The sequence below is a fragment of the Antennarius striatus genome, chromosome 19 (genome assembly GCF_040054535.1).
Source record: "Antennarius striatus isolate MH-2024 chromosome 19, ASM4005453v1, whole genome shotgun sequence".
NCBI lineage: Eukaryota > Metazoa > Chordata > Actinopteri > Lophiiformes > Antennariidae > Antennarius > Antennarius striatus.
In genome coordinates this window covers 2,904,115-3,029,842 of record NC_090794.1, presented here as the reverse complement: position 1 = coordinate 3,029,842, position 125,728 = coordinate 2,904,115, and the positions used below count along the sequence as shown (strand labels likewise).

Genomic DNA, 125,728 nt, shown 5'->3' with positions numbered 1-125,728 from the left:
TGTTCGGAATACGAAATGGAAGCTGCAGGTGAGGGAAGTAATATCACTTCAAGTTTTAATCACATGCATTTCTTCCGGTCAGATTTACGATCAGCGCTCATTTGGCTGAAATGGGATTTGACCCCCCCATTCCAGGAGTGAAATTACACAACAGGGAGAAGGAAACAGAGAGTTATATTCCGAGTGTCCTTTCAAAGACCACAAAGGGAGCAAAAGCGCCCATCAATCCATGCGGAGAACATTGTCACCAAGGCTACAGAGGAATACATCTTGTGCGCAATCTGCAAGGCTAACAACAGACACCTTGGACGGATGAAAGACGGCAATAAAATAAAGCAACGTGACATTTTCACAGGTTGTTGCAACGACACGAAAAACCCTGAAAATTCACCGAGAGTTCATTCGAAAGCGGAGCGTGGAGAGGAGCGGAAACACGACAAGGGTGAGCGTCGAAGGTCGAGGGCGAGGTCAGAAATCTAGCAGCATCTCTAATCAAAACCTGGAACTTCTCCATCTGCATGGAGAGGAAAATAACTCCACTTCACCGGGTGGTGGTGGGTGGGTGGGGGGGGGTGAGGTCAGACGCCGGGATGAAGAGTTCCCCTCAAAAGCCTCTCAGGAGAGGCTGCAGACGAGACGCAGTAATGCGTTTTAAAAGATAACAAAACACGATTGTATCTTTTTTTTTTGTTTAATTATCTGTAAAAAAAATCAGATGGACCCTGTATATAAAAGCAATCTCCTTTAATCCCCCCCCCTTTTCCTCAGAAAAGGAAGAAAAACAAAAGTAAAGGATGGATCAAATATCCTCTACAGAATTAGTCTGATGACTAACATGGATGGGAACACCAGAGCTTACTGGTAATGAGGCTTATAGGTAATACTTTCATCTACGGCTCCTTTGAACACCTGCTCCTTTTAATATTAAGTGGATAATTGTGGGGTGATGTGAATTAACATGTGCTTAAACTCTGCATAATCAAACTGACATTGAATTCTTTTTTTTTTTCCTCTGGAATCCAGATAAATAAAAAAAGAAGGTCTTATGGAGTCTATCTAAAAGCCTTAAAGTGGATCCATCACAGCGGAGGGATGTTATTGAGACGTCTTGATCTGGTTGGGTGCCAAATGGCGAAAGGGGCGACATTTCTTTTTGAAATGCCACAAGCGCAGTCCATTATTACCCAGGTATTAATGGACGGCTTATTATTTAGCGTACTTGTGTTATAATTCTCCACGCCGTTCACTTAAAATGTCACTTTTTTTTTCTTTTGGCATTATCCATTTCAAACAGGGACAAACAGTAGATGTGAAGAAAAGGGAGATAAAAAGGCACGGGCAGGGATTTGTTACCCCGGCGACCGGATATGAAATTTCTTTTTTTTTTTCCATGTTAGAATTTGAATTCTAAGCACAATTTAATGCAGATATTCACAGTTTAAGTTTGACGAGGTATTCTATTATTTAAACATCTTCAAATATTAGATTAGCAGATCTCAGGAATCAATGTTCTGTATTGTTTGCAGCTTTGAACCTAATTTATGGTGTTTGTTTCTGGTGGTGCAGTACCGGAGGATACCCGCGGGGGCAGCATAGGCACGATTTAAGCTTCTATGAGACATATAAACACAAAAAAGAAGGAATTACATCTAGAAATTTTTTTTCTCCATCTTGACCTCACAGATTACCAGTTTAGCGTGTTAGCATTTATTTAGCACTGCGTAGCAAATGATAGCATGCTAAACTAGGATGAGGGATGGCAGAAGCGTCGAAGCACAGCCTCATGGTGTCGGCCTGATCGTCCTTCCGATTTTCAATTCCTCTGATTTACATCCTGGAGACGTGAACGCACGCCCCCCCCCACCTCTGATGACGCCATAGCAACGTACCCCCAAAGGCTCATCACCCATTACCGGGAAGAACGTATTAACTTGAGTGATACTGCTAACTACCCCGGGCGCTCCTCACTTGTGCTTGGTCATCAGGTTTTGATGGGACAAAGGTGAAAAGGTCAAGGTGGTGGTGGTGGTGGTGGTGGGGGGGGGTTAAAGACAGATAGAGACCAAAGGAATGGACGATGGGGGGGTGAGAGCTCACTCTTCTGCTCAGACGTTACAGAAATATCCGTCCCTGTATAGTCGCCGCCATGCTGTCAAACAAAGACACCATAATTACGGAGCAGGAAGCAAAGGAAGACGGGCGCTGCCCACTTAGCCTCCGCCGTGGAAACGGCGCAATTATACAACTCTGTTCCTGTCGTCTCACTTCCTGTCCGTTCGCCTTTCCCTCGGTATAACAGGGATTTCACTGTCATGCCCCAAAGATAGAGGATAATTCCTCACATATGCACATCCGAGGACGAAGTAATCTCCTTCCCCGACGGCGGCTGCCAAACATGTAACAGCGTTCAGATTTAATCACCGGGTTAACGCCACGCCAAAGCATTCTGGGTAACTTTTTTTTTTTGTCATTGTTGTCCAAATCAGCGGCAGAAACAATATATTTTCTTCCCCCACCTTCATCTTCTGCTTTTGCTCCCACTGTGATTAGAATTTGGCACCGCGTGTGAAGAACTGAAGTACGACAGCCCCGAGCAAATTATAATCCCCACCGCCTTCGTCTGATCGAGACCATTGATTTGCAATTAGTCCGGGTGGGAGGGGGAGGTGATGAACACTCAGGTCTCTCTTTTACAAGCAGGTACAGGAGCTCTTCTGTGCTGCGCCCAGTTATTGTTGTGGCGTCCCACCGCGTCGCCCCGGGCCTTATGTCAGCGTGGATAAAGTATCAGGAAAAGTGGTGTCGGCTTCCTCTGTTATCCTCTGAATTGCCACCGTATGAGTATGCAAGCGGAGCGCGTCCCCACCCCACCCCCCCACCACCAACACCTGCCTCCCATTCCTCCCCTTTTGTGAGGCACGCAGGCGGTTTTATCAAACCCTGACTGGGAAGACAGATGGCTTTGAATAGGAGAGCCTAATGTAAAAGTGTGTGGAGTATGGCGGGGTGGGAGATAAGCAGCAGCCGGCCATTTCTCTCTGGCTGTGTTCGGGTACAGGGCCTTAAATCACCTGTTATCTCCTGCAGCCGCAGCCAGACGCTAATGGTCATCGCGGAGGGGTGAACCCTGCAGGGGGGGAGAGGGGGGCCTCACGTGGTCGCGTCGAAGTCGAGGTGGATTTCCAGAAGCGACAACCGTCTTGGCGCGTCGCGTCTTCGCTGACATTGAAGCCATTAGGCTACTGTAAAAGCGTGACATCACCCTACATAACGCCGCTAGCAACATTTTAAGGCATTAATCCAGGTTAAACCATCATTCCGATAACGTAATAATCATTAAAACAGATCTGGGGGGTGGGAGGGAAAACAGAAAAGCTACGATAGCCGAGTCCAAGAGGCGAGGAAGAGGAGACGTTTTGACAAATTGGGAATAAATCCAGATTATCTCCACCATCTGTTATCGAATACTACGCATTAATAACACCTGCCGGGAAAATGCGTGTGCGCACATCGATGGCGTGGATGCTGACGGAGTTTTACTGCAGATGTTGGTGTTAACGATAATATTTTTAAAAAGTACATGAGCTGTGTTCCAATAAAAAGCATCGAAAAAAACATTTTTCTCGCTTATTATCTCGTCACACCCACGGTCGAAGGTCAAAGTCATCTCGAAGACATCAAAGCACGATGACATCAAAGTCGAGATCGACTTCCTGCTGCGGCGACGTTTCAAAATTGAGAATCGTCTTTAAATTGGTTATTTAATTGCAGCAAAACTATCCTTAAAAACATGACGTTCTCTTCGGTTCCCATTATTCCCAGTAACAGACACCATTATGAAGTGATGTGTGATGGCGCTGCCTGCTGATCAGGAGGGACTCTGGGACGCCCACCAGTTGGAAACGTTTTCTTCCATCCCCGATTCCAGTTTCAAGCATCCACTGGTGAAATAACAACCCCCTGAATGGCCCCCACTGGTGTGTGTGTGTGTGGATATTATTGGATCGGAAGCGGCGGTTGCTAATGAGCGTGTTGCCACCTTCCACGGCAGCCTTTGTCATCACTATGTGGAAGCGCGTGCCAACGTGTGAAAGTGTTGAGAAGCTGTTTGGAGGGGGTTGGTGGACAACTTTCACCCACCGCCACGCTGATGATGATGATGATGTGCTTCATCAGGCTGGCAAATTCAAAGCAAAGCTTCACAAGACAAAAGAGCTGCAGAGCCGAGTGACAGCAACTCCATTACCTGTGTGACATCACTCGGCTCTCAGACCGGCTGCGGCGTTCCACAATCTGTCAAAACAAGAAAAAACCTGCGACAAAATGTTGCCTTCAGTTTCCATTTTTCGGCTAAAAATTTGCTGTAATGTTTTCTTCACGTCGACAGCGGGCCGACCCCGATAGGTGTTCCCCATTCCAGGGGCGTCCTGAAGTGTTCACGAGCCAGATGTGACGAATTCCGAGTCTAACCTTGGGGTACCTCCCGGTTGGACAAGCTGGGGTAAAACATCTTAAGAGAAGTGCCCTGAAGGCGTCCCAATCAGACGCCTGAACCAACGCAAGCAGGAAGCAGCAGCGACTCTGCCCACCCTTGAGGTCGCTACCCACAACTCCCAATCGTTGGGTTGCTCCCATTTGAACCGCAACGACAAATTTTTCACATGGAAGCGGTTTGTTACAGTCCTCCAGTGTCTTAGCGCAACTTTACAAACACCTGGTTTTATGGATTGGAAGCAGGGATCACGCTTAAGCACATTACATTACATTACATTACCTTTGGTCCTCTGAGCGAGGATCCGCTTCCACACCTGCCTGAGTATTCTGGTCAGGCTCAGCGCCAGGAATCAGGTTTATAGAGTCAGGCATGGAGATAACAGGAAGGATAAAATACAGCGCTAATAAAAGTCAAAGACTGACAGATTACCGAGTTGCTTTAAGGTGAATAGGAGCAAAAAAACCTGACAATCTAGAGTCTTTTGTCGACTTCACGAAAACCTGACGGTTCCCAAGTTTGAGCTCCTCTTCCTCGGCGGCGATGCGAGCCAGGTACCGTTGGGCAGACTTCACCTCGCCGCTGAACCAACAGAGAGAGATGATTGGAGCTGGCCGGGGCGACAATAATCAGTTCCAATGGCCCTCCATTTTTCATGAGTCAGTCAGAATTAACTCAGCTGTCCTTTACAAGATTGGAATTCCACCAGGCGATGGCGTTCCCGCTTATCTCTATATAATGTGAAATCCATCAGAGTTTGGGCACAGATGACGGTCCACGTGTTGTTGTAGTTCTTTAAAACCATCATTTTAACTAGGAGCGGATGGTTTTCAACACAGTGAGGTATTAAACGACAATGAGAGGAGCATTAACCGAATCATCAACTTGTCTCCAGCCCAAAGAAAAACAAACGTTTGACTCAAAAGTTTTTTTTTTGTGTGTGTGCTATTTTCTACTGCAAAGCGTCCAACCTCACCACGTTTTCAAAGAAACAATCTGGAGGCACAGAAGGAGGCGAGCAGTTGAAGCAAAATATAGACAGTGGGTGTGAAAATGACACCAATGACACACACAGTGGGCAACTTTGCTCAGAGGAGAGAAGTCCCGAAGGTTCCTGATCGATGGAACCGCAAAAAGACATCAAGCGATTCCTTCCTGGGACGAATCCGTTGGTAAAGGACGGACGACGAAAGCCAAAGTTGGGCCCGGTTAGTTGGGGGTAATTGTGTACCTTCATGGCACCCAGATGATGAAGCCCAACGAGTTTGGTGATCCACATTGGACTGATGGCAATGAAAGTTGCTGCAGAAAATCTAGATTTGTCGTTAAAAACCACTCATTGAATCCCCCTCCCTCCTATGCAAGAAACAAAAAAACTAGGTCCATTGATTTTGTCCCACCCCAGGAAGCGATCTCTTCATGCCGTTAAGGAAAGGAGGAAGCTATTAATACATTTATGTCAGGCCCGCTTTCCTTTCGCTGTGTGAGCAGGACTTAAAAACAGAATGTGGAAACATCGCCCGCCTGCGCTCTGAAAGCCATTAGTTCTAATGGCCTGCGCCGTGGCAGTCATTGCTGCACCGAACAAAAAAGAAAAAAAAGGGGGCAAGAGCGGCGGTGAATTCTCACATGAGCGATCGAAGAGAGGAATCCTACCGGTGAACGAACGCAAAATGTTCCGAAAAACTCATATTGTGTTTGTCTGAATTTGTGGAGGTTATGATACAAGTTTTTAGGGTCATAATGAGACCTCGGGAAGAGAAAAGTCTTGCGTTGGGAACAAACGGGTGGGCTGTCCACTCACTGGATGAGGGTTAACAGCGCAATGTGAGTTCTGGACCCAGAAATTCTACCCTGGGGGGGGGGGGGGTACCAATGGTTTAGCATCAGAAATGGACTTAAAATAGACTTGACACGAACCCTTTTTCTTAATCGACACGCATATTGAAACGATGTTCCCCTCCAGTCCCGCTACGCGCTAAAAACGCTTCCGCCAAAATTAGACCGCAAAGAAAGTCGTCTCCCGTCTCTCCATCAGCGGCGAAGTCCAATTAACGGAATAATGAACTGAACTAACGTCTCTCTTAAACGTCTGTTACAGGCCACGACGACAGTAACGCGTGTATTTTAATTAAAGTGCCCTCCAGTTAGCATGTGCGTTTATGAAGCCCACGAGGGACTCTTTCCCCCCTGAAATGCCGCATGAGCAAAGACAGCTCTTTCTCAACGTGGGGCTAAATTGGTTGAAGATTGTTGTCAGGCAGGGACGAGAAAAAAAACAACAACCCCTCCCCAACTAAAAAAAAAACAACAACTATAAAGCCATTTCTCTCCGTTTGCACACGCCATAAAACTCATCTCCGCAACTGGCGCCGCAGCTTTCCTTATGGGCGTCCAATGGAGCGTGCAGATTGGCATTGGAATTAAAGAGGGATCTGTAATGAAACTCCCAGAGCCCCGTCAGTAAGAAAGTAACGAGACAGACCATAAATAAGACACAGAGAACAAGACAGGAAAACCCATTCAGGAAGTAGGAAAGTGGGAGCAGGAAGTCCTTCGGGGCGTCAGAGGGGGAAAGAGGTGTTTTGGCGTTTATGGGGGGGCAGGATGGAGGGAATATCGAGATGAAGGACGTTAAACGTCTCCTGTCTCAAAAGTTTGAAATGTAAATTAAAGAGTTTTTTATTTAAAAAATTTTTTTTTTAAAAGACTCGCATTCACGCACTCTCTCTGAACGATTCATAAAACAAACTACATTTGAAGGCAGGAGGAAGTAACTGGAATCATTTTTAACAAAATTTTTGTAAACGCAGGTATCAAAAGATGAACTTAAGGTAACGACTTTTTTAAAAATAGATGATGCCCTTCAGGAAATGAGCACTTGAAATATGAAACGAGTCTTGATTTTTTTTTTTTTTTTTTTGGTTGGGAAACGTGCGTAATGGGGGGGTGGGTTTGAAGCGTGATTGAACGAGCAGGTGTCGCCCGCCAAGAGACGGCGGAACAGATGGTCGGGAAAAAAAAAACAACAAAAACGTCGGACCAGGAAGGAGAAAAAAGATGAGTTGGTTTTCAAGTTTATTCGATCTGTGTTTATCAAAGACAATGCCCAAGAACATAAATTATGATTTCAAAAAAACACAAAAAAAATTTAAAATAAAAGCCTTCATGATTGGGGGGAGTTTAATGTGTCATCATAGCTTTATCATTTTTAAAAGTCGTAATTTATCCTCATTTGTTTTTAAAAAGAGCTGTGTAAAAAGTAAACAAACAAACAAACAAACAAACAAACAAACACGTAGACATAAAAAAAGGAGACAAAAGTAATGGGACACTTCTCAGTGGAGTGCTTCTTCAGATGAGCTTCAGGACGGCTGTCTGTGGACTTCACCATACTTCACGTAATCTTATCACCAGGAGGAGGAATAGTTCAAAGTGCTGGAGGGGGGGGGGGGGGTCAATCCACCCCCCCATCCAATGTCACCCCCCCCACCCCCCACCCCCACCTCCGCTGGCTGCACAAACACGATTCCATCAGGAGGAAAGTCAGTAATAAAAACACACACTGCTCACTAATATCCAGGCACCGGCTCGTGATGTGCCCCCCCCCCCGCAGCTTTAACAGCCCACACAGGCACACTTGATCACACGCATCCATCCACACACACACACACACACACACACACACACAAAGTAAGACCCCTTAAAAACACTTGATAAAAGCACAATATGGTATTTTAAAAGTAATTGCACGTGTAGAGACGAGATGGAGGAAGCATGGGGAAGTGAGGGAGTAGATATGGGGTGGGGAGGGGGGGGGTATGCGGTGATTATGGCAAGAGAGGACACAGTACATTCAGTGAAAGGGTTAAAAAAAAAAACGGGGGAAAGAAAAAAGAAAAGGCAAAGATTAGAATCAAAAATCACTGGAAGGAAATGAAATAAAAATCACTTTTTACCCCTCCCCCGAAGTTTGTCTTTTTTTTTCCACCCCCCCGTCGCTCATTCAAAGCTAACACTGGGGGTGTGTCGGTCTCACCTTGGTGGTGGTGGGGGGGTCAGAGCGAGCTCGGGCGGTAGTGTACATTTGAATGGTTTTCTTTCCTTATTTAAAATCAGCGTCTACGTCTCTAAGGTGGTGCTTTAGGGAGGGGGGGCGCGGGGGCGGGGGCGGGTAGTGGTAGGTGCAAGTCTTCCACCACCTGACGTATGCGCAGTCATTTACACAGGTGCGCACACGCACACGCACGCACGCACTCACGCGTTTGACGCATTCACACGCAGTGCATTCTGGATCCCATCGCCCCCCCCCCCCCCCGCCGCCCTTCTTGGGTTACAGGCTCCTCCTCCTCTGAGCGCGTCCATCACGCTCCTCCTCTTCCTCTTCTTCATCTGTACAAAAAAAAAGCGACCTCCTTCCCCGGGGGGAATGGGAGCCGGCGTGTTTCTCCTGGCTCCTCCTCTTCTTCTTTTCTTTCGTTTCTTCTTCTTCTTGGTTTTTTTTTTAAATTTATTTTTTTTTCTACTTCCTGTGAGCGTTGAGCAGCTTGTCCGCCTCCGGGTACGTCGGGTACTTCACCGTCTCGATCTTCTCCTTCACCTTGTAGGACGGGTAGAGGCCGGTGCGGCCCAGTTTGCGGTTGACGCCCTTGGAGTAGCCGTCCCAGTGGTTGCCGGCCACGCCGATCACGTCGCCGGGCTCCAGGGGAATGTCCTCGCCGTTGCGCGGCTGGTGGGGGTAGACGGCGATCTGGTTGTGGGCGTTCTGGCCGCCGAAGTAGTAGATGTCGTCCAGGGAGTAGAAGAAGGAGGACGCGTCCGGATGCAGCATCTGCATGATCTCGTAGGCCACCCGGCAAACCTGAGACACAGACAGGATCAGTTTCAGCTCAAACCAGCCGTGATAACGAAGCTGCTGAAGCTGCAAACAGGAAGTTGAGTCGGACCTTTGAAGCGTCTCTAACAAACTGCTGATCGGAAAAAAGCGCTTGACTAACGTCGTTGTGCTGTCACAGCAAAGGGTTAACGGATGCCACGCTTTGAGGCATGTGATGAAGGCGTGACGATGACGACGTCGCCCGTCACATGCTTCTCGTGAGCAAACTGGGTCCGGTTCGGATCAACTTGTCTAAAAGCTCCAAAACCGTTTCCTTGTTACGTATCATCGGTGGACTTTTTTTTTTTGAACCGGGATGAACTCGCTATTATTATGCACTGATGCATTGTGGGAGCTGACCTGTGAGGAGAAGGTGCAAACCAGGAAATCCGTCTGAGACAGGAAGTGGATGTCCAGGATGACGCCTCTCAGCGAGTTCTCCGTGTAACGGTTGTGAAGACCCGCCGACCACGAGATGGAGTTATCGCTGATGAACTCATAGTCCGGATATCTGGGAGAGGGGGGGGGGTGAAAATTGATATTATGATTATTATGGATATCACATGCTTGAACACACACACACACACACACACACACACACACACACACACACTGACTTGGTCTTGGCCTCCTGCAGCAGCGACGGGTCGTCGGTCGCCAGGTAGACGCGTTTCTTGTCCACGTGGACGCGTCGGGCCAGGTGCTGGAACTGCTCCTCCACGTGGACCATGTACTCCTCGATGGGATGGAACGCCGCCTCCGTCCCGACTTTATCCGTCCTCCTCACGTGGACGCTGCCGGGACACAAACGGGGGACGGAAACAAGGATTTATTAAGTCCTTAAAAGAATCGTCGCCGTTGTGAAACACCGGCGTTATTTTTTCCCCCCGTCGTGACGGGCAGACGCGTTTTTCTATTTTTATTTTTGCACAGGCACGCTCAGGCCAACCCCTGAATTATAAAGAACCACATGAAATAAAGACAAAACTGGTCTCGTCTCCTCCAACACGACACAAAAGAAACGCTCGCATTGTTCCGCCAGACGGAACAGGAAGAGGCGAGCGTTTGCGTCGGCGCCGAATTAAAAAGAGTCAACGATCAACGAAACGCGTCGTGATTACGGAAAACAACCGCGGACAAATCGATGCATAAAAGAAAGCCGATGTACCGTTTAAATGTTTGAAACGTCCTGACATTGATTCTCTTCTTATTGTCCTTCAACAGACGCTACTGTAACATTGATGGGAACAGGATAATTCAGATGCTGGATTCATTATTTACATCTGAGGTTTGTCGATGGGAGAATAACGCTGGGATGTTCAAACTTTTATCACGTTGGTGTCCTCAGCGCCGCACGATAGGGGACAACACTAGAATAAAGATGGAGGATGGTACTTAGCCCCCGAAATCACCTTCTAATATTTAAAATTTGGCCCTAGATAATTCCTGAAACTCTGTTTCCTATCGCCGATAGTTATTCTGTCCTATAATCCAAAATACTGTAATCCACCCATTTTTTTTTTAACCTGCACACGTTTTTAACCGCTGTTCACTCTCAGTTGTCAATCTGGTTGAACGAGTGAAAATCTAAAGGTTAAAAAACGCGAAAGACGTTCAAAGGCATCGCCAAACAGAGAAGTCCCAACGTTTCCACGGTGATCTATACATAAATATTTGAATTTTAAGTTTTTATCAAACTTGGAACAATACAAACTTTTGCTCCGGTGTTTTATTTTTCTTTACCGCCCGTTTAGAGACTATCCGTCACCGTGAGTCGAAGCAGAGCAACCCAGCCTTTATTTCCATTCAGGAAATGGGTTGCTTGAGGTCGTGTCATGTCAACGCTGCCTCAGATTCTTAGTCCAGATGGAGATACAGGTGCAGAAAATAATCCAGAGGTTCAGGTTCATTTCCAACAGTCGCCAGTGATCAATCAGAGCCCAACGGCGACGCTGGTTGGAGAAACAGACCCTTCATTTCCTCGGCGAATGAACCCAAACCATCACAAACACGATAGACGCTAGAGGTTGGGAGTCTCGGCTACTTCTGGGCTAGCTGGCGACTGAACTGTAGCTAACGTTAATAACAGACGTGTGATATTAAAGCTCTAAAACTCCTATCATCCGTAGAACGGGAGACAAAAACCATTCTCCTGACAGATACGACCTGATTAGTCGGTTCGATCGTGACGGATAACCTCACACGTCTGCAAATGAAGGAGTCTGACTTCAACAAGATTGATGCGCGCGCAACGCTTCATGTAATAATTCCCATAACTCATTTTGACACGACGTATCCGACTGTTAAGCCACAGATTAGATTAAATTTTCCTCATCTAGATTAATTTTTCATCGCTATGTTTTTTTTTTTCTTCTCCTCATGTACCTACATTTGTTCCATTTCTGCAAGAAAAATGTCACTAATGTAGTTTATTCTAGCAGTCTCTCTCATTTTGCACCAGAAATCCTTAAAAGTTATTGTTTGGCGTTCTCTCCATCAACTTCTTTACGTTCCACTTGTACGTTATCGCCATCACTTCCCCTCGCCGTGCACATGCACTTCAATGCAACGTCAGCGCAGGACGGAAGGCAATGTATGAAAATACGGGATAAAAACTCTACGCAGCGATAAATTTCAATAATGGCTTCCCGGGTGACACCCAGAGAGAAAAAACGTGGGATATATGAGGGTATGGGGAAACACAACGCGCAGCACAGATGTGTGTTACGCTATCAGAAACAGAGAATTGTGGGTAGAGGATGTGTGCCTGGAGAACCGAGCATGAAACAAACAAAAATAAAAAATACAAAAGATATCAGAAAAATCCTGAAGCAAGAATAAACAAATGAAGACAGAGGAATGATCACAAATGAGAGGATGTGGGGGGAAAAAAAAAAGTTAGGATGAGTCGCAGGAAATAAAACAAGACCTGCAAAAAAAAAGAAGAAGAAGAAGACGAACAGAAAAGGGCGATGGGAGTCAAACAGGGCTCAGATGAAGAGACGAAAGCTGCTGCGGTGATGAGAGGCGGGAGGGGGGGGGCATCTGAGAAGGAGACGCGGGGTAAAAAAAAAAAAAAAAAAAAAAGTGAACAAGAGGAAAGGTGTAAAGAGAAAGAGGAGCGATGAAGGGCGAGGAGCTGGCGCCGAGACGAACGGCGTGTGCATCTGAGAGATATGAAGAGGATGAAAGCCTTAAACCAGGCTGATCCAGCAGCTATTACAATATAACTCTTAGCATTTGTTTTGAACTAATTCCTCTCCCAGCCGGGCGGAGTCGGCCTCGTGGGACGGAGCAGAAACTTTCGGCTAAGTCTCTGAAAGTCGTTCCTCATACTTTCCAGTGATGGCTTAACAGTCATTACGGGCATTGTCCTAAAATGACTACAGTATTTTCCGCACTATAAAGCGCACCTAAAAGCCTTAAATATTCTCAAAAACTGACAGTGTGCACTTTATAATCCACTGCTCCTTATAGTCCAGTGTAATCTGGATGGGTGGAGTTTACTCCCCGACAAGCAAACACCCAACAAAATGTCCCTGACACGTTTTTTTTAATTTTATTTTACCGAGGAGCTGCTATTTAAAGCACCGGCACACAATCCAGGCGAGGGGTGGCCCTCGCGGGAGCTCCGGCGCCGCATCGCCGATGAGTCCTTTTCCAATTATGCAGAAGTTTGGAGCCGTGAGAGCAGAGAGAGAGAGAGTCTCTGGAGACGGCACAGTGCTGAGTAGGCACAATCACACCCCAGGCGATATCAAAAAGACCCAAATCGGACCGAATGGCGGCGGATTCGGAACGCCGGGTGTCATTTCATCTCCAAGGTTTATGGAGGAATTACATCCGCTGTAGGTGGAAATCTTCGTATCAACTCTGTCAGTGGGGGGGGGGACTAAAAAGATGTAGCAACGGCAGAACAGTCACAAACAGCATTTCTATCTATTGTGTCACATAAAACGTGGTCGTATAATTTTCACACACATAATTTTCTTTTCGTGGTTCATCGACGCCGAGGTCAAACAAGGACGTTTCAAAGATGTTCAAAACGGGAGGAGGGAGATGGTCGAACGTAATTCCTGCCACTGGAATTTAAGCGTCTTTAGCTCCACGGATACTTGTTTTCCAAGAGTCTTCCAAAGCTGAATAAAGTTGTGTGTGTGTGTGTGGGGGGGGGTGGGGGGGGTTAACCCCCGACGAAACACTTCCATCAAATGAAGTTACTCTTAATGCTTTTGTATTAACCTCCTATTAACCTCAAGCAAAGCGGCGTTTGTTCTCCCCCAGCGCCCCTCTGGCTTTCCTCTATTCTCCTCTTCCCATGCCTTCTATTTGCTCTGACTGTGAAGCACTGTAAACGTAATTGCAGAGATATGCTACAGCAACAAAGTCATTATTATTGAAGTGTTTATAAGCATAGAAAAGAGAGAAGACAAGGACACACACACACACACACACACACACGCAGCGCGGCGAGGCGAGGCGCGATAGCAGTGTCCTTACCCGATAATGGGGTGTTTGAAGCCCAGCTTGGCGGTGGTCTGCTGTATCTCCTTCTCCAGCCATGCCTGGGGGCGCACCAGGTACTTGACGAACTGCGACACCCACCAGACGGAGGGGTCGCCGTGGAGACGGTGAAGACGCGGCGCCAGGTCCTCGGGTATGGCCAGAGGGAGGTAGGGCGGTCGAGGGTGCAGGCTGTCCACTATGGGGAGCTCCACCACCTGGACGTCCTTATCGTGGGCCTCGCCTGGGCGATCCGGCGTGTCGGGACACAAAGATAACTCAGTAAGATAACGGGAACAATCTCCTGTTGTAATCAAGGGCACGATAAAGAAAAACACGTGTTCACGTTATGAAATAATCTAGCGTGTGAGCCTGGACGGAAGAACGCGGCGCCTGGAGTCGTTCAAAAAAGAAAAAACTGGGTTACGTTTTCCTTGTGGGGCTTCAGTTGGTTTCTGAGTCTTTTTTCTTTTTTTTTCCCCCCTCGCCGTTAAAACTCTCTGTCCTCTTTTGAAACAAGGTTCTCATGAAGATCTCAGAAACACTCTTATTCTGTCAGGTCTTTTAGCTACGTTGTCTTATAAAAAGAAACGGCGTGGGAGCACTTCCGGAAATGACCACAAACCACAAAACCGATGGAGGCGGAGAGCGGCGACGGAATCCGACAATGTTCAGAGGAGTCGGCGGTGATGTCGCCGCCCTCCGTCTCTCCTTCAAATCCTCTACTTTTGTAGTAATTTGATTTTTTTTCCCATCACAGACGACAAAAAAAAAACGGGATAAAAACACGAATCCAGGTGGACGCTGAGGCTCCAGGCAGATCCCGTTTGACGGACACGTGTTCTAAAGGTGCGGTCCGACCTGTGATGTTTCAGCATCACGGTGTTTTACGCACTATAAGGCTGTAATTATTAATTATTAATGAATCGTATTCCATTATCTTCCATTTAAACCATGAATTCAAACCTCAACACTTCTCCAGCTTTTGGTAACTGATGTCTCTCTCTCTCTCTTCCCGTGTGTGTGTGTGTGTGTGTGTGTGTGTGTGAGTTCTGGCGTTGGCCCTTCCAGGTGGGGTCCTGCTTGGCCGACGCCCCCGGGCAGAAGGTTGAACATTGACTAATTATGAAAGTCACCTCCGTGGGCAGTCCCAACGCACCGGAAGACCCCGACATGTATCACCACCAACCGATGAAGGCGAGCGTAACGAGCACCTGTGTGCGTGCACGCTGATAGAAAACACACACACACACACACACACACATGGAAGCCTGCAATCAGCGCGATCGTGCACAAGTACGACACTGATGCCTGTGATGTCAGGACTGAAGTGGGTCCTCCAGCCGCCCTAGACCGGCCCCGCGTACAGCTGCAAACGACACACTCCCAAATAAACGGCGTAACGACTCATTAAAAACGGCTTTTCATGGAGAGGGTGCATGAAAAAAACAACAACAACAACAGCACACACACGTTAGAAACAACACACGGCAGAAACAGAAGCTGTGTGTGTTCATGTGTGTGTGTGTTCATGTGTGTGTGTGTGTGTGCCGGAGCATGAACTGAATATAAATTGGAAGAAGCATTAAATATTAAACACAAAAACTATTCCCAGGCTTGTCTTTCCTTTTATAACAACATTGGCATGATTCCTATAAGGGGAAACAGGCATGTTTTTTTTTTTTTTAAGCCTTGGCACACACACACACACACACACACACACACACACACACACACACACACACACACGTACGGATACGCGATACGTTTTTCCACCCACAGCTCCTTAATTAGATCACAAAGCTCTTTTTAAATTTCATCACAGATTCGAAAAGCTTGTGTGCAAGATTGTTCGTGTGAATCATAAAAGTACACAAGACGACATTGGACCTGCATTTCCTAGACTGTATTTTTTATTTTTATTTTTTTTGAAGCCTGTGATGTATTCAGAACCTAATAAATGTTTCATGTGATTAACCCAGACGATGAAACCTGAGAAGCGAGAGTGACACCATCCAGGCTGCAAACGCTGAAGCTCCTCGATTCATAATAGATCTGAGACGGCTGTTTATGAACTTGGAGAACTGTTGTTCTCGTCTTTGCATGCTGGGGGAACATTATGTTTCTCCCGCTGCTCTGTGACTCGCTCGTAAGGCAGTAATATCTCCGCCGAGAAGCTCAAAGGAATAGTCTCTCTTTGGCAAATTAGCTCTTTGATCAATGAGCCATTGTTCCAAAAAAGAAGACTGGTTTTCCCCCCCTTTTGTGTTGCGCCAGGCCAGCGAAGACGGTGGTAAAGCCGTCCTCACGCCGCCCACCGAACATCAAAGTTGTAGTAAAACAGCGAGATGCACCGGTGGGCTAAATACACAGCAGGGTTGGGCTATTCCAAACTCATTACTTTCCTTTAGTGCTCACAAAAGTGTGTCTGCAGAGACCAGAAACTAAAAACTGTATCGCTAAAAATGGCAAAAATGAACGTCTGTTCACATTTTTGGGGTTTGAAATACTTCAGTTAGATGCAGAACTTTATTGATACGTCCAGGAACGGGGCGCAGAACGGTCCTAGTCGATAACAGAAAACGTCACGCGTCTGGACTTCGATCATCAAGAGGTCAGACCGGCGACTTTTTCCTTCAACATAGAAATAAATCGTGTCGTAAAACCCCCAATAAAACTCAAACAGGAAATGAGTTTACCGTGTCATCTGTTAGCGCCGCTTACAAACTAGAATTACAGCTTTGGTCACATGATGCTGCTGGTTGCGGATTGCAAAGCTTCAAGTAGAGTAGCTGTTAGCCGCAAAAGCTAAAATATAGATGCTGTCTGCACGTTTGATGAGCGCGCTGCAAAAGATCTCTGCCCTCCAGGAAATGTTCAAATCCCTTCATCGTACGAAGTCCTCGAGCGAGGGGAGATAAGCGTAAATAACGGGTTAATAAAAAAAACAAAAAAACAAGTAATAAAAGGTGAATCTGCAACGTTTGCAAGCTTTACTGGCTTTAAAGCGTTGAAGTAATCAGTTCACTGGATCCAAACACCCTGATTAACGACACGCTAAATGTGCGGCTAGATATTAACCTGAGGATTTAGCTTCCCTTTGTGTTCCATTTGCCCGGAGGAACAGTCTCTCTATCAGACAGGAAGTACCCGTCGGGCTAGCATTAGCTGTTAGCTGCATCGGTCAACGGAAAATATTGCAAAATCAAGATTTTGTGCATGAATTCTGAATTCTAAAAAGAAGGGAGGCGGAGGGAGGTGTTAGCTGTTAGCCGGTTGAGAGCAATCTGATGGCATGTATGGATCTATAGGAGCCTGTTTCCCAGACAGACACCAGAGACAGGAAATAGATAGCGGAAAAGGACACATGAAAGGCAGGAGAATAGGAGCAGGCAGGCACCGGGGGGAGGGTGGGGGTGGGGGGGGGGCAGTAGATAAGAAGGGGAGAGCCCCGGAGAGAAGGAGTCAAATGAAGCGATAGGTGAAAAAATGAAGGCCTGAAAGGAAGCAGCGATGAGGACGAGGAGGCAATGATGATGGAATTGATTTAGTGGTGAAGGGGGGGGGGGGACCGTCCCGGAGTGAAACCTCACAATGTCTTTGTTTACAAGTGCTCTCGTTTGCCAGCGCCGGGGCAGACAAACGCTTTAACTGTAGGACTATCAATTCATTAACGTCGCCACGACGACTCAATTATCAATTTGCTACCTTTGCCAGAGTACAAAGACACCCCCCTCCCCAGCCCCCCCCATGAGGTCATCTGTCGTCGGTTTAAGGAGCTCTCCAGGCGAGCCGTCGTTTCTGCCGATTAGGCAAACGAGAGCTTTTCACGTCAAACCGGACCGCCTCGGGCGACGCCGAAACGACATTCAAGCAGGCTTTTTACAGGAGGGGGGTTTTCTGCAGCATCAGACAGGAGCACATTTTGAGTTTATCACACAGGCATCATCCCTGACCTCCAAAGCGACAGCCCCGAGGCCTTGGGGGGTGTCTGCTACCTGTATATCACACAGGCTTGCTGCGTCTGCTGCAGACGGTGGGTTTTTTTGACGGGGGCGTTTACCGGCGAAAAATATGAAATATGTACCCGGAGACGGGGTTCGAATGTTAACCGCAATAGTTCCATTCGGATTAAATATTGATGTTTAAGTGAATTTTTGTGGGGGAAATGTTTACGTTGCACCAGACGGACTTTCAAAGCGGAAAAAGCGGTTTATGCAACACGCCGCCTGAGGGGGAAACGCTCGCCGTCGTCCTCGGTGCGTTTGCTATAATCGCTGAAATTAACTTGTGTGTTTTTTTTGTTTTTTTTGTGCGTGTGTGTGTGTGTGTGTGTGTGGATAGGTCAAAAGATAAATAATATGAGTTGTCTCTTTGAAAATCATCCGGGGGCGATGGGGGTACCCACCTGACCAGTGTCCAGTGGTGGCCCCCGATCGGTCGGTGCAGGTGTTACTGACGGGCAGGAAGACGGTCTCCCAGCCGGTGGGGGCGTAGCGCCAGTTGTGTGACTCCAGGATGAGCGTTCGCTGGGTGCCGTACGCGATCATGAAGCAGTAGACGACGTGATGGAGCTGGCAGCCGTAACCACAACCTTTATTGATGTTGCACACCAGCTTTCTGGCCTTACTGCAGTCTGGGGGGTTCTGGGAAGAGGAGGAGGAGGAAATGTTTCAACATCTTTTATTGCTTGACCTTCTTCTTGTATCTCTCCCAGCCCAGCTTGCTGACTTGTAATAACACAGGGGATGATAGCGGTTTTCTTTCCTTCCCTTGCCCGCTCCGTCTCATACTTCAATTCAGTCTAATTTTACATCCGTTTGCTTTTCTATACCTGCAGGATTTCTTCTCTGTTCACGGGGAAGCTTGACAATTTCTCTGCAATCCGTCAAGTTCTGCCTGTTTTTCTACACCCTTCTTATTTTGACCAGATGAACGCCGGGGTTTTCTAGATTTTACGGGAGCAGGCTTTGTCTGAGGAGTCAAAGCCTGACATAGTTTCTTTCCACTTTTGTCCAAAAAACAAGACAGATAAACGAGTTACATCACACCAGGTGACATCGGCGCTCGCGTTCAGCCCACTTAGCCCACATACCCCCCCACCCCCACCCCACCCCCTTCGCTCGCTATATCTGTGGGGTAAACACTCTTAGCTTAGCGGTCTTAGCTTTACCCAGAAGTCAACTAAAAACAGGATTTGAAGCTTCTGATTTCCAGCAGGAACAAACAACAGAAATACAAAGAGTGTCAAACGTGGAGTTTGCTGTTAGAAATAAAAAATATTGAACATCATCAGTTTTATCCTCTTCTTTAACCTCACTCTATTCTTTCACTTTTACCGCCCTCCCTTTTTTGGCTTCTTGTCCTTCCCTTGATTTCCTTTCCTCTCCGATGTTCTAGTCTCATGAAGTTTCTTCATTAATGTACAATCAGAAGGAAATAAATCCAAATGAGAGCCACTGATAGGGAGAGGAAGGATTTCTCTTGTCACAAACAACAACAACACAACCACAACAGAGTGACAAACGCCGTGTTGTCCACGCGTCAGTCGGTTTGGAGCGGCGACGCCGCCGCCGCCGCCTTCACGCCAAAGCGGCTGGCTTCCTCAAACTGCAATCACCAGCTGATGGGAGTGTTTTCCTCATTAGCGCAGCTGCAGCTGTGGACGGTTGACGGTAATCAGGGCGAGCGGCGCCCACCCGGCTAACGCCGCCTATCACACGCTAGCAGGAGACGAGGAGGATGAAGGAAGGGGAGGCGAAACGGGGAAGAGGCGAGGGGATTAAAAAAAACCAAAAGGAAACAAGTGGGGATGAAATGAGAAAGAGGACAGGAGGTGTTTCATTCTGTCGGTTCATTACAGTCCCATAGGTGGACGCTCAAACACTCTACTAATCATCTGCAGCGGCGTTCGGACAAAAAAAAAAAAGAGTACAAACTAGGTTTCACGCGATAGAATCAGGGATTCGATGAGAAGGAGAAGAGACTCGGGTTCAAAGATCACATCCGCTCCGTCTGCTAAGTGGCGTTTTTTAAACGATACGCGATTTGAGCGTGAAATACGGAGACAATCACTCCGAGGTGATATTGTTTACGTGGTTCTGCGAACAGCTGGATGTGAGGAGGAAATATGTAAAGCCGGGGTAATTATCTGGCGTTTATGTCCACATTTAAGGGAACATAACGGGAGATGAGAGGGAGGCTTAAGTGCGGCTTTGCGCAGGTGAATGTCTGCCGACGCCGACGCCAGCTCCTTTACGTTTGGCTTTTTTTTTTTCTAGCGAGTGCTTTTAGAGGAAACAACCACCTGTAGCGCACGAGCTGTGACACCTGGGTAGTTAGCGCGGGCATTAGCATCCGTAATGACGACGAGCTCCAGCGACATGGAGCTGGAAAAAAAAATCGTCATTATTAAAGCCAAGCAGGAAATTATATAAAAAATATTACATCCAATCCAATTTTTGTGTCATTTACCGCTGGCAATATTCTCAGCATTATACTATTTATTGTTTGGCGCTTAATAAAGTCTTATATTTTATTGTTATTTGCTGACATTCCATTCACACCTGAGGCTGAATTTATTCATCGGACGCCTGGACGCCAAGCCTCACATTTCACACGACGTCGGAGGAGGAGAGGCGTTGGAGTCCACGTCCGTTCTGTCAGAACATAATGTCTCCTGTTTTCTTTATTAAAAACAATGTGATGGATGCACCCGCTCCATTATTTCTTTTCTTTTTTTTTTTGGTTGCGCTGCAAACAGAAAAATCCAAACCACAGATGCAAACACTGACCTCACAGCCACCTGCGATTTGTTTTTTTTTTTTTTTTTAAATTGGACGGTGATTTTGGATCTCGGTGGTCACCTGGAGCCGTTTCTGCGTCCGACCTGTGGACGAGTCTCATCTGTCATCTGTCTGTGATTTCCAGGCATTTTGTTGTTAAAGCTTTTAAAAGCAGAAGCTGGAACGCACGTCCAGATGGAGCAGATGTGGATCCGGAGGTAGTTAAACCGGGAATGAAGGGACGGAGACAGCAGGACAGGACGGTGTGTGTGTGTGTGTGTGTGTGTGTGTGTGTGTGTGTGTGTGTGTGCGTTTAGACGCGAGAGACAGGAACACACACATGTGGGAAAGCTCATCGTGCCAGTCTTGTGGTTGAGCGTGTGTGTGTGTGTGTGTGTGTGTGTGTGTGTGTGTGTGTGTGTTTGTGTGTGTGTGTGTGAATCCATCTGTATGTGCGGGTGATGAATTAGTGATGGCAGCGGGTGGAGCGGCGCGATCCCTCAGCGGCGATGACAGCAGCTGTTAGCGGCGCCGTCTCCACCCATCCAGACCGACTGGGTCCTCTTCATCAAACACACCGGCTCATTAATGGTGTGTGTGTGTGTGGGGGGGGGGGGGGGGCACTCCGGTACTGCGCCACCCCAGAACCCAACCACACTAGAGCTACCTAGTGGATTTGTGTCTCTCTAAAGACGAACAAATCTGCGTTGGCATCTCCGTCCCGTGAACTATTTTACATTTCTGCACATGCCCTCCAACCAATCTGCCATGTTTGTGCGTCTACATGCGTTTCTGACACGTGTGTGTGTATGTGTGTGTGTGTGTGTGTGTTTCACTAAAATGCTGACAACACCAACCCTGCCTGTCAAGATCTGACTGCCGCTAAAACGCTGCTATCACGCCGCTCACCTGCTGCTCTAAAAGGAAACCGACGCTGACAGTTACGGATCGGGCAAAACGAGACAAGCAGGTGTGAAAGATGTCCTGAAAAAAAAAAAAAAAGACGGACGCACATTTAAAAGTGTGTGTGTGTGTGGCAACATAGTAGGTGTATTCATACGTAGGGCCAGAGAGGGAGGCGATCGGAGGCGAGTCGGGGGATACCTGTAGGTAGGTGATTCTGTTCTGGACCAGGTCCGACAGGTCTTTAGCTTCCTTCGTTCTCCACTCGCCCACTCCATCCGCCTGGCTGAGGTAGTACAGATCCGTCATGATGGACCTGCAGACACAAAAGGTTCACTTTACTCACTGAAACTAGAAAGGCGCTAAGAGACTACTTATTTTTTTATTATTTCAGGGCAAACACAAAAGTTCAAAGCTTTATCATCTCTGTATCTACCTCTGCAATCATTCTATTTTAGTAAACTTTATAACCCACCAACAAGCAGATCTAATCTGAATCTATAACACAACAGATCCCCCACAGGATTGTGATATTACACTTTTTGCGGTGTAGTTTTATGTCTTATGCATTTAAAACAACTCCGGAACCAAAAGGGGGGGAGAAGCGATTCGGTGAATCGAATACGAAGACCGGGATAAGACGCGATGGGATGGAGATGATCCCAGCTGATTGTGGGTAAGGAGGTCAGGTTCACCCCTGGACGAGTCGCCCGCGCGAAACCTTAATAAAATCCTTAAATAACGCCTTGAGATCATCTGGAAACGGACAAATCTGAAGATGAAACGACCTCTTTAGGAGAGACAATCAAGAGTCGGAGCTCCATCCTTTACTTTTATGTGTCTTATAATCACACAGGAGGATATTCTCCTGAATTCCAGGTCACATCTTAACAGTCTTACCACATCTCTAACAGGCTGGAGCTGCATAACCTTTTCACATACTGTAAATAACATCTCCCCGCTCACAGGCGAAAGACAATATCCAGCTCAGTGGCATCACCATGTGAGTGTGAACGCATCGGGCACGACGTGACAAGATGATGAAACATTACGACCTTATGTCCTTAACCACCAAATCAACAACTCCATCATGCTTTTGCGGTTTTATTCCCATGGCAACCGTTTATAATGTTTAGCAAGGACTTCAAAGTCACGATGCGATTAAAAGGGCAACTTGTTGGGGAACTTGGAAACAAAGCTCTGTTTCTACAAATAGTGTGTGTGAAAGGTAGAGGAGAAAACCCAAGAATAAACACCATCAAAGGCTTTCAGGCATTCTTGACCACACATTCAAATACATAAAATGCATGTATAAACATTTCATTCACGGCATTTGCTGTCAAAGTTCATTCTAACGCATAAGGTGAAGGACTGACATGTTTCTTTAGATGTATAGTTACAAAATAAGAATGTCAACAATAATAATAATAATAATCATTATATTTCAAACCAGGGAGCGACAACTGTGTGAATAAATCCAATTTTTTTACGCTATGTGATAATTATCTGCCAGAAAGTCGATGCTTACACTCATTAGGGAGATTAATGAAGTCTGGATTCCGGTGGTGGTGGCGGCGGCTGATGACGCTGACAAGACTATGAGGTTGCTGACTGCAGTAGCTTCCGAAAATAGATAGTAAAAACAAATCTACACCTGCAGACCTCTAAATGAACGCCAACATGCGATCCCATTGGCTGCTCGGATCACTTCCACGCGTTACCGAGGTTTTGGGATAGTTGCGGAAAAAAAGTTAAACAACACGGCCTTTCTGACGGTTTAAGCTTCTCCTCTGGATTAAGTCTGCCATCTGTAAGCCTCTGACGGGGAATCTGTGTTCACGTCTCGCTGCCAAATCGTGACCATCCACTTAAAACAGGCCTAAGAGCTCTGATATACGCGGCTAAGGGCAGACGCAAACACATCACAAACACACACATTTGTGCAAGCTTAATTTATTACTCACTTCTTTGACCCAAATCAGTCAGATCCTGTGTGACTGAGGATTCTTAGCATTTATTCAGTCGTGCATGAACGTGCACACACACACACAAAAAAAATGCCGCCATGCCCCATTTCAAGCAATTCGGCGGGGCAAATAGCGCCCTTGCCTCTGACTGAGACAGTATCATTACTCATTGTCCCATTTGGAAAGCTGGAACCACAACATACGACTGGATGTCAAATCCTCTTGCAGGAGGAGGCTGCGGGGGGGGTTGGGGGGTTGGGGGGGACGATTACCGACTCCTCCGTGGGAAAAGGGAAAGCAGACCTGGCTCCGCAGCTCGATGAGCAGGAATCAACAGGCGAGCGCGTCTTGGAGGTGTGCACCGCCTCTTGTGGGAATCTAATCGTTTGTGGTCTCGGGCATATGCGATGCACGCTGGCTGTGCCGGCTGCTGCTGATTGGCTCGAGCTGCAGACGCTGAGGCTGCAGGTACCCCGGTTCTTGGCAGCAGAGGATAGATTTTGTGGGGACTGAGGCTGCGCCAGTGGGACGATGATTAAAAGGTTTCAGGTGTACTACACAGTCTGAACATCGCCGGAGCAGGTGAGCCAGAGGACAGGGCAACGGGAGGCCAGACAGAGGCCACTCCTTCATTGGTCTATAGATATACAGTGGGCTTCATTTACTTATCAATCTCTCTAAATCTATCTTAGAAAATGCCATCATGGGCTCTAGGAACTTCAAACAATCAGTAGACTAATTGATAATGAAACTTATCAGTACTCGCAGATCATCAGATCACATTAAATTAATCTAAATCATCTCAAGGACCATTCATTAGCTCTTCTGAAGCTTTCAATCATCTCGCATAATTTTCAATAGGACTTTTTTTTGCCCGGTTGCCATGGAAAAGATTTCCATTTGTCCCTTGTTTTAAAGAAACGCAGACCTGTCCAGTCTTATTTAAACGTTCTCATTGAGACCTTTTGTTCTATACTGATATAAACTGCTCTTGAAACACAGACGCGTTTGCTTCATTCAATTTCTGTTGACTTCTACGCACTTCAAGTCTCTAAAACCTTGTGAATCTGAAAGCTCTACATTATGCAGCTCTTTCTCCGAGACAATAGGTGAGTAATTGCGTAGTTTTTAATTTTAATTTTTTAATTTTTTTTTATTTTTTAAATGTGCTACATTTTTATTTTACCTTGGAAGTTATTCAAGTTCGGGGACCTCACCCGTATGCTGAGCAGAATTTAAATGAGGGGGAGGAATGCATTCATTCCACTCAAAACATTTCATTGCTCTTTCCACCTCTGCCCCTATCAGTCCTGGCCAGCACATACAAAGACAGCTTGGGGGGGTTGAGTGGTTGGGTGGGTGTTGGAGGGGGCGGGCTTTAAACTGAGAGCCAATAGCTGCGAAAGTGTGAGTCTGGTTGTGTGTGTGCAGACGGAGGTGTCTGCGTGTTTCCGAGTGGGGAATCGGACTTTGGAAAGCTGCTTAGACAAGCCCCCCCCCCCTTTAAGCCACTTGAGCAGGATTACAATCAAGCTCCTGGCTAAGTGACGCCACGCCGTCCCTCCATTCATTGGCGCGGAGGCTGGCTGTGGGGGCCGACGGGGAGGTCGTAACCAGTGGCCTTCGATTCTCTGCAGCCGGCGCCGGTGTAGCTTTAAAACTCAGATTGTTGCTTATTTATGATTTAGCAGCTAATCTGTTTCCCCATTTTATTTACAATAGCTTTTTTGTGGGTGAAACTGAAACAGCATTCGGCGTGCCCCCACCTCTCTTGGTGTCCCAGGTCCTGCAGGAGCGTGTCGGCGTACTTCTGCCTCTCGCCGGGCTCCACGGTGGCCAGCTTCTTCACCTCGCTGCGAACGAAATACCAGAACTCCTTGACGCCGTTCTCCACCCTCCTCCGCAGCTCCTCCTGAGTCGGCCCCGGCCCTGGGGAGGGAGAGAGGGGTAGAACAGAGCAGCTTTACAACCAGGCATTACAGAGATACTCAGCTGGCAGCACCTTTGAGGTGCAGATACCATCTAAAACAACGGATCGATGGCGTCGGCTTCGGAGCGGTGCAGGAACGGACGCCTGGAGCGATTTGGGAATCATTATGCAAATCTATGTAGGCTAACGTCACAAAGCCAGGTTTTCAATGTAACCCTGAAATCTTCCTTCTTTCACACTTTGTCCGGGGGTGTTGCTTTGACCTCATTGTGGAGCACTTGATCACTGTTTTCGTGCCTCTTTTTTTTTTTTTTTTTTCTACACCAGGAAGGAATTCTACACCGCACCCCGGCTGAACAATGTGGAATAACCCGCATGGATCCAACACGCTCTGGTTTCCGTGGCGAGGGAAGGACAGCCTGAAGCAGGAGACGGAGGCGGGCGGAGGGGGGGACTCTTTTTCCCAACCTTGCTCTTCTTGCTCCCTCCCTCGGTGGAAAAAAAAAAAAAGCTGAAGGGTATTTTTAGCTTCTTCTTCTCCTGCGGCGAGATGGAAAGGCTGACCCGGCGCTGCCCTCCACGCTCACACGTCCCTCTCTTATTTTCTGTCTCTTCTTTTTTCTCCGGATCTCGTTGGCGCCGCCTCGCCGTTGGCGCCGCGCTTCGCTTCGTTCACACCTTTCCCGGCTCACCTGACAGCTTACCTGTCGTTCCGTCATCCGCAGACGACCCTGCTTCGTCACAGCTCGGCCGCCATTGCACGCTTTGGCGCTGCCTTTAGCTTGGTTTTATACCCCCCACCCCCACCCACCCATGTGACCCTGATGGGGTGGGGGCTTACCGTCTCCAGTGAGCTTCTGGAAGCTGTGGATCTTCTGCTTGGCTCTGGTGAGCTGGTCCTCCAGGGAGCGCAGCCGCCCCGCAGCAAGGGACCCGACATCCGCCTGCCCTTCTGGTATCCTGGGGTGGGGGGTGGGGGTGGGGGAGTCAGGGTAACGGGGGCAGACAAGTGTAAAGCCAATGTCCAAACATGCAGAATTACTAAGATAAAATTAAATAAATAAATAAAATAAAACAAGATAGGGTGAAGTTGACTTTCTCAGTCGGTTTGTCATTCCGTTACCGTGGTAACTGTCAAACGTTAATGGTGATGTAAGAACCTCTCAGCGGAGGTAACAACTTCCATTATCAAAAGACGCTTTCAATTAATTTCTCTGATGACTCCATTAAGTGAAAAACATATCGACAGGTGAGTAATGAGACAAACACGGAGCTGCTGTCAGTCAGAAGAACCGCCGGTCTGGAACCACCTGGATGGGAAATTACAGGAACACCATGATGTTTAGACCAGACTTTAGGTTTTCATAATCATGTGGACACGATTATGTTTTTAAAAAAAAAAAGAAAGAAAAAAGCTGCAGGACATTTAATTTCTCCTTCACTTTAACTCCAACAAAGAAAATTTCGACACCAGACTGGGGGGAAAAAGCTTTTGGCAAAAACATGACGGTTATTCTGCAGCAAGAATAAACCTCTCAGAAGTATCCAAATCTCTGAATGAATGTTAAAAAAAACAACCCCCAAACAAACACTTAAATCTAATATTTATTGACAAGATGCAGGAATTTTGAGAAGCATTTAGCGGGGGCTTGTTTGGATGGCTGTGAAGCTGTGGTGACAGCCGTCTCTTCTGACATCAGTTAAAATTCTATTTTATTCGCTGAGGCGCCCGAGTGGAAGCTCGTCTCGCTTTATGTAAAGCTCAAACTGCTGGATCATTCTCTAAGTCTCATCTGCTTCTACGGGGTCGGTCTAATTACTGACCACAAGCTCTGACATGCATTTCTTTGTTTTGTTGATTGAAAGCAGCGAAAGTCCTTAAATACGTCACTATGAAATAAACGTTGATTGCAAAGTGCAACGGTATGGAAAAACGATGCCATCTGCATTAAACTTCACTCCCCCCCCTACGTCACCATGTCCAGACTGGCACCGTTCCATTCAGCTTTCATGAATGCATTAAAAAGCGAACCAACCAATCAGCTCACGCGCAAAAAATGCAAAGCGAATCAGTCGTCTTGACGACAAAAACAAATTAAGATTCTCCCTTGTTTAAAAAAAAACCCTTCCTGCTCTAATCTAATGAAGATTTTTTTTAAATTTATTATTATGTCCCGTGGTGGAAACAAATTAAATTCTTAAAAGTCAAAACACGAGATTCACTTAGCATTTAAAAAAAAATACACAATCCAAATGCAAAACTGAAAGCAGTAATAGATTAAATCGAATTTATTGTCAGAATTTGACCAATTATTTATCTGTAGTTCTGCTGGAAATAACCGATTGGTACTGCGGAGGTCACGGTGGTCTGATTCCTCTTATTTGTGTTAAAACAGATTAACTGTGGAAGAAAAAAAAATCCCATATTTAAAAACTGGGCTGCGTGGTTCCTGTAGTTCTTTGTAGCTTTTTCTATCTGTGCTTAAAGCTAAAGGGCTTTATAAAATTTACGGCCGATAGCGGTGCAATGCCTAATTGCTCGTTACAATTGAAACGGTACTTTCAGTCCATTTAATGTATTCTCTCGTAAACGTAATGAGTTATTTTTAAGTGCATATATGTGATAGGATATGAGCTCTGTCAGTGACGGCTATCATATATATAAGAAGAAAAAAAAAAAAGGTGAGAAAAGAACCGACACTGTGAGAAATAAAAGGAAGAAGAAAAAACCCTCAACATAAAACTATTAAAAAATGGAATATGTTTCAAATCCACAGGGGCATTGGTAAAGTGCTGCAAAGGCAATGTTAATGAGTCATCAAGGCATGCAAACTCAATTTGCTCGCTGAGTGAGGAACATCAGGCGCCGGCAGGCATAAAGATGAGAATTTTAAAGTTGCAACAGTCCTTGCTGCACACCCCCCCCCCACCCCACCCTTCACTGCTCAAGCATTGGTCCCAGAGACGCCCCGGCCTCCCACTTCACTGAGCACTGACTGAGCATTGTGCATCAAGACTATAGGAAGACCTCAGAAGAAAAGAGGAGATGTGTCAGCTCCTGTTATATAACCACATGTAGGACGAGGATAACATGATACAGATGTTTTGTCATAAGATCCAGATGAGGCCATCGATTTGTCGTCGACAAGGTTGCCCCCAAAAGCCACGCCCTAACCTGCTAGGTTACATCACCGCACAGGAAGGAGGCCTCATTCCTAACTGACATCATTTCCCAGGGGGAGTTTCAGGTGCCGCTAAACCTGTAACACAAAGCGACGTTTCTCCTCAGGCAGGAGAAACGGGTCGGATCGGGACAGGGTAGCAGCGGCAGACGTGCTCGGAGATGAAGGTAACCTACTGAGACACGGCAAAACCAAAGCCGACCGAAGACGTGTACGTGTAAAATATACCCGAGAATCCGGTTTGATCAAAACCGAGTTAGACGAGACCAACGCCAACGGTTTCTCCAGAGGCCAAAAAAATCCCCAAATTACCGACTGGAGGCAGAGGGCGATGAACCCCGCTGGCCCAAAACAGGTGAGGTTCATCCCGTTTCCGTTGGAAACGCTGCCCCAGCTGTCGCTTCACCGGCTGCTGCTCCTGCACTTGGCTAACCGTGGAGTTCACCGAGGGATCAGAGTCGGGCGGAGCGGTTTGATGGCCGGGCGCCCGCGTGGTGCATACTTATTTCCAGGGTAGGGTTTAATATACCGCAATCGACTTCAAAGGAGACCCCTGGCATTGACCCGGGGAGACATCCATATGGATGGAGGTGTGTTCAGGAGGTGGACATGAAGGCAGGTTAGCTGCCTTCACAATGAAGAGGAACTCAGACGCACTGCTGCTGATCGCTGCAGGTTTTTAAGTCAACCTAAACCCACAGGAATGTTTCTAGCAACGGTTTGGAAAAGTCTGGGTTCCGTGAAAACTTATTTCTGCCTCTGGTAATCGGTTTGTTGGTGAGACGTCGATGGGAACAAGGCTTTCCCCTCATGCATTCTCCACCACAGTGCATCCGTGGCGAATTCCTCTGCGCTGGTTCAAATCCGTTGATCGTGTTTCCTCGTCCATTGTTTTGATGTCATATCGACTGAACCACGTAAACCGATTGCGAGCGCCACATTCCTTGGACATATCAGTACATGATTTTATCGGACAAATACGTCCATTCACTGTCGATTGGATTGGGACCAACCCCAACTATAACCGACTTTTTTAGACGACTTAGAAGTTATGAGACCCAAATGACGCAAAGTCATGTGTGGACAAGACTAACTCTGGCCCCTGCAATTCCTCTCATCCGCCTCGATCCTGATTTTCCATTTTCTCCTCGCTGCTTTTTAGTTAGTGCGCTACTCACGCCATCCATCATGCCTCGCTCCTTCTTTTTTTGCCTCCTCCGCAGTGTCGCCTCCCCGCCTCCACTCCTCTTCTCTTGGCATGCCTAGGGGGATAGACCGGGTCCTCATCGCTCAGCCGAGCTGTCACTCTCATCCTTCATTCTCTCCGATGTCACACCATCGGGCTGGCGCGTGTCATTGTCTCTGCAGGGGCTTTTTGCGCTCGAAGTGACTGACAGTTGCAGGGGGCTGGGGGCGGAGCCAGACGGAGAGCGTGACTCAGCTTTCTTGCCTGCTTCTCATTACCGCTTGCCAGGTGGATTGGTGGCGTCGGCGCGATGCCTGTCACTCAAATCGCTCAGGAATGACGCAAACCGACCCAACCTTGGGAAGGAATCAGCGGGCCAGTCAGGTGACACTAATTTGAATTGTGAAGGGTTTGATTGATAGCTTCATTAATTTCATGCGACTGTTCCAATAGAAAAAAAAATGTTCAGGAGAAGAAAAAAAAAAAAAGGTAAAATAAGTTTAGGCTCGTCAACAGAATTTACTGAGCAGTCCGAGGAAGTTATCTTCATCTTTCATTGTGATCGAGGAAATCAATAACCGACACCAGATGCATCGGCATGACGATCACTTTCAGACATTAAGTGGATGAACAATGTAAACAAGATCCCGTCGGGTACATTATGAATGCAAATAATGCACATAGTGCTGCTGCGGTGTGATGGTACTAAAGAGGTTAAATCATACTCCGACCCGTAAATCAATTGCGATGCGGCGCGGTGTAACAACTCCAAACAAATGGGGGATAACGTCAGTCTGATGGCTTTAACCCCATCCGAGGTTACTGCTATAAAACGTTAGATGCTTTTGGGGACATGATCTTTATTCCTCGTTGTCAACAGGATGCAGAATCGAGAGATTCAACCCGAGCCTGCAGGATGCATGTATCGGTATATATCGGTCAATTGGTTTACGTGGAGAGTGAGTCCATCACTGGGGTAGTGAGTTGTTACGTAGTCGGTCAGTCCGAGACAACCTGCCGGCTGGCGTCTGGCTCGGCGCCAAGCCTCTGTCAGCACTTCGGTGGTGGTGGTGGGGGGGGCAAAGGAGGGGGGAGGTGCAGGAGGAATGAAACAAGGAAGAAGGAGAGGCGATGGATGGAGAAGGGAGGGGCCGTGGCAGGAATGATAGGCAGATCGCTAACGGCCTCTTTGCTTCCATTAGGAGCCCAATGTAAGGAAAAGAGACACTACAGGTGGAGGCAGCGATGGAGGGCTCCCCATTTGCCTGAGCAGAAGACAAACTACCCCCATCTCATCTGGGGTCGACGGCTCATAAAGCTCGGCTCCACAAATCGGGTTGCGGCGCTGGATAGCTAACCTTGCCGCAGCGATGCCCCCAGTAAACAACTGAGGACGCCTCGGTCCCCGATCAGAAAAAAAAAAAAAAAAAGAAGCATGCCGGGGACCCTTCTGGACGCTGGTCGGCAGAAAGCTGCACTTTTCGTCACGCCACGGATTCCATCTTTATTTTGAGCCAATTTTGAATAATTACAAAAGCAAGGGATTTAATCAGGGACCAGCTGTCTGAAGCCGTGTGTTTTTATGTTTGTGTGCGCGCTGATCAGGGGCCCGCATCAAAGTGAATCAGAATATCAGAGGAACAGGAATGGCAACATCTGACACCCCCTGGTTATTAAGGCGCACACCCGGACGCGCCAGCGCTTGCACGTGCATGCCTCGCGCACACACACACACACACACACAGACCTCCGAGTTAATGTGTAAAGGAAACACCGTCAGCACAAAGAGATAAGAGCAAAACCATCTGTCTCTCTATCACACGTAGCTCCAACGTGTGAATGACGCTGTGTGTTTAATGGGCTCGTACAATGTGCTATTGTCTGCCAAAACAACACGATGAAATATAGCGGGTTTGCGAAACAGTCCATCCATTTGTCTGTCACCAACGCCAGCAACCGACAGCACGGATCAGCGCCGAATAAAACTGCACGGCGTCATTTGTGTAAGTGCACGCAGTGCGAGATGCTGATTAAATCAGACGCTGATTAAATCTTTCAGAAAAAATGAAATAAAGGAAAAAATATCTCATTGCCGCATTCCTGCATTTGTAAAAATTACGCTAATTAGACTAGCGGGGACGAGAGGTTTTTACTTAATTGCTGGACTCTGCAGAAACTGTGAATGTTGACGAATTGCATTATCATGGGTCCCCCCCCCATTGCTGGAAAAAAAAGATGACGGTGACGAGACGGGTAAAAAGAGGTGAGTTACATTTGTTTACTTGACTGTGTGAAAAATCTCTCTAATTGCAAAACTTGGGGAAGCAATTTGTTTCACCAAAGCACTCAACATTTAACGTCATATCGGATGGCCCTAACCTGTAAACACAGATCAAAAACACTGAAACTCATCTTCGCCAATCATGCAAATGTTTGAAAAAGCTCCTGAAAAAGGTTAAAAAAAGACCACTGAGATGTAGATTATAAATGAAAAAGACGGAAATAACAGTACACTTAGTGTTGGGTGCGGTTTGTTTATGAAATAGCCTTTACTTGGGGAGTTTAATTGAACGCTAATGCTTCTGCGTCTCATCGTTTGGTTTACGGTGTTAAAATGAGGTTTAGAACTTTCCTTCAAGTCTTGATTTGAGTCCAGACACAGTCATTCATTCTGCTGCTCGACATCCAGACCACATTATTGTTTCTATGATGAGAGAATCAACTTGGCGGTTGATAATGGGCCCACTTGGGTTTCTGGCTGCGTGGCTTCAGTTAAATGTACCGCTCTACTGGAAGTGACTTATCTGTTTAATCACCAGCAATGAAACCACGACAACCAACGCAGTTTATTGTCTTTGTCTTTGCTCCTCAGCTATTACTATGACATATGGGAGGCAACCATCAGAAACTTGGGTGAGGCTGTCAAACTACTTCTGGTTCCTTTAAGACAGGTTTTAAACCGCTTCATTCAGAGAAAATGCTTGACAAATGGTGTGGTGTACGACTTGTTGTTACCTGAGCGATTCAGCCATGCGCCGCAAGTCTTCATTCTGCTGCTTGAGCCGCTCCAGCTTGGCCAGGATCTTGGAGAGCTCCCGACTGGACCGCTCTGGGTGTTCGCTGTCCCTCACCAAGTGGCCTCCGATGTAGAAGAGGAGTGTGCCCCAGGCCAGCAGCACCAGGGTAATCCAACGCCACGAACCCGCCCAGGGCCGCATGGTTTAACCTCTCCTGCCCCAAAAACGCTTCCCCCCAACCCGCCGGCCTACCCGCCGGAAGTGCACGCACCCGTTGCCCGTCACCACAAGTGCCACACCGCCAACCTTGGCAATGGCATCTTGACCTGGGATGGTACTCGGTTACACGGGTGAGAGTTCAGGTGCCTCTGTGGCTCAGAAGCGAGGAAGAAAAAACAGGATGTGTCTTTCCAACCAACAGCCAGCCTTTCCTGTGAGTGCTAAAGCATGGCTAGCCAAGTCGGAGGTCTTGCTTTGACAGTTCACAATGAGCGTCGTCCCTTCTTTACCCAACTCCGTGCTGACCAGCTTGTCCGGCACTGCTTTCCTGGCTTCTTCCTGTCCCACAAAGTCCTTCTATTTGAGTTGTGCCCTGTAGAAACACAAACAGACATTGTCGTCAGTTGACATTTCACGGATGCTTTATTTGCTTGTTCAGTAACAAGTAAATCCGTAAAGAGCACGACAATCAGAGAGACAAAAGCAAAGCACGGGACATACCTCACAAGATTAGAGCAGAGGGTGGAGACAACGAAAGGCAGTTGGCCAACAGGATTGATCAAGATTACAGTAATTTTCATTCCATTTCCATTCCAATGGAATTCAAGGTACTCAACTGGTCTTGCACATGATGCACACGCAAAAGCAATCACACAACCGGGAATCAACATTTCATTTCCTCAACAACAAACACTAGAACCCTCAAACACAAGCCACCACAGCTCACTCCCAACAATTCTACCCACATGCTTAGACAAAGAGTGTCTAAACCCAACACAAATACGCAGCTCCGTAACCCAAAGTTCTCCCTGAGTGTTCTCTGCCTTCTCAACCGCCAGCCACCCTCCCCGTCGTTTCCACGACTGAATGCAACATCGTCAAGGTGACATGATTAGCTCAATGGAAGAGAGAATAAAAAATAAATAAAAAATCCCTAGCTCGTCACTTCCCCCCCTCGACCGAAAAGCAGGGAAGAGACATTTATGGACGTGTGCCGGGTTTATGAAGAACCTTCACTGTCAGCTCTCCAACAAAGCCCTGCCACACTACTGAGACTCGCCTCGTGATGGGATGAAGACTGGCAGGTGTGTGCGTGCGTATTATCCATACAAGCATGCGTGGGCGTTATCATCGTTTGAATGTGCTGGCAAAATGCCAAGCATCTTAGGCTCCACGCGAGCTGTGCTGACGAGGCGGACTCGACTGGCGGAGTCTCTGGTGCTTCTGTCTTGAGAGTGATCGCGACAGGAAGTGGAGGTCCGCCTGGCAGCAGGGAAGTAGGTTAACAGTAGCTCATCGTGTTTACCATGGCAACATAGCATAGTGACTGTTCATGTCTCTAGATGCCAAGTTACCCAAGATACAGCAGCCGAGATGACAGAAACAACGAGGCCCAAAAACTTTTCTCCTTCATCTCTTATCAAAATCCGTACAGATGTTCTGTATTCGCTGACGCTCCTGTCGCTACTTACCTAAGGTGACGCAAGGACGGCTCCTCTTTATGTATGCAGCGCCGGGATGTGCTGAGCTACGTGTTATTATGGAAAATAAAAGCTGCGAGAGAGGGGTAGCACTCCACCAGCTAATGCATGGCCGGGACTTTACTTAAGGGCAGTCTGCAGAAACCCTTGTCATCGTGTTTGTGGAGCCGTAATGAGGTTTGTGTTCAGTCGACTAAAACTGATAAATATAAAAACTATTGGATGAGGCGGATAACTGCTGCCAAATAGGATCGGGAAACTATCTGGAGGCAACGCTTCCAGCTAGTAGTTATTCTTATGTTTGAAAGTAAAGCTACGACAGTGATATATTGTTGGTTTCTATTAATAAAACTTTGGGGCAAACCACCATGCCGTTAAATGGTAAAATAAATACACAAAAATGAAGGGGCTTTCAGGTTTACCCCTGACAAATATCAAAAAAAGAGAGAAACTGACAATTTTTTGAATGTAAACCAATAATTGCAACGTTAGAGAGATCACACAAAAAAAGTTGCAGTTATATTAACAAATTACAATTTTTCTCATATTAGCAATGAAATATTAGGATATCCCACCATCTTCTCCAATTGTGACTCCTTATTCCCTTTGTCTTATGCAAGTCCACATGTTTAATGGTGCAACCCGAAATTGCCCGAGCATCCTTTTAATAGCCTGAGCCCCTCTGGGGTCTGAGGGCATTTATACACGTCTTCTTAAATTCCCATTTTTAAAAAACATTTGCAGAGACAGTGAAAGTAAGGCAGCAGAAAAGGAGAGTCGGGTTTCAGCAGCAGACAAACTGCATTTGTGCATTGTTTAAAGAAATGTGTCAGCATGTCTACAGACCTCAGAGGGTTAAATTGTGAAGCAAACCTAATTTACCTTCATAAAAAAACATGCCTGTCTTAACATTAGCTTCAGACTGCTGGAAAACAAGTGTTGACCTCCCGGCTCTGTTAAAATCGTCAACGCCATTAGCGTCGTTATTAGCAAAACAAAGCAACGTTTTCAGAATGTTTTTCTCTATTTTTTTTTTCATAACTCTTCCTAAAGTATGCAAAAACAATTTTATTTTTACTTTTTCAAATCAAAGGCAAAATCAAAAACAGCCGATTAAAGAAGGGTTTTCTTTTCAGTACGCTTTAATTCTTAACCTTGGTTGTGATGGCAAAGTGACAAAGCAGAGCAGAAACACATATTTGGTCCCTCGAGCAATGGTTTCGTAATGTTTTATAACTAAACAGTTCCAGTTCAATCCTGAAATGAAGGCCTGGTAGGATAATAGTCTATGATAGGTAGCAAAGAGTAAGTGATTGCATTACTACGATGTGATTTCTAAGACATATCTACCTACGTTGGTAGTTTATAAACGTTAGAGTCTACTTTTTATTCAATCCTCTCTGAAACATGTCAGCGAGGGTTTCTCTGGACCAAATTAAATATGTCATCGCTTCCTTCTGAACGTTTGATCCTCCAAATGTATGGAACCGCTTTGGTGCACCCTCCCACCCTCGCCTGAAATCCTTCTTCCATTCCAAACGCCATCACTCCCAGAAAACGCCCTTGACCTCGCTGCCGCTGCATCGAGGAGGCGACGCCATTCGTCCGGTAAAGGCAGGAGCGGTACTGGGAGAGGGGCGGACAATGAGCCCTGTCGTCCCCCCAACACCCCTGCATGTATAAGAGCCAGGGGGGGTCAGCCCAGATGACCGTTTCCCAGTCCTGCTGGTTAATCTTCAACGTGACTCAGGCTGCGGCGGAGGTCATCTATCAGCATGATTCTGTCTCCAGGCAATAAGCACCCCGATGAGGTCCACTGTTGAATTATGCATGGATGGTTGGCTGCAGACGGCTTCTATTATATTACAGCAGCATAGCCCCGCAGCTGAGAGGGGCAGCGGGTGGGGGGGTGGGGGTGGGGCAACAGGAAGCTATAGGTATGGTGCAACATGTGGATGTTTTTACAGCATGTTGCACAGCGGCGGAATGTGACGTCTGCTCCCGAAAAGTCATCTCCTGCTGTAAAATGAATGTTCTGATATCAAACAAAACCAAACAAGCAAACACACCCACCTGTAAGGCAGAAATATCACACAGGAGGGGCGGAGGCGATGACTCACTGACAGATTTATTCTTTTTGTCAATGCTGTCAAATAAAATTGGAATTTCCTACCCATGTCAGCCATTCACGGTTAGTTTATCAGCGCGAGCGAGGGACAAACGGAGAAGGTTTAAACCATATAAACGAAGTAAAACGTCTTTTTCACTCGCTATTTTTTCCAAAGGATGCGTGGAAAATGTTCACCTGTTTCCAGCAGTTCCCAAAAAAAACAAAACAGTAACCAAGCAGCAGTTCTGGCTATTTTCAGCTGGTCTGGAAATTTGGTGACCTTTCAGCTTGTAGCCTGGTCCCCAGGGGGCGTATTGTGTCAGGAACACATGGTTGACACATTTCAAACACAAACTTGATTCCGGAAAAAGACAGGATACAAAGCGACATGTTAACCCAAGAGGTTTTTTTGTTTTGGAACAGTTTACTTTTGCTGCTCTTGTTATAACTCATTATAAACGTGTCGCTGTCCTCGGAATTACGAATGATCACATACGAGCGCTTTAATTATTTGACACTACAATTGACAGCACTTCAAAAAAGGATTAATGAATGATCTCATTCTGCTTCATTTACACAATGTCCCTACTTTTTTTTTTTTTTCCCTTTTTGTCTTTGGAATCAGCTTTAAGGGAGCCAGAAGAAGAAGAAGAAGAAGAAGAAGGAAAAAAAAAAGGAGATCATAATGTATTAATTTCAAAAAGCAGCAGTAGGAGGAAAATAAAAAAACCCCCACAGATGCTACAGGAGGGAACCTGAAATGCTTGCTCCCTTGTTTCCTGCCATTTGCAACAAAAACACCACGATTAAATTTTGAGTGTGACTGTGATATTTTTCTCATCAATATGAATGTCAGCGGCCGTGTGACTCATTCAGCAGCAGAGTGCTCCTGCTCCCAGAGCGCCTTTTCGGGTTTTTTTTTTTTACTGCTTGTCAGCTGGCTTGGCGCCGAGACACCCGTCGTATTTTTTTGGGGGGGGGGCACCCAGAATTTTATAAGCAGGCGTCTGCGCGCGAGTGAAGCGTGTGTGGGCGCCGCCGAGGCCGGGAATGGGTATGGCGGACAGCGCCCGAGTACGGGGAGGGTGTTACATACTTTATGAGCTGCTGTTTACTTCACGACGGTTCTGAGCTGGATGCCGAGTAGTCCATTAAGTCAGGCTAAATGGTAGAGAGAGATAGAAAGAGAGAAAGAGAGAGAGAGAGAGAGCCTGCCACCAGAACAAACAGGGAGAGAAGAAAACAGATAGATGGTGGCCAGAGAGATAAAACGCCTGACGCCCAAAGTAAATGAACTGCCTCTTAATAGATACACATGGAGTCGGCCTGCAGCTGACGGGAGGAAACCAAGGTCACGTCTTTAGAATTGCTTGTGGGAATTCGAAAAGGCGTTTTAGAAAGCCTGGGAAGTAGGTTGGGCTTTCAAAAACACGGACACGTGGAGTATTTTTAGAGGCTGATATTTCTGTCGGCAACAGATTCCATGCAAACCAGTTAAATGGCATTGCGTCACGTTTCTCTCGTGACTTCCTGTCCTTTTAAAATCAAGGCCCTGCGTTCACCAATGTCGCAGAGGAAAAATGAGACCTGTATTTGCACGCAAGTATTAAAAAAAAATAAAAAAATCCTGATTTTCACCATGCATCCCGCTGAGCACAATGGATCATAGGGGAGCAATGAAGCAAAAGCAACTTCATCTTCAAAACCCAATTAAATATGAATAGGGAAAAGTCAGACATGTAAAAAAAAGAAGAAGAAAAAATACCCAAAAGAAGAAAAAAAAAAAAGCAAATTAAATATTTATTGCTGCTGTTTACGGCTCTGCAATTTGTAACTGTGTCTGCCAATTTAAACACGGAAAAAAGCGAGGCCACATATCACCAGACCCCCGGGGGTCCCAGAAGCCCCGTATTTACAGGATGCTGTTTGGTTTAGTGCAAGAAAAGCTGCGCTATTAAATCAAGTGAGAACCAAATTAACACGTCTAAAACCAATTACCTACACCCGGCACATTTGTAATGGTTGCACTTGTCTTAGTCGGAGAATTAACTGTGGTTTGGATTGCATATATCAGAACGTCCATATCTACATCAGCTGATGACGTCACCTCCTTGTCAGCGTATTTGAAAGGTGTATTGTATTCAACATCGCCCAGTGCCGCTGGTGCACCCCCACCACCACCACCTCATCACAGCTGTGGGATTAAGTCTTCAGGAAGTGGCTAAAGGTCTGAGAGAAGCTCCAGCCCAGCTGACTGCGGCTCGGCGTTCGGTATCAGAGCTCAGCACAGAGCCTCCCCTCCAAGGTTATCTCTGTGGAGAATTCGCTGACAGCGGGATTCATGTGCACACGCACACACGCACGATGACAAGAGGATCGGTACCCACGTGCAAACACAGCAGCAAGGAGAGGGGGGCAAGGAAGTGCAGCATGTTCGTGCTGGTAGTTCGCCGGTTTAGGCAAACAAGTTTTTAATTTGGGACGGTGTGGCACGCCATATGGTTATGCTCGCACCAACCAATCCCCTGCTTCCTTTTACTTCCTGGATCTATTTATGTCCTGCCAACCCAATCCATCTCCTGATGAGTGAAGGTGGTCAGATGTGGTCAAGGACAACGTTGTGAATTACACATGTCAGCGGAGGTGATGAACTGGCTCTTCAGCGGCGTGTGTGTGCGATAGGGTGTGTGAATTAATGTGTGTGTGTGTGTGTGTGTAATTGAAAAAGAAAAGGGAAAGGTGTAAAAGTCAATGCCACTCGAGCATGTTTCACGCCTGGAGCGGAGACGACTCGTTCAGCTGGTGAGTGAAAATGAAAGCTTTCCCCTTACAATCATTTATATTTGTTGCTGCTCGCGCCACAGCATCAATATCACTAGCCTCATATTAACGTTCTATTTGTGGAGGCGTTTGCTGCTCTTTTGTTTTACCTCGGACACACACGGGATTGGGATTCTACCCGGGAAACCTCGGAGCAGTTCTGAGTTTGAAATGGAACGAGTCGACACCACTTATGTTCTGATTCACGAAATGTTCCTCTACGGACATCTCACCTGTTGGTAACGGAATCGTAGATGAAAAACACTTGATAAAATGAATTAATGGTGAAAGAGACGGGGCGGGAGAGCAGAGGCGGAGCTTAGAGTTGGCGATAGAGAGCGATTTGAGAGGAACACCTACAAATTGATTGTTTATTTCATCCTTAACGGTGTTGACAGAGACAATCTTCTGTAAAAGCCAGACGGCACGCTATCTATAACCTCGACTCTTATTATTTACAAGAATTATAGACTGGAACGCTAAAGGTCTCTATTATTCATCTACCTGGAGATATATTACTCTTGGATCCCGCATACACCCTGTCTGTTCCACTTTCTGCTCCTCATAATGAGTTCCAATGATGGCTGACCTTTCAAGCCCAAGGGGTGCCCGAGATGCGCCGGAGAGGTTGGGCTGGTGAGGGATGTTGAGGTTGTGGGGGTGTATTGACCTCATCCAAGGGATGCCAACCCTCATTCAGTCACTTTGAGGAGGTCTAATGACTGAATGAATCCTCCGGAGAAACAAAAGGAGGGGGAAAAAAAGAATAGTAGCCGACAGCGAGGGAGATGAGGAGAAATAAAAAGGACAGAGAGAGAACAGCTGCAGCTACACTATGCTAAACTGGGATTGTTAGCATCTGAGTATGTGGAGCGGTATAATGCGATACGCCTGGATCCACTGAATATGGATTACAATTAGATGCCGGGATCAAAGCTTTGAAGCTAGTTGAAAGTGGTCAGTTCAGTGGGAATTTGGCTGCGATCCACAATGAGAGTTACATAAAAAATAGGAGCTGTAATGGAGGTGCGGATGTAAAAACTCCCTCTTGGTGGAGAGGTATGAATGATTCGCGCTAAAGTGGCATGGCAGAAAAAGGGGTTGGCAGGGCGTTAAAGGTAGCAAATCAGAAATAACAGCTGAGTAAGAACAGGGAAGGAATGTTTCTGAGGCCAGCGGTTAATAGACGGAGTTCAAGAGCGAGAAAAATTGTCCGAAACTCCTAAAACCAATCTCCCAATAAAACCCGAGATTGACGAGAGCGGGAGGCTCGGCGGTCTCTTGTGCAATAAGTTAAGGCTTCCGACACAATAAGAAGTCGCTCTCAGGCTGTGATGATAACGGCGTTAGCGTGATACCTGGGTCATGTGACATGTAGCATGGGCGAAAGCTAGAGGAGTGTCATCGATTTAACCCACGGCCTGTCGCTGCCGGCGTCGGTTGCCATGTTGAGGTGTTTGGGGGGGTTGGGTAGCGGTGAGAGATAAAGCTCACGCATGGATGACTTTCAATAGGCGACTCTGCGGATGCCAGCGGCCGTTAAAAAAAAAAAAAAAAATGATGAAGAAGATTTTGATGCAACTGCAAAAAATCCGCTCGATGCCGTGAAGCGAAAACGGCGGAGTTTCCTGCACGGGCGATGCCTTTATAGCGCCGTGGACTGATGAACGATCTTGTTTTAATGACGGATTGGTTGACTTTTATTTCACCTGAGGTAAGAGTGTGTGTGTTTGTGTGTGTATATGGTTTACTCCCAGCATTATCCCCCACTGAAGAGCCGCTGGACTGGATTACCCCCGTTGGAGGTATTAATGTAATTATCTTCTTCCCCTGGTTGAGCTCTAATGTTTAAGGCAGGCCTATTTAGTGTTACGACTATTTACTATAACATATAAACACCATAACGCAGCTTTAGGTACCATTTTGGACCTAAACCAGAGCACTTCCTGTATCACTCATCTTCACACCCGAGGCAAAAGCCCCCTCTTCCACAAGTCAAAGTGCCTTCTTCACTTTCTGAGGCTTAAATGATAAAGCAACAACTGGGGGAAAGAAAATCAGGGAGAGGTAGAGGAGAGGAGGAAGACTAATAACGAGTAGGAGGGGAAAGTAAACACCAGGAGAATGCCCGGAGAGAAGAACATCCAGGAACAAAAAGAGGTGCAGACGAAGACGTAAAAATAAAGAATAAAAAAAACAGCATGGTGGAATAAAGTGGCACCGAGATGAGGCAGTAATCAGAAGAGAGATGGCGGCTGTGGCGGACACGGTGGGAGACGAGGAGCGTTTCCCCGAGGGGTCCGAGTAATGACTAAAACGGAGAAGGAGTTCTATCGATGGCGCTGACACACCCATGCATCGCTCAGCTCCACCTCACCTCCGCTCCGGTGTTTTTAATCCCCCAACTCCTTTGCCGTTACCTTAAATCGCCTCCAACCGTGAAAGCGCATTAGCAGGACCAAGTGACACATATTTATTTACCTACTGTTAAACCTCTTCAACCTCCAACATGTAAAGTACATGCTGTCAAACTCAAGGCTCCGGGGGCCAAATGTGGCCCGCAACAGCATTTTATGTGGCCCACGAGAGCATAAAAGGTCAGTGTCTAAAAATGAATAGGTCCAAATTGTGGATGACCAAAACTAAATTTCCCTATTTTATATTGATTTTACGATACATTTAGTTAATTTATGAGTTACATCTGGCCCTTTGAGGACAGCCATTATCCTGATGTGGCCCTCAGTGAAAATGAGTTTGACACCCCGGACGTAAAGCAACATTTAATGCGTTTCAAAATGCGACCTCCTTTGTATAAAGGTCTTTAAATTGGGCCAATGCCTTTAAGAAGGGACCAGCACGATGTCACGTCCACCAAGACGTCTGCATCCATGTCATCTTCCACTTCCTTCTCGCCCTCCAAAGACATGTATACAAGATTAAGTAAAAACTGGAAATTGCCCGCTGCCGTGCCCGTCTGCCATCGGTGGCGTGTCAGGCTGGTGACCGGCATGAACAAACGTGAAAGCGCACTAACGGATAAATAATATATGAGTCAGGACGGGTGTTTTTGTGCTCGACTGCTGTCCTGCTCTCAACTCGCCACTCCGCTCCCTGTTGCTTTATTCTGGTCTCTGCTTCCCTAGTTACTCCGTTTCCTCTTCCTGATGGTTTTTAGAATTGACATTAAAACAAAAAACCCACCGAGACTTGCTAGGACAGACTTTGAGTAAGCTTGCCTTGAATTTTCCCTGTAATTACTCTTCTTCCACGTCTGGATCGTTTGAAAAATGTTCAATCTGACTCAAGTGGTTCGATATGAGACAGCTTGGACAGCTTAGACAGAGTTTCCAAGTTTAGATGATCCAATTTCTGCACCATGCATCCCACGTTGACAACTTTTGCTCCCCTGCCTTCCACCAGGCGTCACACCACGTCCGACATATTGAACAAACTCCTTCTTCATGGCTTTGCCCGGCTTCTTCCACTCATGCTCCAACATCATTCGTGCCCACTCAACCCTTCAGCTTCCAACTGGATGCTCCTTCCACTTGACAGAGTAAGTCTTTTACGGTTAACGCATAGACTGTGTTTCACGTGCCGTCGTCTCGCAGCAAGCATTCGGCATGATTTCATTTGCTCGGTTCAACAAGAGTTTATTCTCGTGTCGCAGGAAAAAAAAGGAAAAACCATCCCGGCATCAAGCTGAAGGGCTTCTGCTTTTCTGAAGACATTAATCACATCCACTGCGTTCAGCCTCCTCTTGCTGGACTTGGATATACCATTGGTTGTTAGCGTAATGAAACTGACAATTACAGGCTACAGTGCAAACATTCCCTCTGCGGGTTTTCCTAACCACAGGCCTTATTTTAGTCATCCAGGCTCAGCCCTTGTAAGCTGCTCGATTTCGCATTCTTCCGGGGGACAATAAAAAAAAAAAAAGCCCTGCCACACCTAGAAGGGAAGTTTTTAAATGCCATTAACGAGAACATAGTCGTACACTGTCTTCCATGACCTCTATTAAAGGTATGTGCCGCCACATCGTTCCTGTGCACACACCCTGCTGATAAACCAAACCTGCTTCTCAAAACAAATTTTCTAACTAGGGAATAGAAAAGCCAATAAACAGTATGCAACAAGAAAAAATAAAAATACAAATTTAAAAAACACCACCTTTTATGACTCAATCGCTCACAGGGAGTTTTCCAGCAAAAGGAGAATATTTCATTTCAGTCCTGTCCGAAGAAGATGTCGCTGATGCTTTATTAATACTTACCAAAGCGTGGGCGTGTTGAGGGTGTTGGGGGGGGGGTTTACATGACTTGACTTTGTGATCTAAAAGCGAAGCGACAGACTAAACACTCCAGCTGCTGGCAGGGTTGGTCGTGATCCGAACGGGGAGCAGCTGCATCCTCCTTTCAATGACACACCAAAAATACACCCGTCCCATTTTGTTCACGAGGGTCGGCCCAGAGACGACGACACGCTCAGAGATGAACGCTCCTGTTTTGGGACGCCACGTTGAACATCAGACATTTCAGCCATGTTGCATGCAGGGAATGTTCCGCCGGTCATCTTTTACGTTTGTACTGGCACTTGTATAAACAAGGAAGTCAATCTATCATCCTCTGGGGAACTGGCTTGTTGGTTATTCAGTTCCCTTGTGCAGCGATTGTGCTTTCATTCGCTTGCAGCTTCTGTTCTCCGAGTGTGTAACTGGCCACTGTGCACAGCCGTCATGTGTCTGCTGAATGACAGTCATTGTTCAAGATGGAATGTGCATTTCTCCCTGCAGGACCGACGCCACATGAAGGACATTCTCTCACTTCTATATGTCTATATAATAAAATCGAACAAAGACAACAAAGAAAACACCCTTTCAGTGCAGAAATTATGCACGAAAAACAGAGTGCAGGGGAGGAGGAGGAAGGTTACTCGCCATCGCCGACGTTGGATCACAAACATAATCAATAATGCACTGCCTATTGTGTTTCAGCTCTGCAGTCGACTCAGCCAGTTCCATTTAAGTGAATCCACAGCGGATTGGGCTCGGGCCTGTAAATGCAGTCCAGATGAAAGATGGATCTTCCGCCAGGCGACGACGTTAGAAAACGAGAAAAAAAAAATGGCAAAGGGAGAGAGGATGATGCATCTGAAATCTATCGAATGTCATGGAGACTACAGCTCCAGCTCCGACGGACTAGATATTAAAGTAATGACGGTAATCAGGAGCGTTTTTTTTTTGCTGCCAGAAAGATGAAAAGAGCCATCGCCTCCTTCATTACACACACCAACGGCGTGATGAGTCCTGGCTTCGCTCGCCACGACAACCAAGACAACAAACCGCCAAAGCCAAACGACAAAAACGCTTCCTTAAAGAAGTTAATGCTCCCCATTTTGCCGGTGTCGCTGTCATCTTCACCTCTGCACACTAAAAAACACCGGCGGGTAAAAAACCCCGTTGTCCACGGTCGCCGTTGATGAGCCCTTGGAGATCTTAAGCCGCCAAAAAATTTATTATTTTTTTAAATTTGCGTATTTAATAATCACACGAGTCACGGCCGCCGGTCTTCCTGGTCACCGGGCAACGGGACGGTGACTAACACGCCACTCTCGGGTTATTGCTGTTATATTGCCTTGTAATGCAGATGGCTCATGCGTCCCCGTCGGAATTATTGATCTGCTCATGTGAAACGTAAACATAATAAACCGATATGATAATAGGTCTCTGTCTCGGCGCGTAGGATACGAGCATTTAGATAACTAATTATAGACAAACATAAACCAACTGGAAACTATTAAACACACAATGATAGAGACAACGCAACAGAGAAGAGCGGTCGCAATTTTATTTGATATACAAAACCCCTTTCTTTGTTATTTCACATCTTCAGATGATTCGATTGTGTTGGAAGGTCCAGGAACGGAGACGTTACCTAGTTATTCGGCTCCACAACAGTTTTGTTTGAAATTCCAATTGCGCTGCTGTAAATACACAACCCCAGAGAACTAGCAGCGCATTTTATTCAAAGTACACGCATTGATCTTAGCGCCGCTCGGCTGGCATTGATCCGAAGCCAGGCCTGTAAACAGACGGCGCGCTAGCTGGAACCTGTTTGCTTGTTGCCAGTCGGCAAAAAAAGGTCTGGTTTGGTCTCCGTCTGTCCGGAGGTAGAGAATTCAACACCCACACCCTCGTGCACTCCTCATTCTGTCAGATGTAATCCTCACAGCGTGCCCTGTGTGGCGTCTGCTTTGGTTCCTCTTCCTGTCGGTAAGCTGAGGGCCAGCAGAGGGGAACAAGCTTGCAGCGCCTTGGCCCCGCTAGCCCGGCTCCCCACAGCCTAGTCATTACCGCTGGCTAACAAGCAGAGAGCGAGGGACGTCAGTGACTGCTCTTCCCCTTAACTAACAAAGAGGAAGACTTCATGTGTAACCGTGGTAGCAGCAGCAGCACAGATGCACGGGTTCCTGCTGGAGCCATAATGGGGCCTTCTCATTATATGCTGTCTCCTGAGGACCGGAAAAAGAAAAAAAAAAAGATGCACATGCTGGGGCTGCAGGTCCATCCAACTAGGAATTGTGGGACCGCAGGGTGGACAGGAAGGGACATAACGTGTATCACATGCTCACATGCCAACGTTTTTTTTTAACGTGTGGCGGGTACATGTAGGCATGCGGCACGCGGCACGCGTGCGCCGCTGGATGTTTACGCGCCGGCTTTTCTTCCTGTCATCTTTTATTTCTGTCGACGTTCGATTTGACTCGATTTGATTTCATTCCGGTGGTTCCGTCGCGCCTGCGGGCGACAAGAGAAAAGGAAGGCAGGGCTCGTACTATTCATACTCGAGCATACTCGGTTCAAAGCAACACGCGTGCACGCCAAGCACCGAAGCCCATTCTTCTTCTTGGAGCCCACGGACTTGTAGGATACGTAGCGTTTCCTTACGGTTGGCAGTCGTTATTGGTGATGGAGAGCTGAGGCGTGGGACATGTTTATTAATGACTTGTAAAACACTCGGCCCACCACTTGTTTGACAGTTGTTTTCATCACTTCTCAGCTGTGCGTCCATATGCGAGTGGGCTGCGTTTCTTTGGCAGTAGTTTTTGTTGACATTTCATTTAGTCGGCTCAATATTTCATCGATGCTCGGGCGCGAAAAAAACTGCCTCAGCCTTTTATAAACTAATGAGACCAGAGGTAACTGACATGCTCATAAAAATCTACTGACAATCATCGGCGGTTCACTGGGACAAATACGGAGTCATTATCTCAGCGGCGTCTCCCGCGAGCGATGGCTGGAATTTTTTTGCCGTTTGAATATCAAGACTGTCAACGGCCGTCTCGGCGCAGGAGGTGGAAAAAACACCCAAAGATGTGTAAATTCAAACACAACCCAGTGCAATGCAAAAAGAAAAAAAAAAAGTATATATATGGTGGTTTATGGAGGTTACAATAATTGTTTGTTGACACAGAGTCGGGGGGTGTTGACTCAACCCATTAGTCATTTTTGAAGGCGCGGTTTGTGGCGGTTTCATTATTTCCTATATAACAGAAATACCTTAATATTAAAATGTGATACACTGGGTGTTGCTTTATTCCGCGGGAACAAAATAACACAAAACAGCAGACAGTATAAATAACCGTGACCTCAAAAAGCTGGATCTACGTCTCTCTGACAGACGGAACAATAATCAAGCGCCGCTTCCCCTTTCCTCAAAAGTTACAGTCAGGATTTATTGCGAGGCGATTGCATCGGATTGCGTCAGCGTTTAGCATTAACGTAGCGTTGTCCGAGCCGTACGTCTTGCATCATTAGCATTGTGGCGACTGTACCTCCTCATGCCCCCCCACCCCCACCCCACCCCCCATGTGTACACAGGTCGCGTGGTTGATCTTTGACAGGTTCCCTACAGAAGCCAGAATAGAACCACCAGAGACCAGAGCTCTGACCCCTGGTAATGGGTCTCGTGGGTGGATGGGGTGGAGGTGGGGGGGGCTGCTCTTTTCTGTACAATTGTAAACTGGGGGTGGGGGAGGTGGGTTGAGGAATCAAATCATTTGGGGCCGGCACCTCCATATCAGAACCTGGCGTCACCTTCCCTCACGCCTCAGCTGGAATGAAGCCAAGTGACGCCGTTACCAAGGTTACCTGGGGAACGGAGGGGGCGGGGCCAGCGGCTCCAGATGAGGTGGTTTGTTATCTGCCTGCACTGCCCACTGTGACATGAATTGTGATGCTGCCCTGGTGGTGATGGGTTGATGGAGGCACATATAGACGTATTTTGCACCAGTGGGGGTGTGCAGGAGGAGCAAATATCTGTGTGTCTGACAAATTGCAAATATATCAGCATGTGTGTGTGTGTGTGTGTGTGTGTGTGTGTGTGTGTGTGTGTGTGTGTGTGTGTGTGTGTGTGTGTGTGTGTGTGTTATTGTGTGCATGTCTAAGCAGAGCAGAGGTTGGTGGAGCTAAGCCGACTCCATGGAATGTAAACTAGGCAATGCAGCACTCCTGCCTGGCCTCAGACGCTGCCCCCCTCTGGGGATCCGGCATGCTGTCCAAACCCCCCACCCCCCCCCCATATAAACACAGCATTCAGCCACATCCCTGCTTTCAACCCACAGCCTAGCACCCACCTTGCGTTCCACTTGCCACAGCCATTTGCTCACCTTGTCTTCCTTTTTAATCCGACCATGTGCAGATAAGCAGTCGGAACAAAAGTGAGCAGTCACTTCACCGCCAGTCATCATTTCACAGCGATTTTACACCGCCGCCTCGCAACGGCCGCCGACGCATTTCCCCCCAACACGATCGCCCCGAGGGAAGGGGTCGACGCTTTGATCTAATCTGACGACAAATGATTCGATTAGCTCGGCCACTGATTAACCTCTCCCTCCGTGTGTGTGTTTGTGGTTTGTATTTTTTTGCTTTCGCTGACCCCACCCCTGTCCAAATGTCAGCATCGTGCTGCATGTGTCACCGCCTTGATGCATGACGTTGTCCAGCGCGTGTGCGTGCGTGTGCACGCTTAGCGGCGGCCGCTTCTGCTGCACCCATGGCTCACCAGCCATCTGCAGCCCACTGAGGGACAAACGATGATGACGGTTGAGTCACCCATTAGCCCAAATTAGAGCCATCCTTCCACCGACCCAGTCGGGGCCGCGGGCAATGCCACGCCGTCAAGGCCATTACGGAAAACACGCACTGAACTGATTTCGCTTTGCAAATACCATTAGCCCGTGCCTCAAGATTATAAATATTCCAACTCCCAATCCGACAAAGAAAATGGGTTTGGATGGGGAAGCGAGTTACGAAAATCCTGCATCAATGCCACGGACTTCTTCATTGGTTGCCAGAGGGCAGAGAGGCCCGTAATGACAAAGACTGCGGGAACAAAGAAAAACAGGAGTGATGGGAGACGGCTTACATGGACGACTAGGGATGATGATGATGATGATGGGGGAAGTTTTAGAATGGAAGCAGCTTTGTTTTTTGTTTTTTTTGCAGAGCTCCCCCGTGTCGTAGCTGTCAAAACACTTGTATGCACGGTGTCATTACTTTAAGAACTCACTGTTATCGCAGTTGGAGATCTAAGAAAAAGGAACTTGAAGGTTTAGAGCTTCAAATAAGCGCCTGATGAAATTGCCGTACTAATGTCTGGCCATGCTGCTCAAATCGGCCTTGGTCTGGTAAACAACTGTCCCACACATGGGCCAATTTGTCAAAATACCGTAACCACTTCAGACCTGGGGAAATTGCCATTTTTGTCCATACAACCTATTTGAATCCACTCGTATTTCTGTTTTGCCAAATGCACTCCAGCCCACTCGCCTTTTCTCACCATTTCCCTTACTTGAGGGTTCATGTCGAATGCCGTCAACTGTTGCCTAGCAACTAAATATTCACCCCGCAGAAATCTGCTAGATTATTATTTCTTTCCAAGTTTCACATTTCTCAGGGAGGGAAAAAAAAACAAGGGAGATATCTTTGTGATTTTAAGTTAACAAATCCCAGCCATGCACAAAGTAGTGTCACGATCTTAAAGCGAGGGACGCACAATCCCCCTCAGAGGGCATTGGCAGATGCACAAAGGGGGCATTAAAGGGTAGATGTGTGAATTATAACTGTAGCAATAAAATCTGAAATCAACTGCAAAGTAAAGTAAAACAGGCGCAAACGCCAAATTAAAGACGATCTGCCGCACAAATCAGACTGGATTTTCCAAACAGTGCATGAATGTTTAAAAGAGCTGTAAAGTTTTTTTATTCTATTTCCAAGCCATAAAATGCTAAAACTTTATTTGACGTCTCGTTATGTAAAATACAGAGGCAAAATACAAACAGGGAAGGCTTTGTTTGCACGGAGCTCACGACTGTTTCCCATTTTGACGGTTTTCCCATCCAAACGCTCCAGCAGTGACCATATTTTTCCCTTGGAGGAGTCGTTGTTGGCAACGACTGACCAGCAGAGTGGACAGAACTGTAAGTCGTTCAGTCAGAACATCTAAATACTGGAGGACGGGCCTCACCTCAGAGTTCACAATATTAAGAGACGCAGCGACGAATCCTCCGCTAAAGGTGGAGGTAGAGGTAATCAAAAATAGAGCCTGTGAAACAGAAAAAAATGTGGCAGAACTGCCCAGTTTCCTCTAGTTACAGAGATGGAAACAGGATTTTTATGTTTTTCAAATATTGCAAGATTGCAGGAAGTCTTTTTGGAATGATTTTGAACGCGATAAACTGTCACGACAGTGGATAGAAGGGGAAGAGCTCGTGCCACGAGGCAAAGAATGTATGATTCTAAATTCTAGGCACATTATGACTGGACAATGGTTTTGTGGAGCTACCTTGAAGAGGATTGAGCTCCCTGATGTTCTGGTGGGTGTGGACGAAAATGCACAAGAATCCAAATTCTCAGCTTCCGTGAAACGTTTTCTGCCAAGGCATACTAACGCTGGCCGTAAAAAAAACCATTTCCGCCTCCATCGTTTCCGACGACGCAATCCAGGGGAATAAGTGCGGGGGTCTGTTCTTTTCATTAATAATTACTGATGTTCTTCTGAGGCCTTAATGAATCTGCTTATCTGATGGAGAGCTGCTTGCTTATTGGGAACGTGCCCTATCGGTCTCGGGATGGAACTGACCCCTTGAAAGAGGAGGTTTGGAGCGAGGAAGCAGATAAGACGGATATAATATACCAGAACGGACTGTAATCGTGATATGAATGAAAAAATATTGATATGATACCAACGTGTGGCCCAGACGCAGGTCTTGAAGGTGCCTTTTAATTGTTCATTTTTTGCAGACTTTTATGATAACAGACTCTCCTCCTCTCCTCCCTCCACTCGTTCTTTAATTCATTAGCCAAAAAAAAAAAAGACAAAGCAGACAACATGCAAAGATATGATCTACGATGGTAATATCGTTGTTTTACGGCCACGATTATCATGCAGTAAAAATGTGATATGGTGACAGCTGCACTAGCGAGCTCAGGAGACACTCCTGGATGGATGTGACGATCAGCCAAAACGCCACCAGCAAGGATACGTGGGAAAAAAAACAACCCCCACAAGGCCACATCGATCTCTGCTGCAAGAGGCACCTTGTGCATTTCTACATATGCAAATATTTATCTGAATTCACACTCGGCTTAATTTGACAACAGCAAAAGCCAGTCTTGAACTGTTTTAGATGCAAAATGGTAATTACTCCTAAACCAAGCTGGAATAATGAACTTGTTAGCATGCGCAGCCTCCTAGAATTCATTACCCCAACTCTACGCCGCTCTTCTGACAGAGCAAAACCTGATTCCGCTTTTTTGTTTTGTTTTTTTTTGTTTCTCGCACTACAAAAGCGACACAAGACGGGTATAAAATACACGCAAAAAAAGTACAGTAGACGCGCGTACATCAGCTCATCGGATGGATTGAGCAGTCCTGTTTCCTGCTTCCTGCCGTCTCCTGTGATCGACTTCACGGGAAAACACGACGCGTGAAAATCAGCGGCATCACCCAGATCTTTGAAAGAAGGGAAGGGAACGACAAAGAACGACAAAACAGCTCGACAAAGGATGCTAATAAGAAATGTCAGAGTTTCAAGTAGAGTAGTATCTTTTATTTTTGACTAAGCGGAGAGAAGGCAGCCTTTTGACGGGTACGTGAACTATTTTGGGAGCAGTTAAGTGCTCTCTGGAGAATATCACACTTGCCTAAAGGCTTTGCTAATATTTAACATTTTTCTGTCACTGTGAAATTAAGTTTAATCTGAAAAGACACTTTCAAATCAATTAAAGCAAATCTTCACTGGCACCTCATCCCAAAATGTCAAAGTAAAACAAGGATGAGACAATTTGGAGAAGAACTTGAGAGACTTTCATTCATTTTGCGTCGCTTTAAGGAAAACTTTTTTGCGATAACGGACGGATGTTGTCCTGCTTTTGATGTGCATTTAAAAGCAGACTGAATTCACAAACGGTCACCCACAGTTGGACGGGACACGAAAATTCATGTGGGTGCTCAGGCGACACTCAAGGATGGGGGGGGGGGAACGCTTTGAATGAGTAGGACGCGTAAAAATGACTGGAGGCGATTTAAAACTCGTCCTTTTTACGACTCATCCGGGTTTCTTTTTATGTGGATGAAGCAATCTGCACTCAAAACACCATCAGCACCCCCCCCCCATCTCTCTCTCTTTCCTCATTTTCTCCACCAGCCGGGGCCGAGGACGCATCGGGAGCCACACGCTGCCAGTCGGCATTTGTCCTTTCTATTAAAAGGAAAATTCTGGCTCGGCGTTCAGCCCGTTTGTCTGACGTCTGAGTCGATCACGCCACCAAAACGGGCTTACAATCAATACACACACTGATGATTACATTTCAGACGGGTGTTTGGGAGATAAACATTTAAATGACAACGCAAATGGACAGCGCCATGACAGATACTGCTTTGTGCCTTGGCGAATCTGTCACATGCCAGCAACTGTAGACTCGCTATCTCGTTTTGTTTTAAAGCGCCTATTCCGTTTCCCTTGCAGAGATTGATATTTATGAATGCTGGTTGCGGCTAATGTCGAGAATTTACAACTATGAACTAATTCCACCCTCCCTGTGACTCATCCTGGATAGCAGTGTTGTCTAGATGCTTCAGATCTGCACAGTATAAGTCAAGATATTTATCAGGATATTTAAGTAAACAGCTTTATTTGGGTTGGAGCGTGTGTGGAGAGATTTGGGAGTGAGGCTCTTAATGGGAACAGCTGGGTAACATGTGGGTTAATGTAATAGCTGTCCATGGTGAAGTGGTGCGAGGCTCGGGCGATCTGGCCCCCCAGCATCCCCGGCTCTCCTTTCTCTCTCCCCTCTAAGCACCCATCAATTGAGCAGTGAAGCCATCAGTGCCTACGCTTAGTCCGCCCGTGTCATTGCTTGGATTGCTGAGCATGTGTGTGTGTGTGGAGGTCCTTGATTGGACTCTACAAGAGAGGCTGGAGCATTAATGAACGCTGACTGTCGCAGTTCCAGCCCTCTTTGTAAGATCTCTCACCCATCATGCCGTCTGATGGATTAGTATGCGCCGATCTAAATCTTCCCCTTTTTTTCCCCATCATGCTCTGCTGGTTTAGGATGTCCAAGATCAGCAGAAACTTCTCATGTAAGAGCCTTACTCAGTCTTCCAATCCAAATCAGACCACCATAGGAAGTGGTCTCGTACCTGGATGGACTCTGAGGTTGGGTTTTTGTGACCATCAATCAATCCCATCATCAAATTCTGAATTCTGTTCAAATAAACACTGACAATCAGAAGAGTAACCCTGACCTGTTTCACAAAGCGAGATAACTGAACCTCTGCGTTTGTTACCATAGTAACAGACTCTCTGGAGCTAACCATGATTGAGAGCAGATTTTAGTCCAGAAACCCGGGTTTTTCTTCTGACTCCACCCACTTTCAAAGCTGCTCACGCGGTTTCATTTCTGATGTGGAGGCAAAGTGTTCTGGGTCGGTTCAGGGTCTTACCTGAGCAACAGATGGTAACGTAGTCAGTAGCCAGTAGTAGTAGTCAGTAGTAGTTTTCAGTAGTAGTTTTCAGTAGTATTGGTATGTAAAAGTCTGCAATATCTAACTTGTCTCCTTCCTTTAATCTGCTCAAATACTATATATCCACTACGTATATGTCACTGACGACTTGATTGGAACTTGATGGGTTTCATCTGGAGGACAGCAGTTACCCATGGCAACTGGAGTTGCTGACCCTTAACACTGACCCAGCCCCCCCCACAGAACTTCAACTGGGCTCCCCGCAGAACGAGAGGCTGGGTGGAGATGACCTTAGAGCTGCTGAAATCCCAGGATGATTCCTGAAAGGGCCTGTGATATAATTGTGTTCTTCATACTATCACCTTTATTACAGGAGAACAACAGATGTGTGTCACGTGACTAAAACAGACCAAAAATAAACTTGGAAAGTTCTTAAAGCTGTTGTAAGCAGTACAATGCCACAGCCTTTGATGTAAGAACTAAAGCAGTTTGGGCTTTTATCAAGGAAGCCATCAGTTCTTATATAATATAGATATATGCATGAGTTTGAATAGTCTTCTTGTGAACTGTTTTTGTAACGTGCATAAGCCGATTTGCTCTTTTATTTAAATAAAATTAAAAAGTTTAAATAGGTTTCACTATTTAGCAGATGTTGATATGGACATTTATGTGTGTGTAAAGAGCGTGATGTTGGCGATAAAACAAGTCCAATGTCCACTTAATATTTACTGTACAGTATTATGCAGATATATTAATTCAGATTGGTCTATTTACACCAAACATTTCTCAAACAGACGACTTCCTGTAGAGAAAGAGGATTCTTCTCTCCCCAAATCTCAGCTGGATGTAATTAAGATTAAGCTGTCATCTACGCCGTCGCAGCACAAGCCTTTATTATATCTCACTTTAAAGAGGTTCATCTTATTTTCGGGTGTTTCATGTCTTCATCAAACCGGTGCTGCGACTGACTAGAAAGAAGTTACCGGAAAAAGGTTCCGGTTTCACGATACAAGGACTTTTTTTTTTTTTGGGGCGCAACTGGAAAAAAATAAATAAAAAATTATGAATACGCATCAGGTTAAAGGAGAAGCATCCATTTGTTCCTCAGTCCCGTGTTTAATTTAACCAGCCTGGGGTTGGTTGGGCTTTGTTTGCATATGCTTGTTATAGAATCAGTGCCCACACACACACACACACACACTCCTCAGCATGGGGACATTTTGATTCCTTTTTTTAAAAATTTGCTTGGCTTGTCTGTCGGTTTACGCCGGCAGAAGGATGGTGACTCAATATTCCGCCAGGGCGTTTCGTCGTCAGGCGGGTTTTTTGTTTTTTTCTGCATCGAGAACGGAAGGTCTGCCGTTTCAAAAGCGCCGCGACGAGCACATGCGTACGTCTGATCTGAGAGGTGTGTCGTTTGAAGCCGAGCGCGGGAGGAAGCCCCCCCCCCCTCTCTCCAACCCCCCAGAGACAAAGCTCTGAGGAGAATAGTGCTGATGCGGTCCCTCTCTCTCTCCAACAAGAGCCGGATAATGCGTGGCGAGGAGACGGCGGGATACGAAAGCAGAACTTTGATAACAGAGGAAAGAGGAAAAGAAAGATGCAAGACTTCCTCCGTCTCCTCGTCTCAAGGAGGGGAAAAAAAAAAAAGGTTTATACCAGACTTGGCAATTAAAAAGCCCCCAGGGCAGAAATGTGTCCCGCTCTGATGATGTCAGCGCTCTGAGGAGTGAGGGACAGGTCAGCGCTCGCGTCGCTGACATCACGGGCCCCCTCAGAGCCACGGCGAGATGTCAGCCCGGCTCTTGCCGTCACCCGGTGATGAGGCCCCGACAGACTGTTCAGAGGGGCCCGACACGACAAGGCAAGCAGAAACAGGGATGATTCAACCCTGCAGTAAGGATGGAGGCAGCAGGGGACAGACACAAACCAGAGGAGAAAGAAGGGGGGAGGGGGGGGCAACTTGTGAGGAGTTCATACATCCAGAGCTGGGGAGGGACAGATTAAAAAGGAGGGGGGGTTTAAAGCGGAGTGAATGGAGCGTTGATGAAAGAATGACTGAAAGGCGCGACGACAGGAAGTAAATTAAAAGAGAAAGGACCCGACTGTATCCGAGGCGAAGAACCGAAAACACAGACGAGCCTGAGAGACCGTACAGTGACCAAAGATGCCCCCCCACCACCAGCACCACCACCACCCCCCCCACCACCTTCTGACAGCCGCTCTGAAGCACCAGAAGAAGCAAACAAACGTGTTCTCCTGCAGAACTCCCCCAGCGAATTCCGGCTGCTGAGTGAAAGCGAAACAGAACAAGAAGCATCTCCAGCAAACTTCCACTGAATAATTTAATGAGCCGCGTTTTAAAAAATAAAAGCCGGACTTATTTATTCCTTTATTTATTTATTTATTTTTCTTATTTCCCTACCAGCCACTGGTTCATCCAGCGTCAAAGCCGTTCGCTCTACGGGCAGTTTTGTGAAAGCTTTTTCATTTTCTCTGATGAGGGGAATAAGTTCTTGGTAGGTACGTCGTTGGGTGGGGGAGGGGGGCGCATACACACACACACACACACACACACTCACACACGCTCCATTTGGTGTCCCAGGAATTCATTCATTCCTTTTTCCTTGAGCCCCTTCACCTGTACGGGGGTCGACGGGGGCCGTCACGCCAACAATCGCGGAGTCATAATAACGCTGTACTGTGTTCACGGGCTTCTAAAAATTACAATGAGTATTGTACCTTTAAAAAAATGCTAAAAATAGTTACGTTCCAGGAACAAAAACACCCAAAAAAAAAACCTCCCAAAAAACCAAAACAAAAACAAACAAAAATCACGTTGCTTCAACTTAATTCATTCAGTATTTTCTTGATACAAACAGGAAAATGACTTGTTTGCAGACCCCAGCCTATTCATTCACTTTGGTTGCACACACACACACACACACACGCACGCATGCACACACACGCACACACACACATGCACACACACACACATTTACGACGACTGTTCAGACCCAGGTGAAGTCGTGGAAGAAATCCCCCCCACATGGTAATCTCTTCCAAATCAATGCTAATGAGGACATTTGAGCACATCTTTTTCTTTGATGGCGCACTTTGTTCCAGGAGGCGGGGGGCACAGGGGGCTTGGGGGGCGGGGGTTGTTGGGTTGGGGAGGTATAGGGCAGGCAGGGGCCTGTTGATGTGTGCCAAAGGTGTGGTGGAGACACGGCGGCCATCTGGAGGGCCGGTGGGAGCCCAGAACACCTGATGTCAGGCCACAGACTGTGTGTGTGAGTGTGAGTGTGTGTGTGTGTGTGTGTGTGTGTGTGTGTGCGCGCACAGGGATTAAAGCAGAAGGAAAATGACAAATATCAAAAGGATTTCTGCGTGTGGTTGCTTCATCAAACTGCCCATCCATCAGGCTCTGTGTGCAAAATATATTAAAACACCAAGCTGCAGCAAAAACCAGCGGGATGAGAAAAGAGGGGGGGACGGAGGGTGGTTGGGGGGGGGACGCTTCTCGCTTCTGCAAATTAATTAATTTGGCTTTAAATCATCTGGCGGATTAGTTTAGCCAAATAAAAACAATAAGACATTTGTTTGTGTCGTTTATCTGCACCTTTATTACGTATCTTTCAGAAAGCGTGGCTTTGCTTTCCGACTTTCCAACCCCCCCCTGCCAAAAAAAACCCACAACCCCCCCCACTTCTCTTAGACGGTCTCCCGCAGTCAGCTTTTTTAAAAAACTTTATCATTCCAGCTCTTATTTGCTTCGCTTGTTAAAAGGCTATCTTCACCTCTTTCGCCCCCCCCTGCATAAACACACACACACCCATGTGGATTCTCAAACGGAGCTGGTTTTGTCGCTGTCAAAGCAAATTAAACTTGAGGGTTTTTATTCTTCTTTGGTGGGGATTAATATTATAATTTGATAATTCGTACTATGCAGTATAACCAAGTGTGAAAAAAATGCTTATTTTCCAGAACCCCCCAAGGTGACGCCTTCAAATTACTTCGTCTCACTGAGTGTCTAACACCCAAACGCATTAAAACGACGGCTGCGGCTAACGCTTTATTTTAAATTATTATTATTGCTTTCAGATGATTATTGTCGCCATTAATCGTCTGATGAATAAAACGTGCAAAAATCGTCTTTCCCTCTGCTTTCAGAGGATTGTGTTCCTGCACTGGTGCGCCCTTCTACCCACAATGCATAGCTTTGCTGCAGCCAAGTGTAGCCTGCATTGGACACACACTCCGTCAATGGAAGTTAAGGGTTCTGCACTGCCAGAGATACGGAGCTACAAATCTATACCTCTCACGGGACGGTAGGGGAAAGGGGTGGAATTTGATAAACAGCGGGGGTCAAGACACGGGTCGACTCGCCATTAAGTTATTCTGACAATTTTGATCCATTGCACACAAATACTGGGATGAGGTACTGGGCACCTATGAGGGGTAAAAAGAGGAGATGGGGGTGGAAAAAACTGTCAGGAAGCATAAAACAAACAGGAGAGCGTCTTTACTGCAGGAGATGAGAGGCGATAAGAGACTGAGAGTGTGCTTTATCAGGATGCAAGGGGGAGACGCTCCCCCCTCTGTAGAGAGGGCGTTGGGGGGGGCGGACACAGGGTAAAACTGTGCCATAAATCAGACGCAACTACATTAAAACAAAATTAAATAAAACATACTGATTTCCCGCAAAGTATTAAAACTTAAAATTGGGAAACAAAAACGTCCACGGAGTCGTTTTTGGGTCTGACAGCCCAACATAATGAATAATCCTGGAGGATTATTCATGAAATGAATGGAGGGCTCATAATTTGTGATTTATGGTATATTTTCTTTGGGTTCATCTCATGTGAAAGTCTTTTTTATATCAATAATTCAATTATCAGACATCTGATGGCTCAAATCCTAAATACAATGGGTTAATAACTCATTTGTGAGATGGATGACTTGATTTCCGTGAGGACGATAGCATCGACTTACATCAGTGACCAAACAGCAGCCGTTCCCGTAAGAGATTTACGGTGTGAAATAGCAAAACTGACCTACGATCAGCTCTCAGCTCTTCATATCGGGTTAGTTTCTGTGAGCCGATGATCCTGATGTTTGGCAGTCTGTCGCCTTCGCAAAGTAGCTCTTAGCGGCTGGCGGAGCGCAGGTCAACAGTCTAACATTAACTGTAAAAAAATAACTCTGTCGCTGCAACAATCAAAAATAGTAGAGGTGGCTAAAAGATGTTCAGAGCCTGAATTTTGAGATAACTTTGTGTACAGTGAGGCTCGCTCCCATGGAGCGTTCCAAATGTGTGTGTGCGTTCGAGGCTCGGAGATCGGGCACGGGTCCAACCGGGCAGAAACAGTGCCAGTAGCCTTTCAGGAAGGAGCATGTGTCCGGCATCCATCGCCGTAGTGCTGGGTCACAGATGTCACCTGCTCCGGCAGCCTGGCTCACGCCACTTGCCCCCAACCCCCCCCACACCACCCCATTGCTTGCCCACATGTCCACAGCCCTGCTCTGGAGGCGGAAAACAAGAGGCTCACAGTGATGTCAGTCGGTTACATCTACAACTATTGTTGGGTTTTTGTAAAATCAGATTGGAGCGGGAGCCACGGCACGATCGTCTCCAAACGCAGCCATGGATATATAAAAAAAAACAAAAAAGAAAAGAAATCCCAGAGCTACTGGCGGTGTGATGTCGCCGTGGCCTTGCCAAGCAGTCACACTCGCAAGTTCAGCTGAATTAAAACACTGATGGTGGTGGGTGGCCGCAAATGAGCCCTGAGAGAAGCCTGGCAAAGGAACACATACTTAGATAATGTCAGTCACAGGAAAAAAAAATAGTGTGAAACCACCATCCAACAAATTAAATTAACGACGAGACAAAGACGCGTGTGTGTACTCGATCGCCCCTGGCGACGGCACACAGACTCCTTTACAAACGGTGCGGTCATCTTTTTGAAGAGGGCTTGAAATTCCTTTTGCACGCCTCATCACTTGTTTGCTCAAGAAGCCGACCGGGTTCAACCAAAGGAATCCTGCAGATTGTTGATGATGTGTGGATCTGGCACATGTAAACCCCCCCCCCCCCCCAGTACGGCGGTGACATTTCCTTCCAGAGGTTATTTTTTTAATTTACCGTGCAAGATCTTAATCTCATGTGTCTACAGGGTCAGCGACTCCACCCTAAACTTTTCTAACCTTTAAACTTGTCAGCAGAAGACTAGAAGTTACGCCTGGTCATCTATGGAGCCCTCATGATGCACCACGCCAGCAGGTCAAGACTGACAAGATGGTCCGCTCCCGTCTCCCCATCAACTAACCAAACCCAACCACAGCCCCAGTTACACATCCTTTTTAAAGCGCGACTTGGGCGTATTTATTTCCCCCCAACATTCCTCATGAAACGTACTAAAGGAGCTATAGGAAACTGAACAGCAAATGTCCAAATCGGAGCAAACGCACAGCTGTTGGGATCTCCATACCAGCCAATGAGAGATCGATATTAGCTGCTGTGTAACAGGGAAGGCAAATAATTTTTCTGTCATGTTGATTTATTCTTTACAAACGCTGATAACACATATGTGTTATGTTGGATGTTACACTAGACCTCGAGACATGTATGACATGACACATCCTTTACTCAGGAAACGCCTGCATGCTACTTGAAACTGCAAACCCAAGAGCAGTCGTTTTGTTCACTGCCAGCAAACAAAGATGTGGGATAGATTATACCTTAGGTAAGTATACCTTCCATCATCAGACAGTCTCTTATATCTTTCCAAAGCATGAACAATTTTTTTTTTTTTGCAGCCTCCTGAAACTGAAGAGCTGAATAAAAATGTTCACTCCAAGCTGCAAATGGTCAGGAGTGTGGATTTCTCTCTCTCAATGCTCTTTTCTCATCCTTCACACAAATACTCCTGTCGCTTTTTGTGTACACAACCATAAATGCCTTTGACGAGAGTCTGCAGAGTGCGACGTTACCTCCAACTGGAGCTATTCATCGCCCAATGTCTCCTCCTAGGACAGTAAGATATTTACCCCGGTGTTAACCGTAGCCATTCAGACCCAGTCTAAACACTTTCACCTTAAGGTATGTTAGGATACCGCTTTGTTTTCTGAAAAACAACGAACTATGCTTCCACACACAAGGTATTGTTATAAAGGTTGAAGGGTTTAAGCATTCAGACGATCGATAAATCTCCAGTGGATGAAGTAATCGGGTAGATGACGAACACTAAACTCTTTGTTACAAAGCAGGCATTAAGCTTGGGCAAATTTGGTGGATGCTTTTGTTTAAGTACGAAAAAGAGAGTCTTGTTGGTTCCTAAAACTAAAGGAATTAATGCATACAGATCCAGGACACAAGTAGATGATGGAAAACTAGTTGTTTCAAGGTTAGCGTTGGATCCGGCGTGATTAAGTAGAATAATTTGGATGAGTTCAGAATATAATGTGAAAAATCTCGACTTTCTGGTCTTGCCTTTACGAAACATCCAAGGGCATGAAGAGGGCTCACTCGCCAGCTCGATATGGGAGTGTGGTGGGCGCTAGCAGCCCATCCTTTTAATCCCAGTTAAGACAAGCCTGGCAGTCAAGCCAACGCAGAGGAGCTTGGTCCAGTGTTAGTGGGATTAAAGCAAAGCCTCCGCTCTGTTGTTATGCTAATCCACAAGACAATGATTATCTGCAGGGCAACATTGCCACAGAGATAAACATGGCTCAAGGGGGCGTATATTAGGGCACCAATTGCCAGAAGACCGAGGCCATTGATGTTGCTATGAATGGGAAAAAAGTGCGCAGAGATTTTTTTATTATTTCGACCAGTTGGATGGGTCAGTCTTCAAATGGAGTGGCAAACTCAAAGATGAAGCTCGACCCTCGCAGCTTGACCTCAACCGGTTGACCTGCAAAGATTTCCACACTCACTGGGACGAGGACTTAAATAGCTCACATGCAATTAGCTTCTCAAATGAAGATAGGGTACGTTATCCTGCAGCAGCCATAGGGCACCATTATGATGCTTAATAACATGCTCTCTATGGCATGTGGAATGATGATGATGAACGACTACGACGAACAGGGTTTCAGCTTTGCCCCATACATCCTCTAATGTGACAGCGCCGGCAATTCAGGTGGTTGCACCATTAGAAAGTTGGAGGACGACCATAACACTCGATTCATTTATAATAATCCTTCACTCGGTCCACAAATCAAAGCAAGGAGGCAAAGCTGTCGCCGGGTGTTCCCTACTTCGTTGATGTGCCAACTTCAATTCTTCTGCCGAGATCACAGAGAAGTAGAAAAATGGGATAAAGGAGGCTGGCTCTCTGTTTCTGGAGCAGTTGTTATGTGAGTTTTGAAAGGCCGGTGGCCTGGCTGACATCACACAAGTCAGATCTCGCCCTTGGTCACCCTTAAAGTCCAGGCTACGTCCATCCAGTCCCCCCGTTGCAGCTCCCACAAGATCTTAATCCATTCTTTTCAGTATGAGGTCAGTTCCTTTCAGTCCCACAACACTTTTGATTATTATGTCATCCAATAGAAGGGTTGTTATATCGGACAGACATGCTGTTACTGCTTCCAGGCCCCTGATGAAACTAAAGAAAAGCTCTGCCAAGCGGGACCATTAAAGTAGCCTCTGCCTCGATGGTGTTGGAAAAAGAGCAACGGTGGACGGTAACATGACAGCGTGAAAAAGAAATAAGGGGATGAGGCGACGTCGTGTGATGCGAGACTCCCGTGGCGACATGACAGGCGTGTCAGATGTGAATGGCCTCCTGCTGGGCCGCTTTGGGCTTTGCCATAGGTGAATGCCAGTGCTGCCACTCTTGCTAGCGCTAAAAGAGGACTCCAGAAGATTTGGAAGAAGGCGGCATTCATGATGAAAAGAGCAACAGGTTGGAGAAAAGCTTTATTTATCATTCAGCTCTGGCTACAAGTTAGAAAAGGGATTAGCTTAGCTGTTAATTGGTTAACTACCACTAAAGAGCTACGAATCGGACCTGCCCAACAATCTCAAGTTAGGAAGTAAGTCTTCCAGTTGCAGTTATTAAAAACTTTGGTAACGTGCAGATAAGGATGAGCAAGAAAAAAAAAGATGAAGACAAATTAAAGATAAACTTAATTACATGTGGGATTCATAAAGTGCAGTTCATTAATTTGTAAGGAAGGGAGAGGTAAGAAAAAAACGTTATGACTAACTCTGCCATCGTGCACAAAGCTAGACTACGAACGTGGTTCGTCTGACTGATGCTTTAGAGACCAGGGAATTCTTCTACCTCCTCCGGATCAGCGCTGAGAAAGACATCCTGTAGACTGATGGCTTTAAGTCTTGTCGCCGGGAAACAGAGGCTTCCAAACTCCAAAGACTTCCAGCACTGCACTTAAAAGAATATATGACTGTATCGAAGCATTATCTATGAAACAAATGCCCTTCTGGTGCATCATTACAGGAAAGACTGTCGAAGCCAGAGACTGTGACAAAGACTATGTGTCAAATAGTCTCTGGCCTCGAATAGTCTCAAAACTTTCATGTATACATCTGAACTTAACCTCAACATGACATTTACATGTGAGTTAAATGATGTTAAACTAAAGAGCCCAACATCAACCAATCAGGTCCGCGTTACCAACATATTGCTGAAACGCTGCTTTGGACGTCTGTCGTCTCAACTGTGCAAGGCCTGAGCGATGATACGGACATTAAAGTCTGGCTCGCAATGATCACCTGAAGCTTGACAAGACAGATAAAAAATTTAAAGAAGGTTATTTATTTAAGGCTTTAATGCATCTTGGCAGATAGAACAGTTGTAGATGTTACAGGAAGGGTTTACAGGGATCAGGTCAGCATTCAGGAAACAGCCTCTCTTTCTTATAGCCTCAGTTTGGAACTGAACCCATGGAGCATAATCAAATCGGTATAAATACTCAACATATAAACAAGCTGTTTTCTTTGGATTTTTTCCTTCATTCTTTGCACATCCAGAAAGAGTTGTCACAAATTCAAAACAAAGTTAGCATCACTTTGAAGGCCGTTCTCTGTGTTTTTGCCTCTTCAACCTCTCCTTGAGCTGTTAAGACCCGAGCCATCGGCGCTAACGGTTCCATCCATCTCCCCTGTCCCCGGTACTAACTTGAATACCCGTAGTATTTCTTCCTGGTAGCTTTCTGTCATGTGGGGCCAAGGGAAGAGAAGAAGATGGGCTGAGATGGCCCCCGGACACCGAGGCAAGACGCAAAGAATGACCAGATTGTCATAGGTTATAAAAATGCACTCTAGTGGGAGTATATGAAGATTCATGGAATGGTTAGAATCATAAATATGACATGACGCACAGCAGTGGGGGGCATTGAACACGTGTCTAAGAGCCAGCTGTTCCTGAGGAATCCAGTCTGTTTGAACCCATAATGCAGAAAAGAACCCTGGGAGTTGTTGTTTCTGCATGACATCTACACTTGTATCTCACTAACCCTACCTCCCGCGCTCCCTCAGAGTTTAAATGAAAACAATCACCATGTTTCATGGTTTAGAATAAGAAAAATAACACAAATCTACAATGATTTGTGTTCTAGAGATATCTAGTATCACCACAGCTTTATAACTTTAATTTTAAACCAAAAAAACCCCTCCAATAATTAGCGGATAAGAGTTTATTTACTTGACTGTGTGGAGTGCTTTAAAGATCGGTATTTCTCACTTTCAATTCCAGATTATTGCCTTTCCTGGTTGAATTATTGAAGAAAAACATATATCTGAGTCTTTATTCCTATTTACAATTAAAAAATGTGTTGCGAAATTACTTGTTTATTGAAACTGCCCAAAAAAAAGAAGCACAACACTTTTTATTAGGTGATCCACAAGTACACATACCTAAATAAAAAAGTGAGGCCAGCGCCCTGCATTGCAGCATGAAATAATACATTATCTTAATTCAAAGTCCGCAACACAAGCATTATAAATTCATTTTGTAAGTCAATCAATAATTCTAACATCGGGCATGAGGCTCCTCTGGCAGGCAGACCTCCTTAATACCCAAAAATATCATTAGGGAACAGGAGATTGGACATCCCTGAGAGGTCCGGCGGGACACATTCCCACAGTCATCCGGAGCAGAAGCTCCTGGAAATGTTTCAAGTCACATCTATTAAGTTAATTTAGCCCTAAATCTATTCTTCTAATGCACTGCAGCTTCACTGTGTGTCAGAAATAATGCTGATGGTTTTGTCCACATTGCAAATCTAACTCTGTGGGAAGGCGGAGAACACATTTTGCACGAGTCGGAGTTGGCGTGATCGCTGCAAGGTTGGAGGAGTGATCCGTTCACGTTGGCGTCGTGTAACGGTTAGTTGAGGCGCGCATTCCCCCAACGAACTAATCGCACAAAACTTCCAACCGATGTGCCAGGGCGTACGTTTAGAGATCAGGTTATAATAAAGTGAAGAAGTTTCAGCCAAATTTACTGAAACGCATCGATATGTGATGAACGACGCATTTCAGGAGTTCTTCAGCGATTGTTTTATTTTATTTCATCCATTTTCGTTTAATTTGACTCTGGGTACTGATTTCCTATATTTCCCAGAGTGCTTTTCAAAAGACCCTTAAGAAAAGGGCCTGACATGGTCAATGGAGCACGCCTTTTCATTCAGCTGTGAGTTAAAAGACAGATATGTGCACCATTTTTGATATCGAGACTCCGATCTCTCCTCCATTCATTGCTGATGGACGTCCTTGCCTCCCAGTTAAACGGGTTTTGCAGCCATTTTTCCACGCCTTCTTTGAGGTAAAGTGCATTCTGTGATCCTGATAGACGTCTACTCCCAGATCTGCGCTGCACGGAATGCAGATTTTCCTGTATTCTCGGAGTATGCCCGCTGCCTGATTGCCACCCCGCTGCTTTCAGGAGCCCCATGCCGGGGCAGGTGACAGGAATCCTGCCACGTGAATTCAATCGGACCAGTCGTCTGAGATTTCTCAGCCGCCGCCCTGCGTCGCCAACCATCTGGAACGCACCCTGTGCACGCCACACACGCTAACAATTACCTCTTTGATAGATACGGAGATGAACCCATGCGCATTAAACGCACCTCCTGCAAACAAGGAGTCGACTCGGCGCCGACCTCGCGTTCTGACCTCTCGATGGAGGTCACAGAGATGAATCCACCCCTTGGGGATCAACAGCGTAAGAGGAAAAAAAAATACACAAACCCCCACCACCACCATAACAAACAAACCCTCCAGGAAGCAGGACTGGCACCAGAAATAGCACCCCCCCCGCCCGCCGCTGAGAAAGATAACACGAGCCTTTCATTGCGATCCAGGACCCACTTTGGGTTTAACCCTCTGTGGACTTGTGTGAAAGTCGCACACAGGAGCGCCCGATGGCGGCCCACCGGCGCCGGATTAGATAGCGCCGGTTCGATGGCGTCCGTAGGAGGCTGGAGGTGCAGGGGCTGCTGGGTATTTGGACTTCCAGTTGAAAACAGAATCATATCTACAAAAGCCCCACGTAGAGACAGGCCTGTCACACAACCTTTCTACCCGAGTGTGGGGAATGTACCCATTCTGTCAGACGAGCTCAACCTCTTCTTCTTCTATTCCTATGAGTGTGTCTTTGTAGGCCACGCAGGAAATTTGGGCTATTGTCATTGTGATCCTAATGGCCAGCATCTGGCTCTCTGGCATGAGTGTGTGTGAGTGTGTGTGTGGAGGTAGGAGTGAGGTGGGCGATTGGACTGCTCATGCCTCAAGCTGTGCAGCTGTCCCAATTACTACCGCTCTCTTCTCCCCTAATCTCCCCCCCCTCAGTACCCATCTGCCTCTTCCCGCGTTCCCAATCCCTGTCCCGTCCCATCCAGAGACGGATGACACAACTGAGGGTTAGTGCTTCCAGGAATACCCCCCCCATTCATCCTTAGCATCCCTGAACCCCACCAGTGTTCCTTCCCCAGCTCTGATCCGGGTCTGACCCCTGGACTCAGAGAGTCTGTTTGATGGACTATGAGAACTGAGCATCAAGGGATTTTGTGAGTAGGTGGTAGGGGGGGTTGGCAAGGAGAAGGAGGTCTGTTTGCATCCCACGGGGGGGACTCTCTCTCTCTTTAGATGAGCTAAAAATTCCCAGCGTGTCACACTTGTTTGAATCCGGGTTCCTCCTGCAGAGGTGTTACCGCAAACCCTACAGCGTTCTTCTCGTCCTGTGGGAGATCTCAACTCGTGCAAACGAAGGTCTAGTTGGAAGCTTCCTCGAAACGCCACGAGACGCAGGAAACACGAACGAATGCACGCTAACGTGCATCCGTTCTGATTGGAAATAAAAAATAAAAAAGTAGTATCACAGCCGACGGGATTTCATTAAAACTCCTGCGCCAGACGGAGACGCGAACGCGCCGCCGCCTTATGCAATCTCTCAAGAAGCAGCTGTGCAATGTAAACAAAGTGACTGATGATGTCGCCGTGGCGATCGGCCCTACTTTACAGCCGGAGAACAAACAGAATGAGTGCGGATGAGGAAATGATTGGGATTGACGAGGTCAGCGCGAGTCGTCTGTCCTTCAGCTACGACTGGAGGTCAGCTTCCTGTTCGGGCAACAAGCGGTACGCTAGCTACCCAGGGAGGGGGAGGGGTGCGATTCCCTCCGTTGCCAGGACGACTCGATCAGCTTCATCGGGTTATCACTTCTCACGGACCGACCCGTTTTTCTCCCCGGTAACCCGCCCCCCGCTCGCCTGGTGATTGGCTCACAAAAAAAATCAGCAGATAGACACTCGGCCTGGCGACGCAGACGCTAACGGCCCTACTGTGGGATAAGAGCAGGAAGCCGGGGGCAGGAAGGGCTTTTACCTCCAGAGTTTGCCCTTTAGGAAGCTCAGCTAACAAGAGGCTGCAGGTATTTTCGAACACGAGGCACGGAGATTTTCTCCCAATCAAAGAGACAAACCGAAAAAAAAACCGTGAGCTACATGCCAACACCGGACACAACGACAATCCTTCGCTGATCTGCGAGAAGCTAATCTTTACCACGCCTTATCTTTGGTCTTTCGCAATAAACCTCGGATAGGTTGTGTGTCAACGCATTCCACGTGTTCCATCCTTCGCATGAGGAATGACAAAAAAAAAAACAAATGTAAAAAAAACCAAAAAAAAAAGCTCCTTTTCCACAGCTCCGACCGGAGCCGAAGAGCGCAAATACCCCGCACACGGATTAACAACGCAAACAAAACAAACGCTTCCGGATGAGCCTTCCTCTGTCGGTAGCATTGTCAGCGCGCCGCCGCGTCTCGCCTAGCCTCTTCACTTCAATGCTCTTTGTGTCTAAAGCGCGACGCCTCAAAAACCAGGGAACGCGTCTTCAAAACGCGTTTGTTTGTTTCCTCTTCTTCTTCTTCTCATCCGTCTGGTGTTTTTTTTTTAAAAGGGGGGGGTTTATATATCTGGGACAGCTACGCGCCAACAGGGGATGTAAATACTGCACATTGAAGCAAATATCAAAACTCATATACACACACTGTACACCGCGCCAAAACACTGATGCTTGAAATTAGAACGGCGTTCTGTGCAAACAGAGGCGCTTCCTAGGGTGGAGGTGACAGACGGGCGTCGCACACACAACAACGAAATGAAACACAAAATTCAAGTGCGCTTTTCTTTTTTTTTTTTCTTAAATAAAACTTCCCGATCCAAACAGAAGGAAGCTCGCCATGTGACAAATGTGCACAGCGTTAAATATAGATAAAACCCTGAAATGAGTCACCGCCCATTTTTGTGCATCACGTCTGACCTCAACGGCAGAACGACGCTAATATGTTTAATGAAGTCATTAGTTAAGAAATGAAGACAGACAGGGTATGAAGCATAGAGGGTGGGGGCACAAAGGGCAAGAGATAGAGAGAGGAGGGTGTGTGTGTGTACGGTGGGGACTTCTCTAGAAAGCACACCCTCCTGTATTATAGATGTAGCATCATGTGTTCCAGCAGCTACACGCGAGGAAATACAACATGTGTCCAAAGCGATCAGCTCAACCAGCAGAAACAACAACCCCCCCCCCCCCCTTAAGCCTGGGAGGCTTAAGGGGGGGAGAAAGAAAGAAAATAAACAAAAAACTTCAAACCTGCCAAGTACATTTCAACGGTTAACCCGAGTGTCATCACTACTCTTTAATTTAAGCGTTTTGTGAAAGGAAGGGACAGCCTTGGTGACATTATTTGCGATGGGAGGATATTTACGGCGCAGATTCCAAATGATCGGAGAAAAAAAAAGAAAAAGAAAGAAAAAGAGAGATAAAACGCAACTCTTTATAAGATGAAGATGAGATGATGAGATTTGCTTTTGGTGAAATAATTGACTCCTGACATTTAAAAACCATCCACACACACACACACACACACACACACACACACCCCAAGGAGCAGGCTGCTGTCACTGCAGTATACATACAGGCCTGCTAACTTATTCATGAATGGGTTAAGGGAACTAACTCAATCAATCTGCCGACTTTATTAGATAACATTAATGATGCATCAGTGGCTCGTAGGTGTCCACTTCCTCCTGAGTCAGCAACTTCAATTCAAAGCAGACCACAATGAATATTAGCTGAATATTGATCAGGGCGTCAGGATAATTGCTGCACCTTATAATAAGAATGAGCTGGTATTTATTATAAGACAACACAATGTCAGAACACTCACACACACACACACACACACACACACACCACCCCTGATGACTCCTGTCCTCGTGTGACGGCGACATGACCCCCCCCCCCTCTCTCTCTCCCTCCCCATCATATGAGAAGGCCTGGTTACACGTTAACCACACCTCCTGGTGGGGAAAACAAACGCACGCCTGGCGGTGGTGATTATTACAGAGCACTTGTGAGAATAAACAAAGCTGTTTATTTATTTATTTATTTATTTATTTATTTTATAAGTGTCAAACCTAAAAAGGTGTGTGTGTGTGTGTGTGGGGGGGGGGTGTTAATAAAAACAGTGTTTAAAAAAACAAACCACGTCCTTGTGTCCCGCGTCCTTGTCTCCGCGGCCGGACGCGCTCCGCTCGCGTCAGCGGCGAGCGCGACAAACAGAAACAAGCGCACGCAGACGGGCGGCTAGCTTAAAAAGCTACCCGCTAGCTCGCGTGCGCGTGCGGTTCAGGTGATCCTGCGGTACCGCGGTGGGTGGGGGGGGTGGCGGCGGTGGGGGGGCTAACGAGTGTTGTGTCCGCGTCTCTTATAAGCGACAGAAGCGGAACGCGGGCTGGTGTGTGTGTGTGTGTGTGTGTGTGTGTGTGTGTGTGTGTGTGTGTGTGTGTGTGTGTGTGTGTGTGTGTGTGTGTGTGTGTGTGTGTGTGGCCTGATAGGAGCATCCCTCTTTAGCATAGCTAAGAAAAAAAAAAAAAAAACCCCGACCCGGTGTTGATGTAACGGAGCCGCGGATTCTCACCTAACTCACCGCGACCGCTATTTAGTTACCGCGATCGCGGCAGCGACGCAGTCAACAGGCCGGGATGTAGCGGACAAACAACCGGGGCTTACACGTCCGCCGCGCGGCGGGGTGTTCCGTCACCTACCTCGGCATGACACGGCGGCTCGCAAGGGGGCATCCGACCGGAGCCGCGGATGCTGGGGTCTGACGCAGCGGCGGTCGAGGCTCGTTGCTCCGGAACGCTGAGCAGAAAAGGCTGCGGCGGAAACAGGAACTGGGGAGAGCAGAGCGCTCCGAACGCGGTTGTCGATGCTGCTGTGTGCAGGACGGCCGGTGTCAAGAAACACCCGCGAAGGGGGGATGCTCCATATCCGGCACGGCCTTTCAAAATAAGAGGACGTGTAAAGACTTTATTAGACTACTACTTTTTTTTTTTACATTTTGTTTCAATTTTATATAAATAATGCACTTTTTAAAAAAAAACTTTTGCACTTTTATATAAATAATTGTACTTTTACAGTTTTTTTCCTGTATATCTCTTTGTGCAACTATCTGGAAGCGTTCTACAACTAAATCATATTTATTTGGCATCCATAATAAGCAGATTAAACCAGAGTTTATTCAGATTATCATATATTTCATATGTTTTTTTTATAAATATAACACAAAATTCTGCTTTTTCTGACCTTTATCATTTAGCTGCGATGACTTCCTTCAGAATCGATGCATATCCAGACACCAGCGTCTCACTGCATTCCTGAGGAATCATAGCCCATTCCTCCAGTTCTGGGATTATTCTGGGACCACCTTCTTCAAATCCCATCATGGATTTTCTATGGATTCAAGTCAGACGGATGTGTTGGTCACTTTAGAATGATCCAGGTTTCTGACACAAAGGCTCGGTCGACTTCTCCGTGGAACATGATGACACTTCAGCTTCAGTTTCCACATAGATGACAAGATGTTGTCTTCTAGGATGATCCTCGACCCTTGATCTATATGCAAATCATTGCAAGTCAGTAAAACTAGTATTTTGCATTGAATTTGTGAAATAACTCAAAGTCTGTGGCGTTGAGGTAACTTCTTGTTCTGATTTATACATCGCTAACAGCTGATCAATTTCCCATCAAGCCTCATATAGAATGTGTGGGTTGAACGTCTTTGAGTTCCATGGCTGCATTGGAAATAAACTCGATTTCACTTTGTTTGCTAATTATAGCTTTTGATAAAACAACTGCTGACAGCTCATTTTTCTCTTAGAGGTAAAGGTAGAAAGAAAAAAAATCAGTTTCAGTTCATGAATACGGAACCATCGAGGAAACAACAAGAAGGGAGGTAAACCCTGGGTGGAGGATGGAGAGGTTCGCTCACACTGATACCGTTGGGTAATTTAGAATCACCGACTCAGCTGCCTGGCATGTTTTTGGACTGTGGGAGGAAGCAGAAGCACCCAGTGGGAACCCACTCAAAATGCAAACTCCACATTAAAAAGCTCCAGTTCCCTGGTCTGTTTCAGCTGCTGAGATTTCCCTCCTCTCCCTCCACCTGTCAGTTCCACTGCTGCACCGCTGCTGCCTGCGCTTCACCACAAACACACACACACACACACACACACAGAGCCCATCTTAAAATAGAGAAAAGGGCTAAAAAATGAACCAGAAAGATGAGTGTAGTTAGATGAACTCCCTCCTGCTCTGGATAAAAAGACTAAAAATTAATTCTTCCCATTTCGTATTTATAGCTCTTTATTCTATGTCATGACAAAAGGTTAATCAAAACTTGGGATAAAACAAATTGAAATATTTCATTCATTAAATAAATGTTGTTTTTTTTTAAAAAAAAAGAACTAAAATCAACTTCACACAATAGGTCTTATCAGTTACGTTGAAAAGGACATTTAAGTTCAATGATAAGATAAGTTCAAGGCAAATTCTTTTTTAATCAAGCTGAACAGGTGGTACAAGTTGGAACAGTTTATCGTGACATTTAAACAAGTGAAAAAAATAAACCTCCACGAAAGAAACCTTCACAAAAAGGAGGATTTTTAATTTACTTTGCTGACATTTATGGAACAAATTATATTTTTGTTAATTAATTAAAGCCGCCCTTTCCAGTTCCACCTGAATTTTTAAAAGTTGACATGACAAGTTAGATTTTATAGCGAGATAGAAACTCTTTAATAAGTCAGGTGAACGCGGCAGCCGTCAAGCAATGATAATTATTTAAACACCAAATAAAGATAACTGCTCTTCAATTGAATCTCCAGCTAAATTAAATGTTTAATAGCAGCACTGTTCACGGAGTTCTTTTTGATCCCTCTCCGTTGAGCCTCATCCTTTTGAGGTTTTGTGATGAATATTTCAACACTAGAAAAAGTGTGTTTAACAAGCCTTGTCTCCACCACAGGTGTCATGTTTTATGAGCCTCTTATATCCAAATAGGACTTATATTGCCTTGAATTATTTACTGCATCAAATTCACATCAGAATTTCTTTATGTTCTGTAATTAATGCTTAAATGTAATGTCTTACGTAATATCCCCTTTATATAAACGTCTTTATTATAATTTAAAATACATTCTGCGTTTAAAATTCTACATTTGGACGACTAAATTGCATATTAACCCTCTTTCAGGCGGTAACTCATTAGGTATTTTATTTTGAAGGGAGACTAACCCAGTTTCCTGTCTGTGCCCGTCTCGCAGTGGCTACCTTGACTCCGGCTGGTGCGGCCGCTGACAGAGAGCGGGTTGGCGTTAAAGCTGCAGCGCGCCCTCCAGCGGCAGCCGGCGGTACTGCAGCCTGGACGTGGCGCTGGACCGACAGACCTCACTCCTCCAGAGCGGTGGAGGATCAACACCTGAAGGGTGACGCTCCGTTTGACCTTCAGACCGGGGACGGCGCCCGAACCCACGGTCACGAATCCTCAATCCTCCCACGTAGGATCATGTCACCTATCAACGCCTGAGCGGAGCTCCATCTGCTCCAGGATCACCACTCATATATTCCTTTCTTCCACCACCACTATCAGTTTAATTCGATTCCTCCTAAATTGGGTGATAATGGGAACAGAACACCCTTAATATCCAGTGTTTATCCTGCCTGATAACACCGGAGCAAATGGGAGCATGTCTAGACTGACAAATTGACTTTTTTTTTTTTTTTTTTTTTGGTGCTTTTTCTCACCAGGTGAGGCAGAGCGATGAGTCACAGTCTGGGGGAAAAAAACACACAAAAAAAGGTGTTGATGTTTCATACCTGGGTTCATTATCTGCATGACGGACAGATAACGATCTAATCCTTCTTGTGGAGATGTTACACGTGACGCTGTGACGTAAGCACGCATGCAGGTGAGCTGAGAGGCGACGGATCCTCTGGAAACTCCACGTGTGACATGAAAAAAAAAAAAAAAAATCACATGCATCCGGTGAAACTGCAGCATATATCAGTGGATGATTTATGTGGGAGTGGGAGTGGGTGGGAGCTGCACCAGCATCATCATCCCCATCACAGGTAGAACCCATAATGATACTGGTTTGCACCTTCATGGTATTCTGCAGTCTACCGACATCAGCTCATCTATTCACAGGCTTTCTGGACAAGTCATCACTTCTCCCCCCCCATCACGGCGATAAAAGCTGCTGCTGATGTGAAGGCGGTCACGCTCAGCATTCCTCCCATGGGGGGGGGGGGGGGGGGGGGACCGGCCTATTCAGTGAATCCAGTCTGGGATCAAACGAAACGGGATTCATCTACATCCTGGGGAAGATGGAAATGTTGCGTACATTTAAAAACGGCATCGTTTTTTCCCCCTCATCTAATTTGTCGTAATCAGGCTCCACGTGAGATCATTAGTTTTCTAACTTCCATATAAGGTGAATAAACATCCATTAATGGCTCACAAAGTGACCCCACTCGTATAGGGGGTGTATGTGGGGGGGTTGTTGGCTCATATTTCCAAGCAGAAGGGATGGAGAAAGGGATGCCAAGAACATCTCACAAGGTCTCACAATGCCCTTGAACACGTGTTTTTTTTTCTGCTACATGAATGTTTTTTGGAGCTGTTGCGTGGATGCCCCCCACACCCCCCCACACCCCCCAAAAGGAGAATCACAATCACAACATCCAAAGGCTTTTTATTTGCTGCTGCTTCTCCGCCCATTCTCTGAAGAACATCCAGTGTGGATGTGAGTGGCGAGGGGCGAGGGGCTGAATCACAATAACACCCCCCCACACACACACACCCACCCCCAATCCCACGCCCACCACCACCTACATTTGACACATACATACAGGATTTCCCATCTCCAGTGGAATAACTGCTATTCCCGGTGCAGTGGCGCCACTGTGTGGTTGAGGAGCCTCAGCGCGACGAGTCTAAGAAGAGAACATGACTCAGAAAGCAACCAGGAAAATTAAAATGTCACACACACACCCCCCCCCACACCCCCAACCCCCACCGGTTGTTGTCCTGCATAGTCGCCACTCCGCCCACGCAGGAGGACGTCTGGCGGCCAGATGATGTCATCATCATCAGCGGAGGAGGAGGAGGAGGAGGAGGAGGCCGCTCGATCGCTCCTGACCTTTCGGTCTGGGTTGACCTTTTCGGATTGAGACGTGTTGGAGGAGTTTATAAAGAAAAACATGGACATTAAGGAGTTCAACCGGACTGGGGGGGGGGGGGGGGGGGGGGCGACTGTTGTCCGATCATCAGACTGAATCCTCAGGTAAAAGACGACATCCTGAGGGAGGTGTTTGAGAAACCTGAATCTTTAACAACACCAGATTTGAGGATGGAGTGATTTTATTTTTTTTTTTACACACAAAACAACTGCTGGAATCGACCATGGATGACCATAAGGAATGGGAATAGATTATATATTTAAGCAACATTCAGACGTTAATATTATAAGATTTATTGTTGAGTGGGGATAAAAGCACTGGATTAGAAAATGTAGTGTTTTTTAAATTTGCAGCTCATTAAATTAACGTTGGATTACGGTCGTCTGAATTATTTAATCTGACTCAGGTTCCATTCAGAAGAATTTATCATCCGACATCTACTGGTCTCGAGGCCGTGCTCAGTGCTCTCATTTGCGTCTTGGATTTTTTTTTTGCTTTACTTAAATATCATTATTAATAAAATCATTTAAATTAACAGTTTGCCATAACCGTCATAACCCATGGACAGAAAGATGGTGCAGTGATGGTTGGGTGTCGGTGGGGAACTAACTGAGGGCTTTAAGCAGACACTACCACTGTGAAACAGTCGATGGCGCTGTCGCTCCACATCCATCCAATGTCGGACTCCTGCATCCGGATGCAGCAGCATCCGTCCTCCTCTGGAAACCCCGTTCACCTCCAAAGAGGCTGCTGGCGACCATAAATGAGTTCAGGAGGGGTGGGGTGGGGAATGTGGTGGGGGTGTTAAACCAATAGATGAGAGGCAGAGACAAACTCATTTAATTACCCCCCCTTGCCCCCAATGGGATGTGATCATGCTTCCAGCAGGTGTCACTGATGCCCCGACAGAACACATAGGCAAACCAGCAAGATTGACCCTTTGTTGCTGGTTTGCCTGTGTGTTTCTGAACTGGTGGGGGTGGGGAGGTTGTTGTTATTCATTTATTTTAACACAACCCCAACCCACCTCAGCTAACTTCTTCCAAATGCCGTCTAGTTAGACGGAGAAAAATAAAACCCTCTCCTGAGCTGAGGAGCTGCTTTCTCTCGTTTGCCGGGTGTTCATTAATTCTGCTGACTCGTGGCGAGCTTCCAGCATTTGCTCATTTTCGATGCACGCGTCTCAGCCTCTCCGGCGGGGGCTTTTTACCATCCACACCTTTATTTCTCAGACAAGCTGCTGAGTCACACGCTCGTTTTCCCCACGTCGCGCCATAAACGTCTGCGATGATGAACGCTGGCGCCGACAAAAAAACAAAAACAAACGAAAAAACTTTAAAAACATGCATGCAAGGTCGACGTCTTGGACGTAAAGATCGCGGAAATGGTGCGAAATCCTCCACCAGCTCAACATGGTGAGGATCCACATTGATTTAATTTCCAGAAAAAGGTAAAATGATGTAATTTTTTTTTTTTTTTTTGCCATTGGCGAATCCAAAAAGGAAGGAGAAATATTTCTCAGTCAGTTTAAAGGTCGTTTTTAGTCTGAAGCGTTTCCACTTCGTTCCACAGACACATGAATAATAAGGAAATTAATCGGTGGAAGTGAAACTCGCTTTTTTAAAAAAAAAATTTTTACGCCTGAAGTTTGTTTTTCTGGTCCAAATCCATCACTTTTACCTTCGCTTCTCTTTCTTGTCAAACATCTGAGCTAATTAAAAATTGGAGAACGTTTGCGGCGAAACGTGTTCACACCTCTGGGTCGATTTCCCACCGAGTTCCCTTCATGTGGTCTGGTGTGAACGGAGAATACTGAACCTTCAGTCTGGGTGATATTCAAACATTTTTAATGACGCTTTAGCATCGCTAAGCTCTCCTAGCACCAGGCGAAGGCATTATTTGCCCTTTTCAGGACTGCTAACCCCTGGAAATACCAGTTATTACCATTATTACCAATTATTATCTCCGTTTTCGCACCCAGAAAAAGTGAGACTTTCATTTTTTTTTTCATCTTGGCTGAATTTAAGTGCTCTAGTTTCATCTCAGTTCAGTTTGAGAGCAAAGGCTGCTTTTTTCTTCTTCTTTTTTTCTTCTAACCATCGTTTGGCTCTGAACGGCGGTAATGAGCGCCTTCCCCACATTCCTCCAGCCCTAATCGTCCTCCTAATGGTTTCAGTCAGTTTTCAAGCCAAAATATAAAATATTTACTGGCTCCGTTCGCTTAGAAATATGGATCAGCTGCTTTTCTTTGTTATTTATGTCGGTAGCTGAAGACCCTCCGGACAGTCGGTCGGACAGATATCCGATCAGAATAAATCACTTGGGTAATCAGAGCTGTCGCAACTTTTTTTTTTCGGTGTCATTTCTTCCAGGGTGAATCTTAGAAATAACAGATACTTTAAAAAAAAAAAAAAGTGCAGGATTTTGATTTTACACAAAGTATGAAAACATTTCCATTCGGACATGATGTCTATTCTCATCTCAAAGTTGATTTATTCAATTTGTGAAAGTAAATTCCACATGTCGGAGGCTCATTTTATTTCCTATCAGTGTTTTTTTTTTTACAAACACGGCGGCGGAAAAAGAAATAAATGAACGAAGGCAGATTTTTGAACAGCCAGCGACAGCAAAGTGAGCATTTAAAGGTGTGAATCTCATCTGGCGATGCTTCTTCGCTCTGATGACTTCTTCACCCTTAAACCAAACGGAGTCTTTAACTTTTATTTTCCACACACAATCTTCCGTGAGCTCTGCGGCGGCGGTAACGAGTCTTTTGAGGTTTCCTGCGAACATGAACTCTGTGGGTCAGTGATCCAGTTAAAAAAAAACTTTAAAAAAACCCTCAATTTGAAAATAATAATCTGTTGCTGAGAATTTCCACACGATGAGATGTGAGGTCAGGAGGTGTGATGCTGTCTGAATGCAATGCAAAAACATCAAACCTCCTCTTTTATGCTATGAATATGAGCTCAGATGTGATTTCATCAAGTGTCAGCTAAGTACCGACTACATCTGGGAATATTCTTCTTCTAACTGTTATAGTTAGCCCAAAACTGCCCAATGAAAAATAATTACAAGCACCGACCAGAGATAGACCCATGGCGAATCCTGCTGTCACTCGGCAAAGACGTGTAGTAAGTCAACGGAGGGTGAAGCTGTAAAGATGTCAACGGCGTGCCATCGTCGTGCCAACTGCCGCCGCCGCCGCAAGGGCGTCTCCTCCCTCCGAGAGAGGACGCGGTACACAATAAAGCCGGATGGCAATCCAGAGCCTAAATTCTGCCACGTCCCCCGCCCCCGACAAGATGAATTCACTTAATGTCGAGAGTCTCCAGGATTTATGGCCGAGGGCGAGTCGAGCCTCACCTCCCGACAGGCTGCAGGTCTTAATTCTGGGTAAATACACCAACTCTAAGTTTGCAGTCACTTTTTTGTTGGATGCCCTCCTCCTTCCTCTGATGAAGCCCACCTGGAGCTAAATTAGCAGATAAGGCTGAGGAGTCGGACTTGTCGAGAGTATAGAAATGAAATATGTTGTGTCTCTAACCTTTAAACTCTCCACGAGTGTCAGGAGAGTCCAGGATACACATTTATTCAAAGTCTCCAACCTTTTAATTGTACCTTTAGGAGACGACGCCCTCCCAGATGTTGCTACGTTAATGCCCTAAAAAGAAGCTGGTCTTCCTTCTGGGCGTCGTTTATCATCATGGCGGAGAACAATTTAACAGCAGGTAGTTAAGAATGTAAAGCAGCGTGTCTCGAAGAGGAGGTTGCCCCCCCCCCCCTTGAAGGAATCATGGGATTCGAGGGGTAGCGAGAGGAAGAGAACGGATTCATCAGATGTGATTCTAGTATCTGATTCTTTTTCTCGTCCAGAAGCGAATGAATTTAATTCTACAAGGATATATTTGGCCGACCTACTTAAGCAGAAGGATGTGACGGTTTCTTAAAAGTAGTTTATTTTAAAGAAAGCGCTCGAGAACTCAACGACTTTGCTTCCCCGTCCCAGAATTATCAGAGTCCCAAGAGCGATTGCTCTTTTGTCAAAACGGTTACGGTGTAGCGGCTGCAGACGGCGTGGGAGACGAGGAAGTCACGCGCAACGACGGAGTGAGAGGAGGCGGAGCGAGGACAAGGGGGGGGGCATGTCTTCAAGATGCACAGCTAATCAACACGATGCAACACAGGATAATCTGGGAAAGACTGGCCATTGGGAACACCATTGGGAACGCCATTGGGAACGGCATTAGGAATACCATTGGGAACGCCATTGGGAATGCCATTGGGAACACCATTGGGAACGCCATTGGGAACGCCATTGGGAACGCCATTGGGAACGCCATTGGTAATGCCATCGGGAACGCCACTGGGAATACCATTGGGAATGCCATTGGGAATGCCATCGGGAACGCCACTGGCAATACCATTGGGAACGTCATTGGGAATACCATTGGGAACGCCATTGGGAATGCCATCGGGAACGCCACTGGGAATACCATTGGGAACGTCATTGGGAATACCATTGGGAACGCCATTGGGAATGCTGCGAGAATCCTAGAGGTCTACAAACAAGATGGCCAACAGAAATAGAACATGGAACCTATAGATGTTGGGCTGGTTAAAAATAGAAGGGAAAGCTGGTGTAAGTTTTAAAATAGCAATAATTCATTTGGTAGCGGTCGATCATCTGAGACTGGAGATGTGAGCGGCGGCGATCTCGGTTCAACTGTCAGGGCTGAAGCAGCGAGATATAAATGTTAATGCTGATTAATAAGAAAAAACAAGGTAGGGTTCTGCCGGCTGCTGGTCAAAATATAATCAACTTTTCATGAAGTCGATGAGCTTTGCTTTTTCAATTTTCATGAAGCAGCCAATCAACCATAAACACACGCATGACCTTTTGAATTCATCTACACGATGAAGGAGCTGAAATAATTAGGATATTGATATTATTTTACAGTTATAGTTAACTAATATGTTTTTATTTGGTGTTAGAATGTCATGCAGATTTATTGATTTCTACTCATTGGGGAACATGGTGGCGACGGCGGATTAACTGTCTACATGTCACACTTGTCAATAGACGCACAGGAAATGGAAGGAATTGGATCCAAAGTCACATTACCGTTACAGACCTGCTTCAGTCCAGCGAATCAAACACACCCAGAGGCCAGCCAAAAAAATAAAAATAAAAAATTTAGGCGAGAGCTGCTGCAGCAAAGATTCTAAAATAACAAGCAGAATGCCGTCAGAGAAACGGCCGGGAGTGGAGGAGCAAAGAAAAGGGAGGCAACAGGTGAAACAATCATCAAGAAATAGCAAAGAAAGAAGTTTAGATCAATAAAAGAGAAGAGGAAGAGAGAAACGTCAAAATAACACAGAAAACAAGTCAATAAGAAATAACAAAACACGACAACCTCCAACATTTATTGAAGGGGTTGCGTCATCCGGCCCCTTTGCTACTGGGCATCGGGTTTTAATCCGTAGTTAAAGAGCGGAATGCGTTTTCCTGTCTTCGCCTGACTTTAAGGACAGATGTAAATACTGAAAGTGGGAGGCGGTTAGCTGGAAGGCCTCAGCAGGATTCTTCAACCATTACCAGACGGACAGGGACGGTTGTTTACCGCCGGCGCCGCCTCGATCTAGTCGTATCATCGCCCTGCAGGCTCATTTCCTCCAGCACTTCACCCCCACGCTGCTTTATTTAAAGTCCTGCACATATTTGGATGAAAGGGGAAGGCAGGAAGGAAAGAGCGCCCGAGGAATATTCCGGCTAATTGTGTGGTGAGACGGTGTTTCATTGCAAATTGAACTGATCAGAGTCTCGGTAAAGACGGCGAATGAAAGCAGCGGTTCCGTTTTCCTCGCCTGGCGTTAACCATTGTAAATGAGCTCTTATTCTAAGAGGGAGGTAGGACCGCCGCTCGGCCTCAACGGGCCCCTGCTTCACGTCATCGGCCCTTAGATTCCCCACTCAGACACCCCACCCCACCTTCCTATTTTTTTTTTTTCATTTTCCTATGTGGCCGGCAGCCAGTTGGCTTTATTGGAGTTTTTAAAAGCGGTAGCCTCAAACATCCATTCTCCTGTCTCGACACGTTCTAGACGGTTTCCTCTTCCTCTCTCTGCCTCGCTTCATCTTCATTTCTCGCTCACCTTCCTCCCTCTGCACGCCAGACTCACTTTCCCTCTTTCAAAAAACTTTCTCACCCCCGCCCCCCTACCCCACTTCCATTATATTCTCCAGTTTCCTCTTAATCCTCCATCTTCATCCCCAGAGCTCACTCCACTGGCTCCGTTTCGTCTTCTTCTAAACCCCCTTTTCCATACAAGACAATCAACACTGCCAACACAAATATAAGTTTCAGCCGTATTAAATTCTCCTCCTTCTTTTCTTTCGTGCTGAAACAAAAGTCCTCTGAGATCCCAGGGGGGGGTGTGGGGGGGGTGCCGTCATCTATTTAGGTTTAATTTAGGCTTCGCAAAATGATAGAAACACACAACTCCGCCGTGTGACTCATGTCGAATGAAAGATCCGAGATTGAAGACGCCGGCCTCAATTTGCTTTCTGCTGCTTTATTATTATTCTGCTGGCGGTATTTCCCAGGGCAAGGTTGTGGTCAGCGACTCTCTTTGGTGCTACAACGAAATAATTACAATGGACGACTGGAGAAACCACCGTCGGTGGCAAATGAGGTGCATTAGCCTCGGTTATTCCTCCAAAATCCGACTCAGTCCGGCACGTTAATAAGCATGTGCGCTCACAATCGTCCGTGCCCTTGACACTTCATTCCACAGATCACACCATGTGAAGTGTTTTTCTCTGATTCCAATCCAATTAGCACTGGAACTTGAAAGTGACATTCGAATGCAGAGGATGCCTCGAGTGGAACGCGTCTAAATAAAATACGGGTCCGTTTCTTGGTGTATTTCTGGATCATTAATAGCGAATATATCCAAATTCTGCAATTCCAGGGGGGGAAATGAATGCACCTGCAAGGGGGTTGTTGGAGGCTCTCGGCGTGACAAACTGTGCGGCGTCTGTGTTGTTGGAAATGCAGGGAATAGGGGGCCGCTTCAAAACTTCGATGAATCCCCCCCCCACAAAAATAAATAAATATAGAGAGACAGATTGGAATGCGATTTGTAGGATGAATTGTGATGATAATTCAGCGGGAAAATGATCTAAATGGAAGCATGAATCAAACCTTGGGAAGTCATTTGTCCTTTTAGCCCTCAGTAATATTATATTGAGATAAATGTTGCAATTGTTTGTTTCGCCATGAGGCAGCGGTGCTTTAGAGTCATCACACACACACACCCCCATTGGATGTGAATATAAACCGCTGCTGACTTGCAAGATACCAAATAGCCTCCATTAGTTTCATCCTGCCACTAGTTTCGATTCTCTCTACTTAGAAATGTTATTAGCATTGGTGTGTTTGTTCTTTATCGTCTCATACATCATGTCACAACTGTCATTGTTACATCCCTTCAGCAAAAAAATAAACTATTTGTCACGATCATACAGAAACACAAGGATGGGAAATAACTTTAAGTAGATCTATTTCAATGAAGAAGCTGATGTTTTTTGGGGGGGGGGTTTGTTGCGATGGATGTGTGGCATACCTGCATGAATATGGATTTTCAATCTTTTGAAATGTTCTTTAAAGTCGTATTAGGAGATAAATTCACATTAAAATGTTGAGGAAACGCAAAGTGATGTGACTAAAAAAGGAGCAGCATTCCCGCACGAATATGAACTTTTCATAATATTCTCCTGTGGTCCTTTCAGACAAAAGTTAATAAAGAAAAAATATTGAGGGTCAATTCTAAGTCATGTCTTGTAATATTACTACTCCAGAGTTAGAATGGCTGTGATGCATACCTGCATGAATATTAACTTTGGGTCAAATATCGCAATAAATCCTGTCTTGGATTTAAATTCCTTTCAGAAAATATTTCACCAGTCCATCAATCAACAGTGAGGAGGAGGAGGAGGAGGTTTGATGGAGGGACCAAAAGAAGAGTTCATTTGCATAAGTCCATCAGCACAGTGAGGTGATTAAAATGAGTGCAACCACTGCATTAATATGGAATTTGTGTGAAACACCTGAAGCGAGTTTGAAAAGCTTCTTTTTGGGATCTTATAAAAAGACACAAGAAATTTTGAAGGTCAATCAATCCTGTAATAATCCTGTTGCAATGACGTTCGATGTTCAACACGGAAGAAGCTAAATCCATAAATGTGTGTGTTTTTAAAAAAAAATCTCCATGAAATCTTGACGGTGTATTTATAACCAGAGGCTCTGCAGAGAGATCATGTTCCCCAGCTGCGATATGAACATCAGTTTCTTATGCCAGTTCCTTTTAAATTGTATATTTATTGCCGTGTTTTATCTAATTGCATTGCAAGAAGTCATTGATTGCAAATGTATTGATTTACGGCCATAAGCGAACATGTTCTGTTGTAACGCCGGTCTCGCTCTCAATTACCCGACAACGGTTTAACAAACCTCCTGCGGCTGGCAGACAAAGCGGTACATGGACTTTGTGTTTTTTGTTTTTTTCTTCTTCTAATGAATGACCTCAGGCTCGTGTTTTTATGACTGAACAAGATCCACAAAGGTTCTCCTCGGTCTGCCAGATGGGGTCATTGCCAACCAAGATCAATCCCAGCATCTGTGTATTCCCAAGTAGTTCAATTATTCTGGCTGTAATGAGCAGAGATGAGCGTGTATCCAAACAAGCTGTGATATTTGTGCTTTAATTCGCTTCCGCTTAACAGTCCAAAAGAAAAAAAAAGAAAAGAAAAAGGTCATCTGTATCATGCATGATGCGCCATATGGTGAGAAAAACACCAACGTTTAAAGTCGCCGGGATACAATATGATATGAGTCACAGACGTCGCCTCGTCTCATGAAGCAATCTGATATCACATCGTTGACTAAAAAAGCCTTATAAATAATAAAAAAACCCCGCTCCGTATACCAAAGCATGGCAGACGAGAAACCATCCAGACAAACGTTAGACTCTTTAAAATAAAAATAACCCTCACTCGGGCTGGCTGTTATTAAAAACCTGATTACCTATCTCAGAAACGTATTAATCATCGTTACCTCAGACAGCGTGTCAACATCTTTGTGAGCTCATATATGTCATTACTCCTACTTAACGTTGGTGTTATTACATGTTCTTCTTCATCACAGGAGGACTCGTGTTTGGGATCTAGGGTCCCCAACCCCCGGGTCGTGGACCAGTACCGGTCCATGGTTCAATCGGTATCGGCCCACGCAGAAAGAAAACAGAACTTACCCTTGTGGCGTGTTTTTCAGGCGTCGCGATAAAGATAACCAGATCACAAGGGGCACATGAGATACCTGTGATTTATTTGGGTGAAAATGACCCTTTAACCTCTAAAAGAACACGGTGTTAAATCTCCTTGTATGAAAATTTTCATCATCATTGTCGACATACCTATTAGCTTCATTACGATCATCGCCGCATGCTTATCTTCTCATCTCTGGTACTTCATAGTCCCCGGGCTCTTCATCGTCATCATTATTTTAATCTTCACGGGAGAAGCTGCTGATAATCTGGCGAGGTGTGGGAAAGAGAAGTGATTTTCCTGCACGGTAGCAGCAAGGATAGCGGTTGAAATGTCAGTGTAAACAGCCCGGAGGTGGGAGAGAACAAAACAAACAGGGGCGACGGCGGGTTTGATCTGCTATTTATGAAAAAGCGGTGAAACGAAGCAGGACTATGAAATCGATAGCTTCCTAAATCACCTGGCAGAGGGTCGGCTTCAGGGCGGCCGATCGGTTTAAGTATGCACACACACACACACACACACACACACACACACACACCCCTACACACACACATATAGATGCATGCATGAGTGTGAGCGTGCACAAACAAGCAGCAAATCCTGTGAACACACATTTCTTTACAGGGTCTCTCAAGACAACATACACCCACTTGCCAAACTGGAATTCATACTCTTCTGCCTCACATTTGCTCACACAAGCAAGAAAATAAATAATAATACACCCCCACACAAACAGTGATACACCTCTCTGTCACGCACACACACACACACACACACATTCTGACATCCACAGTGACAATCCCCAAACAAAAGTTTGACGCTCAACACCCTCTCAAACGACCTCTCTCTATCTTACCTGCTGTCACGCACCCACAAACACACAGATATACATGAATGCACACAATCACATGCAGGGCTCAGCGTCACACACACACACACAAACACACACACACTCGTACTCGCCCACACAAAACTTGTCTCTAGTACACACATAATGATAAACACAACACAAACTTGGACCCAAATGCAAAAACCATAGTGTGACTGAGTCAGTGCAGCAAAACAAAAGCCTCCAGTTTATCCCTGAAACCATATCAGGTTTTTATTCTAAGGGGAAAAGTTTGAATCTTAGCACAAATTTAATTACTGAAAGCCTCAAGAAAAGCCTCTAAGGAGAGAACAGAATGTTTTGGTAGTGTGTAAATGAAGAATGAAGGAAGATAAAGCCTCAGATCTCTGCATTTTAAAAATGATTCCAGCACACAGAGATCTGCAAATGCAATTGAAGGGGGGGCGTAGTGAGCATGCCAGGGCAGTAGGTGGCAGTATAACCTTCATAATCAACACCACAGAATATGAACGAAGAAGAAATGCAAGCAAATCAACATCTGGGCATCAGTAAAATGAGTCTGTGGAACCTGGCTAGAACTGTGACATCATGGCCTGTGATGTCATCGATTTCAGAAGAGGTGCATTCTGGTCGTACGGTGGTTTTCAAAAATCTGGTGATTACAGGCTGACCATTCTATGGTCAAAACATTACAGACATTTATAGCTTTAGGATCCAACTATTCTCAGGAAAACAGCCCCTAAATGTTACAATTAGAACATTTTGGGAAAATTTTTCATTTTTTTCAGAATTTTTTCAGAGATTACCCAGCTCTAGTGTTGGACTATCCTTTCTGCCTTTTATTCTCATCTTTTATTCTATACATTTCTATAAAGTGACGTGTTTTTATTTGCCCTGCAGTAAACAGTCTTTTTTAAACCAAAGAAATTCTAGAACCAACTGAAGTTTTAACCTAGTAAATCAACTGGTCGACATCATGTTAAAATCCATATTTGTGCTGTGTACATTTGAATAACATAAATGAACACTGGCCCACGCTCAGGCTACCAAATCAAACTCAGAGCCCCTTAAAAGCCTCGTTTGCTCACATCCCACCTATAAATAGCCGAACTGTAATTCCTTCTAGTTAAATTACCTCTGCTGCCGTGCTTTGACACTACTTAATGTTTGAAGAAGTGAGCTTCCAGGCAAAATAAGCACAAAGTAGGAGAGAATAATGCACTAATCATGTCATTCTGTTTGCATGCGGCGTCTCTCCAACCCCAGCTGAGGGTCGCAGGTTTGTTTGTTTATGCCGTTGGGTTTTACCGGTGCGACTCATTCAGCACTTTGCAGCCGGTGTCAATGCGATGGGGAAGGTGAAAGCCTGGTTAGCAAAAGCTTTGGCTCTGCACCCCGAGGGAAACACCTGATTTGTGTCTGCAGGCTCATCTGCATCCATTATCACCATCAGGGGGTCAGGCAACCGGATCACGCTCCCGTGCTCCCTCAGCAGATGGCAACGACAGCACCGGTTCCATCCCAGAGAGACGCCATGGAAGTGACAGGAGAGAGAGAGAGAGAGAGAGAGAGAGAGAGAAAGAAGGCAGGGATGAAATGAGATGAAATTAGACGGAGTGATGGAGAGAAAATGACAGATGAAGAGGAAGTGGAAAGAATGCAGAGTCAGTGAGGAGAGAAGAAGGAAGGGAAGAGAGTCGAGGCGTCGGATAAACAAAGCAGGCGAAATGTTTGTTGAGCTGAAAAAATGTTGCAAATAAAGTGGGAAGCTGTGTCTGAATCATGAATAATATGCTGTACGCTCAGCACCAGGGCCACAAATGTGAATAGTGAAGGAGAGATGATGAGGCAGAGAGAGAGGCTGGAGATGTTTTCTTCTGGGTAGGAGGCAGGATGTGAATACCTAATCAATAACCATCAGGGCTCAGGAGGATTTACCGTCTTGTACTGCAGGACCCAGACACCCAAAGGCAAGGCGAGCGCTCAGACCAGAGCAATAGAGCATGAACGCTCCGGCGCAGAGCGATAGGAGCGGGGAGGAGGGTCTGCTGAGGACAGCTGGTCTGACCTCGTTTGCACGATGCGTAGGATCTCACAGGAAGACCATCGTCTTCCTCAGCGTTTTGAGTATGAAATCATGAATATGAACTGTCTTGATGCTCAGCCAGACAACCAACCCCCTCATTACCCCCCCCCATCCTACAACAACCAAGTACTTCTGAGGACAACAAAAGTATTTTTGTACTGAAACTTGGCTGAGTTGTATTTTCGCACGAAAGCTAAGATTCATTCGTTTTCTTATTATCTACAACCGCAGAGAAGGGTGGAGCCAATCATAGCTGGCTTTGGGTAGGGGGCGGGGTTCACCGCAGGGCTACATCAGAAGCCAACCAATCACACCTCCGGTTAATTTCAAGTCATCAGTTCGCCTGCAATCCGTGGTTTTAATTGTAGGAGTTTGGTGGAGAACCCTGAGAAGTCACAGGTCCACCCCTAGAGCAAAGATTATCTCGACAAATTACTGACCACGGAACAACATGAGTTCATGTATATCCTGCCAAATGAACACAGAAATTAAAATCCAATCATGTTTTATTGGCTAGATAAATCCTCTCAGTTGACTGTGTGTTTGCTGGAGGCTGTGGAGTTTGTGTTGACCCCAGTAGAGGCCAGTTTCAGCTCTTAAAGCCTTGCTATAAAGATGAGTCTATCGATCTTCTTGGTAAATGACAAGGAAATTTGTGTTTATGGTTCCCCAAACACATCGTTTATCTGTGCAAACACACACATAGTAATACCAAAGTTCTAGTTTCCTGAAGTAATTTGCAGTCCTGTTCTTGCGAAGAAGTGACTTCACCATAGGGGGAACGCAGGAGGGGGCGACTTAAAGATTCATTGTGTTTTCAGGACTTAGACTTTGTCAGTGATTATGCAAACTCTACCACAATCACAGTTAGGAAGGTCTTATTTCAAACTTCAGGTTTCGTCTCTTTTCAGGGAGCGCCGCCCCGCTTACCTTTTGAGCAACGACAACAATTCAAACTCAAGGGATAAAAATCTAATCCAGAATTTAAGAGCGGATGTTGTCTGTCTGCCACCGGCTCTTGGATGAGATCCATTATGAAACTGCAGACAGTCAAAGATGTGTGATGTGGGTGGCACAGCATGGCTACCGCCGAGGTGATAATTATGAATAATTACAGATGATACTGTTTGTTTTCTAGTTTTCATGCATAATTCTGTGAACAGAAACAGAACAGTTTCTCACTTACACAAGATGGGGATTATCCCACTCCTGCCTCAGTCAGAGCCATGGCCCATCCAGGCATGGACCAACGGACTATCACCTGGATTGAGATCTGAGGACTTTGGAGGCCAAGTCAACACCTTGAACTCACCACTCCATTCCATTGGTCCACAGTCCAGATCTGACACCAGAACCGGTCTGGTATTGGACTAGCCTTTGCTCCACATCAGTGAGACCTTGGTGCTCCTGGACCTGCCACCGGTTTACCAGTCATCCTGCGCCAACGATGGCCTGAAAGATCCCTTGATAAAAAGCACGAAAAGTCTTGATAATAAACAATTTAAGCTTTCACAAGAAGAAGAATCTTGACTCTTCTTCTGGAAGGAGTTTCTGCCAAGAGCCCCAAAAAGACCTCATAACCTGCTGACCAGGAACATCCAAAAAGACCTGCAGTTCTCACCCCTTCTCTAGCATCGGATTTTGAGATTTGCCAAAGTCGCTCAGACCCTTCCTGCTTCCTGGTACCTACCATTTGCTATTTGATAGATCCCACCCAATGGCAAGTGTCACTGGGAAGAGCTAATCAATACATTTCACTTCACCCTTCAGCGGTGATAATGTCACATCTAATTCTTAGCAACATGAAGCTCTAGCTAAATGGCTTCAACATTAATTAAGATTTCAAGCCTGACTGCCATGACGACGTTCAACCAGATGCTGATGGATGCAACACGCTACACACATGGACACCACCAGCACACGCAGACGCCCACCATCTGTCACACATGGTATAGCTCTCCTCAGACGACCTCAAGGCCATGGACAGGCCTTGACGTTTATGCTGATGTAGCATGGCAACAGCATATATTGCTTTGCACTCCCTCTTCATATTGTCTGCGCTTGGCCCAGCATGGATCACTTACTCACTGCTCCGCAGTCTGCCGGCAAATAGACTGTGAACATCCAGACTGTCCATCATGGCAGGGAGTTTGACAGTCCTCTGACAGGCTGGCTGAATTGATTCCTCAGACCCCGCTGTTTATTTTCGCCTGCCTTGCCAGCATCATTGCTCTGTTGGGTCCCTTTCTCTTTACTTGCACGAATTCAAGGTCCAGCCCCACGCCCGCCAAACAAGTGGCGCTGACAAAATAACAGGAGTCTCTGTTTTCTCCAGCTATTTGCAACGTGTCAATGGGTTATCAAGGGCAACGGCTTGCAAAAGGGAATGCAGCACCAGCTGCAGATAGCTAACACAAAAACTAGCCACATTCACTATGTTGCCTTGGTGACTATTGATCCTTGTTTGGCAGAAATCATACTTACTTCTGCAGCAATCGTAACATACTGTAGCATGGGCACATTTTGAGCTAAATGGTTTTGAAGCGTAGATTAACCGATTGTTTTATTGTGTTGACAAAAGACTCTGAGATGATTGGTTGAGTCATTCATTTATTCATGCATTCATTTTCTTATCTGCTTCTTCCGTTTTTGCAGGAGAACCTGAAGGGAATTCACCCAGACACATGGAGAACATGCAAACGTGCACAGGAAGGACTCGAACCCAGAACCTTCTAGCTGTGAGACGACAGCGCTACCCACTACACCACCAGTTTATATCACGTAGAAAATAGAGAGAAGCAACAAATCCAGGTCTTCATCCCCCAGCAGGGAGTGATTCTGCTGATGGTAGATATTGAACAGTTCCTCCTAACCTGCAGTGATCTATGAGTCGAGGCATGAAGGATGCGAACAGATACCTCTGGTGCTTCTTGGTCTTCACCCCCCCCAAAAATCCTTTGAACCCATTAAAGATATCGCAGATACTTGAAATAAGTTTCGAGATGCCATTTCTCCAACGAGAAATCTGGGCTATATAAGAATAAATAAACTTGAAACTTGATTAGCCGGATGATTTTTTTCACGGTTTCTTCATGCATACCAAGAAAATAACTGAAGGCAAACCCCTGACCTTTGACTCTTTCCTCACTCCGTGATGAAGTCAATCCCCCCCGCATCACCCTGGACTGTACAAACATAAATGGAATAAGCACATCTAGCCTCACAAGAATAAATTCACATAATGTCTAGACAATTCACAGAGCAATTTCAATCCCCCTCTGGCCTTTCCAACAGCATCTGGTTTGAATAGACGGTCAGAGGTCATAAATATCTGAGATAACCCATTCACATTCCGAGTCTGGGCTCTCTCCAGCCCATCGAGTCGGTGGTAATCAAACCCGGGAGTCAGAGTTATGACAATATCACTCTGACCTCCAGTCGAGTGCAGCGACAGCGACGAGATAATACTTCTTCTCGGGCGGCGCTGGCCTATACGACCCTGACATGTTGACTGTTTCTCCATGAAAACAATATATACAGGACAGAAGCCTTTACGTTTTACATCACTGACATCCCGGATAGAGCATTTGCAGAGGGGGGGGGGGGTTGTAATTCAAATAATGCAACCCTCATTTGTACAGGCGGCTCCTCTGGAGGCCGGGTTTTGTCTTTTCAACTTAGCTATGAAACTAAAGCAACTTTAAAGGCAGCCAGGAATAAAATAAAAGAGTATTTCTCATTAAATGCAGAAATTTACAAACTCCAATTCTGCACAATCCATTAAACGTTTTTCTTTGAGCAGATGATGTGTTCACTCTGATTACATCACACGTGAAGTACTGCTTAAACAACATGTGATTAGTGTGTTTACATGCAACAAATTCCCATGTATGCTTTTGTTGAAAGTAATTAGCTTGCAGTCGGTGTTTAACGCGCTGAGGGAACGCTTGAAGGATGTGCGTGGCTGTGGGTGGAGACAAGCGTAAAGGTCAGCGTGTCGAGCCGCCCGGGAGCTTTTGGTATCATTATGTAGTCTTCAAAGTGTTGCAAAGGCGTGAAACTGGAAGAAATACAGCCGCAAATGTACTGATATTTAAGTAAGGAGTATCTATAAAGTTTTTTTAATTGCTCTTTTTTAGTTTTAGCCATTATTAATGAAGACGAAAAATTAAGGTGATCAGCAAAAGGTGCTGCAGACTCAGGGGACGTGAGGCGGTTACATCTGCTGTGCCAGTTGGGTTTTGGTTTTCCCAAAAGGACTACAAGCTGATTTTGGCAGTGAGGATCAGTCTCTGTTTCAGAGCCATAACTATTTTTACCCTCCATCCGTTGAAGCTCTTTCTCTCTTCAGTGGTTTCTGGGGATATGGGACCCTATCGTTGCTTTGCAGCTGCTAGCAACTGCATTCAATATCCCACCTGTTCCCCTGCCAAAAGACACACACACACACACACACACACGCACACATACACGCTCAGATTTAACCGTCACCCATAAAGTGTGTTATTGCTCAAATGCAAACAGAAGTAGGGAGGACACAGTTCAACCGATTCATCAAGTAACATAAGAGCACAATATTTAAATCAAAACTAATGCAGTCACAGACTGCAACATCCCGCGACACCCCTGAATTTAAATTGTACCCTGCCCTACTTGCATAGGTCAAAAGATCAAAGGTAGAGCTGTGTAGAGTTGATCAAAGCACTAGGTTTGATCTAGTGTAAAAATTGTTGAAACTAAATAATTTAAAACTCACAGGGACAACAAAAAAAAAAATTGTCAAAGAAAAAGAAATTGCAATAAAAAAAAATTCACAATGATGAGGATGATGGAAAGTATGAAGGTCATCCAATCAAAACGCTGAACTCACTAAACCCTTCCATTGGGTTTACCCAGTTGGGTTTCCATTGGGGAACCCCAATGGTAGGAAGTGAAGAGTAAAAAAAACACATGAAAAACCCTTTCAAAATAAAAAAGGAACTGACATAGCAAATACTGAATCAGGTCACATTTAAATTTAATTTAGTGGATGTTTTACTGAATACACCACTGAAAGTTTTCTCTCCACTTTTGACATTTATTGCTCAAATTCTACCTTTTTACATTTAAGTAAATGAAACCCTGAACTATAAACCTTTACTGTTACATCTCACATCCAATTCCTGCCGCTCTCAAACTCTTCTGGTCATGGATGAATCACGCAGCTCATGAAAACGTCACGTATAAAAGAATCCAGCGTTTAACCTGGCGATGGTGGAGCTTCATCAGGACATTTATATTTGATCCGTTTCTGAGCTTGTCTCAAATGCGCAGCGAGTTTTCCCCTCATCCCCAGATGGCGCGCTGATACGATAGTGGCGCCCGAAGCATCGCCTGTCACGATATCCACGAACGCACCAGAATAAACTCTTGAGTGGAAGTGAGTTAATACTAAACTGTCCATGAACGTCACGTGACATAACATGCTACAGACGGAGAGAGTGATATAACATGACACAGCGAGAAAAAAAAAATTGGTGTTGACATTGGGGGTGGGCTTACACTGAAAATAGAAGGTGTGATCTTTTGTACTATCATATTCTTTGGCCACATTCTCACAATCGTTTACCTTGTGCTTCTTTCATATAACAACCGTGGCGGTGATATCTTGTCCTTTACAGACTTTTTTTTTCTCTTCCTAGACAGGATATAATAAAAGCCGGGGGTGTATTACAGCCCACAAGATCACCCACGACTGCAAAATGAGAGATATGATATTTACATCTTCCATCAGCAGGACGGTGACCTCTGGGTTATGAATTTCCGGCGGGTCCCGAAGCGACAACCTCCTCGCCTCGTGTCACATTCCCCAGAGGAAGAAATACAAACACAACCTTCCTCCATCTGATCACCTCCGCATCACGCCCCCATCAGATAAAAAGAGCACCTCCTTCCCCCGTCCTCACCGGAGTTAACCTCGCCATTCATGTACTCATGAATATGTATCAAAGCCGGAGTCGGCGCCTGGAGGGGAGACTCATTTTGGGGGAACTGCAGGGATTGGCTACTTTTAATCTTAAAAAGACTCGTTTATTTAGAACTGGATGTGGTCGTGTGTTTTTTCTTTTCCACCTCAGCATGACTCCAGTGATGAATTTGCATTATCAGAAAAGTTTACCGCAGTGTATGTGGGGGTTTTTTTTGTGTGTGTGTGTGTGTACGTTTGCAATTTCACCGGGGTTTGAGATCTAAGCACACGGTTCAGAACTCACATTGATCGTCCCGTTAAAGTATAATTTTATGTTAGTTTCTAAGATTATAGTATCAACTTTTTTTTTTTTTAAATAAAAAATTGCTGAATCCACCCCATTTTCAAGTTTCATGAAATTCCCTCCGCTGGTATTTGCTGAAAGGGAGGCAGACAAACAAACAAGCGACAGATGATGGAGGGAATACAACCCCGCTGGTGGAGGTAATTATGTGTTACCCGTCCTGCTCTTTCATCTTTTTCCTGTCGGTGGATGTCTTTCTGTTGGGTTTTTGTCGCAGTGATTATTATTTGGGACACTTCGACTCCATCGTCTCCACAGAGCCGCTTTTCTCTCCAAGTCTTCTCCACGGCCCCAAAATGTGAGCTTTTAATCTCACACATAAAACTGAACTTGCAAAACTTGCGAATTTGATCTCTTTTTAGACTCCTCTTGTACGTATGTAGATTTCTTTTTCATTATAACATGAAAGTTCCTTTGTAAAAACCTTTTGAAACGGCGCAAATTGAATGATCCTCTCTTCACCTCTTCTGTTCTCAGTCCACGTGTCCTGGGTGGACTGGGGCTTGGCGCCAACGATTGCTGGCTATCGCCGCCGATGGCGGTTTATCTCCCGCGGAGCAAGACAACGTTCCATGTCGCAGTTTTCACCTGTGCATAGTGTTATCTGTGTGCTGTAGAAGACGCTGCAGAAAACAACATAAAGTCTGTGTCCTCCCACCTGGAATCATTATCTCCTGTCACTGATGGACAATAGAGTACGTCCATTCTGAGATGGTCTAATCTGATCGTACGGGGGAATCCAATAACTCTTCTACAGGCGATGATAAACCTTATGATAAATCTTATTCACTCTGTTCATCTACATCCTAACAACCCTGGACCCGTCGTTCTTTTTCTTCTCTACCAAGACGTTTTTGGTCGACGGTTCTCCACCTCCTCCGCCTTCCCTCCCATTTGTCATCTCAATGCATTTTTTTTCTTCTTCTTCTTCTTCTTCTTCTTCTTCCTAGACTCCCATCACTTCCCCAATCTCGCCATAAATTGGATGGCAGGCAATTAAGTGAGTTGTTGGAAGGCTCGCTGACAGCAATTACAAGGTGTGCGGGATTTCATGTGGAGACGTGACGTTCTGCACTTTTAATTTCTTGATGGATCTCTCCCCCTCCGCTCGCCCTCGTCCTCCCTCTCCATTCCACACAGAAGAATAAGTTCATAAAAGGGAGACAAAGACAAGTGAGGAAGCAAAAAGGGCTTATAGAGGGCTTATAGAGATAAAACAGAGAGGGAGGGAGGAGGAGGAGGAGGCAGGAGGCAGGATGTAGCCGGAGACAACGAGGAGAATGTGGGATCAAGAGAAAGGGAGTGGAAAAAGAAGAAAGAGGGGACGGCAGAGAGGAGTGATCAAAGCCCAGTCAGGGTTCTGTCAAAGACTGGAGGGCAAACTCAGAAGAAGCTGGAGATAACCTCTGCATGCACTCAAAAAGAGAACATACAGAATAAAAACATAAACAAAAGCTTGAGGAAAAGGGTTTCTCCATCACTTCTAAGGGTTTCAGGGTGACCGAGCCAAGTAGAGATGCATTCCTGTCTGTTTTCACCTCTTATGACTTCCTGACATCACGCAAACACAGATTCAAGCAACCTGATTTCCCTCTTTCTAAGCGTGTACACCGGTAAACGCTGAGCGAGCAGCAAATTGAGGGATGGAAAGGAAAAATATATGCATGCAGCAATTTGTGTTATTTTAAAACCAACCAAGAGAAGAAGTCTAAATAATTCATTTTCTACAGCTGATTCAGCAACGAGAGGGAAAGGTCTATTCCTGTCGCGGGATAGCCGTCTACCAGAGAGCATTTCAACCTGTGCTTTGGTTATATACGTAACCCGGGTTATCTGAGTAAACCACTACTTTAAGGTCAACTCCAAATCAAGTCAGAACTCTTATTACTAAGGAGTACTAGTAGTGCATATACCTCCAACAACCACTTGCACTGAACGGACTTCAGTGGGGTCCCTTGAAGGTGCGGCTTTTTGGCGAATAATAACAAAAAGCTGCACCTCTGGTTCTACTGATGCAATTTAATCACGCTTGTTCAGTCAGCACAATAATATTCTATTATAGTTTATTATTATATGCAGATTCAGAGCATTGAAATGCATTTCAGGTATTCATCAGAAGGTAAGAAGTTATCTCCAAATAAATAAACGGGGCATGTAAAATTACACTTTTGCTGATGACTCATTTATTTCTGCTGATGAACACATGAGACAAACAACCTGGTACTTTTTATTTTGTAATCAAAAAAAGTGATTTTAAGCAAAACCTTTACAACAAGCTGCAAAATCACTTGACGGGTGATAGAAATGAAATCTCGTCTCGCCTGTTAAAGGGTTTTGTTTTGACACGGCCAAGAAAACTGTTTTCCAATTGTACGGGTTTTAATGATGGTTCTACGCTCGCCGTGTGCATTGTAGTTATTATTTCGATTTGCTCTCAATCTGTCAGGCCGATGTGGTCGAGGCCTCATTCCTCAACCCATCTGTCTCCGATTAAGGACAAATCAAAAGCTTAAAGGAGACAATCTTAAAGTTTTTTTGTGTCCATTTGGAGTCCAAAGACCAGCTAACGCTTTCATTAGCATGTAAATCACGCCTCCTTTCTTTTATTTCCGGTAATAGAGGCAAAATTCCTGTTGAATGACAACGCCCTTGGGGTTGAGTCATCAATGACGAACCCCAGGCTGAATATAATGAACAACACGCATTGAGGTGGGGAGACACAAGCGTTTGTGAGGAGGAAAAACTTTTATTTGAATTCTCTGGTGGATAATGAAGGGTGAAGTCACAGAAGGAGACTTTCTTCGTGCACCCACGCAGATTTTAAATGCTTTACTGGCATTGAGTGTTGAATAATACATCAAAGATGTGGGTTAAGAACCTAAAGGAGTGCCAAGCAATTTCTTAACCTCAGTGATGGGTTACCTTAACAGCACCATTAAGACATGAAGATGTCCATTGTTGTTGCGTTTATTGCAAATACTTTAAGGTCACCCAGAGTATATGAATATGAAGTAAAAATGAGGAAAGAATTCAAGCGCAGGATGCTGAACCATCACCTCGCCTGTTTGTTTGTGTGTTTATCCCGATCATGGGGCAAACACACTTTTTTTTTTTTTTTTTGCATGACAACGGAGAGATGGAACCGCGTTAGCGCCAACAAAGCGGAGATTCAGAGGAATAAAAACTTATTTTCTGGTATTATACAGCATAAATAAAGATGCCAACAGCTCAGCACAACCCCAGAAGAAGAAGAAGGAGAAAGGGTGACGTTTGTGAATTCAGATGAAGCGCATTTCAAACACAAACACACACACACACACACACACACACACACACACACACACACACACACACACACACACACACACACACACACACACACACACACACACACACACACACACACACACACACACACACACACCTGCGGCTCTTCAAGCGTCTATGACACACAGCAGAGGAGAGAGAGATGGTGTGTGGCGTCTTTAGGCCGATGCAGGCAGTTTATTAATGATTAGTAACATAGAAGCCCAAATTTAGAATGCCTTCAAGTCTAAATGTTGCAGAAATTGACATTTTTCTCACATGCACTTCCTGGTGCATCCATACTTCTTTTGAAAGGAAACTACGGTGGCCCAGAGGTGCAAACCACAAGGTTTGGTTTGTTCCTTGGTGTTGATCATTCAATAGTGTAACTGCCTTGGTCAAATCTGACCCTACAACAGGAAGGGTAGATTTTAGGTTACCACATTATACTGTCTTCGAGCTAGCATTAGCTGCTAATACCGAATTTACTGTACAAAACATCTAAAAAATCCAAGAGGCAAAATGCTGCAAAACCATAATGGAGTAACTCGGTTGCTGCCTCCTTTATTCTCATTGGTTGACTCCAGCACACTGCCACACATCTCACCTGACAGGAGCAACACCTTCGTGTCTGATTTTGTGTGCTGGGTTACAGGAGCACAGCCCGGGTGACGGATTTACTGAGCCACGGTTCGTCTAAGCTGACGGTGACCTTAACCAGCAAACTGAGCTCAGGGCTATGAGCTGGAACAGAGAGAGAAAGACAGAGAGTCAGCAGGAGATAACAGAGACAAAGAGAGAGAGGGAGACAAAGTGGAGGTGGGAGATGCATAATTAAAGAGAGGTGGCCAGAACTTTATTTAACACCTTCTTTTGTTTACACTGTTTTATTATAGCCTCTTGGGTCCCATTAGCTAAAAGACGTGAAACTAGAAATATATTTTGTAATCATGTTAACGCCTCAGTTTTCACGTTATAGAGACCATGCAATTAATTTATAATGGATGTTTTAACGCTGGATAGGAAAATCTGTCTCTTTGTCCTCAGGCAAAATTCGAAAAATATACTTGATGACTCATCCTGAGCTCATATATTTATCCAATGAAATAAAATTTGGTGCAACTGTCGAACTCCATCAATCATTCTCATAAAAATGTCCTGAACCCAGCTGCCTGGCACAGGAGAAGCAGAGCGTTGGAAGTTGATGTCAGTCTCCAAAAAGACTTTTGCTTAAACTTCCAGAGTCTGTGGTTTCTCCTGACGGGGAGGAGGAAGCGGCGTTCTATAGATGCCAAACCATATTCATATTTGTGCAACCAATCAAATGGAATAGATTCAGTTTTATTCCACCTCATAAATTGCATCATTTGCATATCGACCTACTTGAAAATATCACATATTGCAGCAGAAAAAGTTGAAGAGCTATGAAGTAATATCTTGTGGCAAATGCCTGGTGCAATGCCCTTAAATTCTTACATTTAATTCCAGTTCTTTCTACCTTTCCTGTTATGCATGCCCCCACATGTTTGTTTGTCAATTTTCTTAACTGTAACTTATCTATCGATGACTTTCCTTCAACTGCTATCCCCTCGTAAGTCAAAAAGCGAGGGGCACTTTAGGGGTAAAAAAGGAGGAGATGAGTTTGAGCTTTAGTTTAAAATGACAGCCAGCTCTTACAGCTTTCCTTCCACCAGCCTGCACACAGCAGTGATTCCGACCTCATCTGATAACTTTTGCTATGAATTGGAGTGGCCACCGCAAGGCAGGGCTTATCATCCACTTCAATGATCCTCCTCACTAATGCCCATCATGGCTGAATGGCAGCAAATCTATGAGGCCGGGGTGCTTCAACATTGTGAGAGACCATCACAAAAACCCGATATGAGATGTTCGACACACATACGGCTGTAAAGGCGCAGTATTGTGAGGAGGACAGGAATAGGGAATGTATAAAGGAAGAAAAGGGCAGCAAGAGACAGTCTGAGAGGCATTGAGGAGGATTTTTATTGAAAGATGGAGGTGGAGATAAAGGAGAGGCAGGGATGGATAAATGGGATCAGGAAGAGCCACGTTAGGACAGGTGAGGTAGATGGACACAGCTAGAGAAGAGAGAGGAGGGGGTTAAGTACAGGCGACTAAAGGTAATGTGTGGCCCTGGCTGTGTCACTACAGGGTATAGTGCTTGGCAGGCGGCCAGTCGCAGGGAAAGATCCAATCCAATCAGCTGTAATGGAGTCAAAGGTCAGTGTTCACTCCTGCAAAACTGCTGTGGCCAACTGGGTGAGCGAGCTAAAAAACACACATGTGCACGCTAACACGTACCGCCAGACCAGCCAGCCTCTCAGCAGCAGCACTATATCCTGCTAACAAGAAGTGTACACATGTGTGGGTGTGGAATACAAATAAAAAGACGCAGAAGGAGCCGGCAGAGAGGAGGAGATGCTTTATGTCTTCGGTCCACTGGTGGAAAACGCACAACCGGAAATTATTGGGATAGGAGAAGCAAGGAATTAGAGTTACTGACTCTACTGCTCAAAGATGAAAACTGATCAACTGGAAAGCAAATTCCCAACAGGAACCAGCTGTAAAACTATGACATTATTGAGGATATTTAATTTTGATTTCAGTTAGCCAATGGTGGCGTGCTGTTTGACGGGTTCTGTCTCGTAGGTTGGAAGGGCAGCACCGCTGCGGACTGAAAGCTTATCTTCTAATGTTTGTTTGTTTGTCTGGTTGTTAGTAGAATTACCCAAAAATTAAAAGGTGATCCGAGCAAAAGATCCCAATCCAGGAATTTTTAAAGGCTTTGGCAGAGGTAGAGTAGTACCTCGAGATACAAGTTTAATCTGTTTCTTGACTGAGCTCATGACTCAAACAACATTTCCCCATTTAAAATAACTGAAATCGTTTTAATCTATTCCAGCCTTGTGAAAAAGTCCCCCAAACCCTCTCAATTCTAAAAAAAAAACATGTTTTTTTTATCAACTAATAGACTTGCATACTTTGCCTGTGCATAATTAATTAGATATAAGTTAAATAAACAAGGATCAAGTTTGAAAACAAACACACGACTCAACACTTGCACCGCATTTTTAGTTCAACAAGATCCAGTCTCACCTAAAGTTGTATCCATCCGCCAACACGTGGTAAAGAACCAGATCCGGTCTCACTGATGTCGTATTCATCCGCCAGCTAGTGGTGGCGTCCGGAAGCACGACTCGTATCTCGGATTTTCACTCGTATGTCGAACAAAAATGTGGACGGAGCAATGGTTCCTATCTAAAAGAACTGACGCGTTGAGCAGGTCTTACCTTGAGGTCTGACTGTATGTGCTCTCTGCATACTCTTTCCACTTGTATATAATAACAGTAATAAATTATATGAGTGTTTACATGTTTTGTTTTGGCCTCGCTGAAGTCGATGTGCCCCAATCGCGTATTGCTGTTCAAACTGGTAACGCGCCGAGAGATGCAACTCGCTGCCAAAACGCTGGGAAAGTGAGACCTCAAGTCAACTCTTGTTAACTCGAACGCACGAAATGTAGACTAAAAACCTCGGTTCAACAAATGTTTTAAAAGTATTTATTCATCCGGTGCATTTTAAGCCCTTAAGGATTTACAGCGTGTTTATTTAGAAGACGGCTCCACGGGGATTTGCTTTTCCATCAGATATATTTGGATACCATTCTCGTTGCGCCTCATATTAGTCACGATTCACATATTACAGCTTGTCCTGCCCCACATCAGCCGGTGCTAACTGCTTGATTTGTGGAACGTTAGCTCTTCACTTGCACTGATTGTCCAGCTCGGATTGTAGTGAATTAGAGGTTGCATTTCAAGCCGCAATCACTCATTCAATATTGTTGACGGGAAAAAAAAAGGAGGAATGAATGGATGCACAAAGATCTAAATGACTGTTTTTGTGTTCAAATGATTTGACGTTGTCTGATCCTATTATTTGAGTTAAAGTCCAGATTCTTTCTGGACGTGGAATGGAATGGAAACGTATCTAATGACAAAATTTGTTGTAGGTCTAATTTCATTTCATTTCCGTCTACACGCTTCATCTTCAGAATAAATTACAATTCAATATTTGTAGATTAAAGTTGCACTAATTGCCTACACGTGTACAGAAATGGAATCAATTCATGGGGACCGAGAGGGAACCCGGCCTTACAACAACCTGGAATGGAGCAACAAGAAAAACCTTTCAGAAAACACGTGTTGTAATCATTAACTTCCCCCTCAAGCCAAAGCGTGCAGTAAAAATAACCCGTGTCGATAGTCCACGGCCGGGCCGCGCTATCCGCTCCCGTTCTGAGCTGTGATTACCGAGAACAGGCGCGCAAAGAGAAATCATTCTGTTCAGGCACAATACCCAGAGGCATCAGGCGGCGGGGAGGCGGCGTTCACGCTGCTTCCAACCACTTTGCCTCTGCAGGTCGAGGAGTTAAAGACTGTCAAGTAATTAGACACAACACTGTCACAATGCGCGCCTGTTCTAATTATGATCAGGACACCCATCGGCAGCCCGGTAGCGCCGCTGCCTTTGTCTCGTACTTAACTGCGACTTTGTTGACTCGGCCGCTCGCCGTTTCATCTCTGGTTAATCTCTGTGTGTTCCAGGCATTAAGTATGGTTTCCTTTATCGTTTTTAATTAAAAACACATTTTTTGTTCAATTCCAACCCTGTTTTTAACCACAAGCGGTGAGGGAATTTAGAAGAAGCTTCTTCCTCCAAAGAGCAAGCAGGACATTTCTGCTCAAGGGCGTCAATTTGATGTGATTTAAATTGCATTTGGATTAATGGCAAGACAACAGCATTGGAGACTTTTTATGAGGTGCTTAAGGGACAAATAGTCTGATTTCCAAACGGTCTTATCGTTAGTCCTTCAAGCACCTCAGCAGGGGTCTCAGAACAAATACTTGAAGATTCCCCTTTGGTTGCATGCTGCCGAGGTCCTTCAAAGTTGACCGCATCTTGTGAATTAAAATTTGGAAAATTAAAATCCGATAGGCAGCATAATTGATCCTCCTTCACTGACCCGAAAAAACCTTTTGTGCCGCTGGCAGAGTAAGTGAAAGAGACAGGCAGATTCCCAGCGAGGGGCGGCGGGGATGGAAATCAATAGGTCTCAGCATCTATTACCAGCACAGGAGATGGAGTGATATGAAAAGAAAGACAGGCGAGGAGGACAGACAACTCAACCTGGCAGCGCTAGCCCGGGTAATGAGGCTGGCAGGAACGCAGGGAGGCAGCGAGGGGAACGTAATTAAACCTGGGTGGGTACAGTGATGTGCAGGGATGTCGTGAAAGAAGTGGAAATTGGGCTTCCTTTTCTTTGAGACCAAGTAAAGTTGTGAAGCCTTAAGCAGAGGTGAAGCTCAACAGGGCACATTATTGATTTTACAAGCGCTCCCCACAGTTGCACAAAGCATCAACTTTGGGCTGAGATCATGATTAGAGACATTTTCTCAGACATTTACCATTTCGTTTGGATCGGTCGGGGTGTAATTGTGGACTGTACGTGATTTCCCCGGTGGCGTCTTTGGGAACTCGACTGAACTCGAGGCTAAAAGAAAAGGAGAAAGGTGAATCCAGCAGGAAACTTCAATTGTTGTACCAGTCGCTGTGATGGAAACTTGTCCATCTACCTTACAAACCCCTTCACGGAGGTTGTAGAGGTGGTGAAAATGATAAATTATCCTTTAATTTCATAAAATTGTTATAATTGACTTTCCACCGTGTGTGGTTACGCACAAAATAGCCAATTTGGAGAAATTAAATAATAAATATTTTTTAACGTTCTGACATTTATTTCACCCTTGAGGTAAAGTGGGAAATGATATTCCAAACTGTGAGAGTGGATTTTGTTCTTTGACTGACATAAATAAAACTAAGACTTTTTAACAGCTACAACCTTCCTTTATAAATCAAATCCTGAAATATAATTTATATCCTTAAAACTGCGGTGTTATACTATTAATTGTCAATTCTTCACAGATGAGTTATTATCGTTGCATCACAAGTGTGATTATCTCATCAATTATGTCCTCATATAACACCAAATACACAAACATGGTACGTGAATCTGTCATTTTAATTAAAAACGGTACGATTGGATTCAGTCACGATTGGAATTTGATTCAATTAAAGAACGAAAGTGCGAGAAAACACTTTTTATGAAGAGCACTTTTATAGTGCATCGTAGAGGATTCATAATGGACTACATAATGCATTCATGGGGATTTATGAATGCACTCATAAACAGACATAAACCTCTCTGATACTCTGTGACAGCAGCTATAAAACAGATGAGACAGATGAGGATTTATGAGTTCCAGGGCTTTGAATTTTGAATCTAAATTTAAAGTTGACTGATGGGTCTCACATTATGACATTATTATATTTTCCTACACTCAACCCAGAGTTATCCATATATATGTTGAGTGAAATAAAAGTACATATTTTATGTACCATAACCCTGCACATGAAGGCCAACGACTAGTCTAAAGCAAAAACCTCTGAACCTGGACTCTGAGGCCACATCTTTATTTTATTGATGTATATCATGATCATCAGAAACTTTCGTGTGTAAATGAGGGCTGTCAAAAATACTCTGTGTGCGCTCTATTACCAGATGACAACGCATCAGGCATTAGAAGTGGTCGTCACATAAAATGTGACCAAGTGTGAAGAGAAAAGTTAATTATTTCCTGAGTAGTTATTAGAGATGCAGCAGAAAATTCATCAGCAGCAGTTAACGTTGATGCTAGCATTCCAATCAGGAATGACAAAGTCAAGATAATTGTTTTTGTACAGCAGATGATGTGCGATAATTAGTCTGTCAGAATATCAGGGTCCAGACTCTGGTGGTGGCGGCCTATGACTCTGCTGAGACGGATGAAACGATGAAGTCGGTGAATCAGGGATGAGTTAGCGGTGGTAATTCCAATGAATATGGCACGTTCGGCAAACAAAATGGTGCTTTTACCCATAATAGTTGAAGCTAGTTGTGAGTGCTAGCTGCTAATGCTAGGTGAAGGTGCGCACTCACTCTCAGTTGCTACTTGAAGGTTCCTGTCTTGCATAACTCAAAGTTAAAGCTTGAGGTTGGAGATGACTGATTTGATTTAATGTCCCTTTTTCGTGTGAAGTATGATTCATGTCTGTAGTTTTATATCTGATTTTTTGACAAGTCTGACACCACAGCGTGACTTTATAATGTCACTCTAATGGCTTTAGCAAGTCAGAAACTCTGTGATCTGCTTAGACTTTGTGCAAATCGTTGCTCTGACACAGCGCTTCTCTGTCAGATACATCTAATATCCAAAAGCCAAGCAGTCTATCCACTGCTTTAGACATACTGTGTGTTCTGCAAGGGGGCTAACAAGGGATTGTGAACACTTTGAAAGAGCAAATAATCTCTGGAGATTACCTGAACGGGTGATCCGCAAAAGGTTACCGGTACAACCGAACCATTCAGCTTTGTAAGAAGTTGTACGTGCCTCTGCCGTTCAAGAGAGGCAGCCGGTTGTCCGGTGGCCTCAGAGGTCGGACCGAGGCTACCTCATGCATTTTATCATGACTGTATGTGTGTTGAAGTGCTTCATCTCTGCCGAGCCATGACTCTATGCGGCCGTGCGTTTGCATTCAGCCAACTGCTTACACATGCGCCTCTGGTGGCGTGCATTTCCTGTAAATAAAAGCCTTCGCCTCGAGCATCGCCATTCACACCTCCACCCTCCTCCCGGTGACCACCGGTGTGCTGCTGACATTTCTGACAGCCGGAAGACAAAAACCATACATGCTATCCTACTGGTAGGAAAAAGGTGAGTAGCTCTTGTGATTATTTTTACAGGGTTTCGGTTTCGCACAAACGCAGCGTTGCTTCATTTGGCCAAAATTCCTGCTGAGACTTCCTGTAGGGCGGGATAAATACAGCATGTGGTCTATTTGAGTCTACTAGAGACAAGCAGGCAGAAAACAAGGCCTGACAGAAATGTTTCCATGACAAAAAACAAAACAAAATCAAGTGTGACGTGACATTTAAGCCACGGCCAGCCTTTATTAACCTTCTTATGCTTTCATTTCAGGAGAAAGTAGTTTTAGAAAATGGCTTTTTCTCATTGCTTTTCATCCATACCTGTACAATCGGCAGATTAGAAACACCCGATTATACGTGGGGAAGTGAAGTACTAAAACTCCTTTCCTCGTATTTGTAACCAGGCAGACAGCGGCGGCAATAAGAGCCAAACACGGCTACTTTTCCTCGACGTGCATCTCCTCATTTCCTTTCTTCCCATCCCAACTTTCTCCCATTCTCTCTCTCTCTCTCTCTCTTTCCCCCTTTTTCCAGTTCTCTCAACTTGTTCCCATTAAAGCTGAAATCATCCTCTTTCATTTCTATTTCTGGGTGCTTCCCTCTTTTCACTGAAGGTACACGAGAAACGCTGAATGGGATAGTTATCGGTAGCGAGCTGAAATGGAACCGTCTCTTTAGATTAAGATGCGTGCTACTGTGCAACGTGCAGCGAATGGGGAAAACGTTCCCAGGCTGAGTCGGATGCGAGCGGTTGCATTCCTTGAGGTGCCAGATTGAGGGCAACGCTCTGAAACATCAACTGTGATTCGGTCATAAATTCTGCCACTCCATCCGTTTGGACCTATAAACCTTTGTTTACATTGACGTTCGCCTATGTTGGGTCAACCTCTGAATGTCCGTCAAGAACCAGCGACATTTCACGCTTCACACATGACATGCCAAGGTAGGCCGTTTCATCCGGGTCAGATTTCATAAAAAGCCGAGGTCACGGACGAACAGGAAAAAAAGATTTTCATTAGAAATCACCTGCGTAGATCAAACACCTTTCTACTCCTGTCGGTATTTTCATGGCGACAGAAGAATCTCACCAATCCCGGAATGTTCTCTGATCTGTACTGCTTTGACATTCTGACATTTTCCTTCTCATTAGGAGTTCCTCTTCCAAAAAAAACCAACCCCCCAGCCATTAAAAGTTGCTGTAGTCATGGGCGCAGTCTTCAGGGTAAATGCTCAAAGCCCACATGCTAAGATCGCCTCCCCGCTGCCTCCTCTTGGGGAAAAAATCAGACGGGTGTCGCCAGAAGTGTAATTCAAACACCCACCTGGTCAATGTGCAAATAGCAGAGGAGCGATTCCATTTCAGCTGGACGCGGGCGATCGCTCAAGGGATCATGGGATGACTGACTGTAGGTGCGACACGTCAGAAAACAACAGCGAAATTCTCATCTTGGCGCTGAATTAATTGCTGATGAATATGGACAATGTGCCACAGGAATTTATGATATTCAGGCCCTGGTTTGTTGGAGTAGAGCGATATCTCGGTTGGCATTAAATGCGTCTGCAGCCGCAGCTCACATTAATCATACTCTCAGAGTCAGGACATGTCAGACCAAATTAGGAAGGCAGCAGGGCTGGCTTCATTACGCCTCTGCTGGGTCGAGCAAGATCATAGAAAGTTAAAGTAGTATTTCACCAGTGGGAAAATGATGTCGTTACAACACTGGCCTGTCTGCACTCTACAGAGATGCCAATATTTTTGACACTGGTGGTACATGACGAGAGAAAAACTCACAAAAGAGCTGTTGTATTCCATTATGTCCAAAAGGAAAATAAGAATCTACAACCACCACGATAGATTGTGACGCGCCAGATTCGCTGTCTGACTTGCTGTAATCCCTGCAGAAGGTTTTGAAATGAAACAGAATGAATATTTAAGGAGAGCCACCATTTTTCCCAGTCAAATATTCCACGGACTATTAACGCTGTAAAGCGTCTGGTGGCATAACAACATAGAGAAACATATTTCACAACGACTGAAGCAGCAAAAAATATCAAATCGGTTGGTTTGGTCGCTTTGACACGAGTGGCCAGACACGCCTAGAGAGACATCTCAGAGGCGATCAACTCTGGCCATCGGCAAGGTGACCTTAAAACCGCTCGACTGTTTTTTTTTTTTAGACATCGTAAAGATTCATTCCAAACGCCAGAGAGGCAGCTGGTAGAAAGGGACGAGTCGTAAACTTCTTATTATCTGATAAAAACCCTTTACAGGACATGTTTGATACCCCAAAAACTCTGCGTCCTCATCATCAGGGTGTGCTGGTTTTTTAATAGAGTTGGACTAGTGCGTGATTGACTGCAGGGGAAATAGACAGTCGCTCCTGTGACACAACATAGTGCTTCGTCTTGTGAGATAAGAATCTCTGTTGGAGTTTTGACAGATGTGACACAAGCCATCAGATTCAACAGGCGGTGATGAGGCGCCGTGATAGGAGTCATAGAGCGAGGAACATCAGGGAAATTAGGAAGAAAAAAAATGACATAGTGTGAAGGACAAAGGAGAAAAAATATGAAAAATTCAAATCCCAAATGTCTCGAGGAGACTATACTTCTGATGTTGAGAGTTGGAACGCTCTTCATGTCTTTTCTCATGCATATCAGAGCGCGTTGTTCAACTTGTCTTTTACAATCAATGAGCCATTCATGGCCTCAAACATCAAAAATTACTGTATGGCACCATGACGCTTGGAAGCCCTCCCCCTGTGTCACCGCCATGATTCAGCAGTGGAAGCTGACAGATTGGTAGAATAATGAACAGCGGCATGCTGGGTAAATGCGGGTGCGAGCACATGGCTTCTGTCGCGCTTCCAGCTACAGTTGTGGCGATCTGTCCCTCCGATGTCGTCCCGCTGTTCTAGGAACGATTGGCGCTCATGCGCAGGAAGTCTTTGAGCGAAACGAAACAAAGCGAACAGGTTTGAAAACTTCTTCTTTTTTTTTTTTCTCAAGAGGCCCCAGGTGACTTTGTTGCCTTTGTGCGATCCGAGCGCATCATTTGTTCAGTCACACTTTTCTTTACTTATTAATCCGTCTCCCACTCGCTGAGGCTTTGATGCCGCTGACGGCGACGGTGTCCCGATTCTGTCAGCGAGAAGCTCCAAAGGTGGGGTTACCAGTCGTCGTGACGAAGACTACCAGGGGCTCGGGAGAAACCCTCTGCAGCAAAGACGAGAGCATGTGCGACAACGGACGGTCTGCACAGATGATTTTTAGGTGCGCCGTCTGAAGGCAGCCCTGCAGCCAAGACGAGGCACATTAACGGATAATTTGTGGGTTAATGGTACGAAGCAGCTCTGCTGGGTTATTTTCAGCATAAGTCTTGCGAACACACAGGCAATTACGAACACGAGCTTCAGTCACAATGCCAGAGCAGAGTGTATTAGTGCGTTTGACATTTTCTCCTCTGCACAAAACCCCTTTGTAGTCCCGCCTTTTGTGGATAGAAGACTCTCTACCTTTGTGATGCCTTTGTAGGGAAGCAAGATAGAAAGGCAAGACGGGATGAGTCGGATTGCAGACAGTCGAGAAATGTCTCCGAAAGAGACACAAAGCATCCTCTGGGTGGATTAACGAACGCCAAGGCGGCGGCCTGTCAAAAGCTCACCGGCGAGTCCGTCGTCGCCTCCATGTCCAGGCACACTATCTGACAGATTACCGAAATAACGCACAAGAGCAAAAATGACTGATGGAGATAATTCGGTTTGTTTTGCTCACTGTTGAGAGACAAGTTGCCTGTGGGCGCAGCCATTTGTGTCGTTTCTCTTTTCCAAACAAAAGCGAGAGGCTATTTCAGAAATGGCCGCCATCCCAGTTGTAAATTACTTTGGAGTGGAGTCAAGGGTGAATGTGTATCAGTGTGTGTTGGTGTGTACCGGCAGGAGAGAGGAAGCGAATGTCTGTCCAATCGTTTCAGGAAAACAGAGGGAGTTGAAATAGTGTTGAAAGTACAAATGATGACACGGAGGGGGAGAGTGCGTCACGGAGCGTTGACGGATTCATCGGCGGAGCAAAGAAACGGATGGTTTTTTTTACTATAAAGGAATACAAACAAGTCATTTGATATAAGACCTCTTGTGTTGGATTTCTCCTTATGTGACTGCGCTCCTCAGTTGTGACCTTCCATCATCCCGATCCTCATGTTGATATGGAAGTAGAAAGTTGATAGGGCTCCAGTCAGATATAAAGACAAAGTGTTCCAGACTGAGTTGGAAAGAATCTTAATGCATTTCATGCCAGAGGGGGAAGGAAAGAAAAAAAAAAAAGGCTTTTGATAAATACGTTTATGGAAATACCAAATAAGAAAGATTAATGACTGTCAAGTCTCCTAACGTTGCTGTGGGAATGCAAATGTTATCCAGATAATTAAATTACCTCGTCTGATCAGAGATCACACTCACAATATGGAAAGGGACAGCATGTGCAAAGTGGCAGTAATTTATCTCGATGGAGGGGGAGGGGTGGGGTGGGGGGGGGTTGGGGGGTGGGGGCACCTTTGAAGATATCTAATGTCAAAATGTCTTTGCTGTCATGACAACACAAATTAGGAGCAGCTCAATCACTTAAATGGCCTCTCCCGTCACGCAGACCGTAATGGAAGCCCAGCTGAGATTTGTCATCCCGGGAATTTATTCAGCAGCTTTTGTGATTCAGATATATATATATATATATATACTGTATTTTATTTTATTTTTATCTTGGAAGTGTTTTAAAATCTGCATTTTAAAAAGACTGACTTTAGTACATTGGGAATGAGAATGTGGCATTGATTTATAGGACACTGTCACTGAAGGCAAATCTGAAATGCGGTTTGTGTTGGCACAGATAAATCTTAAAATAAAAAATAAAAAAGGCATTAAAGCATCAGCATTTAGAACAAAGGATCGATTTCAATTTTGAGTTTGAAATCCATCCACTGGGAAAAAGATGCACCAAATGGTCGAATCCAGATGCGTGAGCAACAAAACAAAGACAGGAAATAGAAGTAAGCTCATAGATTGGTATCCCTTTATCTGCAGCCTTGACACTATCACTGTGTTCTACCCCACATATGGGGTCCAAGCTGCACATCCTGTCTATGTTAGTAAATGTTAATGCAACAATATGTGAGTTCATTCATGCTGCTCTCTTTTAACATTTCCCATGATAATGGACGTGCAGACTGATATTTTCTGCAGGGGGAAGTAATGATAGCAATTAGTTTGCAGTCATCTTTCAAATATCGATGTTCTTGCAAGCCTCAAACACGAAGAACGTTCTCGGTTTCTTCAAGGACTCTTCAAAGATACCTGACGTGTTCACATTTCTATCCCTTATTTCTAGACTGAGCTCAGGGAATCACCTGTACTCGATGACATTCTACTTCCCTCCCCTTCCCTTTCAATTATTGATCATTCACTTGCATCCTTGATTGTGAAGCACTTTGTAAAGTTTTTTTTTTTGTCAATGCGTCCCATAAATGAATCATTAATCATCATCAGATGTTTAATAATGATGAAGGGGAGCACGGCGATGATCGTTCGCAGATGTGTGCAGACGAATTTTGTGGCTATAAATAGAAATACATCCATAATGGAGCACAGAGACCGAACCAGACGAAGGGATAGATTCGTGGAAAAAAAAGAATTTGGGTAGTTTTGCAAGCAGATTTGCAGTTTTATGCCTCTGAGGTGAAGGGTCATATAGGAGGACAATTGGCTCTTCATGAGTCACGAACATAAATGGAAAGACTCTTGATGGTTAGCTAAGTGATTTCGATGGACAGAACGGTGTCAGAATGAACTCGATTGCTCTCTTCCTCCGGAGATTGAGGTGACAACATGACAGCTCCGGAGGTTACACTTCTATTATTCATGGACGGCGTTTTTCAAACCAGCTGCAATTTACCTTGAGCTGTTGAAAACCCCCTGCCGCCATGCACCATTGTCGCCTTGTCTCCTGCTGACACCATCAATGACTCCAAGCCTCCAGTGGACATTTTTACTCCACACCAGCCCCCGTGACACCACCACCGGCACTAGCCACACATTCCTCGAGCATCGTATGTTCCTCTTTCCACATGGCCTCTGACTCACGCTCCGTCTGTTGCTAAAACCTTGGTCCAATGTGCAAATCGCGTTTCAGCTGCAGCTTAATGTTCCCGTAGCGAGATGAATCCAGCTATCAGGTGTCCCTTCTTCTTATATCCTACTGGGAGGGGAGCTAAACAGGCACCAGAGGCAGATTATGGAGATACAAGCTGGTGCCAGTTTTTAAATGACTCCCTCTATAAAAGTTGACTATGAGGCTAAAAATGTACCAGATTCTTTTTTAGTTATTTTTTTTACGATATTGAATTTTTAAGTCTGGCAAATAAAGTTTTGTTGCTGTGAAATTAATCCGCTCATCATAAAAGTATTTGGCTCTAGAAGGTCGCCGATATTTGGCGCTCCTGCAAAACTAGCCATGCGGACAGACGTTGTTGCCGTGGTAACTGCCAATGCCCTCCTCTGTAGAGAACAAGCTTATCTTTTATCCCATGACATGAATGAGATGAAGCATGTGCACAAATTACACCGGAGCATTCAGAAGACCGTTCATTCATTTGCAGAAAGGATGTTTCAGAAGTCTCACGGGAAAACTTTTGAAAACAAAACTCTACTGTTGACAGGAAGTATCCAGTTTATCCATTTATAGATCAATTTCTGCATCTCTGTGGTTTTTCATGCTGATAAAATTTTCCCTGTAATAACAGGAAGTCAGTTATTTTATTATAAAGCGAATGAAAGCAGTCTGATTCAGCGGCGGCCTCAAAAGCCGTGGGGTTTTATGTCAGGCAGGAATTCAGTGGCGGAGTTCTCGTCGAAGTAACTTACCTGTAAACAGAACACGGGATACTAATTGTGCAAAGATGTTTTATACTATCAAAAGAACCCTCATCCATTATCTACGCCGCCGCTCCACCACAGGGAATAAGAATAAGGAAGACATATCTGAGGATTGTGGGTCGTCTTTGGCGGCGCTTTGCCATTTGTGTTTCCCTCTTGATGTAATATTCGTCTGTCAGCATGCCTACGAGCGTTAACACAAAAGACTCCCATTTCACTACTAAAGATGGTCTTTTCTCTCTTCTTTTTCTTTTTTTTTTTAAAGCATATAATCCCCCCCCCCCCAAATCTCCACAATTTGATTTTCAATTGAGTTTATTTCCTTTGGTACATTTCACAAGCACATGCAGAGCGCAATTAAATCAGCGGGATCATAATTTTATTTAGAACAAAACCAAATTACATTTGTAAGAGGAGTTTTAATTCAATAATAAGAATGCAGTAGTTTCTGACGGAAGTGTAGAATGAGTAAAGGAGGCTGCTGCAGTCCAGCAGCTTGGAGCTGCAGCTGCAGACATGTCTTGCTTGTATCTCCATGCATGTGCAAGATCATACATGTAATAGCATACGTGGGTCAAATCATGACTCCTCTGCAAACAAAGCATTCACACCCCTTAGCTTCCACAATCAGACAACCATTTGTCTTGCATGGTCTCTGGTGCCTTATCAGCAGTCATTAGCATTGTGCCCATTAGTCTAAGTAGCTTCCAGTGGCTAGTAGTTGGCAGTTAATGGGGAAGGCAGGTGTAGCTGCTGCAGCTACCTGCTAACAGCGCTGCAGCGGCAGCATTCAGAAAGGAATCATCATTAGATGTTTAAATCCCTTCTCTTCCTCTCCTTTGGATTCGTTATCTGCTTTAACAGGGTCACTTTTTAGTGTTTATGAGCACTCACGCTCTCAGATAGCTCGGAGCTCAGAAGATAAGAGGTTAATGTAGCGCAGTGAGTGTTTTCTGTTCAAGTCGGAGTTCATCTGAAAATGAAGCAGACAAAATATGATATTATACTCTGAGAAAATTGCTATTTCAATAAAGGGGTTGTTGGGATTTGAACACTGTCAGTCACGTAGCGGACGAGGTCAGGTCCCCCCTCATCTTAAATGAGTCTCGCTTGTAGTCTGGAAAGTTCAGTTTTTCTTATTTAAAATTAAAAACAGACTAAAACACTTGTTTCCACATAATCTACAATTTAAAAAAAGCTCAAGACGACGACGACGAGTTTGTCAGCTTGAAACGCGTCTTAATCCTGATCGTAATCACGGCCACACCTAGCGTGTTTGATAGCCTGCCATCCAAAGATGTGCACGAATGACAGAGAGACGGTAAGAGATAACGGGATTAGGATGAAAGCCCGACAAAAACACAGTTAATTTTATCATTCTGTTCTGTTTTCCACATCGTACTGTAACGCGTCAAACGTTAGAGCGGTTTGAACAAACTGCTATCCCATTAGCTAAACTAGCTGTCAAGCTGTCAAGCAACATTCACATAAATTGTTTTGCTGTTTTTCCACGTTCCTCCTTCATTCCTTTCATCTGCGTTCCTCCAACAACCACCCTGTTGTCATCTGTAATGTAATACCAAGAGAGGGAAAAATACCCCGTGGTGTCGCACTATCAATCAAACGAATTAATAATAACGTAAGGGATTACGCTCCACGAGGTGTCCATTAAGAAGACGCGATGAACGACAAGCAGCTGAGTCCATTAATTCCTAATTATGGATATCTCAAAGGCATTATCCCGCTGATTCTGGTCACTCAGCTAGAAAAAAAAAAAAAGAACGATGGTTTTATTTTCATCCATTTTTCAGTTAGAATTTAGTTTCTACAAACCAGGACTGCAAAGCCTGAAGACTGGAACCTCGAACGATCGGAACAATCCTGGAGGGTTCCAGAAAAAATAGATATATATATATATATATTTGTGCTCCAATGAACAGGATGAAAGTTAGAAATATCCATGCTTGACTGTGGTTGGATGACGTTTTGAAGTTTGAATATTTGCCAATATATTTGTTCGCACTTTTTGTGATCTGTTTTGTCGTCTCGTTTTTATCAACGTTTTTAATTGTGTGGGACACAAAGTTTTCTTTTCAAACTGAATTCTGTTGTTTTGGCGCCCATCTCAGCGCAACGAGAGACGTGTCCGTGAAGTTTTTAGAAACAATATTGAATAATTCTTGAGTTGAGACTGATTTGGCTTGGTAACCATGGTAATGAGATGCACAGCAAACAATTGAGTTGCTAAGACTCGGCTTGAGTTGTCGGCTGTTGTGTGCGTGAAGTTTGGGATCTGATGTGGAGAAGAAACCAACCACAATAAAGAAAAAGAGTTTGCTTAAGTCTAACTTGTTACCATGGAAATGGATAAAATATAAGGCCTTTCAAATTAAAAGTCACTACTTTAGCACTTGGTTGTTTTGTGTAGAAAGTTTTGTGAGCAAAAGTGAAGTAGTTTTTGAGTTTGTGATGAACTCATCCCTAACTCTCCCTCTGCTTCCTTCATGGCAGAGGATAATAAATACTATCTTTACAAGGAGTGTCTGTTTTTGATCCAGAAGCAGATCACAGATACAGGCAGTGTCGTTTAGATGATATTTATTGCCATCATCTGAGGAAACTGGTCAATGGCATGGGGGATGAAAGGCGGGCGGGTAATGAGCTGTTGAGAGGAGGCGCGGGGCTGGAGCAGGTAGGAACATGTGTTAGTGGCAGGCAAAGAAACAAATACTCACAGAGAAGCGGAGTCTGGAGTCGCCGGGGATTAATTAGACCTGGAGGAGGAGGAGGAGACCGAACAACACGGCGCTGAGTGACACCAGAGCCGGGAATTCTAATTCTGTCGGCTGATGAGTTGATGAGGAGCAGGCCGATGCAATCAGAGATGGAGTTAAGTGAAGGAGGTTGAAAAGCAGGATGATCGCCACACCCACAGTCGGCCCAGCACAACTTCCTCTATTCGTTCAGTTACACCCGTAACCGTGTACATGTGTCAAACTCAAGGGCCCGGGGGCCCAAATGTGGCCCGCAACATCATTTTATGTGGCCCGCGAGAGCGTGTCTAAAAATAAATAGGTCAAAAATGTGTGCTTCAACTAAAAACTCATTTTCCCACAATGCAATAATTCAGCCCATTTTAACTTTGACGAAAAACTTTTTCCATAAAGTTAATGTCCTAACTTGTGTTTGATGTTGTTTTTCCTTATTTGCTAAGTAGTAAGTCATAAAACCAGACTTATTTAACATTAAGGAGGAGTTATATTTATTTTACATTACATTTAGTCACATTTTTAAGTTACATTTGGCCCCTTGAGGACAGCCATTATGCTGATGTTGACTCCCCTGCTCTACTGGATCTACTGGAGTTCAACCAGTACCAATGGATCCATACCAGTCGATCAGAAGATATTGAACGACTCCAGCTGAAACAAACCGACTCTGCAGAGGATCAGCAGCGACTTAGCACGAGATGTTCTACCACACCTATAATGTGCTGTACATGCTGAGTACATCCAGGCCACGGTCGTCTCGCATTCACCGAACTCCGTTATGAAAGGATGCATAACCTCCAGAGGTTTTATTTAACACACTGAATATGTGTTTGCAAATCTAGCGACAGGGCGCGACGAATCGCCCGACGGGTAAATATGACTCGCTTCGTGTGAACGGATGCATTCAAAAAGCTAACGCGGCGTCACGATGAAAAGCTTCACGACCTTCTGAATTGGTTTCTGTGGGCATTTATGGAATTTACAGTTACATTCTGCAGGTTGAACGTGGAGTAAAGGTTTCTGTTTGATCCAGGTGTTAGTCCGGACCCCCCCAAAACACAGAGACAGGAACATGGGTATGGTTCAGGCCGGTTACAAGCAGAGGGCAGCTGTAGGCTATGATGCATTTAGAGTCACAATTAACTGTGTTAATATGAACCTCTGCTTTCAGCTTCCCGACAGCCTGCAGTGGCTCCGACCCTCATTAACCTCGCCGGCGTACCTGCTCCTCAGCTCGTATCAGTAACCAGCTGGCCCCCGCATCGGAGAGTAATAATGTCAGACAAAGTCATATCAGCAGAGGGAACGTTATCCAGGAGGAGAAGGAGAAAGTTAATTCCTCATTTATACTCAGATGCTTTCGAAAAAAAAAAAAAAAAAAAGATCTTCCAAACCCCACGGGGATGGAAAAACAGCTGAAGAATTTAATTAAGTGAAGAACAATAGTTTGTAAAATAATTAAGAACCGGTGTGTCGTGCTACCAGATTCACCCGAGCGTAATTTGTTTTTTTTTTGGAACTGCAGTATTTGTTCGTAGTTTCCTGACGGCGTTGAGATTGTTGTGTGGAATCGATGTCGAGGCGTCCCTTCTCTTTATCCTTTGCGACAAGCTTTTCAATAAAAATAAAAAAATTTAAAAAACAGCACAAAAATATTGATTTTTGTGATTATTGTGAATTTTATGCTGTAACACGTCTCCAAAAAGCAGGGACAGAAAGACTGGGGGGAAAAAAGTGTGTATTTATGAAAACAACAAAAGAAGTTAAATATTATGTACTCGCAGGTTAAAAAGGATTTTCCGAAGCTCTGCATTCTGTTTTTATGTCTCATCCTCCCCTGATGTCTCTACGCCTCTGAGCTCCAACATCACACAGACTCGGTGAGCAGACGGCTGAGCCGCTCTGCACAATAAATCTGACGGCTGCAGGCGCGAAAGGGCCAAAACGCAGAACAAAAAGCAGGTTGATGGGTCGGACTGGCGCCCCGGGAACAGATGCCCCGATCCCGAGCCAGAAGGACGGCGTCCACACGAGGGGAGAGTGCTGTCGCTCCTTCATCACTCCCCCTCAGTCGGAGTTTAGTTTTTACCTTCTGGTGTGTTTTAATACTCCACATTTCTCTGCTTTTCTTACATAATCTGGAGTCTGTAAAGCAACATCTGCCACTTTCAATCGATCCACTTGCGCATCTAAAAACCCCTGAATAGTGACTTAAGCGCCCCCTGGTTGAATTAAAGATGGCCGCCACATCACTTGTCTTCTCATTCCCCCGCCGACCGGGAAGAGAAGATGTTTGAAATTGTTAAAAGCGAAGCATTTTCTGCCCTTTCAGGTGACCGCAATCAGATTACGCACGGCACCGGCGGGCCGAGCCGCTTCATGCAAATTGTTTATGCATATTCAGACCGGCAGTATGGAGCAGATATGGTCCTTGACCCATTTAATTCTAATAGTGTAGAGATGTAAGACAGCAGCGTCTTTGAAGTTGAACACAACAGTCTTATCATTGTTCCCAGATTAGCATTCCTTCTCTCAACAGTTTGATTTAATTCACCAGGGTCTGCGCAGTTTTCCTGCATCTGGAATTAAACAATATAGGTTATTTATGTTATCTTGCACGGAAAATTTTCAGTTTCGATGTTTCAACGAAATCATTATTGCGCGGATGGAGCAAATGGAGCAGAGGTGCAACATCTTATCGGTTACGAGGTCCTTTGTGAGCAAAATCGGGAAGTCGTAATGCGCGAGAAGCGAAGACGTATGGACTCCAAGGTGCAAAGGAGCGACAGAGGAGGCTGCAGCCAGGTGACAGGACTGGGACTGGGCAGATGGATCGTCTCCTGACAGACAGAGGTCGGCCCTCCACCTCTTCTTCTACACAGATAAATAATTGGAGGCAGCAATGAGCAGAGACAGCCAGGACGGATGGAGCCTCCGCCAGCCGCTACTCAAAGTGCAACGCCATTCATCAGTGTCACCGCTAGACGATCGGCGTTAGCCGAACATACAGCACAACACACACACACACACACACATGCATAATGAGTACCGGCAGCATGCAAGGACAAACTGTATGCCACTTGTATGAAGGTTTCACGCTGTATTTAGAGTCCAGGAGGAAGTTTGAACTGATTTTGTGTCACAAAAAAAGAGGTCGACTTTCAAAGTAAAAGGAGAAAAAGTGGTCAAAAAAGTTTCAAACCATCTTATCCATTCGATTGCAAAAAAAAAAATGCAGATACAGGAAGGCCATAGTTTGATTTTAATACATATATATTTATTTTCTACCCCAGATTTGTCTTTTTAATCATGATATAAAAATAAAACTAACAAATCCATCTGCCCAGATAAACTCACTCATAAAAATAAATGCATTCATGTCATTCCCAACCAAAGAACAGCTCTAATATTGTGCGATGTTAAACAAAACAAAACAAAAAAACCTACTGCGGTCCTGAGCTGTGCAGCTTTACTCCAGCATGTCGAACCCTCTCATCCTGACAAGATAAAAATAACTTTTCTGGATTTTTTATCACAAGCGCATAAAATGGAACAGTCGACAATCTGAGCGCTCTGACTCCAATGCAAATGAGGGTCCCGCTGTGTTTGACCTTGTGTTGTACGTAGGCTGACGACTGAGATCTTTTCCTTAATCCTGTGTGACTGTGCGTCTTAATCGGTCTACCTCCTCAGGCAACCCGGAGATGACAGCTCTGCGGCAGCCGTGAGAGAAGCACAAGCAATCCCAGTCCCAATACCACCAGCCACTCCTTCCTCTTTGCTTGACACTCAAAGAAAATAGAGAAAAATACAGGGTGGCGATGAGGGGGATGGAATTTACAGACAGTCTTCAAAACAGCTTATACCTTAGCTGTTGGAAGTCGAAATGGAACATTTCCTCTGGTTTTCAGTCTTTACAGGGGTAAATAATGCAGAGACGTAGCTTGTAATCAAATGTGCAGAAGATATACGAGGCGTTTGGAACGATTGTGCAGTAAAAACGAGTTTAACACCTCATGTCTTTGTGGTTTAGCCAGCGACCATCGTGCTCAAAGTATCTCAGGTCTTCCAGGTTTCACAAACCTTGTCAGTCGCTCCCAATCAGATCTACCATGAGTTGGTTTCCCTAAAGCGATTTTCAAAGTGCTTCCTGCTGCAGAGCAAAAATAACCTCGGATTGATTGAAAAATGCTTTTGCAAATTGCAGATAGATTTCGCGGTTCATGCAGGGGGTTCTCGCATCCTCCTCCATCAGTGATGAGGAGGGTTCATGCCCCCATTAGTGACGAAGAGATGGAAATAGTTATTTTCCTCATGCTGCTTTGGTTAAAAAATCGGTCCCACTGTGGCAGAAGATCAGATGGAAGTGTGTTAAGTGGATTAATGGATGTACGTTTTACACAGAGATCACACGACGCTGCCACCACAAAGACCCCTACTCGATGCCGCCTCCGTTTACAACCAGCAATCCGATGGAAATTAATGTCACCTTAGTGCGGAATTATAAACACGTTAGTTCCGCGAGGAAAACAGGCGTGATATATAACAGCAGGGACGGTTGTTACCTCACAAAACACAATGTTGGGGTCAGGCATTGTGTTCTTTTGTTTTAATGGAGAAGATATTTCTCTTTCTCTGGCTGTGACATCAGAAAAGGTTATCGTAAATGCTGTAAAGTGTTTCACATATTAAGAATAATTTGATCATCAACATATCAAAGGTTACTTTATTTCCAATACTGGGATACGAAAGATTTTCTACATGATTTATAGCACGGGCCTTGTTTTGTTTGGATGTATTACTTTTTTCATTTCGTTCCAGTTTTGTGATTATATTACAGATATTTTCCAACTCCACAAAATATGACTTTCGGCAACGGCAGCAATAACATTTTCCAGTGAGAACCACATTTTTATTCTCTTTTCATATTAACCGTTTTTTTCTTGATGTGATGATTCCGGGTGTGATTTGGCTCGGTATTAAAAACTTTTCATGTGCACACACACACATGAACACACACACACACACACACACACACAGGCAGCTGGAGAGGAACCGACAAACTGATAACCGGACTCACGATTACAGCTTTTCATTATTTCCATTGTTATCAGGAAACCCAATGAATGCCAGGCTAAATAGAGGTTGTGCTGCAACACGGGCTCCACGTCCGTTCGCCAAATGTTGTCTTGCAAAACATCCTTTGATGCCGTGAAGCGGCGATAGCTGGTCTTACATGGTGCTGGACTCCAGTGCAGACGCGTTTAGCAATGGCTATAGCTACTAATGTGCGCTAGTAAAAAGAATGAATTCACACCTTCAACATTATGCTAAAAATGGCAGTCTTTTCACAGCTTCTTCTTCAAATTTTTCAGCAAGACTAATGGAAAGGTGATAAAATCAATTATACCTGTACGTGATCATTTTATGTCCCATTACGTTGCGTTCAGACTGGCATATCGGATTTCCTTCCATATCTGATTTTTTAGGGCTGACTGTTCACGCTCTTTCAATCTGTCCTGCAAAAAGTTGGATATCATGCGGTACGTGACTGTTCAGACTACAAACTAGACATCCGATATCAATCTGCATGGGCTAAAAATCAGATGTAGGCGACTAGTCTGAACAAGGCAATAAAGGCACCGTTATGTTTAGATGAACAACGCAGACGGAAGCGAACAGGCCTGAGTGAGAGGTTAGCTTGATTTGGCAGAAGAGGCTGAGCAGGCAGGTGGTGCAGAGAGGAGACTGGCAGGCGGAGAGGCTCGAGCTGGCGGAACTGGCACTGGTGAGGTAGACGGGACGCTAACGGGACGAGGACAACAACAGAGGAAGTTAACTAATGATTACCGAGAACAAAGAAGCACGAAAAGACATTGACTATGACTGGTGAAGATCACCCAACAGGAAGCCACGCCTACTCACCTGCACACATGCACGATGTTTGATATCGCTCCAGAATATTGTATCGATATACAAAATTATTTTTATTCATTTTTGTGTAATTTGCTTCCACAATTTTACAAGTTTTAAGATTCATCCCTGTCCAAAAAACTAGATGTTCCAAAGTGTAAATGTCCAGGGGAAGGGGCATCACATCTATGTGCAGTAAGTGCATTTCCTCGCACTCAGCTCCTCCCGCAGGAGCTTCACTTAGATAGTCGCTCCTCATCACCTTGAGGTGCATTTAAGGGATTGAAGGATCTTCCAAGATGGCGGAAGGAGAAAAACATTTTCAGGTCATGGGAGGAAAGAGGATGCAAGAAAACACAGGTTAGGGTCTTGGAATGCTCCCTGCATGTGCACACTGTGCAGGATTAGCATCTCTATTAAGCTCCCGCTGGTCTTGTTGCGTCTGTTGAGGTGGGAAAGCATGCACGTTTTGAATAGTGTGCGGTGCATAGCTGGAGAAATTTGTGTGTTTTGCTTTTCTATCTGGAACTGTGGCAGTGATTTTTAATGATTTTGCAGGGTGCAGATATGCTATCATACTAGATATCTCTTTCTGAGGGGGATACAGACTTAACCTTAAATCATTTGAGATATTATATAACCTTCCCAATGCTATCTTGCTCGATAAAAAAAAAAGATCTTGTCAGAGTTTCAGTCAATTGCACATCATGTAGGTTGGAAGCCCTGCGAGGAGGTTTGCCCATTAGTCAGTTTCCACTCAAGTCTAAAATCAGTTCTATCCTCTCCTAAAAATGTCAGAATAAGCCCAACAGTTTGACTATAATTAATCATTTCCAACAGAAAAAGTCACAGTTAAAGTTTCAGTGTGACTTTATTGATTTCCTGTTACAGAATTAGCTGTTGACTTGATGTTCGGTTGAACCCACGCTGTGCCTGAGTCACATAATTAGAATGAAATGGTCTAAATTTGCGAATGCAAGACACTCTAAATATAAAAAAGAAAAGAGGGCTATAATTATGTATTTAGCTAACGCTTGCAGTCAACACTTCTAAGATTAACAGTAACTGTGATTAAAGAAAGTGCTGTGCTTTTATTATCTAGTAGACGGTAACGTCTTTGAAATGGGAAAAAGAGCTCCTGTGAATCCAAAGTGGATTTGATTCTGTACCAGCAAAGCCAGTAAAGAGGTTTTTGATTGGCCATCTGGGGGTGGAGGGTGTGGCGGGTGGTGGTGGGGGTGACACAGTGAGAGTTCTATTAAGGACTGAGGGTCCAGGAAGGTGTTGCAGAAGATGTCAACTTCAAACAGTAAATGGGTTTATTGGCAGGTTGGTGTTGTTCAGTGAAAGGGACAACAGTTTAAACACACTGCTGTTAGTGCCTGGGGTGGGGGGGGTGGGGGTCTGTAATTCACCAGCTTCTGTCTGGGTCCTGCTTCAAGAAATCGGTCCAACTGAGACTTACTCATGAAGTGTCTGGTGGGAACAAGGATTCTATCAGCAGTAGACACCTGAGTAAAAATGCAAACCAGTTTTTTGCTGAGACGACAGATTGAATCCACGCTACCGGTAGTTTATTCCACGGCTTTCTGGGTTTCATATAATTGTAGGTGAAGCAGAACAGGCCAGAGAAAGTGAAGAGTTTTGTGTAACAAGTCCTGCAAGAGTAGCGTAATTATTACCTAACAGGAAATGCCATTCCACATACATGCTCCTTTCATTCACGGTTGAAAGATGCGTTTGATGGCTGCCTGACTTTCCAGAATTTGCCATTTAGTGCCGCTCCAACCGAACCAAGGAGATGCAAGACTGAAGGTTGTGAGTAAACTGACGGACGCGAGACACAGAGCAGGCGCTAGATGCGACTGAATTATTGATTTGAGCACATCACGTTGATAGAGAGAGATGCAAAGGTAGAGGAGAAAAGGGCCAATGTAGAAAGATACGCCAATCTTGGAAAGCCTGGCGTCACAGCTGGAATTCCATCACACAAAAAGAGATAAGGCGTTTTTTTGAAACGAGCCCAAGGGAAAGACGGGGGCGGGGGGCGGGGGGCGAGGGAGGAGATAAAAACGTAAGAGGAGGTGAGGTCAAGAGCAGGAGCATGACTGGAATGTGCAACTGAGAAAAGTTTGGTTTGGCATCATCAGAAGATGTTTAGTCAGCTTTTACTGAGACATTTATATACAAGTTGTCATGCCAGCGAAGAAATGTGTTCAGAGAAAACTCCCCAAACACCAACAGCACTCCATTTCCAAACGGAATCTGGCACCGGCTGTAAGGTTTCTGTCATTTGCATCGTTGCCGGAGGACGGAGGTTCTAAATGTGAGTTTACTTAAGAGCTGGCGCTTCACCATTGAGAAAATATCTGCAGGAGATGAAGGATAATTCCTTGGCGATTGCATTTATTATGGTCGAATTTGGCTGCAGGATAAAATTGGCTACGGCACAGGAAGGTGGCTTGCCCACATCTAACTTACAGTATTTTCCGCACGATAAGGTGCACCTAAAAGCCTTTAATTTTCTCAAGAGCCGACAGTGCTCCTTATAATCCAGTGCGCCTTATATATATGAAAACATATAGTGCGGAGAATACTGTAATCAATACTGACGTCAAAGAAGAGGTTAGCGCTAGCTTTGCCGCTAACAAACTTAGCTTTGATTCGATTGGGGATTGTTGAATAAAGTGTTGACCTTCGTGACACTTCATACCGACTGCTGCTTCGCTTCTCCCTCCTCTTTCATCCATCCTTTACCTGCAGGATCTCCTGTTTTTATATACGACCCGGCCTGCTGTGTGTTGTCAGGGTGATTGATATCAAAGTGATATCGCGGTGCGGTTCACCTCCAGTCTGTCGCCACGCAGAGCTGCCTTCTCCCTCCTCTATTACTCACTGGACCGTCACGACCTTTGTCTTAGTGTTCTCGCAGCAGAAGGCTTTTTGTGATGAAGGCCTTCATACTTTCAATGCGAGCGTTAAATGCTCCATTGCGCCGCCCATTGGGTTATATTATGAAAATGTGTCTGGGCCTTCATATTTAGGGTACCAAGGGTGCCTAAAGCCAGAAAAAACCTTGACAAGAGGTTTAGAATTACTATTCTGAATTTTCTTTGTAGTTTGTAGTTTTTTAAAAATATTTCTTTTCTCAGAAATGTGATTTCTTTAAGGTGGCTCTGCCAGGAGGAGATCATTAATTTGGCAAACCTTACACATGAATTCACTCTGGTAATTAGTTTTAATATTTATAAATCTTATTTTGCTATGGTAGGATCAGAGACTGTGGGTTTACCGTTGACCAACATGCATGCGGTTGGTGACGTTTGTATTCATGCAACGATCCATTGAAACAATCGGCTTCGGACAGATGGGGGAGATTATCGCTGACTTGAGGAACATATTGCTTTGGTGTAAGCAACGATCACCAGAGTAATCTTAGACCAGAATGCTAATCAATGCTAATATATTGATAGGCCAATAAATACAGAAAGAAAGTGACAATGGCAAATTAATGAACGTGTATGAAAGCAGAACCAGAAGACTGTACAGACCTGTGAATAGACTGATAGCTACCTAGCAAGATAGATAGATAGATAGATAGATAGATAGATAGATAGATAGATAGATAGATAGATAGATAGATAGATAGATAGATAGATAGATAGATAGGTAGGTAGGTAGGTAGGTAGGTAGGTAGGTAGGTAGGTAGGTAGGTAGGTAGGTAGGTAGGTAGGTAGGTAGGTAGGTAGGTAGATAGATAGATAGATAGATAGATAGATAGATAGATAGATAGATAGATAGATAGATAGATAGATAGATAGATAGATAGATAGATAGATAGATAGATAGATAGATAGATAGATAGATAGATAGATAGATAGGCTGTGATTGGGTAGGCCTGTCAGGCCAAAGCACAACGCTGCGTAAGTGCTCCATTTAGGAACACTTATAACTCTCCCTCTTCTAATTAGCTAGTGGGTAGAATCCGGTAAATTCCTAATTGTCTATTGACATTATGCAATGAGCTGCAACAAAACCCTCTATCTTAGTTAGCGTATCGCCTCAACAGCAAAAAAATAAATAAATAAATAGGCTGCCAACAGTGTCGATCTTTGGGGTTGGGATTGCTGTCACAAACACGAGCGCAGGGTTGAGAGAGAATGCGAATATTCATATTCAGTATTCCGTTCATGACTTTTCAAAGTCAGGCAAGATGTGAAAGACTCAAGTCTGTCAGAGTTAGACAGAAATATAATTTCTGTCTGTTTTCTCCTTGCTCTCTCGCTCTCGCTCTCTCTCGGTTTCTTTGTTCATATCAAATTAAATTAGCTTCAACGGAGCAAAAAAAAAAAAAAAAATGCTTATGTTTGAGCAATAAAAACCCCCAAATTTTAAATGACGAACAAAATTGCCAAATGCAGAAACACAAGGCAAATTTGATTAGTTAACAATAAAATGTGTTGTCGAACCACCAAAGCCCAAAAATCCCAAGAGTGAAAACAGGACAGGAAGTTTATTATATCAGTATAAGCCTCTATAGGCTCTTTGAAGCCATCAGTACCTGTGTGTGTGTGTGTGTGTCTGTGTGTGTGTTTTCACACTTAAAAAGGGTGTAATAAGATTTTAGCACACCAACAGTAATAACTTACGCATGTTGTTTACGCTGCTAATCCAGCTCCTCTGCCTCGCTGAGCGAATCACTTGACGCGTCAGCAGCAGATCGGGAGGACTGGTCAACTTTTCATGGTAGAATCCGCCAAATATAGATGTTTCTGATCCTCTTTTGATATCGCCAAACAATCTGAATACATCGCAAATGCACGAAGGTCGTTTGATGTGGCACTTGAAGCTTTTAGCGCGCTTATCAAAAGAAGAAGTGCCACATTTGTGAGCTTTTCCATGTTGTCTTATTTTGCTACTCCAGAGGACAGAAAAGTGCTGTTTGATTTAAAGTTTATTCAGACTCAATCAGGGAATACATTCTGTTCCCACAGCCTCCCAGGAGGTTACATTAGCATACCATTATCCAAGAGCATCCTGTTTGTGTCCAATCTGTTTTTGGGTTTGTTTGTTTTTAATGTAAAATGACAGATGTGAATATTCCGATTGATTATTTCTAGGCTGAGTGTATCATAACTACTGGTGGAGAAAAAAGAAATCATGTTCCGTAATTAGGAAATCTAAAAGCCTTTAATGGTGATGAAATATTTAAGCCCATCTTTCTTGATGACGCGCCAGCTAGTCGCTGATCAGTGCTGATTCGACCGATGCTGCCATTAGAGTTGGAGTTGTTCTATTCTGGCAAAAATTCTACTCGCAAGTTTTATTTTTATGACAGGAAACCTATAAATCAATTTCACTGCAGAGCTGCAGATTCAGGCGATAATGTCCTAATTTAATTGTTAGCCGGCAGGAGTTTTAGCTTTAGACAGAATATCTTCTGGACCAAAATAAATTTATTTCCAAAAAAAAACCCCTGCCATTTGCAGTTGGTTGGTTTTATTTAATTGTGATTGGCAAACCAAAACCAGGAAATTCAAGTCCGTGAAAAACAAAAACAAAAAAACCCCATTATTTTAACAGCTGTTTGTTAGCATTTGTGAAATAGCTAAAACGCTAACTTTTATGGCTACATCAGACTTGTATAAATTAAATATAATATGCCATCGCAAAATTCATGCTTAGATCATAATATACCTCTCTGGGGTTTCTTCCTCTAATAGTTGGGATTCATTATTTACTTTCAGAACAGCTAGCGTATTAGAAAACTGCAATACAGTTGATTTTTAAAGCCGTCACCTTGCTTGATTTAACACTGTCTCTTGTATCCCTTGTAAGCTTTTTCTCTGAACCG

At 45.1% G+C, this 125,728-nt stretch overlaps 1 protein-coding gene across 4 annotated transcripts; it reads right to left on the bottom strand.

Annotated features, from left to right (window-relative positions):
* Positions 1 to 7,553: 7,553 nt before the first annotated feature.
* Positions 7,554 to 70,291, bottom strand: fut8b (fucosyltransferase 8b (alpha (1,6) fucosyltransferase)). 4 transcript variants are annotated; one of them, XM_068342587.1, is made up of 10 exons: positions 70,082 to 70,291; positions 32,840 to 33,433; positions 26,298 to 26,416; positions 25,293 to 25,455; positions 21,761 to 21,875; positions 18,280 to 18,517; positions 13,869 to 14,115; positions 9,986 to 10,162; positions 9,729 to 9,879; positions 7,554 to 9,353 (listed from the first exon to the last, which is right to left on the bottom strand). In XM_068342587.1, exons 2-10 carry the CDS (start codon positions 33,040 to 33,042, stop codon positions 9,015 to 9,017), a joined length of 1,752 nt encoding a protein of 583 aa, XP_068198688.1. In that variant the 5' UTR covers positions 33,043 to 33,433; positions 70,082 to 70,291; the 3' UTR covers positions 7,554 to 9,014. The 4 variants fall into 4 exon arrangements, with proteins under 4 accessions (XP_068198688.1, XP_068198689.1, XP_068198690.1 ...); XM_068342588.1 differs by lacking the exon at positions 70,082 to 70,291 and adding an exon at positions 43,745 to 43,882; XM_068342589.1 differs by lacking the exon at positions 70,082 to 70,291 and adding an exon at positions 33,562 to 33,951.
* Positions 70,292 to 125,728: the final 55,437 nt, after the last annotated feature.

Bases quoted from the DNA above. Each gene is read 5' to 3' on its own strand.
- fut8b (XM_068342587.1), bottom strand. From the start codon at position 33,042: ATGCGGCCCTGGGCGGGTTCGTGGCGTTGGATTACCCTGGTGCTGCTG. The intron at 10,163-13,868 runs GTAAGGACACTG...GTGTCCCGGCAG, and splicing joins TTCAAACACCCCATTATCGG to CGTCCACGTGAGGAGGACGG. The intron at 9,880-9,985 runs GTCAGTGTGTGT...CCCCTCTCCCAG, and splicing joins CTGCAGGAGGCCAAGACCAA to ATATCCGGACTATGAGTTCA.